The sequence below is a fragment of the Cebus imitator genome, unplaced genomic scaffold (assembly GCF_001604975.1).
Source record: "Cebus imitator isolate Cc_AM_T3 unplaced genomic scaffold, Cebus_imitator-1.0 Scaffold3, whole genome shotgun sequence".
Taxonomy (NCBI): domain Eukaryota; kingdom Metazoa; phylum Chordata; class Mammalia; order Primates; family Cebidae; genus Cebus; species Cebus imitator.
This window is the reverse complement of record NW_016107318.1, coordinates 1,484,474-1,628,652: the sequence shown is the minus strand read 5'-3', so window position 1 is coordinate 1,628,652 and position 144,179 is coordinate 1,484,474.

Below are 144,179 nucleotides of genomic sequence, written 5' to 3'. Positions count from 1 at the left end.
AGTGCTATTACTCATTTAGCTGTTTGTAAAACATAATGAACAAAGGAAAGTATGAGCTCATTGCATGCTATACAAGGGATGTTGGAAATCATTAATGTCATCAGATTTCTCAGAGTAAACAATTTCAGTCCCGCAAGCAGTTGTCGTTGATAGGAACATGACAATCTCTTAGCGCGTATGTTTGCACACCTCTCACTATATTGAATCTAACTGGAAATTTGGTTTCTTGGGTGAAATAGAATATTCCATTTATTTTTCTTTGCCTTTTGTGTCTTATGAGCAGTTCATTTTCAAATATACTTCATGTTATGACTTCTAAATCGGGGAGAAAGGAGAAACTAAAGGTTTATAAATCTTAGAATTCAACATAGTTTCAACATCAGTGCCCCCATTGGTTCAATAAAGAAACAATGTCATACATATTTTTAAAAATATTAGCCATTAATTGAAGTCAACTTTTGTCTACTAAAATAATGTTCACTAATATGTCTTTTCTAATGAATTTTGTCAAATATAAACTTTGAGTTTCACTTCTCTTTTCGCCATTAACTGAGGATATTTTCATACTCCACAAATGAAGTCCTTATGCAAAATCAAGCTTCACTATCTGATGCCTTGTTGAGAACATGTATCCCCACTTTCAAAGACTACAAGCCATCAAGGATGTGTTGACCTTTTTTTCCCCTTAAAATAAACCAGAAACCTCTTGCCTTAACCAAGCACACTCATTGATCAGAGGGTTCTCTTAAATTGACTTGTCATCAGAGAAAACCTCATTTTCTTTCTTCCTTCTTCCCTCTCTCCTCAATGAAGAGGTCACTGATGGGAACAAGAATATATCACAAAAAGAGTTTAGAATTTCTTTTTGGCCTTTTCAGAAAACCACATCCAAAGCAAGTTCACAAAACCTCACATTTCACAAAGATCCAGTTCCTTAAAATAGAAACCAAGAAACTGCAGAGAATATCTCTTATATTTTTTTTCAAAGAAACATTGTCTTCCAATATGAGAAAATTATAAGAATTTGTAGTTGATGAATAATTGCAACTTTACTCTTCAGTGGTTTTATTTTTCTTCTAGAATGGCCATTTGTTCTGATCTACAGAGTTCAAGTTAATAATTATGGATGTGGTCTGATTTTATTGAATAGCATAAACAGGCCCGAAATAGATCTGTAGCTGCTTGAGAAATCTAACAAATAAAAATAAATTATTTTGAGAAATCTAACAAATAAAAAATTACTTTCAGTAATTGATGCTTCTCCTTTTCATGCAGAATTATCCCTAAACTTGGCATTCTGATTTTTGTTTTCTTTTAGGTTTGTTACTTTTTTTCTAGAATGCAATATTAATTTTCACATTGAAGATGCAGCAACATCAATATAAGAATCACTGATTTCAGAAGAATAGATTTAAGAATTAAGGACACATTTTATCAAATAGACCCAGGAAGAATTAAGAAATGATTCTATCACTATGTTTTGATAGCATTTCCACACATCCATGTACTTCAGGTTTAGTAGAGTTCCTCCTCTATAAGGGTCACGATTTTCTGTTAGCCAGTCTATTTTGTTCACCACTATATCCCCAGCACCTAGAACAATGTCTGAAACAGGGGCACACTTGAATATTATTAAATGAATGAATAAATGATTCCTGCTAATCTTCAATTTCTGAAACAGTAAAATATTTCCTTAACCAAATTAGTGTTTCTCACTATTCCGATTCACTTTGCTCCTGATAACAATAAATGATCCTGTTTCTTGGCTGTTGGTTTAACTAGATCATTCCTATCAAGAGTTATTTATTACATTATAAATTACTGTTTCAAAGTCCTATACCAAGGATTTCTCTGCCATCTAAATTTTTTCTCTTTCAATCTTTTTTTCTTTTAGCCTTTGCTATCTTGCCTGAAAAAAATTAACAAAGATTTTCCAATTTTCTTTAGATTTTCATATTTATAGAGAATGTATTTCTTGTACATCTTTTATGATATCATTATTTGATATATTTAGTAGCTCCTAAAATCCCATTTTTACCTGAAGATTTTCTGGGACAATTTTTAAATAAAATTTTCCCTGTCTACTCTCCTCTAACATACAATAGTCTATAGTTGTATATAGAGAAGTAATCGCATGCTTATCTACTTGTTTATTATTTCTTGCTGAATTATAGCCTTTAGTTAGGAAACAATGAAAATATCAGAGCAGGCTGAGCATGGTGGTTCACGCCTGTAATCCCAGCACTTTGGGAGGCCGAGGCAGGCAGATCAGGAGGTCAAGAGATCGAGACCATCCTGGCCAACATGGTGAAACCCGTCTCTACTAAAAATACAAAAATGTAGCCGGGTGTGGTGGCACGTGCCTCTGGTCCCAGCTACTCAGGAGGCTGAGGTGGAAGAATCGCTTGAACCCAGAAAGGCGGTGAGGTTGCAGTGAGCTGAGACTCTACCACTGCACTCTAGCCTGCAAGACTCCATCTCAGAAAAAAGAAATATCAGAGCAAAAGAGTTAATTGGATATAATGAAAAACAAATTATGAAACATCCATTTTTATACTTTCATGAATTAGAGCCATAATACCTAAAACTATTAAAGATTCAATACAAACTTCTAACTTTCCTTCGTCTTATTAACTTAGCATTAGAAAACTGATTCCTTGATTGCTTATGAAGACAAAAAAGAAAAGAAGGCAACACCTATACTTCTTTCCCAATAAGAAATAGATAGTATAGGATAAAAAAATATCTAGTCATAAATAATAAATGTTATCAAAGAAAATAAAATGGGAAAGGCTTTTATTGGAGTCTCAAATTATAGCAGATAGGTAATGAGAACTTTCTGGGCCTCAGTCTTCTCACCCATAAATTAAGAATAGTACTGTCAGAACTATCATAATACAAAATTTCAGCATGAGTTCTTGAAGTAGACTCTGCAATGCACAACTTCACAAGTACTAAGAGATACTTATCAGAAGACCTACCACGTATTTTGTTGGCCTTTATTTCTAAATTTCTATTTGGTTTGGTGGGAAGACTGCTGTTATCATTTTCAATTAAATCTCACATTAGAAACTTTTATTTAAATTAAGTTCGTACAGAAATCAAGCGCACAGCTTGGGAATTAAAGCTACCATGGCTGACATCTAGGATCTGCCACTCTCTGGCAGATGTCTGACTGATTAACTTTAGGCCTTAGAACTATTGTCCTTATTGATGTTCTATGTTAATACCATTGATGTAAGTATCTTGTGAATTTACTAGTTTTTCTAATTCACTTTTACTTTTTCTAACATATCTCAAAGAAATAAGCAAACATTAGATACAAAGACTGAGCTTCCCTCTAAATCAGGAAAAACTCTGCATAAGAGGGGATCCATTTATTTATTCCTGTCAAATTAAAATTAAATCACTCCTAGTTTTTAATAGGTTAATCAGCGAACATGTAGAATTGGGTTCTTGTGCTTGAGAAGCTATGCAGAACACCTGACATTCACAGCCTCTTCAGTTACTACCTAAGTAATAACTTCTAGGAGAATCTTTGCAGCTGTAGTAATTATTATGAAAAGCCACCAAAATGGCTTATCTTGCAAGAAAGTAGAATATAAGGAGAATAGCATTCAATTTGGATCCACAGAGATCTTGATTTAAATTCTAGGTCTGTCTGTGGCTTGCTGTGTAATCTGAAGCATGCTACTAAAACTCTTAGAGACTTTCCCTTTTTGTGAAGTGGTAGTAATACTTTCCTTATATGACCACTATGATTTAATAAGGTAATGTCCATAAAGTTTGGGGCTTGGCAAATGGTTAATATCTAATTATGTTTTAAAATTTTTTCTTACTTTCTACCTTTATCTTAAGGTATGATTATGGATTCACCTATGTGAATGCTTTCAAAGACAAGATAGCAAACTTGTTCACTGAATGACCATAAGAATAAAAACCCTGAAACTTTGCAATTACCAAATGACGTACATTATTAGGAATCAAACTGACTTCTGTGAGTTCAGAACAGGAATCTATATTTTCCCAAAGTTGTATTCCTCAAATATTAAAACAATTTTGAGTAGTGTTAACAGGAGAAACTAATACAAGATAATTAATCTTTAGTTTTAGACTTACCCTAGCTTTGTCAATTAAGGCAAGATAAAACAATTTCCACTTAAAAAGCATGATGATTTGGTAACACAAATTGAGCCTCTGCTTAAGGTTCATTAATGATGAATTTAGCTAAGACTCTGTAATCACTGCTTTCTCTATGTTCTCGGTCTTCAGAGTCCTATTAAATGTCATGGTTGAGGTTCCAAGGCTAGACATTGACTCCTCTGATATTTGAGCCAACCTATGATTTCTTATTTCAGCATTTTATACTCCAAAATATTATTCAATCATAAATATTTGTTGCATTTCTAATAGATGCAATAAAGTCTAACATTATCTGTAATCAAATATCAGTTGAATCAGTGGAAAATGAAACTTATCTTTGCAATCGGCATTTTATAAAAACAAAGCAGTAATTTCTTTTGATTTGAAATAAATACCTCTTTAACATGAGTTTGAGAAATGTGGGATCATTATTGGAAATATGAATAATTCTTAATTCTTTTGAATACTCATAAAAGAATATTTATTTATAGTATCAAAAATTGGCAAATGTCCCCATATTAGGTTTATGGAATATTTCAACCCATGTTTAAAGTATTTCCAATTCATAAAACCTAAAGCAAGAAATTGTTTGCCAATAACTTTATTGCTTAATTTCATTCTTCTATTTACATAAAGGTAATGCATATGTGTTTGATTCATTCACAGTTAAATCACTTAAATGTTGCTTTTAAAATTATTTACTTTGTTCTTAGGTAATGTCTTTCTTTTGTGGAGCTCAAAGCACTCTATAAATGTTAATGGGCATTTTCACAATACCCTTATGAGGTAGATGGTAATGAGTTCGGTGAATTTCACTTATGTAATTTTTCAAGGGACCAGGGAAATGTTAACACATAAGAGTTCAGAGTCTTAGCCGTGTTAGGTAATAAGAGATACGTGTGATATAATATTTTGGACTTCACTCTGCTTCTTTGTTTACAATAAAAATGATTTTTTAAAGATAATACAAAATCGATTATGATTACATGGGGGTAAGAGAATCTATTTTTCTCTCTCTTTCCTTTATTGTTGTTAGTCACATCCACTAGTCTTTCTCCTCTCTCAATTTTCCACAGACTAAGAGGGTAGCTGCTAATAGCTCTCCTTTAAAAGTATTTCCTGGAAAGATGCTCTCCCCTATAGTTTGGAAAGAAAAAAAAATCAAGCTGAATAGATATTTAGTGATAAAGTTTCTGAATATAACCGAAAATCCACATTTGTGAAAATGACAAAAATAGCAAGACCTTTTTATACTTGGTGTTCCCAACTTATAACCTACCATGAACTAGGAATTCAAGAAATATTTATAAATTGCACTAAATTTATTACACTCCAGTTGCTCCAACATGCCTTTAATATATAAATTAAATTGATAATTAGCATATTTTCTACTTAGAGAATTTAAATTATTACTTCACTCTGAGTATTAGGAGAACAATATTAGGAAAAGTTAACAGAATCTTACAATTGTCACATTACAAGAAATGAAAGATTGGTTCCTAAAAAATATGTAGACTCTTATGGAAAAATACAACATAAGGTTGTCTGCTTTGTAAATTTAACTTAAGGAAAATGCAATCTTGAGCACAAACGGAATCCAAATCAGGCAAGCTATAGTTGTGATTTTCAAGTAAAGAAAGGGATGGGTGATCACTGAACTAGTGCCCAGAAAATATTTCCCCCTTCACAGAGGCAAGTGACACAATCAGCCATTCAGGAAATCTGAAGTTGCTGTTACCTTGCACTAAAGTAATTATTGCAAATAAAATAATGCTCTGAAATTAATGGTAATATTTGACATAAAACTGAATTTTCTAGGCCTCACCAGGAGGATTTCAACAAGTTGGCTAAGGAATATTTAAGGACATCCAATCACCATCTCCATACTCTGCTGTGATTTTTGAATCACTCTCAAATTATCCTTTCTCTTGTTAGAGAAAAAAAGTTAAAACGCATTCTATAGGTATGATTTTTTTTATTCTTACTGTCCTTTAAGTATAATATTTCTATATGTCCTTGTATGAGCTCTATAATAGAAACATTTTACATACAAAATAGGGAAGAACTAATACACACTGAGAGAAAAATACTTAGTGAACACTTAGGCCATCTCATTGTCATTAAATTTCCTATAACAATTTTTATCATAATATTACCTTTTTTAATGAATGACGAAACTGAGGTTTACTATATTAAGTAACTTGACCATGGTTACAAATCTTAGAAGTGCCAAATTTTGAATCAGATCCAAAATCACCTAACATTAGAATGTATGACCATACATGCATATCACTAAAACTCAACTTATTATTGCTGAAGCTTCTTTAAGTAAAGTGAATCTGCAGGAAAGAAAAATTAATCAACTTTTTAATTTTAACTGTATTAGTTAGAAAAAGAAAGTAATTGGCTTTTTACTAAGTTGTAACAAATTATCTCAGGAAAAAAAAAGATGCTGAATTATAACATTTAAAAAGCTTGGAAATTTATCTTCCAGTAGAAATTTTACCTTAAAAAAATTTACTGTTTTCAGTTCTTGAAAGTATAATTGGGCACACATCAAAATATCCTCAAGGTTATTAGAAGCCACTGCTATGATGAAATAAGATAACAACTAATTTTGCTAAATGGAATCAACAAGGTCTTTAAACACAATTATATTTAAGTCATAATAGGAGCGCCGAGCTGTTTTATGAGGCAATAATCTGGTTCCCGTGTGGATAAACTATGAGACTGAAGGCTGGTCAGAGTTTGGCAATAAGAGAAGTGGATTATTGCCTCATAAAATCATTCAGCACTTTCCTCATTGTGATTATTCTACAAGTCTTCAAGAATTCACTTTTAAATAAGTGTCACTACACAAGTGCTTATGTAGCAAGAAAACTATGAAAAAGAAAGAAATAGAGGTAGATTGTGCCCTTTGTAATTATAGTAAAAGACACATCATCTTTAGCCCCAGAGAAAGTAGTTGTCCATAATGTAATAAGGTAGCTATTCTAAATCTTCAAGATTTCTTGGATTTTAAAGAAATGTTTAATTTTCTATTATTTTTTGGTCAGCAGTCTCCACAAGTGGGGAATACAGTGGTCTTCTATGCTGGTTTATCTTAGAACCATCTTCACAAAGAGGACCCAATATTCATACAACTCCCATTAGAAAAGAATATGCACTTCCAGTTCTGTGTTCTATTCTGATTATGGCCCTTACAGGAACCATGTTAGTTAAAATTGAACTGTTCTTTTATTAATATTCATCATTTGATAATTATCTTTAGTTACCATTTCTTCGGTATATTAGCACACACAAATATGGCTTAGGCATAAGAAGAATTTAATACATGTTATTCAAAATAGCTAAATGGCCTTTACTATATTTCACTGTCAAATAGAATTTTCTATTTCTATAAATAGAAAAGGACTATAAAACTATGAATCTATGATCCAAAAGGTGTTTTTCTAAGGAATACACATTTAACTGTTAAAATTTTTTTTTAATTTTCTATTGTTTTCATGTGAAAGTGTAATTTCCTTTTTATTTTCTCACTCTCTTCAATATAACATTAAAAAATACAAATACAAATAGTTAATATTTAATAAAACCTAGTTATATGTCAAGAGTTCCTGTGTGTGTGTGTGTGTGTGTGTGTGTGTGTGTGTGNGAGAGAGAGAGAGAGAGAGAGAGAGAGAATGTGTGGGGGGGGCGGTGTGTACTTATTTGATTTTCAGAGCAATCCTTGGAAGAATAATTATCCCCATTTCAGATAATGAAAATGTGGCAAAAATATAAAGTAACCATGCTACATTAGAACAAGTAAAATTCAATCTAAGCAAGTTGACTGTAGAGCCTATCCCTTGCAATTACAAAGACAAAGAAATTGACATTTGTATTTTTTAATTGACAAATAGCAATTGCATATATTTATGGGGTACAACATGAGGTTTCAATACATGTATACATTGTGGAATGATCAAATCAGGATAATTTGCATGCTTATCACCTAAATATTTATTATTTCTTGGTGGCGAGAGCACTTAAAATCCTGTCTTTTAGCTATTTTGAAGTGGTATATACATTATTATTAACTGTAGTCACCCACACAGTGGAAGGTTAGTGAGCCTTAGAAAAATTAGCATAGATTTAAACCAGTAAATTTTGTCTCGAATTATATTTTCAGTTACCCCACATTTATTTCTTGCAAAGAATGGTTAATGAAAATAAAATGTATGTGAGATTGAAAATCAGAAATAAAAATATCTAGAATGAGAAAGAGTATCAAATGCAATGGGTATACAACATGAAAAAGATAAAAACAGAATGATGTCCATGCTTTCATTACCAGATAATAGAAAGATGAACATGAACTGATGTATCCATTGTACCTCAACCCTCCAAGAGTCTGTTATTGTTGGTAAGGCATGCATTATAAATTAAATTACAAAATGGACATGGCCAAATGCCAAGTAATAATCTAGAATATAAGACAAGGACAAATTGATAGAGTCTAGAGAAAAAAGGCACTTTCTTTCTCTCTCTCTCTCCATATATACATATATATGCATATGTATGTATATATACACATATATATACTTATATATGTATACATATATATATACACATATGTATACATATATATGTAATTTACTTATATATGTAAAAATGTTAAAAATAGAAAAGTAAAAACAGCATGTATGTATATATATATATGTTATATATAAATATATATGAAAGTAAACAGGGCAAATAAACTAATCTGTCATAATTCAATTTAATTACTTGTCTTTTTGGTGGGAGGATATAATTTCTGACATAATTGTATAATGGTAGATATGTTTGTTCAAAATTTCTAGGTACCTTTAGAAGAAAGATGTAGGATTATAATATAAAAAACAACAAAGAAAAACTACTCAATCACCAAAAGAAATACACGTTAAAACATTAAATTCCATATATAAGACAAAATAGAGTAATAAACAGAAAAACAGGTTAAACACCCCTTTAAAGACAGAGAATCACAAAACTGTTAAAGAAGAGAAAAAATGTCTATTCATATGCCAATTAATTTTTGAATAGGTTCTATAAAAACTAGGAAGATTGATAACAAAGAGATGGGAATATATGCAAAGTCAGGTATGAACACAAAGAAAGTCAATGTAACAATATTAAAGAGAGATAAAATGAAATTCAAAGCAAAGAACAGGACAAAAAAATAGTGCTAAAACACTCAATTACGCATCTAAAGCACCCAATCACACTAGCCAAAAGATACTGCTAAAACACCAAGTCACACAGAAACTTAAGATGTGTTAAAGTTTTTGTTTACTAACAGCAAATTCTAATGGCTTCCATGTATAAACATTTTATTTTATCTCCCAGGTCTTCAGGTTGGCTGGGACAGCTCTGGTCCAAGTTAGTTGCATGTGATTCTCTCATTCTGGAACTAGCAGTTACACTAGTGAGGCTGGCTCTACTGCCAAAAATAAAACATGCAAACATATGTAAAGTCTCCACTCCTGTCACATCCTCATAATCCATCACCCAAAATAGCACATGGTTAAAATCAAATCAGTCACATGGCCAAGAGTATTGATGTATATATCTAGACTAAGGATGACATGAAGAATTGGAAACAAAAATCCACTTGTGATGGTTAATATTGAGTGTCAACTTGATTGGATAGAAAAATGCAAAGTGTCCAGGTGCGGTAGCTCAAGTCTGTAATTCCAGCACATTGGGTGGCTGAAGCGGGTGGATCACTAGGTTAGGAATTCAAGACTAGCCTGGCCAACATAGTGAAACCCCGTCTCTACTAAAAATACAAAAATTAGCCAGGTATGGTGGTGGGCACCTGTAGTCCCAGCTACTTAGGAGGCTGAGGCAGGAGAATGGCTTGAACCTGGGAGATGGAGGTTGCAGTGAGCAGAGATCAGGCCACTACGTTCCAGCCTGGGTGACACAGTGAGACTCTGTCTCTAACAAAAAAAGAAGAAGAAAGAAAATAGAAAAATTATTCCTGGGTGTGCCTGTAATGTTGTCACTAAAAGGAGATTAACATTTGAGTTAGTGGACTGGAGGACACAGACCCACCCTCAATCTGGGTAGGCATATCAGCTGCCAGTGTGGCTAGGATAAAAGCAGGTAGAAGGACCAGACTGGCTAAATCTCCTGGCTTCCATCTTTCTTCCATGCTAGATGCTTCCTGCTCTTGAACATCGGACTTAAAGCCTTCAGCTTTTAGACTCTTGGATTTACACCAGTGATTTGACAGGGGCTCTCAGGCCTTTGGCCACAGAATGAAGGCTGCACTGCCAGCTTCCCTACTTCTGAGGTTTTGGGAGTAGCTTCCTTGCTCCTCAGCTTGTACACAGCCTATTGTGGGGTTTCACCTTCCGATCATGTGAGTCAATGCTCCTTAATAAATCCCCTTTCATATATACATCTATCCTATTAGTCCTGTCCCTCTAGAGAATCCTAATACACAACTCTACCACAGTCTACCTTCTTTGTCACAATTACTCACTTAATGCTCACAAAATACATACCTGTCTTCCTGAGATACCCCAAGAATCTATACAATTATCCAACTGGCTCAAAATTCAAAACCTCATGATTAAAAAAACAAACAAACAAACAAACAAAAAAAGACCCAGGTCTAAATATGACTCCTCTTGATTCAGAGAAGTACTAATATCTAAATATGACTCCTCTTGATTCAGAGAAGTACTAATATCTAAACATGACTCCTCTTGATTCAGAGAAGTACAAACTAATATAAAGAGCAGACAAGTAATCTTTCATTGTTCAATGATGAAGCAAGTATTGGATAACAAATTTTTTTTAATTAAACAGTTGAGGAGAATGGGAAGAATATAAAAGGAACAGGCTTATAACAATTTAGATCTCTTCTTAGGCAAATATTAGCAGGTCCTCCCACTCTGGAACAGGCCTAGTTTTGCCTCCTAGGTGTAAGTCCCATTCTAATGTTCTCTTTGCAACCATCATTATCATCATCCCTACTTAACCACATCTGATAAGGACAAGGGAAAATATATTTTCTCTGGCAACAGTAAAGTTTTTCTAGTCTGCTTTCTGTCTGGTCAAAGTTACGGGCCAGTTGTCATTTTCAATCTTCACAGTCACAATTTCTTTTTAATCCAGAATGGTAGTAGAGCTCTTTAAAAATTGTATTTTCATATTTTAAAACAAAATTTAATTCCAATCAATTTTGTATGCCAAAATCACACCCAGTTATTTTTAACACACCTTTTCAAATGCAGCTCATAACAACCAACTCATGCTATCAATATTCTGCCATGAAATCTTTTTGTCTAACTTCATTAGGCTCATTTTCTGCCTTCCATGTTATCATTGTGATAAGTTTACCAGATTATTGACAATTCTGTAACAAAATTTACCATTTCTTCATCTTCCTATGATAGTTTCATTGCTCTCTTACCCAAAGACATTGCCATGTACATTTAGTGTTTTTAATATTAGCATAATGGCCTGGCCATGGTTTGTTTGGCTCTGCCAAGCCTTATGTTGAAATTTGATTCTCAGTGTTGAAGGCGGAGCCTGCTGGGAGTCGTTTACATCATGGGGCTGGATCCCTCGTGAATGGCTCGGTGTTATTCTTGTGGATGTGAGTACTCACTCTTCGTTCCACAAGAACTCGTTGTTGAAAAGAGCCTAGCACCTCCTTCCCCTCTCTCTCACTTCTTGTTCTTGCCACATGGTGGACTGCCCTTCACCTCTTCCATGAAAGGATGCAGCTTGAGGCCCTCACCAGATATAGTTGCTGGCATCATTCTTCTTGAATAGCTTGAAGAACTGTGAGCCAAATAAACCTTTTTCTTCATAAATTATCTCAGATATTATTTTTTTCCTTTTTTTTTTTTTTTTTTTTTTTGAGACAGAGTCTCACTCTATCACCTAGGCTGGAGTGCAGTGGTGCTATCTTGGCTCACTGCAACATCCGTCTCCCATGTTCAAGTGATTCTTGTGCCTCAGCATCCCGAGTAACTGGAATTACAGGCATGCACCACCACATCTGGCTAATTTTTATGTTTTCAGTAGAGATGGAGTTTTGCCATGTTGTCCAGTCTAGTCTTGAACCCCTTACCTCAAGTGAGCCACCTACCTCAGTCTCCCACCTCAGCCTCCCAAATCACTGGGATTACAAGTACGAGTCACCATGCCTGCTCAGATGTTTCTTTATAGTAACACAAACAGATAAATTAGTAGCCCCACCCAGAAACCAATTTCTGTTTTAGTCATGTTTCTGCTGCAGTAATACAAAATAAAACCCCCAAAATATCAGGGGCTTACAACAATTATCTTTTGTTTTTTGATGTTAGGTCTGATAGTTATCTGGGACATTATATTGCAGGCAGAGAACAGACGCACAAGATCTTAAGCCAATCATACAAGTATATTTACTTCCCTTATTTGTGCCCATTCTCTAGTAGTTCATTGCAAAAGCAAGTCACATAGCCAGGGATATATATTGCACTTACTTTGAGTAAGTGCAAGACCATATGAGAAAGAGTATAAACGTGTTAACCTTTTATAAGGAGGAAGTGAAGAATTGCAATAAAAATATAAATTTTAGAAAGAATCGACAAATCTAATATCATGGTGGAAGACTCTAACAAACATTTGGTCAGAATAAAAAATTAGGTTGAAAGATGAGAATACTGAGAATATATAAGATATAATTAACTCAGTTTATTTTATATAGCTAAGATAATACCTATTTTTCCAAACAAAAATTATAAAAATAAATTTAACCATATTGTAAGAAAAAAAAGTATCCATACATTCAAAAATCTAGAAATCACAGAAGCCATGTGCTTTGATTATGAATATACTAAATGTTGACCAAAAGGGAAAGCGAGTAAGTAGACAACGGAATACATTTGGAAACCAACAAATAACTACCTAAGTAACTATTAGACCAAAGAAAAAATGTAAATGGAAATTATACTATATTCAGAAATGACCCACAGTGAGAAGACTCATATCAAAACCAATTATTGGAGTAAGAACATCTCTCAGTGGCAACTGTGTAATCACAAATGCATTATTTAGAAAACAAGGTAGGCTGAAAAAATCAAAATAGGCTTTTAACTCAAGAAGCTATAACTAGAATAGCTAAATTAACCCAAATAAAATAAATTAATGAGGACATAAGCTAGAACTTAATGAAACAAGGAACAAAAGTGGACCTGATCATAAAATCAAAGATATATTATTTACTGCTTAATATATGTATATTTGAAAAATCCACATTAACTAGAAATGTAATAGGAAAATGCAAATTCACTAAAATGTGCTGAAATGTATTCAACACTCATTAAGAACACTTTTAAAAAACAGATTTCCTATTTATCCTTCAAAGATAGCATAAAATCAACATGGACAATGGATTTAAAAGCTGTTATACACAAACACATAATCAAAAGTAGAGACCACCTCACATTTAATCATAGCTATAAAAATTAAAAATATTGCAAAGTTAACTAAATTAGTAGTATACTTTAAAAATGACAGATTATGATCAAGTATGATTTATCTCAGAACATACAAGGATGGTTCAGCATTAAAAGCTATGATTTAAAGTTTAAGTTTGTAGCATGTATGACCATTTAAATGTCAAGAATTTGATAAAATTAAAAAATTATTTTAAATGGAAAACTACCCCACATCTCTTTTTATATGCACAAAAGCATGTGCATACACACACACACCAAGACAATGGAAAAAAGAACTTACTTTTAAGGGGCATTTGGTAGAATATGCAATAACAACAATTAAGAATAAAACACTGAAAGCATTTCATAATGAGATAAGCATGCTACAGTCCAAAAAGTAACAAAAATGATTTTCTTTAAAATATAAATGAAAATATCAACACCTAGAATTTAATCTAATTGTACAAAACTAAATGAAAAATCTATAAAGTCTAAATAAAAAGAGAACCATATTCTTAGAAGACACAATTCTAGAAATATATCAAAGTAATCTACTAACTCAGTGCAACTCCAAAGTCTAAAATAATACTTTCCATGTTTGATAAGCTGATAATAAAATTGTCTGATATATAAAATGCTAATACTCAAAAAAATTTTAAAGAAAAATAATGTGAAGTTCTCATTGAATCTGTTAGTAAATCATGCCAAAAAAAAAATCACTGTAGTTCTGTTGAATAGAATAGATTCAGATTCAGATTTTTAGATAGAATAGAATAGAGGAAGAAGTTCCACTGAATTTATAAAAAGATGAAGTTGGCATTTCAAAAACCATTTTAAGAGATTCAACTTCTTTTATGACATTATCCATTTGTAAAATTTATACAAAATATACAGAAAATTTTCCTCAGATATATTTGAACAAAATGTATAAAAGTAAATTCTTAATAAAAATTGAATATATTCATAATTTTTGAATAGAGGCTACCTAAAGGGATTTAAAACAAAAAGATATAAATATATAAAGAAAAAATTTTGTAGATATTGCTATTGAATATTTTAATATGCTATATCACCAAGACATACAGTATTGTTAAAAAGTTAAAAAAAGTGAGAGAATGTAGGCATTTTCTGCAAGTATATCCACCTCTTAAAAGAAAAACAAATTCAAACAACTTTTTATCAGACTTACAAAATTTTTAAAATTTTCTAATATCTAGTGTTGGCAATGGTATGGTAAAATGAATCCTGCCTTATAGTTTTGACTTATGATCTTTCTCCTGACAATAATTTGTTGCAATTGCTAGATCCAGAAATTCCTCTTCTAGACTCTATTATAGAAAAACAATCACATTTTAAGCAAAGAGACACATAAAAAAATGTTCATTGTAATACAGATTGCCTTGACAAAGAATGTGAAACAAGGCAAATGCCTATCACTTGGGGAATGGTTAAATAAAGTATATCAATAAATAAATAGCATGTGGTCATTAAAATTAATGACATAGATCTATAAATACTAACCTTGAAACATTTCCTTGATATATTGCTAATTGTAAAAAGCAAGTTGTAGACAAATATGTATAGCATGACCCATTTCTTAATGATATACAGAGGTATACAGGTATTGTGTGTGTGCGTGTGTTCATAAGGGTGTATATATTCTTCCTACAGTGACATTGGAGTAGCAGTTTCATTTATTTAGCATACATTGTTTAATTCATTTACATAACAAACATTAAGTTTGCTAAGTACACTATAAATTTAACTATTGTTAAAAATGTTTTTTAATGAACAATTTAGATTTGCATTTTTTATGTTGATAAGTTTTATCCCCTTTTATCAATTAAAGCAAAGCCTATAACTTCTATTGTGGCAAAAGCAGAAGGCGGGAGTTCCTATGTTCTTTAGAAGACTTCAATTTCATTATAAGAAGAATATGGTGGTTTCATTTAAAATCTGATAAACAATATTAGTATCACTAATAATAACCTATGAGACTGAGACACCAATTGAATAAATGTGTTCATTTAGAGTCTTTTTAAGAAATGGTCATTGCAGGATACTTACCAGATCATTCAATTAATAGGAAAATATGTATTAGGGAGGGGTTTTTTTCTGTAATATAATTATGCCTATCTCAAAGGCAGAGCCTCAGAATTTAGCCATTAAAACATTGATCACTGTGTATAATTGCTTTTTGTTAAATTATAAAAACCAGTGCTCTTCATATGACTTCCTTTTTAGTGTCTTAAAATACCATTCCTTGAAGTGGATGCCAAGCCCTTATGTTTCTGTGTAACTTTCTGTGTTTGTGTTTTCTGTCACATTAAAAGTCTACCTTAGAACTTAAGAAAGGGTTAAAATTGCCACATTTTCCAAAGGAGAAAATTTACGATATGCTGAGAAGGCTAAATGGACTCAATAGTTTTGCTAATATTCTGCTATTATCTCTATAGAATTAATTGAAGAAACCAAGTTGGAGGTTATCGCAGAAGTTGCTGTGGTTAACACACTCTGCAGATGAAGCCTGACATTTTATTTCATGCAGGAGTAACCAAAACATGCAGTGTTGCTACTATCTTCTCCTCATCACCACCTTCCACACCCTAGGGCCCAGCTCCTGTGCCAGTGGCAGGTATCTCCAGGAAATCACAATTCTCTTTTCTTCTAAGCTCGAATTCAATCTCAGAACCCTTCTTACCACAACGTTTCAGGCAGTAATCAATGATTATTTGGAGTTGACATACAAGGGTGAACTATAATTGCCATTTCTGTCCTACTTAAACACCTACTTTTAACTGCTTTTCTGCTCTTCTTCTTTGAGCAAAATCAGACATATTCCTTCTGCCTTTGCTCACATTTTTCATATTGTGTCCATACAAATCCTCATCCTCTTTCAAAGCCAATCTCATGTCTCACTTCCTCCAGGAAGCCTCTCAGACAAGGGCCATTGTGACCTCCAGCTCCTCTGAAGGCTTCCTTCATGTTTCTCATGTGTAATAGAGAGTTGCCATCATCAAGAGCTTAGATAATTCTCTAACTTATAAATATATATAACATTATTATGTGGAATACGCTCTAAATAACAAAAATTTAGTAACAATAAATGGTAACGCCATTAGATTTCTAATGATTCTTAAGTACAGGTTAAAGATAATGCTGAAGCTGATTATTTTTTCCAACTAAGACTAAATGCTTTTAGATCTTTTTCTAAGGAAGACTATGCTGGAACAAGAACTTAAAAACCATCAGAAATACAAAAGCACAGATAACATTTCAGAACTTTTAGACATGGAAAAACACATTCTATCTATTCCAATCAGATTTAATATTCAAATCTAATTAGAAAATTGTTACTGTATACATTTTATAACAAAATGACTTCAGCTGATTGCCAGTGAGAAACACCCTTTTAATCCTCCTAGCATAGACCATGAAAGCTAAAAATTTACTTCCATTGGTGAAGATCTGTTCAGTCTAAACAAATTCTACCTATGAAATTCATTATCATTTATGTTGCAAAGCCATAATAGTGCCATCTAGTCCAATGAAGAACAGAAATAAACTTTATTTCAAGAAGACTGTCAAAATTTAGGAGTGATGGAGGTTTCAATGGTAAGAATTTGCATAATTCACATATTTTGACATCTCAATGAATTTAAGTGCTATTTAATAAACTGCTAGTAATTCACTATTTTAAAATTAAGAATTGATACTATAATGTATTACATTTTATATTATTATGTTTCACAATATAGACGATCACATATCACAGATGTTCTTTTTAAAAATAACTTTATGTAAAAGCCACAATTTTCCAAAAGTTTAAAATGTGACTCTCATACAAATGGAGAATTAACACATGCCAAAAACATATTCAACTCATTAATGAGGAAACAGCAAAATAGTAAAGCCAATTCCAAGAGTATTTTCAAAACAGAAATGTACATAGTTAATGAGGGAAGTGATACTGAAGTAAGTTTGCTAAGTTATAAACAAAAAACTGGTTAATGTCCTACTGGGCAATAAAACAGTAAAAACTAATATCAATTTCTATACAAGACAGAAATGATTTGAAATTCTACTGAACAAAATACACCAGTTAGTATAAAATTTCACAAAATCTAGTTCTTAATCAATAGAACATCAAACCAAGGCACAGAGGCAGAGGCATGTCTCCTAAGGAATAATCCTTAGGCCTATAGGAAAATGCTCTAGTATCATACTGATAGATATACAGCCATGCTTATAACTTATTTCCCAATTTTATATAATTTTTTAATGAAGAAACGTCACTTGATAACCTCATTTTCTCTCTTTATGCTTACTTACATCATCAGCATTTTCAATTTCTTTTTCACATTGGGGCAATCTCAATCGCTCGCTCATGCTCTCTCCCTCTCTCCATGCAAGCACCCTGAAATCTTTTGGTTTTTTTTTCATCTTATGAGAATTGTTCCATATGTGGAAGAGTAATCTACAAAGAAACTATGTGGATATGAGAATGCTTGATTGATCTTGGCTCCTGCCACCACTTCTGAAATGTCTCAGCAAAATTATGATTTACTACATATATTGAATCTTTATTACTTCTAAGTAGTACAAAGAACGTCTTATAAAAGGTAAACGATAGTGTTTTGTAAGGCATCATTTTTTTTCTCATCTTCAAAATAATTTATAATTTAATAAAGATGTTCATTACTAAATATGTTATGCTTGAATTTGCAGGCAACATGTTTTTCAGGATAGGAACCCAAAATGGAAGAGGCCATTGCATGCCTTTACAGTTAATATATCTATGTAAATGAGTAAGTCAAACTGTCCAATTTTTTTTATTTGGCACTTTTAATCCCTATACCCCTCACTGGGAATGAGAAAATTTTTCTATAAGAAATTACCACTGGCTTCTGGCTTTAATTTTTCCACGTTTGCTTGAGGGAGGCAGCTAATTCCAAAAAAAAGTAGCATCAACTATGGTTATGCAGGTTGGACTTTCTATAAGGCTGCCTTCCGGGTATTTGGGTATGGGCAAGAGAATGCTGAAATCCAGCCCAAATTCTCCTCTTTAAGTCAAAGACCACTGGGGCTTCATATATCAGCAGGAGGTACCCTGTAGAAAGTTTACAAAAAGGCAACTTTTGGCTGAAGGCTAAATTACGGTTGCAATTAATCTGTGATCCATTTTACAAAAAAAAACAAAAGCTGCCTCAATCTGTCTGTGAACCTGAAGGCAAAATCTGGCTGGAGAGGTTTCATATGTACAGATAGATTCATGCACATATAACTCACAGCTACCTATAGAAAGGCTAACTATAAAAAAGACAGGGTATTGTCAGGGGACTCAGAAATAAGAAATTCACAACATTCAAGAATAATAAAAGTAATAGCTAACATTTATTAAGAGCATACTGTGTCCCAGGGACTGACATACATTTTTAAATGAATCATCTCAATATTTGGTTGAATAGATTATATATATACCATAATTACCTTTGACTTTCTGTGACTGAATAAATCAATCAGAAATTCAAATATTATACCATATAATAATCTGGAAGCAAACAGCAGAATCCAGATTTTAAATCTTCATTTCTCATGACATATTGTAAAAGTTTTTAATTTCAACTAAAGAATCTCTGCATGGAACTTGTTAAGAATGTATCTCAGCTGCTGCTTTTTCTTTCCAGTGTGACCCTAAACAAGGAACGTTTCACATGGTTTTAGGTTTCTGAGTGGAAGTTTAACACAGCTGTGATATCAAATGAGGTACCACCTGGTCTAATCACCATAACAATATGTCCTCTGTCCTGCACAGCTAACACATGGATTGGGTATCAGCCTGATGTCATAATCCGCTAAATTTGTAATATGGAGCATTACCCACCCATTTAGGATTCATCTCATCTTCTCTGATGGCATGATGTACCTTAAACAGAGAGATGACACTATCATTATATGCCACTATCACTAGTCATATGGAATCTTAGTTTGCATTACTTAAGAATAATTATACGGTGCTCTAATTCATTTGGTGAACTGTCACTCCACTACTGAAATACTTAGGTGGAATTTTAATAAATACTATGACATTCATAAAGCAGATTACTAGTCTTCAACATTTATTTCATTCTTTCTTAATTCAAATTCTAAATATCGACTTTCTTAAATATGTGCTGCTGATCTTTCCCTTTGGAGCATTATATTAAATCTCAAAAACTATAGAGTTGATGTGATTTTATACTTACATCTAGGCTGTCATGTAAAATATGGTAATATAAAAGTTATCAGTAACATGTATCTGTAACACATATGATAAACATTTAAAAGGACAATATTATTAGTGACAATAATTCATCACATTTTTATTGTCTCTCAAATACAAGGCATAGTAATAATGTGAATGCAGAGATAAACATGAAACTAAACTATTCCAGCCTTCAAAAGGTGTTTGGTCTCTTCTGATTCACCTCCCCTCTCTGCTACCCTCAGAAATACTGATTTGAGTTCATGCAAACAGCAATTCCTTAAGTCTTGTAGATCCATCAGTTTACCAGGCCATTGCCCACCCCCCACTCCTTTTCTATTGTTACTTATTTTTCTGTATAGAGGCTAGTAATAATACTACTCATCTTGTCAGTCTCCCTCACAGCTAGGGCCAGCCAGTGAGATGTAACAGAAATCTGGTAGTAGTTATGGTTGAAGTATGTTGGGAAGCTATGGGAAAGGTACACTTTTCTGATAACAATAGAGGAAATCTATTACCACTGCCGTCTCCTTTCTTCCTTGAATATGAACATGATTCTGAGAGTTGCAGCACCATGAAGCATTAAGATAATTTCTAAGGTCGCCAAAGTGTAGGATAGAAAGCAACTGAGAAAATGATGATACTGTTGGACTTATCCACAGCTCTGGTGTGCCCTCATGTGACTTTTTGTTCAATAAAAATAAAGTTTTATTTGCTTAATCCATTGTTAGATAATTTGTTACCCACAACAAAAACAGTGGATATAGCAATTAGTCAAAATAAGCCTACTCTATAGATGCATAATTTTCTCATTAATATCCTATTTCTTTTTAGAATTGTATTTATTTTCCAAACATAGAAAGGAAACTATAAAGCATTAATACTGCAGTTTAATTTTGTTTAGGATGGTTTCCATCATAGAAACATGATGCAATAGCTTCATTAAAACTATAAATGGTTACTGTGTAATAAAATATTAATACATTTCTTTTAACCATATAATGAAGTATTCATGAAAAGTATAGTACCATTTATTTTTTAATGAAAATTTGATCTTTTTCAAATTATGAAAATATTGAGGAATATTAAATCTTTATTCATCATTACTATTTATCTTCATTCATCTTTATCATGTTAAATTTTTTTCCACAAAGTAGCAATTTGTACTTTTATAGGGTCATACTTTCATTCAACAGGCGTGACTTCCATACACCTAATTCCATTTTGAGAACAGAGAATACAGAAAAGAATGAGGCATGATTCAGGAAGATCACAACTGAGTGAAGGAAATCAATAAAAGTTTTCATTTACCAGCACACTGCCACCACACAGAAAATATTTTGGGTATTTTTATGCTCCACCAAGATACCCTCAAGTTCAACACACCCAACTGCTAGCAGTTCCCAGCTTCAGTGTGATAGCTGAAGACTTGCATACAACACCTCCATCACAGGGAATTGCCTTGGAGGTACAGAACTGTTTCACCAAAAGTTACGTAGGGATCCAAATTCTGGCCTACTGGTCTCCATTAGAGGAAACTTAATAAAAACCAAAAATCCCAGATTTATAAATCGTCATGGGATTGGCTGTGGTCTAAGTTGCAACTCTCTTGAAAGTCAGTTTCTCTTTCTGCTCAATTTTTCTTATTTCCTTTCATGTCTTTCTCATGAGATAACTCCACATAATGCTTCTACATGCAATTAATTCCCAAAGAAAAAGATATCTGACCAAGATCTTGAAGATGAATGAATGACAGTCGAGGAAAACAGGAAAAAGGCAATACTCACAAAAGAAAGAACATTTTTAAAGGCACCTAGAGAAATGTAAGGTAGCATGGACCACATTGATTAAGAAGCTGGGAAAGGCACACAGGAAACATGCATAAAAGATTTTACGTATCAAACAAAAAAAAATCTGAATTTTATTCTGAACGTAATAGAAGACATATATCAATTAAAAATGGAAGGAAAAATCAAATGCCCAACTTCAGTGGGTAAAATAAATACCAGTATATTATTTTTACCTGATAAAAAAATCTACCAGAAGGAATGACTGCCAGCATTGGTTCTACAACTTATCATACGATATCACGCCCCTGCCTCCTTTTGGTTTCCCTATGGCCTTAAGAAGTCTGTGAAGGACTCAAGTACCTTATTCTGTTCAACAGCGGGAGAAACAGGAAGAGGAAAAACAGCAGCCGTACTCTCCATTTTATGCCATGTCATCTCACATTTGAGAAGAAGGCAAAAGTTTTTCAACATCCACCCAGTAGAATTCTGCTGTCGATAACTTTTATAGTCCCTATGGTAGAAGCGAGCAAGGGAAATGCAAGTAGGAACAGAGGTTAGGTAAGTCACCCTATGTTGCCCACAAAGGATTCAGAGGATATGTATGACAGGATCATTACAAGGGGAGGAAATTCTGTAAATGGAGTAGTTTGGATTTGCTATTGAATAATGCAGATAAGATAGGATGAAAGCCTTATAAAGAATGATCATAATAGGTTAGTAGGAATTCAAATAAATGAAATAAGCAAGAGATACGTGGAATGATATGCCGAGGACTTGGAAACTGATTCAGTTGCTATGGAATGACACAAATTTCAAAAGATTAGAGCAAACTGACAAGTGCTTCATTGATTTGCATGTGCATTCTCATTTGTGTATCACTGAGATGGGACAAGCATGATTATTCCCATTTAAGAGATTCAGAAACCAATGTTCAGAGAGATCAAAAAGGATTTGCTTAAAAAAAAAAAAAAAACCCACAGCTAATAATTTTTAGAACTAGGGCTCAAATCCAAGGTTTCTAATGATTAAGTTAATTGTGCTTGCTCTCTGAATGTATAATTTAGTAGAGCTCTAATGAATAACTTTTTATTATCCAAATCATTAAGCACTAGAATTAGTAAGGTATATGTGCTTCTATAAAGCATTATGGCTTTGTGTGAATACAAAATTGATCCTGATAGCAACTATAAGCAGAAATAAAGAGAATGGAGAGGAAGAAAAAAATGGTATAGAGCAGAATAGACAGGATGAGTAACAGATTATATTCATGTTCAAAGATGATTAACATTTCAATAATTGTTATACTTTATTGATTTGATTGCATGGCCTGTATTCAAATATTCATGTTTCATTTATCTGGTAACAAATATTAGCCTCATAATATATGTCAGGAACTGACATTTAGAAAAATGAATAAGACACAACACTTTGATCAAAATTAGAATTAGAAAAATATCCCCATCATAAAAACAACCCTCCAAAGTTACAAAAGTGCTCACCAATGCAATTTCATAAGAAAATAAAGAAATGAAAAATATTAGAAGAGAGGTGGCAATGTATTAATTTTCAGCAGCTAATACATAACTATTCTAAGAAAGCACATAGGAATAAATTTGAAAATGTTCAGTTAGTAAGATTAGTCAATAAGTTATGTAGTTAAAAAAGCAAATATGCAGAATCAATAGCTATCCTTTTGATATGGTTTGGCTATGTCCCCACCAAAATCTCATCCTGAATTCCCACATTGTGAGAGGAACCTGGTGAGAGGTGATTGAATTACAGGGGCAGGGCTTTCCCATGCTGTTCTCATGATATTGAATAAGTGGCACAAGATCTGATGTTTTAAAATGGGAGTTTCCCCGCACAAACTCTCTCTTTGCCTGCCACCATCCACGTAAGTTGTGACTTACTCCCCCTTGCCTTCCATCATGATTGTTAAGCCTCCCCAACCATGTGGAAACATAAGTCCTATTAAACTTTCTTTTATAAATCTCCCAGTCTCCAGTAACTCTTTATCAGCAGCATGAAAATGGACTAATACACTCATATAGAGACAATTATTACTAGCTAGAACTTACAATAGAAATAGATCACTTTCTGTAGAAACAGCAATTATTTTACACCTAGAATTAACTCTAGTCAGAAATGTAAAAACTAAATGATGAAATCTTTAAAACTTTACTGAAGACATAAAGGAAGTCTTGAGCTAGTGAGAATACCGATGTCTACTATGTTTTAGGGAGTCACTCCATATTTTAACTCTAAGAGATAAAAATGAAGAATAGAGGATGAGGAACTCACATCTGCTAAGGCAAATCAGGAACAGAAGACTTCTTAAAAGAAATAAGGCTTGAATTGAGAATTGAAAAATATGAGTTTCCTAAGAATAGAAGGTAGAAGGAATATCAGAAAGAAGAAACAGCTTATAAAAGGCAAAGTTATATTAAAGGGCACTATATGATCAAGGAATAACAATTTATTGTCTATAGATGAAACAGAATAGTTGGAAGAGAAATGTAGAAACTAAGAATCTTATTATCTTTATTGGGGAGAAAACAATATGGAAGTCATAAATGCAATGAAAATACAATGTTGTTTAATTTTCCACATATTTTGGTTAATTTTTAGTTATTAGCTAACTATTAAAGAATTGGCATATAACATGTTCTAGAATGTTGAAGTAACAAAATGTTGAATTCATTGCTAAATTGAAAGCTTTCCTGAATTACACCTGAGAAATAAGACATTGTTAGCTTGTTAAAATAGTATTGTGTTAAGCCTCTCATAAAGTTAATTTAAAAATATTTGCTTTTTGTATGAAGCACAAAGGTCTACTTCCTTTATAATTAGTAACATATTAAGAGACAAGTAAAGTATTAGGTAAATAGTAAATCCCTTTAGAAAATAAATAATTCTTGAGTTATTGATACTTAATATTTTTATAACCTGTGTTCTGTAGAAATTGCTTTGTAGAGAACAGAAACTTAGCATAATAAATTGAACTTGAAATGTCTGAAAATAGGGCAAAGCAAACTTCAGTAGTAATATGTCTGCCCACATATTAATGAGAAGGGTTCATGTAAATCCATTCTATGTGTCCTTAAATTTGTTACAATAAATATTAAAATATTTTTAGATTTTTATTAAATATTTGTACTTCTCCTTAAGTCAGAAAAAGCAAGCGTCACAAAAAAAGGTTAACACCGATGAAGACTTTTAATCAAATATGCATACAGATTTGTACAAAGATTTAATGTATTTCTTTTTAAAATGAAAATTTCTATAATTTCACTAGAACCCTTTGTTGGCTTCCATCCCAGTTGCTAGACAGCATATATTACATCAGTTTCTCTGCCTTTTTCTCATCAACTTTCTATGATTTTTGGTTTACATGTACATAGAATTCAAGTATATCCAGCACTTTATGCTATGCCATGAGTCTTTTCTTTTCTTTGACTCTATCTGCCTCAGGGAATACACTAGATCTGCTCTTCCACTTCCTGTGATATCCAATCTAAGGAAATGCAAAATCCTGGAAGTTCTAATCTACCCCTTAGGAAAGGAGATTTTCATTTAGTTTTCTGGTAATTCCATCCTAAACACAGAATAACATTTTCTTTCTTCATTTATAAAAAGCCTAATCGCCACTGGAGAATGGTAAAAATATGTATAATTTTAATTATTAATACATACTTCAACATTTTAGAACATGTTATATGCCAATTCTTTAATAGTTACCTAATACCTAAAAATTAACCAAAATATGCGGAAAATTAAACAATGTTGTACTTTCATGGCATTTATGACTTACATACTCTTTTCTCCCCAATAAAGGTAAATACAAGATTCTTAGTTCCCACATTTCTAACTACTCTGTGTTCCATCCATGGCCAATTCATTGTTATTCCTTGAACACGTAGTGCTCTTTAAGATAACTTTGCCTTATATAAGCTGTTTCTTCTTTCTGATATTCCTTCTACCTTCTATACTTGGGAAACTCATATTTTTCAATTCTCAATTCAAGCCTTATTTCTTTTAAGAAGTCTTCTCTTCCTGATTTGCCCTAGCCCATGTGAGTTTCTCAGGCTCTATTCTTCATTTCCTTCTCTTAGGGTTAAAATATGGAGTGATTCTTTAAAACATAGACATTGGTATCCTTGTTAAAGACTTCCTTTATGTCTTCAGTAAAGTTTTAAAATTTTCATCATGTCGTTTTTAAATTTCTGACTAGAGTTAATTCCAGGTGTAAGATAATTGCTGTTTTTATAGAAAGTGATCTATTTCTCTATTGTAAGTTCTAGCTAGTAATAATTGTCTCCATAGGGGATAGCTATTGCTTTTGTATATTTGCATTTTTAACTAGATAACTTATTGACTAATCTTACTAACTTAATATTTTTAAAATTAATATACGCTTTATTAAATAGGTATATATTCTCTGCTAAAATTAAGTAATAAATGTACTGCCCCATCTGTTCTAATATTTTTAATTTATATTCTTATCAAATTGCATTAGTAAGCACTTTTATAACAACTTTAGAGGGTTGCTTTTATGATGCCTATATTTTTCTAATTCTAATTTTGAGGTAGTATGTTTCTAAGGTTTTACCAGTGGAAAATGATTTAGAATATATATTATTATATACTAAATATTACTGCATACTCTTTCTCATATTAATGTGTTTTTTTCTCTTCCAATCTATTAGTAAAGGACACTTTGTTATCTTTTTAAGTTGATAATAGTGATGTCACAAAAATTGCTTTATTTATATTCTTTAGAATAACTGAAGTAAAGGAAATAACATTTTGAAAAAATTGAATTGATACATATTTTATTTCCTGAAAAATTTTTTCCTCAGTTGTTTAAGTTCTGGGGTACATGTGCAGAATGTGCAAGTTTGTTACACAGGTAAACTTTGCCATGGTGGTTTGCTGCACCTATCAACCCATCAGCTAGGTATTAAGCTCAGCTTGCATTAGCTATCTTTCCTGATGCTCTCTATCTCCCCACCCTCCTCTGACAGGTTCCAGTGTATGTTGTTCCCCTCCCTGTGTCCATGTATTCTCATTGTTCGGCTCCCACTTGTAAGTGACAACATGTGGTGTTTGGTTTTCTGTTCCTGTGTTTGCTGAGGATGTTTGCTGAGTTTGCTAAGGATGATGGCTCCCAGATTCATCCACATCCCTGCAAAAGACATGATCTCATTCCCTTTTATGCCTGCATAGTATTCCATGGTGTATATGTACCACGTTTTCTTTATGCAATCTATCGATGGGCATTTGGGCTGATTCCATGTATATGCTTTCGTGAATAGTGCTGCAATGAACATACACATGCATGTATCTTTATAATAGAATGATTTATATTCCTTTTTGTATATACCCAGCAATGGGATTGCTGGGTCAAATGGCATTTCTGGTTCTAAATCTTTGAGGACTCACCATACTGTCTTCCACTATGGTTGAACTAATTTACATTCTCACTAACAGTGTAAAAGCATTTCTCCCCAACCTTGCTAGCATCTGTTTTCTATTGATTTTTTAATAATCATTATTCTCACTGGTATGAGATGGTATCTCATTATGGTTCAGAGCAAACAGACAACCTACAGAATGGGAGAAAATGCTTGCAATCTATCCACCTGAAAAAGGTCTAATATCCAGCATCCACAAGGAACTTAAGCAAATTTACAAGAATAAAAGCAAACAACCCCATTCAAAAGTGGGTAAAGGATATAAACATACTTCTCAAAAGGAGACATACATGCAGCCAACAAACATGAAAAAAAAAATCACTCATCATCAGAGAAATGCAAATCAAAACAACGAGATATCAACTGATGTTAAGACTATTGAGGCTCATTGCCAAAGAAGAAAAGTTTCAAAGGTAACAAACTGAAAAGTTTGCACCACCCAAATTAAAGGAAAAGGAAGAAGATAATCCCACCAATAACAATAAGAGTATCTGAAGCCATGCACGAGACAGAGAAAGGAAATTAACAGGGCATAGATCATGTGGCTCCCTTTCCCTTAAAAGGCAGAAAAGTGAGATGATAGTTCATACTTGGACATGTTTATAGAAAATCCTTAGTGTTCCTCACTTCTCAAAGTATAGAAAAACTTTGCAATCAACATAGTATCCTTAAGAGATAATTATTTTATTATACTTTAAGTTCTGGGGTACATGTGCAGATAATGCAGGACTGTAACATAGGTACACACATGCCATGGTGGTTTGCTGTCTCCATTCCCCCGTCATCTACATTAGGTATTTCTCCCAATGTTATTCCTCCCCAGTCTCCCCACTCCCTGCCTTCCCTCCCTTGGCCCCCCCAGCCCCCAAAAGACCCCAGTGTGTGATGTTCCCCTCCCTGTATTCATGTGTTCTCATTTTTCAACAGCCACCTATGAGTGAAAATATGCGGCATTTGGTTTTCTGTTCTCGTGTCAGTTTGCTGAGAATGAGGATTTCCAGCTTCATTCATGTCCCTGCAAAGGACATGAACTCATTCTTTTCTATGGCTACATCATATTCCATGGTGTATATGTGCCAATTTTTTTTAATCCAGTCTATCATTGATGGGCAATTGGGTTGGTTCCAAATCTTTGCTATTGTAAACAGTGCCACAATGAACATTCCTGTCCATGTGTCTTTATAATAGAATGATTTATAATGCTTTGAGTATAGACCCAGTAATGAGATTGCTGGGTCAAATGGTATTTCTATTTCTAGATCCTTGAGGAATTGCCGCACTGTCTTTCACAACGGTTGAACTAATTTACACTCCCACCAAGAGTGTAAAAGCGTTCCTATTTCTCCACATCCTCTCCAGCATCTGTTGTCTGCAGATTTTTTAATGATCACCATTCCAACTGGCATGAGATGGTATCTCACCATGGTTTTGATTTGCATTTCTCTAATGACCAGTGATGATGAGCATGGTTTTGTATGTTTGTTGGCTGCATAAACATCTTCTTTTGAAAAGTGTCTGTTGATATTCTTTGCCCACTTTTTGATGGGGCTGTTTTTCTCTTACATATTTGTTTTAGTTCTTTGTAGATTATGGATATTAGCCCTTTGTCAGATGGGTAGATATCAAAAATTTTTTCCCATTCTAATTGTTTGCAGTTCACTCTAATGCTTGTTTCTTTTTGCTGTGCAGAAACTCTTAAATTTAATTAGATCCCATTTGTCTATTTTGGCTTTTGTTGCCATTGCCTTTGGTGTTTTAGTCATGAAGTCCTTGCCTATGCCTATGTCCTGAATGGTATTGCCTAGGTTTTCTTCTAGGATTTTTATGGTATTAGGGCTTATGTTTAAGTCTTTAATCCATCTGGAGTTAATTTTTGTTAAGTGTAAGGATGGGGTTCAGTTTCAGTTTTGTGCACATGGCTAGCCAGTTTTCCCAACACCATTTATTAAACAGGGAATCCTTTCCACATTGCTTCTTTTTTTCAGGTTTGTCAAAGATCAGGTGCAGGTTGTAGATGTGTGGCATTATATCCAAGGCCTCTGCTCTGTTCCATTGGTCTATATCTCTGTTTTGGTACCAGTGCCATGCTGTTTTGATTACTGTAGCCTTGTAGTATAGTTTGAAGTCAGGTAGCGTGATGCCTCCAGCTTTGCTCTTTATCTTAGGATTGTCTTGGCTATGTGGGCTCTTTTTTGGTTCCATATGAAATGTAACGTTTTTTCCATTTCTGTGAAGAAAGTCAATGTCAGCTTGATGGGGATAACATTGAATCTATAAATTATTTTTGGCAGTATGGCCATTTTCACAATATTGATTCTTCCTATCCATGAACATGGAATGTTTTTCCATCTGTTTGTGTCCTCTCTTATTTCCTTGAGCAGTGGTGTGGGCGACAGAAGATCCGCCGGGGAGTCTTGGCCAGCAAGAGGGTCCCGACCTCAAAGCGGGGGCATGCAGAAATAAAGAGAGACAGAAAACCTGGGGTCTGGAGGACTGAAAATGCAATGCCTAAACAGCGAATTTATTTTTGTCCAGGGTCTCAATATATACCTTAAGATCAAAGGTGTTTACACAATCAACAATAAGAGGAATGGAAATTTATAAAATATAAGATCATGAAAACAATCTTAAGCATGACATTCAAGGATCATAAAAGTGGGCAGGTTGTATGCTTTATCTGTTTTTACCAAAACACACTTTTATAAATAACAATACCTAAGAGTCACAAGCTAAGCCATAAAGTCATTATCTAGGGTTCAAGGCAGTCATGCAGATAAAGTTAAACTTCTTGAAAAGTAAAGTCGTAAAGGTCATGCAGAGGCCTAGTGGAGACATAATGTCTGACAAAACCACACGACCTTTGCCCAAGCGTCATTGCAGTCAGAACATCAGTCATTTCTTAGTTCCTTCTTTCCCATAGCTTGACTGCCTCCAGCAGGAAACTGTGTTTGGGCTCAAGCTCACAGTCTGGTGAGGCCCACACATTAGGGGGCCTTACACGGGAGCAATCCCCACAAGTAGTTTGTAGTTCTCCTTGAAAAGGTCCTTTGTTAGTTGTATTCCTAGTTATCTTATTCTCTTTGTAACAATTGTGACTGGGAGTTCACTCATGATTTGGCTGTTATTGGTGTATAGGAATGCTTGTGATTTCTGCACATTGATTTTTGTATCCTGAGACTTTGCTGAAGTTGCTTATCAGCTTAAGGAGATTTTGGGCTGAAGCGATAGGGTCTTCTAAATATACAATCATGTCGTCTGCAAATAGAGACAGTTTGATTCCTCTTTTCCTAGTTGAATACCCTTTTTATTTCTTTTTCTTGCCTGATTGCTCTGGCTAAAACACTTCCAATGCTATGTTGAATAGGAATGGTGAGAGAGGGCATCCTTGTCTAGTGCCTGTTTTCAAAGGGAATGCTTCCAGTTTTTGCCCATTCAGTATGATATTGGCTATGGGTTTATCATAAATAGCTTTTATTATTTTGAGATACAGTCCATCGGTACCTAGTTTATTGACAGTTTTTAGCATGAAGGGCTGTTGAATTTTGTCAAAGACCTTCGCTGCATCTATCGAGATAATCATGTGGTTTTTGTCTTTGGTTCTGTTTATGTGATGGATTATGTTTTTAGATTTGCATATGTTCAACCAGCCTTGCGTTCTTGGGATGAAGCCTACTTGATCGTGATGGATAAGATTTTTGAAGAGAGAATTTTTAAATTAGGAAGTTAGCCATACATGAGTAAAAAAATAACCGTCTTACAGAGTCTTTCACTCTCCATTATGCTTCTAGTAACTCAGCTAAGAAACAAACTAAGATAATGTAAACTTGCCAAGCAAATTTGCAGATTGGCCTGTGTTGGACAAAGATTTTAGGCACCTTGTGGCCAAAATCTGTGACAGGTGCAAGAGCCACTAGTGAATTTATGAAACGACCTAGCATCAGCACCGTACACAGATACAGACATAATCTTATTAAAGAGGAGAGATTTTAGCTACCTCTTCAAATGTTTTAACTCTATTTCTTACCTACTCTACATCTTCTAAATTTTCTTTAGACAACTTTGATTTTATGTTATTATTCCCAGTTTTTTGTTTTACCAGGATATGCTTAAGTGTAGGTCTCCTTTTGCTGATTGCTAATGGTTCTCCTGAAGAAGTGCACAACTAAAGAACATTGTCTTTGTTATTATTTTATTATGCATTATTAAATTGATAATGTTTCTCTTCTATATGCACTACTGTATCCTCATTAAAGACCTCACATATATTCTTGGGATATATGAATTGTTCTTCCATGTCTTTGATTTTTGTCATCATCTCCATTTTTTATTAATCATGTTCCTTGAGTTGTGGGATAATTATCAAACTCATCTAATTCAATGATTCACTTGTCCAAAGTATTCAGTTCTAGTTTATTGCTTTTACTAAGTTTTTAAATTTTAATTTAAAACTACATTTTTATTTAAAATATATTTTTAATTTGAAAAGCCTAGTTTTATATTGAAAAATAAATCTCAATTTATTTTTATGAATAGAATGCCTTCTAAATTCTTGCTGAGAAAATACGTTAGAAGTTTTCTGTTTTTGGAAATCTGGTTCATACAATTATGAGAGAAGCAGAAAAAGACAGCATATGAATTTTCCACAAGACCTGCCTTTTTTTTTTTTTTTATTCCAAGTCAGTCTGTCTTACTTTAAAATTCTTAATTGGTTGGTGGTGAAATCTTAACAAATACCGTACAGGTAAACCCCATTGTTTGCACAAGGTGAATAAAACACCATAGATCATTTCTTTGGTCCAATTCCATCTCTTTATTTCTTACAGAAATGTTTGAAAATATCCTGTTAATTGATTATGGATGGCCTTCTCTGTTTTTCAGCAGCGTTTAACAATGCATGGATATTTTTAGTTGTTTCAGTATATTCAGGGAAGAATGATCTTGAAATACATAAGCTGAAAGCTTAATCTTAAATCTTAAAACAACAGTCTGAGACATGTTCTATAATTATCTTGTTAGAAATAGTTAAACAGAGCTTAGGAATGTTAAACAACATGTCCAAAAACACTCAACTAATGGCTCCAGTTCCTTAAAACTTTTTACGTGTTCCACGTCTTAGTCCATTTGTGCTGCTATAACAAAATGACACAGACTGGGTAATTTATTAGGAGCAGAAATTTATTTTGTCACAGTTCTGAGGCTGAGAAGTCCAAGACAAAGGCATTCGCAGATCTTTTGACTGGTGAAGATCCAGTCTTTTTTCTAAGACAGTATCTTGAATATTGTATCCTCCTTCAGACAGGGGGAATGCTGTGTACTCATATGGCAGAAGGAATAAGGGCAAAAGGGATAACTCCCTCTGTCAAGCTCTTTGATAAGGGGACCCCATTTATGAGGAGAGAAACCCTCATGAGCTCATCACCTCTTAAATGCTTCACCTTTTATACCATCACTTTGGCCTTGAAGTTCCAACACCTGAATTTTAGAGAGGACACATTTAAACCATAGTATTCTGCTTCAGGCCCCATAAAATTCCTGTCTTTCTCATGTGCAAAGATATATTTGTTCTGTCCCAGTAGCCCCCAAAGTCTTAACTTGCTCCGGCATGAACTCAAAATTCTACCCAGACATCTAAATTACGTATGGGTGACACTCAAGGTAAAATTCATCCTGAGGTAAACTGCTCTCCAATTGTGAGCCAGTGAAATCAAAGTCATGCACTTCCAAAATACAATAATGGGAACAGCACAGGAGAGACAGGACCATTTTGAGAGACAGCAATAGGAAAGAAAAAGAAGTAACAGATCCTAAGCAGATCTAAAAATGAAACAGGAGAAATAACATTAAATCCTGGGCTTGAGAATAATCTTCTTTGACTCCATGTCCCACCTTCCAGACACACTGGGGCATCGGTTGGGTCGCCAGTGGCTAGACAGCCTTATCCCTGTGGCTTTGCTGGGTGCAATCCACACAGCAGCTCTCACAGGTTAGTATTGAGTGCTTGCAGTTGTCCAAGCCTGGTGTTGCATGCTGGTGGCCCTACAGGTCTGGAATCTTGAGGGCTTCCCTGTCTCCTTCCCTGCTAGATGTTGCCCTTGTGGTAGTTCTCTGCAGCAGCTCTGTTACTGCAGCAAGTCACTGCCTGCCCTAAGGCTGAGACATCCTCTGAAATCTAGGTAAAGGTAGTCATTCCCCCACAGCTCATTCACTCTGCAAGCCTGTTAAATTAGCACCATATGGACACACCATCAAGGCTTACTGCTTGTGTACCTCAGAGCTGTGGCCCAATTCATACCTGAGGCCACTTGAGCCACATCTGGTGTGGCTGGCGAGTGCTGTTCCAGAATCTGGGGAGAAGAGACTTGAGACAGCCCTGGGCAATGAGCCCCAAGGTCCCATAGGTGTCCTGGGAACCTCCCTCAAAACCATTCTTCCCTCTAGTCCTTGGCAGGCTGGGCCTATAATTGGTGTGGCAGCTTCTAAGATCCTTGAAATGTCTGTGAGTCATTCTCCCATTGTCTTGATGAATGACACCTTGTTCCTCCTACGTCTACTAATCTTATCAAATGGGCTCTTGACCATACCCTTGGTTTTTTCTCCTAAACATCCTTTTTTAATTCTTTACATGGCTAGACAGAATTTCCCAAATTTTTATGTTCTGTTTCCCCTTTAATAATAAATTCCAACTTTAATTGTCTTACATTTTAATTGTTTTTCTCTTCTTGTATTTTACCATGAACAGTTAAGAGAAGCCAAACAGCTCCTTCAACATTTTGCCGTTTAGAGATTTCTTTCACCAAATATCCTAGCCCATTGCCCTTAAGTTCTGCCTCTCTAAGACACAGATATAATCCAGCCAAAATCTTCACCAATTTATAACAGGAATGAAATTTTATCACCTTTAACAAATGTTTTTATTTACCATGATCCAGACCAATCCTTCTCAGATTTCAGTCACATAAGAATCAGCTATTTGATTAAAGACAAATTCCTGACTCCTAACCCCAGGGATTTAGATTTAGGAAGTCAGGGATAGGACTCAAAGTTCTGTATTTCTAACAATTCCCCAGGGAGTACTGATGTTATCTCCAGAGACCATACTTTGAGTAGCACAGATCTAGGTCAGTCATTCTACCTCAGTCTTTGAGAAGGAGGAAAACAATCAGAAGACAAAGAGAAAGAAGGATAATGCACATTGTGCAGCAAATTTTATGTGTACATATACACCCGACTCTTAGACAGTTGTGGTCTTCTATTTTAGGAGCCATGTAGTGCATCCTCTGTCATTGACAAGCATCTGATACAGTTTTAATTTTCTGAGAAGGGAGCAAGGCAAGATGGGAAGAGATGGGAAGTAAGACATAATGCCCTTGAGAGGTAAAATGCCTTTACTCATAAAAATATTATGTAGTTAGGATAAACCTTTTTGGCAATAAAAAAATTAGTTGAAGTTTAGGAGATTCAGTAAATTAAATCCATGTATTTATTTTGTAAAAAGATGGTGATCAATTGTATTCCATAAACTTAAAAAAAATTAATAAAGCAGCTTCAAAGGCCCTAAGTGAGACAGATTTATAGAAGATGCAAAATAGCAGTTTGGTGACGTATGAGGGTAGAGTACAGACGGTAAGAAGAACCTAAGCTGATACATGAATCCAGTCCATGTTCATGATTTGAAATAGGAAAGAGCAATGGATGGGGAGTCAGGAGGTAAAATGTTTGTACTTCTAATTGAATCACTTTATAGATATATTGTTTTGGAGAAATCATTTTAAAATTCTTATTTTATTTGCCTAGAATACAAAGATGCTCATTTGACCAGGACATCTTAGCCAGAATTATGTATTGGAGTTGCATGGTGAAAATTTTGAAAATACTTATGGAAAGGCTATTTCTGAAAAATTTGACTCAATAAGTCTAGATAAAGATTTATATGTTGGAAAACTCTCAGGTAGTTCTTTCGTACTCTGGTTTGAGAATCACTGCACTCAGTGATAGTTGAGTATCTTTACAATAATACTGGATTCATTTAGTTATTCAAAGATGGAACAAAAATATTCTTAATTAGTTAAATTATACTATACAATAATTCATTATGTATTTATATGAAATTTAATATTTTAAATCCTAACTACCACACACTTCTGGTCATAAATTTAGCCTAGGTTATGCCCAAATAAATATAGAGTAAAACTCTCAAAATTAAATACTCTATCATTGACTGTTTTATAGATTAAAATACCCCTGTAGAGGACACACATTGTTTTTGCCTTCCCATACCGTATACAACGTTAGTGTAAAATGGAACCTCCCTTTTTTCCACTCTGTAAGTACCTATATTACTTTAGGTACTCCAAGAAGTAGATGCCAAAACTGAGTTAAATGTGCAAGGATTTTATTAGGAAAAATCCCTTGTGAAAGGAAATAGGAAGGGAGCCAGGAATGACTGAGCAAGTCATCAGGTTACTAACTAAGTCTGAACACAGAGTGAAGAAAGGGGGGAGCAAATGTTAGGTAGAAGTGTCATATTTGGCTATGTAGTGACAGATTCAACAAAGCTATAGAGACTTTCTTAAGCTATTGTGGGCCAACACAGGAGTTATTTCCCTCTTAGGAACTGGTTTGTCTTGGTACCTCTACCACACTCACTCATTATTGGAAGTAGCCTGTGAGAGGTGAGAGGTGTAGCCTTGATACAAATTCAGGAATGGGTTTTATTAATTATAAGCTCTATAGAAAGGCTGCAAAGTCTATTCTCATTACCAAAAAACTACCTCCACTCATTTGTAGCACATAAGTTTATCTGTTCAACCAGTCAACTCTATTTATAACACAAAGATTATTGACCATAATTTACATTGAAACAAGACAACAGTAATTAGACATTCACTGGGAAAAACTAAAAAGCCAAACATATAAAAACATATAACTGATTAAATAGCAGTGGGTTTTTAATTTAAAAACTATGATTTTGAAGCCTAGATAATTTTTTTTTTTTTTTTTTTTTTTTTTGAGACAGAGTCTTGCTCTGTCACCAGGCGCCAGGCTGGAGTACAGTGGCATGATCTTGGCTCACTACAACCTCCACCTCCCAGGTTCAAGCAATTCTCCTGCCTCAGCCTCCCGAGTAGCTGGGACTTCTGGTGCACACTACCACGCCCAGCTAATTTTTGTATTTTTAGTAGAGATGGGGTTTCACCATTTTGGCCAGGATGGTCTCGATCTCTTGACCTTGTGATCCGCCTGCCTTGGCCTCCCAAAATGCTGGGATTACAAGTGTGAGCCACTGTGTCCCACTGATAAATTTTTTACTACTTTAGACAACCTTAGAGAAATCATTTCATCTTTCTCAACCCTGTTCCCATCTGTAAAATGAGGATTACAGTATCACTCACCAAAGTTTGTTGTAAAGATTTAATTAAATAATTTACATAAATATGTTGGATTATGTTGGATATGATTGGATATAAAAGATTTATTGCAATTAACAGAAAACTTACACTTATGAGACAATAACTTGTACATGGCCCTAGTGCAGACATGCAAGTTTAGCCCCAGGAATCAGCTGAAATTACTGGTAAAATATTTGTTTTCTTTAAAATAGTGATTAAAAAAAAAACAAAAAAGCTTTAAGCTCAGGGATGTTTGTGGCTCTCTCTCTCTCTGCTACCTCACGGAAATAAACTGGACAGAAAATGAAGCTAAAACAGAAAAAAGTTAGAAGAATTAAAGATAGATTCTTGATTATATAGGTTGAATGTTTGAGTGCACCTGAATCATTTCAACCGCTTATACTTTCCAGTTATTTAAATTTATAATTTTTTTAGTTTTTAAGCAAAAAAAGTATAGGTTTTCTGTTAATTGCAATGAATAATCTTTTATATAATCCAACATATTTATGTAAATGATTTGATTAAATCTTTACAACAAACTTTGGTGATCGATACTGTAATCCTCATTTTACAGATGGGAATGAGGTTGAGAAAGATGAAGTGATTTCTCTAACGTTGTGTAAAGTGGTAAAAAATTTATTTAGGATTCAAAATCATAGTTTTTAAATCAAAAACTCACTGTCATTCAATCAGTTATATGTTTGGCTTTTTAAAGATTTTTCTACTAAATGTTTAATTATTGTTGTCTTGTTTTAATGTAAATTATGGTCAATAATCTCTGTGTTATAGATATAGTACATATGTTTGCATTTTATTTAATCTTATGCCTATGAACATGGACACAGGACTAAGATTTTAGAATGTGAAAATGAATAAAATTACCTAAGTACAGTACTCTATATTTTACTGTATTATTGATTTTCTCCTTATAAAATTATTCAAGGGGTCATATGTAGTATTACTACTTATACCATTTAATGAATGCATTTTGGATCTACATTTTGTTGTCATTTGACATATGTTTCTAATTTATAAGCCTCAAGTGCCTATGACTTTTACTCTTTAAAGTCAAAAATGCAAGACTTTTATACTTAAAATTGAGTGTTTCAAATTACTTTGAAAAAGATTTCTAAATGAATGCTAAAGAGTAGACAGATCAATGGGTAGTAAAGGGTTGTTCTATGGCTCAAGTTCAACTATGAAAACTTGGGTTTTTTTCTACATTACTTTTTTGCATGTAATTATATATAATAATTTGATATAATTGTATATAATATTAATTTTCCTACATTTCAGTGCCAGAAATATTTGCCTCTCTTCTAGTATTTAGGGTGATGGCAGCACCAGTAAACTCATTTATTCAGGAAACCCTTAGAGAAGTTTTAAATCCGGAGTTAGTCCTAAAAAGAAATCAAGTCCTCATTACTTTAAGAACGGAGGACCTGTGTTCTATAAATTATTATCACCTGCATAACATAATACAGAGTGGCTTTGGCAAAGCTGGGACTCCATTCATTTCTTCTTACTTCCATTTATTTACTCATTCCATTGAGTCTGCTGTACAAAGGGTCAGCAAAATGGTGTTTGCTAATTTTTCCTTGGGTATGCTGTTTGGTGTTAAATTATCCAGTTTGTGTATTTGCTTTGCACTTCTTGAAATTATTTGAAGATATAATTGCTCATAAAATTGGAGCCAGATTCTAGGTTGAAACTCTCACCCAAATCTACCACGCTCTACACACATACATACACAAGTGTATTATGTATTTATGTATATGATTCCCAGATCACCCTGTTTTAACCTTAAGGACTCAAGTAAATTCTTAGGTATTGCTAGAGTGTAACAGCTATGGATGAAGAAAAATGAAGAGATCCAATTTTTTTTTTTTAATGTGAAAGGCAATTCAAATTTAAAGCTTAGGTTGGATAATATAGCTAATTTAAATACCTCAAAGCCTTATTTAAATCCTTTGTGTCTCCTCCCTTTCCCTAACCTTCTACTTGTTTAATATTTGTATGTTATACCTCCAATATCTATCTTGTATCCCATCCCATTACCACTTCCTTAAACCCAGGCCCCATCATTTCTTATCTGAGTTACTAAAAACACATATAAACCAAACTCCTTCTCTGAAATGTTTTCACTTTCCAATCTATGCTTTACTCAGAAAGCAGAGTGATCTTTATAAAAGTCATATCTGATCAAATCACTTGGATAAATCTCCAGGGTCTTTAAGTTCACACTCCTTAGCATGCCATGAAAAGCCTTCTGAAGTGTTTCCTGTCTTATCTCTTATCACTAACCCCTCCACCTCTAGTATTTACTATGCAGAAATTCTTTTAGTTCTTAAAACATGCTACTTAGCTTCACACTTCTAAATCTTCCTGTAGGATCCTTCTACAGTCTGAAATACTCCTTCACTGTTATCACCTAGAGTAAACTTCAAGACACAGCTTAGACCTCAAATACTTTATTAACCTCACAGACTAGGTTAGGTATCTATCCTATGTACACATACATGGCACCCAGCTAGCATGTCAAGATAGCATTTATCACACCATATAGTAATCTATTTATATGTCTGCCTTTCCTCACTAAACTGTGATTAACTGGAGGGTGTATCTAATTCATTATTTCCAGCCCCTAACATATTCTGTTTACCATGCATGTAATATTCATAAATGTTGGTTCAATGAATGTTTTACTGACACCTTTCTAGCTACAGTCCAGTTTCCTGAGATCAACTTCTTTTCTCATGCTGCAAGTACTTATCCCAGATCCTGGGGGTTCACAGATTTCACACTTTCTTTTATAACAGACTTTGTGAATGTTTTAACCAAAACAAGATATAGCTACTGTTCAAATGAAACTACAGCACATTTTGCAGGCTTGGTGATTTATTTGAAAGAATTGAGGCACTAAGAGACTGCAGGCAGTTGGCACTTGAGTTATGTGACAGCAGTGCTCCAAGTTGGTCACCCTATTTTTCCAGCCTTGTGTTCTGAATTCAAGTTTTTCAGCACAAGTTTTTACTCTTTGAATTACCCAGCATAGTACTGTTAAAATAACTTACAATAATCTTTTTATGTCTTAGAGTTTTTTCTTTTCTTTTTCTTTTTCTTTTTTGAGATGGAGTCTCACTCTGTAGCCCAGGCTGGAGTGCAGTGGCTCAATCTTGGCTCACTGCAACCTCCACTTCTCAGGTCCCGATTCAAGCAATTCTCCTACCTCAGCCTCCCAAGTAGCTGGGATTATAGGCACGAGTTACTATACCCAGCTAATCTTTGTATTTTTTAGTAGAGATGGGGTTTCACCATGTTGGCCAGTCTGGTCTTGAACTCCCAGCCTCGTGATCAGCCCGCCTCGGCCTCCCAAAGTGCTGGGATTACAGGCGTGAGCCACCACACCCAGCAGTCTTAGGGTTTTTTCACGTGTAAAACGGCAATAAAATAATTGGTCTCTGAGGTTGTGAAATAACTTACAAATCACTTACTTTAGTTTCCAGCTTCAAGTCCTATTTAAATAGGTTACTCAGACCAATCCTCCAAATTATTTAAAAAACCTAAACAAACTATTTAACAACATTATATGGTACTGGAGACTCACGAAAAACATTTGGAATCTAGAGAGGATTCTACTATTGAACAATAATCAGAAACTAGTAAGATGTGAAAGTTTGCAGTCTTTATCTTAGGTCAACCTCAATCTGCAGTTGGCTCCAGGGCAGAATACTGTAGCCTTGGAAACTCAAACAGTAAGAGAAGAGAGGTTGTAATGGCAGACCATTCAGACAATTATGGGGAAATCCAGGAGGAAAGGAGCTGTAGGAGTAAGCCTCAATACATGCATATAAAATCAACACAAATCTTTGACGGACAACTACAATATATATTCATGTCAAAGACCTCAACAGCATGAAAAATTAAAAACAGAAGTTGAAATCTCCAATACATGAACATAAATGTAGATTTCTACAGACCTCAGAGGAGAATGATTATACAGACTCAGTCTAGTCAAGTCAACTACAGGTCATTCTTCAGAGACATGTCACAGAATCAAGAGGCTCTACAATGATTTATTTATGGTGTCCAGAATACAGTTAAAACTCATAAGACATGCAAATTTTAAAAAGGAAAAATATTACCCATACTTCCTCTGACAGTCAATAAAAAAACCTCTCTGAGAAGACCTACATATTGTAATTAGCAAAGATTTTTAATAAACCTGTAAGAAAGATGTCCACAAATTCGGAAAGAAATTACACATCATGAACGATGAGAAATTGCAGCAGAAGAAAAAAAACCAACAAAAAAAAATTAGAAATTCTAGAAAAAAAAAAAAAAAAAAAACAGTATCTCAAAATTTTAAAAATTACTTCATAGGCTTAATAGATTAGAAATACAAGAAGAAAGGGTCAGTGAATTTGAAAATAAATCAGGAGCAATTATCTAGTAAGAAGAATAAAGATTTAAAAAGGTTAAAGAAAAATGAACATAATTTGGGGCTTGTAGAATATCTAGTCATCTAATGTCAATGCAAATAGAGTCCTAGAAAGAAAAAATTATAACAGAAAAAACCTGATTTTAAAAATTCCCAAATTTTGAAAATCATCAACTAACAGACCCAAAAGCTCAAAAAAACCCAAGAAGTTTAAATAAAAAGAAAATCACATCTTAATAAAATCATAGTCCAACTGCTGAAGTACTAAGATAAACTCATAAGCTTGAAAGCAGCAAAAGTAAAACAACCACATTAAACATAGGGCAACAATAATACAAATGACAATTACTTGTCAAAAGAAACTGTCAGGCCACAAACTTCAGGACAAGAAAAAAATATTTCAGACTGATGGAGCATGACATGTTAATAAGAAGAAGAAGAATTGGGAGAAAAGAAATATATAAAGTTGCAAGTTTCCTAAACTCTATAGAAAGAAGTAAAATAGTAACGTTAAGTTGATTGTGATAAAAAATGCATATTTAAAGCCCCAGAGAAATCATTAAAAATAATACAAATATATAGAGAGCTAAAAGGCAATTAAAAATCCAAATCAATACAAAACCTAAAATAAACACAGGAAAAGAGGAGCAGAGAAACAAAAACTCGTGACACAAGAGGGGGAATAAAAAGCAAATCCTCATACCTTAATACAGTCATATTGATAATTATATTACATAGAAATTATCTATTATAAAACACTCTAATTTAAAAAAATGTTTCAGTCTTGATTTAAAAAATGAGGCTGTCAAACTGTATAAAAAATGTAAGACCTATCTATTTGTTGTATTTAAAAAAGCACTTTAAATCTAAAGATACATTAGGTTAAAAGTAAAAGGAGAAAGAAAGATAAACCATGAAAAGAGTAAGCATAAGAAATTGAATGTTATTTTAATAATAAAATAGTCTTCAAGAAAAGAAATGTTACCAGAAAAAAGGACAGTTCTTAATAATAATTCTTACTATACCAAGAAGACAAAATTATATATATATATATATATATATATATATACATACATAACAGCATCCAGATATATGAAGTAAAAACTAATATAAAGGAATATTAGTGAAATAACATTCATATTTGAAGGTTTTAAGACCCTCCCCAGGAGTACATTTAAAAAGTCAGTAAGATTGATAAACTACTAGAAAGCATGATCAAGTAATAGAGAGAAAAAACAAAGCACCAATATCAGCAATGAAAAGAGTTGTCATTAGAAATCCTATAGTATAAGGATCATAAGAAAATATTAGGAACCATCTTATGTAAATAAATATGGCAGCTGAGACTGATGGGACAAATTACTTGAAAAATACAACTTAAAAATTGGTACAATATTAATTAAAATAATAGCACTATATCTGCAAAAGAAATTAAATTTATTGTTTAAAAATAAAAAGAGTCACAAAAATCAGCAAACCTATGAGAAAGGAAAGAATCTGACATCCAGAGTTACCAAATTATTATATTTAAATGTCCAATTTTCAACCAAAAATTGCAAGACATTTGAAGTAACAGTAAACTATGGCCCATTAAAAAATACAAGCAAGTCAACAGAAACTGTTTCTGAAAAAGACTGATGGCAGATATATTAGACAAAGACTTCAAAACAACCATATTAACAGTGATCAAAAAACTAAAGGAATATATAGAGAAAATTAAGAAAACAAACATAAACAAAGTTGAAACTATCAATAAAGTGATTAAAAAAAAAGAAGCCAAAAATAAATTATCAAGGTGAACAATACAATAACTAAGATTAAAAATTTACTAGGGGGGATTAAATGGCAGATCTAAGCAGGTAGAAGAATCAGAAAATTTGAAAGTATTACAATGGAAATTTTGAAGTCTGAGAAACAAGAAGAAAAAGAACTAAGAAAAATGAACAGAGCCCAAGGGACCTGTGGGACATTATCAGTGGTTCCAATATATAATATATACATTATGGGAATCCCAGAAGAGACAACGAACAAAGCAAGAAGAATATTTGAAGAAATAATGGCTGAAAATTCCCAAATTTGATGAAAGATATGAATATAAACATTCAAGAAGCTCACCAAACTCTAAGTAAGATTAACTCAAAGAATCTCATATCAAGGCACATAATAATCAAACTTTGAAAAACTAAAAACAAAGAGAAACTCTTGAAAGAATCCAGAGAGAAGCATCTTCTCACATACAAGGGATTTTAAATAAGATGATAGATTTCTCACTAGAAATTTTGGAGATCAGAAAGCAGGGGGCCAATATACACAGAGTGCAAAATAAAAAAAAAAAAAAGGGTAGAAAATTTAATAGCCAGCAAAACTATCTTTCAAAATTGAGGGAGAAATTATGACACTCCCAGATAAACAGAAGCTGAGGAAGTTAATTATTACTAGAACTTTTCTGAAAGATATGTTCAAGGGAGTCCTGAAAGATAAAATAAAAGGACACTATACAGTAATCTGAAGCCACAGGAAGAAATAAAGATGTCAATACAGGTAAACATGAGGGGAAATTATAAAAGCTTGACACAATGGTTTGTAACGCTATTTTGTATACATTATTTAAGAAACACACTTTTTTTAAAAAAACCATCAGTAGTCTAAAAGTTAGTATTATTTAACTTTGGTTTATATAACTCTACATTTTGTGTTCCACATAATTTAAGAGACTAATGCATTTAAAAATTATTGGTGTATGTCTTTTGGTATACAATATATAAACATGCAATTTTTGGACATCAGCAACTGAAATAGGTAGGGACAGAACTGTTAAAGGAGCAGAGTTTTTCTATGTTATTGAAGTTTGGCTAGTAAAAGTCCAAAATTGAAATTATAGTGTTATAACTTGAGGATTTTAAGTGTAATTCCAACGGTAACCACAAGGAAAATAGCTAGAGAAGAATAAACGCAAAAGGAAATAAGAATTTAAATGTTTCACTACAAAAACAAAAAATACAATAGTAATACAAAAAAATTGAGGACAAAAATATACGTTATATAGAAGACAAATGGAGAAATGAAAGAAGTCCCCTTTTGTTGTGAGTAACTACTTTAAATGTAAATGGATTAAATTCTTCATTCAAAAGACAGCAATTGGGCTGAGTGCAGTGACTCATGCCTGTAATCCCAGCACTAAGGTCGAGATTTCAAGACTGCCTGGCCAACATGGAAAATGCTGTCTCTACTAAAAATACAAAAATTAGCTGGGCATGTTGGCAGATGCCTGTAATCTCAGCTACTCAAGAGGCTGAGACAGGATAACTGCTTGAACCTGAGAGGCAAAGGTTGCAGTAAGCTGAGATCACAGCACTGCATTCTAGCCTGGGTGACAGAGCAAGACTCCATCTCAAAAANAAAAAAAAAAGGACAGATATTGGCAATATGTATTTAAAAATACAACAAACATGATATAATATGCTGTCTACAAGAGATTCACTTTAGATCCAAAGACACAAATAGATTAAAGTGAAAGGATTGAAAAATATATCCCATGCAAACTATATCCAAAAGAAAGCAGGGGTGGTTATGCTAGTATCAGGAAAAAAATAGAATTTAAATCAAAAATATTACAAGGGATTAAAAAGAATATTATTTATTAATACAACAAAAAGATACAATAACTAAATTCTGACATGCTACAACTCGGGTGAAACTTGGGCACATTATGCTAAGTGAAATAAGTCAGTTACAAAAGGACAATTACTGAATGATTTCACTTATATGAGGTACTTAAATTATTCGAAATCATTGAGAGAGAAAACAGAATGGTGGTTGCCAAGGACTGGAATTAGGGAGGGGTAAGAGTTATCATTTAATGGGCATAGGCTTTTAGCTTGTCAAGATGACGAGTTATGTAAATGGATAGTAGAGATGACTGTTCAACATTATGAATGTTTTTAATGCCACTGAACTATATACTTAAAAATGGTTGACATGGTAAATTTTGTTATGTTTAATTTATAATAAACAAATTGGAAAAATATGCAAAAGATTTGAACTGACACTATTTGAAGAAAGATTTATGAATGGCCAATATGCACAATAAAGCTCTCCAGACTAATCATTATCAGGAAAATTCAAATTAAAACCAAATAAGATACCATGAAGCAGTCACTATGTCTAAAATTAAAATGTTTGAAAACATCAAACACTGGCAAGGATATGGAGCAATCATAATTCTCATATATTGCTGCTGGGAATGTAAAATGTTACAACCACTTTGAAAAATGTTTTAGTAGTATTTTAGTGATGGACATTTATTTATCCTTTGACCCAATATTCTTAAATAATTGGTGAAGAAAAAAACCAATATGTCCACAAAATGACTGGTACATGAATATTCTTTTATGAAATTCTAGAATAGGCGAAAGTAACCTAAGAAAAACATTTTTAAAAGTGATAAAGAAGAGTGGTTACCAGGCTGAGTATGTGGGAGGTAAGTAGTAAAGATTGACTAGGAAGGGACTGGAAGGAACCATGGAAAATGCTCTGTATCATAAAAGGGGTGTGGATGAGTTTCAAATTATACAGTCAATATTTGTGCATTTCAATGAATGCAAGTTTTACCTATGTCACCATCACTGTCATCACCATCATCATCATCATCATCATCATCATCATCAGTCTGTGGGAAATTAACAGAGGGAGGTAGAGAAACAACAAGAGGGAAGTGTTTTGGTGATTGTTGAAGCTATATGATAAATACAGGGTTTTATTTTACTGCTCTGTTTATTTTGCATATGTACAAAATTTTCACAAAATGTGACTAAAAATTTGTGTCAGAGAAGATTTATTTCTTCTACAACTCTTTCTTTCCTCATACCACAATCTACTCCTAAGAAAACAAAAAGTAAAATCTAACTATCTACTTAGTCTTAGAAAGCAGGCAAAATATTTTTATATATGTTATTTTACTCAATGCTCCTAAAATTTTTGTAAATCCAGCATTATTCCCATTTAGTATAGGCAGAAATACACATACAGAGGGATTAAGTAACATTGCCAAGATAGCAAATGACAGAATTACAATTAAATAGCTCTCTAACTGATCCCTATATACTTTTATGATATATGACTTTCCTAAGTTATGACAAATCTTGTTTGTGAAAAAGTGAAATAGAACTCAGGATTAGAGGCAGAGAATATATTAGGCTAAGTTGGTTTATAAACATTTTTATATAAGAAGCTATTTAGATAATAAAGGTAAATATTTAAATTCAAAATTAACTGTTGATACATTCACGTTTTAAGGCAGATGGCATAATTCAAGTCATAGATGAACAAGCTCAATATAGCTTCCTATAAAGAGGTCACAGAGACTATTGAAGCACAAAGAGAAAAATGAAATATTAAAGTCTCCACCAGTTATTCTATGTCGCTAAACCATTTGGGCCCTGGAGTTAATGTTCCATTGACAAGCAGAAAGCTATAATGAGTTTTTGGACATGCAAAAGCAAGCAAAGAGTAAATTAGGAATTAGAAAGCTATTTTACACAACAGTGAAAAATAAGAAAAACTGAGTTATGGGGAGATAGTTGTTCAAAGGAAGTATATTTGTTGGGGTTCCACAGAGAACTAACACACACAAATAGGATGTGTGTATATGTGTGCCTGTGTATACATATTATAAATGTACATGATATGCATATGGATATGGTTTGGCTGCATGTCCCCACCCAAATCTCACCTCATATTATAATCCCCATAATCACCACAAGTCAAAGGAGGACAAGGTGCGAGGTGACCGGATCATAGGAGCAGTTTTTCCCCATGCTGTTCTCAAGATAGTGACTGAGTTCTCGTGAGATCTGATGGTTTTATAAGGCAGTTTTTCCTGCTTTTGTGCACTGTCTTTCTCTCTCTTTCATTGCCGCCATGTAAGACATGCCTCTTCCCCTTCTGCCATGATTGTAAGTTTCCTGAGGCCTCTTCAGCCATGTGGAACTGTGAGCCAATTAAACCTCTTTTCTTTATAAAGTACTCAGTAATGTGTATGACTTTATAGCAGTGTGAGAATAAACTAATACACATATATATAATATATATGCATATATAGTTTAAGCTAATTTTGCATATATGTAGCCAAGAGGGAGAGATTTTAAGGAATGTGACAGTGGGGGCTGGTACATCCAAAATGTAGGGCAAACTAGTAGGCTGGAAACTTAGGCATGATTTTTATGTCATGGTCTTAAGGCAGAATGTCTTCTTCTCCTGGAAACCTCAGTTTTTATCCTTATGACCTTCAACTGGTTGAATAAGACCCACTCACATGATCCAAGATAACTTCCTTTACTTAAAGTCAACTCATTGTAACTGTTAATCACATTTACTAAACACCTTCACAGTACCATCTGGGCTAGGCTTTCACCAAAAAAACTAGGCACCATAGCCTAATAAAGTTGATAGATGAAATTAACCATCACAGAGGGGTTGTGAGAAAGAGACATAATGTCCATAATGTCATTGGCAGCAAGACTAAAGGAGTTTTGTGAAAGGGTATCTAATTTTCAGTATTTATTTTTATGTTATATGATGCTATGCTGTAAATTTTACCACCTTAAGCCTTTGTGTGCAAGATACACAAATTTCTTGTGTGAATACTATTTTGAGAAGAAATAAATGACTATATTCACTGTTCAGGCTAAAGAATGAGAAAATGGCACAAAATGTATTCAATGACTGGCTTAGCTATATCTTCAATATTTCAGCATATAAAGAGTCACACCAGATGAGGCAAGAGAGAAACATGAGTCAACTCCCTCCACCAGAACCCCCAGATGTGTTAGGAATGGTACCAAGTTCCCATAAGCACAGGATGGAGTTCAAGCTAATTTTTATTTCTTTGGATTACAAAGGTCAGTGTACATCAACTGGTATAACAGCTCAAAAAGGCCAAGTTGCAGATTATGGGCCTGAAGCTGAAAATTATTTAAAGAGATTTTGCGAACATTCTGAGGAGTCAAAGGTAGCTTCCAAAACATCCAGAAACTTTGAATACTAAAGACATCAGATTCACTTTTGGTTAAGAAAGACTTTGTAACCTATTAATATATCTTCTTCCATCAAAGTATGAATAGAATACTAAGGAAAGTTTTACACCCTGGCTTCTATTTTGTATATACCTCGGGGATAGATGAACTCTGTCTCATTCAAAGAAATTAACAGATCCCTTGTTGAAGGTCCAGTCTAAAAGGCTCTAGTGAGGGATTAAACCCAGTTATGGAAACACTTAACACTTTAATTCACATTCCCATTTGGGAGTAAAGCTAAGCAAAGAAGTTGCAAGAAAAACTTCTTTGCTCTGCTTTTAGAAAAACAGTAATTTGACATTTCTTTATTCAGTTTTGCAGGGTCAATGCCAAAGTAAATTATGTTGTTTTACTCAGAATTTACTAAGGTGTTTCTTTTGTGGTTCTTGTAACCTACAATCCAACAAAGTGTTTTTGAGTAGAGCTGTGTGTAAATATTTGAAGGCAGGTTACTTGATTGTTTCTGTTTCCACTTAGAATGGAAATCTCAACGTAGTTAAAAACAAAACAAAAAAGTTACCTGTACTTTTATTTCTCTAATACCTTCAAAACATCATTGTGGTAGATGATTACCATAAGGACTCTGGCAGATTGGCATGGCTATCTGGTGGACATTTTGGCTAAACATAAAGAAGGAGTTGTGGCAGCAACTGCAAATGTGTTAGATGTTGCCTTGCATATGTTTCAGATATATTTGCATAATAAACCTGACATTCTTCTCTTCTCACTTTCCCTGTTCACAATTTCACATCACTGGTCAATTTCTCTCAGCCTCAGTTTCCTCTTCTACAGAATTGGGATGTATTTATTTCATAAATATTTACTGAGCATATACTAGGAATTAGGAACTTTCCTGGGTATGGGAATATGGAGATATCTCAAATATGACATCTGTCTTCCAGAAAATGAAATAAATATGTATACTTTATGATGTAGTAGAAAAGTACCATCAGCCCATTATTTTTCAGTTAAGAATATAGAAAAAGTGCGGAGTTTTAGCAGGGAAGCAATCTGCTTGATTTTGGAAATGCTGAGGGTAAGTAGAACATGGAATTTACAGGTAGAAGTGTCTAAAAGCAGTTAAATATAAAGATGGTTGGAGATCAAGTGAAATTATGAATATGAGAGTATTTTAGAGACTAAAACATCATGCAGACGTGAATTCTATATATGTGATGCCTGGCAAGCAATACAAATATGAGTTATAATCACACGTGCAGTTGACACTAAATTAGTTTGCAATTGTTTTATGTTGATCGTAAATGTTTACTCTTCTATGCAAGTAGAATATTCTGACTTATGTCAAATAGAAGCTTCTCTAAGACAAAGCATTAAACACTCTTTGTAAGTATACTTTTATATCATATAGATGCTGACTCATTGACAAATGGGACATGGTTTTATACAGTGATGGCAGAAAACATTAAATCAAAGTTATTGCCAAATGCTGCCAAATATTTACTCTTGATAACTCCAGGTTTCTCTTGTAAGTCACACTATCCAAAAATTGAATTCATAGGAGGTTACAAACTCTAATCATCACATCATTATCACTATCTTAAAAAGAAATATTTATCGAGCATTTATTATACAAGCCTTTTTCCTCTGAACTTAAAAGGGATAAGGTAATTGAATCTTCCCTAAATCTCTTGAGATTGGTATGCTGTAATTGGTACATTAGGGTGGTCAAAGCAGATTGAATTCAGAGGGGCTGGATTAGAAAGTTGGCTCCACTGCTTACTGTATGTAGTGACTTGAGAAATTTAAACCTCTATGCCACAATGGTCTCATCATTATAAAGTATAATAATAGTATCTTCTTCCTAGGGTTTTCTTAGGGTGAAATGAACTAGTTTATCTGAAATGCTTAAGGCAGTACCTGGAATATTGTTTTTCTAAATATTAGCTACCATTAACAGGCTACTTTTTTCTATTAAATATTGTTATATATAAAATTATTAATGTACCTAAATTCAATGTATATAAATCAAGAGATATATTTGGCCCTAAAATTCCAGAGTGAAGGGTGTGAAGGGTTTTTTTATGTTTTTAATTTCACTTTTGTTCTTTGAATGGTATTTATTTTTCATGTCTTTGAAACAATTCTGTAGAGACACTCATTGAAAATGTATATATTCACTTTTTAAACTGGATAACAAATTTAGGATAAGTATGATTTGAAAATAAGTTCCTTTTAGCTATAAGAATTATAAAGCAGTGAATAGGTTGATACTTGAGTCTTCATCCCAGGAGAAATATAATAAGAGAATTGGCAACTGTCTGTCCTTTAAAACAGCCAGGATACCAGATTAGCATATCCCTTGTGGCAATCTAGCTCTAAGATTTAAATAGCTCAGAATGAACACAACATTTCAGTGCCTTTATCTGTGGGTTTGTGTAAATGCCAGATATATTTGCATGAAAAAGTATCATGACTTGCTACATTTTACACTTTTATCTGATTATATCTCTAATAAGCATTCATTAGATTTTGGTTAAAATTTCTTCTGGTTACCATGTATATTCTCATCTGGGAATGACTAAAGTCACTGGTACAGATGTGTTTGAGATATTATACTTCTATTTAATCAGTTATCTTAATTGGAAATATTTAAAGTCAAAATGGCAGGCACAAATCACATTTACACTGGTATTGCTATTTGCAAATTTGTAATACTGAACACAAAAATGTAGTACAAGCTTCTCTCACAAATGACCTACAGTAAACCATATAAAGTATTCAGAATATTTACTTTCTACTTTTATAGCCTATCCGTGATGACTGTACTGCATTAATGACTTTAAATGTTAAATTAAGCAATATTTAAATTTCCCCAAATCTGCTTTAGGTCTTATCACCTTTGGCAGCCAGTTCCAAAATCCTTACTGCTGTACTACCAGAATCCTCTTGTGTATTATCTATTTGACAGATGAGATGAGTTTATGGTGATCCCCTTCTCTTGGGCTCAAAATATTAAGTTTAAATCTAAACATGGTTTGCAAATAACCACGGGGCCTTTTCCAAATATTACTTAATACATTGAACTACAGTTTGAAGAGGTGTATATCTACTCAGGAAGCATATTGGTTTGCTCATATAAACAATGGCTATGTATTTTTTTCAGTCTCCAAAATTACTAATCTGAAAGCCTAATGACAATTTTTTATTTTATTTGAAACACACATTACCTTACTTTTTCTCTTCAGGGTTAAAAAGGCATTTTATAATATAGCTGAAAAGAAATATAATTTATAAGCTATAAATGTGTGTGGTTTTGTTAAACAGAGTGAAGACTACAGATGTGGATAACCCCCTCATAACTCCTTGTTAAACTTAATAACCATCTAATTAAACTAAACAAACTGGTCATTGTTTTAGGCCATTCGATTTCTTTTATGTCATCTGTTTCTCCTTTTAACTTGTCTCATACAAAACATAAAAGTATGCTGAGGCACTTGATATGTTTCCACATCTACAACATGAATCAAGGAATAAGGATATCTCCATAATTCAATATTTAAATAAATATGATTATATTTAACCTGTATTCTGTATTATTTTTCAAAGAATTTGGTTATAAAAATATACATATTCCCAAACTATAGCCTCCTCTGTTTTTATGATTCAGTTGAAAGTTCACACTTTTTAAAACATTTTAGTCCCAATGTCAACCTCATTCAGAAGTACTGTATTCTTATTGCATCAACAGTGAAGGGAATTGCTCTATATATATTTGCTAAAGTTTGATTATCTAAAAAATTCTCTGCTATAAATTTATTTAATTATCTTTTTAAAAAAATCTCATACAAGCAGGGGAATGGACATTCAAGATAAAGATGGTCACTTTGTTTTTGTTTTGTAGTTATTTGGGATTCCAGAACCCACAAGGAAAATTGGCAACCCCATACATAAAATTGTATATTTTGTAATCATTAACATTGACTCCCAAGATTTTCATTAACACTTTTCTACTTATCTGTTCAGTGGGAGCATTGTATGTAACTTTTTAATTCATGTAAATATTGATGTATTTGTCACTATTTTAAAAGCTTTTTATAAGATCATAGTAATAATGAATTCTCCAAAGTCTTTGATTCACTTGAGAAAATACTTAGTACATGATGTGGATTGTTAATATAATTAAATTTATGAAAATTATTCTAAAATCAGGAGAAATCATATCCTCTCAGTATATCTATTGGAACATGGAAACATATCAGATGTTGCAAAGTGCTCTCTCACACAATGTGAAATTTGTCTTTAGATGACTATCCTTCATTAAAGTTGAATTTCATTCATTCCATCAACATTTATGTATTAGAAGCATAATACGTGCCAGACACTCTTTTTCTACCAGGGATGTGATAATGAACGTGCTACACAAAGTTCTGGACCTCAGGCTCATCCTTCTGGACAAGGATCTGAAGCTACTGTTAATGATTACGCCTCTTCTGTCCTGCCTTTACCCAGGTGATGAATTCCAAATGTTGGAATGTGGCCCTTTGCATGCAGTTCCAAGCATAAATTCTACTGCAACCCCCAGTACAGCCTGCATACATGACCAGATTTTGGAGTCTCTGTGGGTTTACCCTTTCTTAAGCATCACTTTCAAACATAAACCTTATGCATCTAATATAAGCATCACTACTTTGGAAAACTCCTCTGTGACTTATCTAAGAAGTGGAATATTTTTGTGCTTTCATAGCATTTTGTATATATTCCAATTGTAAATTTTATCACACTGCAATGTAAAATAGCTATGCCTGACCCCTCCATTGAACTATAAGCTTCTTTAAAGCAAAGATTACATATAATTTACTTTAATATTTCTAAAAAAAACCTCAATACTTAGTACATAGAAGACACTTAAGAATACTTGATAAGTTAATTTATTAAGTAGCTAAACTAAATTTAGAATTAGCTAAGACCCCATCAGATTTTCTGGTTACAAGTTGTCATTAAAATTCTTGGTAGGAAGTATAGTAATAGAACAACAACCTAATGTTTATCCTTCTCAAGGACATTAATTATATAATGAAAGTTGATTCTACTTTCCTGAAAAATAGGGTAAATGATTCAAGTGCTCCAGGCACCACCATTTTCTCTCAAGATACTTTAGTGATGATTCTGATTAGAATCGTCTCTTGTGACAACCATCATTGGTCACACCAACTATTAACATTTGTCCTCTGTTACTATAAACAATAAACAGACTCCACTGGTTACTGAATCAATCAATAAATACTTTTCACATTTTTTCACAGTAACTAAAAAACAGAAATACAACAAAATTGCTAAAGGAATTAGAGAACGGGAGGTTTTGTTTTCCTTATCTTCGATATAATAAATATCGCTGGACCAAACCTAATAAATTCATTGCTAAAGCTCACAAAATTGTAAATAACAAAGGGAACAAATAAAAAGGTTTGAAAATACAGTGTTTTACTGAATAATTGGGGTAATAAGCTTTAATACATAAAGTGTAAGTATTTTTAAATTGACTCAAAAGTATGGTCAAATAGTCCAAAAGACAGGGAAATAATCTGTAAGTTAATCAAAAAAGAAACTTATGATGGAATGAGCAAGTATCAAACGTATCAGGGAGATTTGCTTTTCAATATTTCAAAGAACAAGTAATACACCATGTAAAGTGTTTCTTAGCATAGAAAGGGGAGAGTTTATGAAACATATGTAAGTATTTAAGAATTCAAATATATATTATTTTATTTATCACAGGGAAATATTAAGTATCAAAAAATTATAGGATTCAAAAGAAGGCCAATCAATAAAAATTAATGCCATTAAAATATGTAATAACGTGAAAATACAGAAAATTCAAGTTTGAAAGTTGCTAAACATAAAAAGTACATCGTGTTCTACTTTTTTAACAATTTTTAACAATTGTGTTAAAATAAATTTGAGTGTGCTTACATATGTGTACAAATTGGCATGCACTGAGAAAAGAAAACTACATTCATTCCAAAATGTTAACAGTTTTTTATGTTGGTATTAAAAATACATCAGCCTAAAAACATTCTAAGAAACATAGTACAACTTTGAAGGTGTTTAACACAATGCTTCACAAAAAAAGTAACCTAAATCTAAATTTATTTTTATTACAAATAACAAAATATTAACTGTCATTGATTTTCGTATTTAAGCTTTTGGCCATTCTAAATTTTCTATAAATTATTTTATATATCTTTTGTTGCCAAAATAAAACATTAAATATTATTCCCATTATTAAGAAAAACATTTTTTAAAGTACTCAACAAACACCATAAATATGGAAAGGGAAATATATCTTGGTAGCAATTATATAATACCCTACTCATCTCTTAGAAAAGTCACTTTTATCTGAGAATCCCTCTCTAAATCCTCTTATTTTTATTTTCAACTTCCTTTTAGTTTTTATGTATCATATCAAAGAAACTGGATCATGTTAAGAGGAATAGTTCCACCAATAAAATTAAGCCATTACCTTACACCAGGTATAAATCCTATTGGATGCTTTAAAATGTTAGCTTGAGTACTGGCCAATTGGCCATCAGTATGGTTGAGTGCATGTTGAACACTTTGCTCTATATTCCATGTTTTCAAAATTCTATGACAGACCTGTAGTTGTCCTCCTTATGAGGGCCATTTTTTTAAGATAATTTGTATCTTCTCCCTACTACAGTGAATACAATTTTGCTAATATCCACCATTTTACAGCAACAACAATTTCACACAAAATATCACATAGTTGCAAAACTGACTAAATTTCAAGAAGCAGTGCCTATACATTCAGCCCATATCTTTTGTCAATTTTAATATTTGATATTTTTTAAGACATAAAACTAAATGTAGTTGTAACAACCTGGAAGGCAAAGTAATCTGTCTCTCCTTCTGGAAAATACTTTTGAAATTACCTGTATACAGTTCCTCCAGTGGTACTTTTTAGAAACATGTATACTGGGAGAAAACAAAAAAAAAATCTATTCACTGTTATTTTTCAATTTTATTTTGCCTTTTCATTTTGTTTCCAAATTGAGTTCCAGTGCTAAGATATTTCCTTCTGGTATAACATGAAGATGAAAAAAGTAGTCATTTTTTTGTAAATCAATTTTGAGTGCTGTGGATACTTCTCAACTTAATTATTTTATGGAATTGCAACAATTCATGTTTTTCCATCATAAAACACAACATCAACTGAGACCACTGTAGAAATGTAGCTTCAGAGCCATTATCAGATAAATTATAATTTTTTTCCTCAGAGTTGTTTTTCTGAAAAAAGCAAAGGCTGCTTACCTTGGACTTAGTAGCATTTGGATAATTTCTCAGTTTAAAAAAACAAAAAACAAACAAAAAACCATGAAAACTCAAGTGTTTCTAGTTAAAAGGGAAATCAGAGTATATATGTGATCTAGTTGGAAAATCCGGATTTATTTTCAGTATGTAGCTACGAGCCTGTAAATTTTCATTGGAAGTGTACGGAATAAGATACCTAAATAAAAATATCTGGTGAACTAAGGAAAAGGGCTTAAGTAAATCACAGACTTACAAAGTTAGAATGCAATAACTTGAATTTTTAAAGTCATAGTACTACAGAATGTCTTAAATGCTCATGGGAAAACGCTCTTTAAACTCAGAGACATGGATATTTTCATTTTACTTATCTGTATTACTTTTTCCCTATTTTCTTCTTCCAGAAACTTGAAAAAACAAAAAGGTATGAGATGGTATTTTACTCAAGAGAAATGAAAAATATATTTTTAAAAATCTATGTGCAGCTGCAATTTACAAACACCCAAGCAATGATGGTATATTAGCAACGGTTAGTCACTGCTACCCAGTCCTGAATGATTCCACAGCAGGAGCAGTCCACTAAGAGCCATTTTTCAAAGGGCTCATCATCAATCTACTTAGTTCATATCCTTGGGATTTGGTCCAGTATCACGGAGTGGGGTTACCAACACATGCAATACCAATAAAGTGTAGAAAGGCCATTAGTGGTAATGCAGCCACAGGGGAAGACAAATGGAATGTAGAGATTATGAATATACTTAGCAGGCCAAATTCAGAACAGAACTCAGTTTATTTGTACTTCATCAGTCTACCTTCTCTTGCCCTGGGTAATGGACACTTTGTTCACCTGTTACTGACTGAAATTTTTCATAAGCTTAATTGGTTTTCTTTGCTTCAATACTAAATGTCCCCTTTTTCAGGTTTATTAAGGCATAATTGACAAATAAAAATTGTATATATTCAAGGTATACAACATGACTTGATATACATATACATTGTAAAATGATTACCACAGTGAAGCTAATGAACATATCCAACTCACAGGTTTACCATTTGTGTGTATGGTAAGAATACTTAAGAACTACTCTTTTAGGAAATTTTACATATATATTATTAACTATATTCATCATGCTATACATTAGTCCTCCTAACACATTTATCTTATAACTAAAGGTTTGGACTCTTTGACCAACATCTTCCTACTTCCCCCTCCCCTGGCAACGATCATTCCACTCTGAGTTTAAGTTTTTAGATTTCACATGTAAATGATACCATGTAGTATCTGTCTTTATATGTCTGGTTTATTTGACTTAACAATGTTCTCTGGCTTTATCTATGTTATCAAAAATTAACAAGATATCTTTCTTTTTAAAGGCTGACTATTCTATTGTTTATATGCGTGTATATACACTCACACAGGCATACACACAATGCCTCATTGTATGGATGTGTTTAATGTCACTAACTTAGGTGACTTCATTTCCTTCTATATTAAATGTCTTTTTTCCCCAGATTTATTGAGGTATAATTGAGAAGTAAACTTGTGTAAGTTTAATGTTTACTATATGATGATTTGGTAGACATAGATACTGTGAAATGATTACCACAATCAACTGAGTTGATACATCTAATACCAGTCCTAATTCCCATTTTGTTTTTGTTTTGTTTTGTGATGGAATAAATGGTTCATTTTTAACATTTTTTTTCTATAATAAGTGACTCCTTAAATATTCCAGGCACTGAGATTCAAACGGTGTCCCATCACCATAATTGTTGCCATTGCCTCCTAATTTTAGTTTCAGAGCAATTCACTATCTTCTTCACATGTGTAAAACAACCTGTCCCCTTACATTCTGATCTTCGAGAAAGCAGGGAAAGAATTGGTGAGAGAAAATTGAATTGGCTGGCAATTTCGTTCTTTCTGCAGAGCTAGTATTATTTGAAACATGTCATTTAAAAAGTTGTAACTGAGGGTAGTATTATCATACGACCACTCCAAAAGAAAATAGCCATTACATTAAGTGCCTGAGATTTCCAAGGGTCTCATTATTATGTATGTTTCTGGATTTTTTCACACAGTAAATATGGAACCCATACATTTCTTTTTAGTCCAGTTCTCCCTGCTCCAATCTTGCACCTGTCCCCACCACATTTTTTTCCATACTCAATTTTTCCCAGTACTTTTTTAGAGTATAATGCTTTTAAAACACCTGGCATTATTTTTAAATTACCTATTATTAAAAAATTATGAGGTAGAAATTTTACTATTCTCTTGTTCTTCATTCTACTTACATGTTTGGGGGTTATGGCTTACAATTAGACTCAGAGTCAACAGAGAGATTTTCCACTTTCAGAAAGAAACAGTTTGCAGGGGCTGGAAAGGAGAGAGAGTCTAAGATGATTTTGAGGGCTAGAAAATTTCTAATTTTTTAGCTTTTTAGTTTAACTTGTTCACAGACTAAGATGTTCAGTCAAAATTTTGTTCATGTCATCTACATATATACAAAAAATTGGGCTAGGAAGATCTATTATTTTTCATGTACAAATCTATTTTATAGGAGGGCAACACGTAAGTTTCAATGCTTACATTGTCATCATTTCTCTTCTCTCACCCCAGCCTCTTTTCCAACTGGGCACACAATATGCACCCAACATACCTATAAAAGGTTGACTGAAAAATTACATTTTATAGTCTGCCAAAGGAATGTTTGTATTAAATTGCTTCAGACGGAGAAAGTTTCAATGTGATCAGAACCCAGGAGATATAAAAGGACCATAAAGTTTGGGTCATAATGTGATTTTATAAGCCTGCCTTCTACTTAATTTAAATTATAGTGGCAGTGCAAGAAATTGTGGTTTATCTGTAGCAGTAGGCCTCAGGTCAAATGCTTGCTTTCTACTTGCTGCTCTGATAGCCTGCCTCTGTTGCAAAGAGTTAACTACCTTGCATAGATATTTCTTGTAACTCATCATCCGAGAAAAATAAAACTTGGTAAAATCACACATAGGCACACATGTTAACTGTGGTTTACAATTATGAAGCAGCAAGTATAGTACAGGGTAGAATCCACTTGATGAACTTTTACTTGTTTTTCGTTTGCCTTGCTTTGCTTTTTTGTTGCTGGATTAATGCCAACACTCAAATATCTATCTGCCTAGAGCTGGTGCATGAGCTCTAGGGAGAGAATGAATTTAACATCTCTGTTTAAAATTAAAGTTTACCTTATAATTTGGTTTGATTTCACTAAATTTGTCTGTGATTTATAGTTTCTCATATTGGATAGTACAAATCAAAATTACATTTACAATAAGACGAATCATATTCTTGTTTGATACCCTATCTACTTGGCTTTAAAAGCATACAATTTTCTGTACAAAAGAGGTTGAACTAGATAAACTCAGCTGCCTAATCTTTGACCGTGTCTGTTTGGCAAGTCTTTTAAGATATGGAAATGACTAGAAAGAGCTTTGATCAAATGCGGTCAGCTTTAGCATTTATTCCAGAGTCCAATAGTACAGCACACTGGGAAACAATAAAAAAAAAAAAGTGGGAAAAAGTATTTACTTCATAATTATTTTCACAATTAACCATGACTAGTTATATTTTAGACTTTTTGGATATTAAGCTGAAAATTTATTATTTATGTTGTAAAATAGCATCAGGACTACAAATAAAGAGGTAATAGGTGCAGATATCTGGGAAGAAAACAGTTTAAATATCATCATGATTTCTTATGTTTTTATTTTACAAACAGAAGAATTTTTACTGTGAATTCGATTTAGTAAAATGTTTTCCAAATAATTATTCCATTGTTAAAATACATGGTAGAAAATGAATAATGGTCTACTGGTGTCACTGCAGACAGAAAGGAATATTTCTATGGTAATAGTAAGTTTAGAAAACTTGTATTATGTCAAAGATATTCCTTTATTAGCAGTAGTCATCGTTCACATGGTGTCTAGTTTCCCATTTTAATTTGATTCTTGAAGTACATTGCAACTTAGAAGGAAACTAAGACCTTATCAAGTGCAACCTGTCACTCAGCAAAGGAATCTTTTACAATGGCAATGTAAATTTCCAGCATCTTATGTACTTTGAATGCAAGTGAATTCACAGCTTGGAAAAGTATCCAGTCTACTTTTATTTTTTATTTCTATAGATTTAGGAGGTATAAGTGCAGATTTCTTACTCAAATGTTTTATGTAATGGTCAAGTCTGGGCTTCTAGTGTACCCAACACTCAAATAGTGAACATTGTACCCAGTAGGTAATTTCTCAATCCTCAGCCCACAATAACTCTCCCATCTTTTGCAGTCTTCAGTGTCTATTATTCCACTCTATATGTTCATGTGCATTGTTTAACTCCCATGTATAAGTGACAACATGGGTTACTTGACTTCCTGTTTCTGAGTAATTTTACTTAGAATAATGGCTTCCATTCCATCCATGTTACAGCAAAAGACATGATTGCATTATTTTTTATGGATTAGTAATATTCTATGGTATATATACACCATATATATCACATTGAGAGATATATATAGATATATATATAACATATGTGACATACCATGCATTTCTTTATACATTTGTTGATGGACACAGGTTGATTCCATATCTTTGCTATTGTGACTAGTGCTGCAATAAACATACAAGTGCAGGTATCCCTTTGAGACAATAATTTCTTTCCCTTAGGGTATAGACAGCAGTAGTGACATTACTGGAAGAGCTACAATTAACTTGTTCCTTCTATTGGATCACATATGGCCTCTCCATAACTTCCTTTCAAAAGTCATACATCTACTTGAGTGGCAAAGAATACATTTTATCCATCTGTTATATGCGAGACATTTAAAAGTAAAGGCAGTTACCACATATCCCCAATACCTTTCTTTCTGCAGGTAAAATATTCCCACTTTCTTCAAATGTTGATTTAATCTGCCTTTTAATATAATTTTTATGATGCAATCTGACTAGTGTAGACGGCCCTAATGTTTTCTGATTCCCTGGGATAATTCCTCCCTTGTTTGAGGTTTTCTACTTCTATTAATGCAAGGTATGACCAGATTGTCTTTTTTGGTATTGATAATTCACTGTTGACAAATATTAAACTCACACTCAGTGAAACCCACTAAGTACAACAACAATGTGAAATACATTTTTTCTGTCCTACATTGACACACCAATTATTTTGAATCAAATCACAAGACTTTACAATTCTCACTATAGGATTTTATCACATTCATTTCAATCCATTCTTTCAGCTTGTTGAGATCACTTTCAGTCTTGACTCTCAAATATTATCTCTTTGGTGGCATAACACTAGCACTTGCAACAGCAGCCTTGGCATGCTACAATGTCCTTGCAGTTGACATGTACTTATTATCAAGCTCTTGGGAGCAGAGTTTAAGCAGTTACTAATTCAACCATTTATTTTATCAACAAGTTTATACTTTACTGCCATATTTAGAAGACAATAGGAAAGATTTTGTTGATCTTTAGCTTCCCTGTAATCTATAAATCTGATATATCTATCAAATGTTTAAAAACCAAAGTTTCATTTAAAGGTAACCACAATGTTTTTGGGTTTTGTTTTTTTTTTAACGCTCCCTGAATGATAGTACATAAAAGAACAAGAGTTCCAATACAGGCCTAGATACTCTTTTTACTCATCTGTTATTCCTTATATTGAAAGAGTACCTAGACCTGTGTTGGAACTATTGTTCAAAAAAAATTGTGGTTACTTTTAAATGAAACTTTGGGTTTTACATGTATTTGATAGTTATATCAGATTTCAACCATTCTAGAGGTAAAGTATGTAAATATATATTATATATTTTTATATTTTTTATTCTTTGTTCTTTCTGAAACAAAATAATGTAAAATACCCCACCTATGTCTTGAGTGTTTCATACTCATCATCATGTAATTATTAATTTATTCAAAGTGTTAAATGCAGTTAAAACTTGTGCACAATTTTAAGATCTGGAAATTATACATCCATGTTATTCCTTATGCTGAAAGAATATCTAGGCTTGTATTGGAACTATTGTTCTTTTATGTACTATCATTAAGGAGAGTAAAAAAACTATGGTTATTTCTGAAAATACACACAAGAGATGTAAACTCTCTATTCTGATTTAATTCCACTTCTGTATACTATATGCTTCTAACTTTAATTTTCCTTCATGCCACATTTGAAACAATATTCTTTTTTTCCTTCTCTGGCTTTGCCTAAAAATTTCAGATTCCATCACCTGCATTTAACACACTATTTTTTCTATGTGTTACCTTGCATACCTTGATTATGTCACACCATGGATGTGCTACCATGCATCTTTTCTATTCATGCTATGGACAAAAAAGAGTAGTGGTGAGTGAATTTCACCAACAGTTGACCCTCAGTATCCTTGGGGAATTGTTTCCAAAACACACTCCTCCACAACCTCACCACTCCCCAACCTCCATTCCTCAACTCCCATCGCTAACAAAATCCTCAGATGCTCAAGACCCTTCTATAAAATGATGGAGTGTTTGTATAGCACCTCTTTTTACCCTTCTGTATGCTTAAATCATCTCTAGATTACTTAAAATATCTAATGCAATGTAAATGATGGGTAAAAAGTTATCTATTTCATGTTATTTTTAATGCTGTATTATCTTTTTCCCTCTTTTTTACAAATATCGGTGAAAGTGGAACCTGTGCATATAAGGGCCATCTGTACATTGAACCCCTTTAATGTCTGAAAAGTACCCTGATTATTTCCTTTTCAAATATTATTTATTTTCAGTGCATACTTTTTATGGAATAATATACATTATTACAGGAGGATTATCAACAGAAGATTAATCTAGAGTGTAAACCCTAATCCTCTTTCAGAATCCAATTTACTTATACACAATGACAAGATGATGGCCTGTACAACGTGGTTCGAGAAACAATAAATGGCTTCGTATCTAAAAATCCTCCTCCTGCCACAAGGCAAACTGCAGCAATCACAGGGAAAGTGGTCAGAGCGAAGGTCAATAATCAGATTCCCTAATACCATTTTTCTTGTGTTAGCTTTGTATCAGGGTTTCGAAGAGAGGATGAAATCAGTATCCTCCTTCATGATCTATAATCCACTTTTTCCTCTCCCTCTTCTTTCTGCTACATCCCTACCATCATCGTAATGGCACAGCTAAGCTCTTATACAATATATTGTAGTGGTTAAAAGCATTGGAATTACCCAGATCTAGACTTCAGTATCGGCTCAGCCGCTTCTGGTTGAATGCCATCAGGAAAATATGAAAATTGTATTCCTTTGATCAGTTCAGTTACATAATTTGTGAGACTCAGTAAAAGAAAAAAAAAGTGGAACTCCTCATTCAAAAAAATATTGTCACCAACGTTATTTGAATGTAAGGCTTTTTCCTTTCTTCTATGGTCTCTCTAGATTTCCCATCATGTTTTTTTATTTGCTATTAAGTGCCATTTTAACTTTTAAAAATTTATAATTATTAGCATGGATTTTACCATTCTTTGTTTCACAATGCCAATTTTAAGTGAGAACATGATAGTATTTAACATATGCAGAATCACTGAAATTGCACATTTTATATAACTAGTGTACACGTAACATTTTGTTTCTTACTAGAACAATACAAACACAACACAAAACTATCTCAACTGTTTTTATTAAACTTTTGATGCATAAAAATTCTGCTTACATTGTTTACCTTCATCTTTCTGATGAGTAAGGAAGAACTGACAGGAAAAGAATCTAAGGATTGCCCTATTTTTTTATACACTCATATTCAAGTTGGGTAAAACAGGGAACTAATATAAGAAATTTTGTTTCAGTTCTTTGTAGATTCTAGATATTTGTCCTTAGTCATACGAGTAGCTTGCAAAATGTTTTTCCCATTCTGTTGGTTGGCAGTTCAATCTAATGATAGTTTCTTTCGCTGTGCAGAAGCTCTTAAGTTTAATTAGATGCCATGTGTCTATTTTGGCTTTTGTTGCCATTGCTTTTGATGTTTTAGTCATGAAGTCCTTGCCTATGCCTATGTCCTGAATGGTACTGCCTAGGTTTTCTTCTAGGGTTTTTATGGTGTTAGGTCTTGTTTTTAAATCTTTAATCCATCTGGAGTTAATTTTTGTTTAAGGTGTAAGGAAGGGGTCCAGTTTCAGGTTTCTGCATATGGCTAGCCAGTTTTCCTAACATCATTTATTAAATAGGGAAACCTTTCCCCATTGCTTGTTTTTGTAATGTTTGTCAAAGATCAGATGGTTGTAGACAACCCCATCAAAAAGTGGGCAAAGTATATGAACAGACACTTTTCAAAAGAAGACATTTATGCAGCCAACAAACATGTGAAAAAAAGCTCATCATCCCTGGTCATTAGGGAAATGCAAATCAAAACCACATTGAGATACCATCTCATGCCAGTTAGAGTGGCAATCATTAAAAAATCTGGAGACAACAGATGCTGGAGAGGATGTGGAGAAATAGGAACACTTTTACACTGTTGGTAGGGGTGTAAATTAGTTCAACCATCATGGAAGACAGTGTGGTGATTCCTCAAGAATCTAGAAATAGAAATTCCACTTGACTCAGCAATCCCATTATTGGGTATATACCCAAAGGATTATAACTCGTTCTACTATAAAGACACATGCATACATATGTTCATTGCCGCACTGCTTACAATAGCAAAGATTTGGAACCAACACAAATGCCCATCAGTGATAGACTGGATTAAAAAAAAATGGCACATATACACTGTGGAATACTATGCAGCCATAAAAAAGGATGAGCTCATGTCCTTTTCAGGGACATGGATGAAGCTGGAAATCCTCATTCTCAGCAAACTGACACAAAAACAGAACACTAAACACTGCATGTTCTCACTCATAGGTGGGTGTTGAACAATGAGAACACATGGACACAGGGAGGGGAACATCACACACTTGGACCTGTTGGTGGGTGGGGGGGCTAGGGTAGGGATAGTAGGGGGTGGGGGGATTGGGGAGGGATAACATTAAGAGGAATACCAAATGTAGATGACATGGATGTAGCAAACCACCATGGTATGTGTATACCTATGTAACAATCCTGCACGATCTGCACATGTACCCCAGAACTTAAAATATAATAAACTATATATATACTTTAAACTTAAATAATAATAAGAAAAAGGATATAACAGGGCTCCTTAACCACTTGTGTTTAAGGCATAATTGCTTTGTTTTATATTTGAAGGAAGTTCTGGTTTCAACAGAAAATACAGTTTTGCGAGATTCTTAGCACACTTAGTTATAGATTTAACACAGTAATCTTGTACTCTCTTTGAGTCTTGGTAAACTCTCATGCATAAAACACATTCTGCATGCACAGGGCATCACAAATGCCAACTGACAATGAGGAGGCAAAAAATGACAGCAGATATGCGTGTTGTGCATATCTCCTACAATCACACATACCCTCAGTTGTTCCAATGCACAAAAAAGCATAAGTTCAAAGATAAAACTATTGAGATTGTCCAGGCAGAAACAAGAGAACATTAAAATAAGCACAGGTGCTTCTGAGGGTAGGGCCTTCTGTAACTACACAGACTGCCCACACAGAAAGCCAGCCCTGTGTGTATCACAGCATTTAATCACCTGTTCTCACCCAGTAGGCCATAACTTTTTCTTTTAATAATTATCCTAAGCCCTAGCATAATCCTTGACTTAAAAGCACTCATTTTTTGATTGAATATAGTAATGTAATACTTAAACCACTGCCAAATAGAATTTTTTTTTAAATAATAGGCAGTTAAAATCATTAAATGAGGTATTGTTAAATACAAGAAAATTCCAAACTACAAATTATGCTCAATATAGTATAAAGTCTAAAATAGCAGCTAAATGGCAATAATATAGCCAATAAGAGGGAAAAAATTCTGATCACTTTTTTGGGTCTGAATGGAAATGGCACATGATATATAGGGAGAGATAAGTCTGATAATCACTTTGAAAGAAAGCAAGTTCCAAGAGGCAGAAATTTGGTCTGTTTTGTTCTTTATTACTATTACTTTTCCCTAAGTATAATGATTGATAAATATGTATAAATGAAACATATGAGTGACAAGGTGTAACATGAGGGTCAAGCAGAATTAATGTTAATATATCTATATCACATGGATTTTGTGAGAAAGGTTTTTGATCCTAGTGTTAAGTCAATTATAAAATTAAATGATCAAAATGAGAATTTCTCAGCACATATATCCCTTCCTTCCCTGGGTGTAAAAAGAAACTTCTCATTAGGAAATCACTCACTTTCTTGATTTCTCAGAAAATCTTTCCTATAAAGGGGTGGTAAAAAAGGAATAAAATAAGAGAATAAAATTGACTCCTTAAAACTCTGCATAATAAATGTATAAGTTCTTTTTAACTAGTCATCAATTATTCTGAAGAATGCAGTCCTGTTAATATTTACTTATGTCATTACAAATAAAGTAATCGACTGCCCATGACCTATTGCCCTGCTTATGTTTTTAGAGAAAAGCTTTGTCCAGATAGTGATAGATTCCTTCCCTGTGACTCATACGTTACCCAGATGCTTTAGGCTTCCTGGAATTTCTGTTCAAAATTTCAAAACTTTAGCCATAATTCATTTTATTAAAGAAAAGCCTTAATTTTAAAAGAAAATAAGTATTGAAAGAAATTGATCAATAGCATATTACTAGTTCTTGGCTCCATCAAACATTATCCATGTCAAATTAAAGAAAAATTGCCAGCTTTTGGTATACAAGATGAGCCTTAATTTTGCATATGTGGATCACCTGTAACAGGTTGTATTGAACCGTGTTGTCACTAGGTGCCACGTTTCTTACTAAATCTCATCCTCTCTGCTATACTTGGTTACCTTTTAAATATTACATTAGCAATATATAGTTGCATAAAAATATTAGGTTGGTGCAAATGTAATTGTGGTTTTGTTGTTACTTTTAATGGCAATAATTGCAATTACTTTTGCACCAACCTAATACAAACCATACACAGACATACTCTCAATCTTACCATTCTGAGGTCATGAAAAGTATGAGAGTTTGTAAAAGTGTCTTTCTAAACCTTGTTTATCACAGTGTTCTATATCCACAACTCTGTAGTTTATTCTTTTCACTTCATAATATATCATGGACATTCCTTTGGGTCAATACATATAGATCCAACTCATTCTATTAATAGCTAACTAATATTTGTTCTTAGTTATGTACCATAATTTTTAATCCTTTGTCTATCAATAGACACTCAAGATTCTTTCAGTTTGGGAGCCAATAAAAACAACAATACATTAAATATCTTTATATGTACAATTGTCCATGTTGGTGATTTTATATTTTTAATCAATAGTCCCTAAAAGCTGGGATGATGTTTTACAGATATGTTTGTATGTAAATTTTAACAGATGCTAACAGATTCCTTTCCAAAATGGTTCAAATAGTCTATATCCCCACTGGCTTTACCTAAGCACTTTCACTCTGCCCTGTGATAGTACTGAAAATTTATCATAAGTGCTATCTTATGCTTATCTGATGAATTTTTGTTTTGTTTTTTATAAAATAGGATGCTAGCATCTTCTTTGTTTTCCCTTCATTAGGAAGGTTGGTATATTTTTAATATGTTTAGTGGCCTTTGTATTTTCTGGTGGTAACTACGCTGGAACATTTTACAGAGGGCTAGCATGATTTCCACCCTTCCTTGACAACGCTGACAAAGAATAACTCTAGATATCCTTTTACTGTTTTTCCAGTTAGTCCTTACAACACCATGTATAGGGAGCTATTTCATCTAGATAGCTTACAGAAAAGGATTTTATAAATTTATTAAACCTACAAATGAACTGGTTATGAATCTTTAATGTATCACCATGTGCAGGTATGTTTGTATTTCAACAGGGAATGGCCCATCAAAAATGAAATAGTTAAAGCATGACTGTGAGGAAGCATCAATATGTAAGACTTCCTTAAAAGGAGGAGAGAATGAGTGGTAGAGATTATAAGCGAAGAGCCGTACATCAAAAACAAACAAATAGGAGGGAAGGATTAACCGACCAAGGGAATTCAAGTTTTAGTTGCCTTCAATGAGCTTGTGTGCCTTACAAGAAAACAAGTCATGCAAAATGATGATTATAGTTCCACTCTAGAAAGAAGAATTAATATTTCCAATAATACAAAGTTGGCTAGGCATCCTGGCTCATGCCTATAATGCCAATGCTAAAGGATCCCTTGAGGTAAAGAATTTGATCCCAGCCTGGGCAGCACAGCAACACCCTGTCTTTACAAAAAATTTAAACATTTAACCAGGCATGGTGGCACAGGAGGATCCCTTGAGCCAAGAAGTTCAAGGTTACAGTGAGCTATGACCACCCCACTGCACTCCAGCCTGGCTGAGTGAGATCTCATCTCAAATTTTATGTCATTCCTTTCTTAATGCACATGATTATTGAATTCTAAGCATTTTTTTCTTTACTGAAGCAATTGAGGTAAACATTTACTTAGAAGGCAATACATGGATGTGTTCAAAGATGGTTGAATACGTATGTGCCTAAGATCAATGTCTCAATTGTTTGGTAATAGCAATTTGACAAGAAAAAGTTTTTTCAAGGCTGAATTCTTCCCCACTTTTTGTTTATAGCAATAAGCAAGTTTTATTATCTTCTATGTTCTTAATATCTCACAAAATATTTTCTCCTGTGCAGTCTGAATTCTTCCCCACTTTTTGTTTATAACAATCATCAGATTTTGTTATCTTCTATGTCCTTAATATATCACAAAATATTTTCTTCTGCTCAGTCTGATTTTCTCTGACTGGGGCACTCCTAGTAATGTTCTAATTTGACTCATTGGCTTGAATATTTCCAATCTATACTTTATGTTTTATTAGGACCCTGTATTTAAAAAGGTCAGAAAACCACCTACATCTATATCACTTGGTTGCTTTTTTTTCTTTTTTTTTTTTTTTCTCCACGTAGATTTTCAGCCAGGCATGGTGGCCTGTGTCTGTGGTCCCAACTACTCTTGAGTCTGAGGCAGGGAGGATCACTTGAGCCCAGGAGTTTAAGGCTTCAGTGAGCTATAACTGAATTACTACACCTCAGCCTATGAGAGAGAGACCCCATTGCAAAAAAATTGTAGGTTTTGGGTATTTTATATAAGAAACAAATTATCATTTCCTAAAGAGAAGTCTAAAAAACTATAGTTTTGAGAATTTTTCCAGGTAATCTTTACATATACTACATTTTGAGGGACAATTTGCTAAGCCATATTGAATAGCTTGCTGTTCCCTGCATTTACTGCCATAAAAATGTAATTTCACTGCTAATATCCTTCCTGCTTTCTGTCCATCAAATTACCATTCTTTTGCACCAAATTCATCAGTTTGTAACTCTGCCCTCTGATTTTACAACATTCGATACATAGATGTTCTAAACATAGTTTATTTCTAGCCAATGTTTATACTTTATTTCTTTACTAGACTAATATTTTGTTTACTTTAGGAAAACAACTGAATTTTATTCATATCAGTCCTAATATTATGCTTCCATATATAACCAATTGTGATCATTATTATTTTCATAGCAACTGCTATACATTGACAGCCTACATCTTTTCAAGTTTTATGCTATGAATTTCATATGCAATATATTTTTAATTCCCAATAGGTATTTTATTTCTATACTATATCAAGGCAAATGTGATTCAAAGGGGAAAAACATGTTTGAACTTGATCAAATAGAAAATAACCAAGCCAATATTCAAACCCAGTCCAATCTGAAACTAAAGCTCCTGCCCTTTCCATAGTATTTCACCGCCTTCAATAAGTGTTGGTTAAATTACTGATTATATTATATGCTAGCTAATTTTCTAAGATTTGTCAATTAAACATTTGTCCATATGTAAATTTTAACAGATGCTAACATATTCCTTTCCAAAATCGTTTTAATAGCCTACATCCCCACTGGCTTTACTTATGCAAGCATTTTTCACGCTACTCTGATAGTACTGACAATTTATCAATACTGCTCATTTCATTTATGCAGCCAACAAACATATGAAAAAATGCTCATCATCACTGTTCATCAGAGAAATGCAAATCAAAACCACATTGAGATACCATCTCATACCAGTTAGAGTGGCGATCATTAAAAAAATCTGGAGACAACAGATGCTGGAGAGGATGTGGAGAAATAGGAACACTTTTACACTCTTGGTGGGAGTGTAAATTAGTTAAACCATTTCGGAAGACAGTGTGGTGATTCTTCAAGGACCTAGAAATAGAAATTCCATTTGACCCAGCAATCCTATTACTGGGTATATACCCAAAGGATTATAACTTGTTCTACTATAAAGACACATGCACACTGTTTACCATAGCAAAGACCTGAAACCAACCCAAATACCCATCAGTGATAGACTGGATAAAGAAAATGTGGCACATATACACCATGATACTCTATGTAGCCATAAAAAAGGATGAGTTCATGTCCTTTGCAGAGACATGGATGAAGCCGGAAATCCTCATCCTCAGCAACTGACACAAGAACAGAAAACCAAACACCACTCATAAGTGGGTGTTGAACAATGAGAACACATGGATGGACACAGGGAGAGGAACATCACACATTGGGGCCTGTTGGGGGATGGGAGGTCTAGGGGAGGGATGGTATGGGGTGGGGAGATTGGGAAGGGATCTCATTAGGAGTAATACCTAATGTAGGTGATGGGGGGATGGAGGCAGCAAACCACCATGGCATGTATACACCTATGTAACAATCCTGCACGATCTGTACATGTACCCTAGAACTTTAAGTATAATTTTAAAAAATACTGCTCATTTATGCTTATCTGATGAATTTTTTGCTTTTCTGTCTTCAGTCATTTCTGTAAACTTAAAGGATCTATTAAAAAATACTTTCTAATTTCTCAGCACACATTCTTAGTAATGTTTCCCACAGAGATCAGTAAAAGAAAACAATAGTGACTTTATATATTAAAAAGCTATAATCCCATGCTAACTTTAAGAGGGTGTAAAAGTTCACTTGAAAATTGCCTTATCCTCATAATCAAGAAAGGAGGATTTGATGATTACTAGGTTTATTCAATGAAAAAAAAAAAACTTAAAATGAACTAAATATTTTTAGCAAAAAGAAAATCATTAATAGGTAGATTATAGTTACCATTTTGAGCATGCCATTACTTCATGCCAGACTTCATACACGTATCTTTTCTTATCCTCACAGCACCACTGGGAATTAAACATTTGACCTGTTTTAAACTATAGAATAGACTCTCAAGAGCATAAGCTGTGTAAAGTCACACAACTGGATATTATTAGAGCCCAATTTTTAACCCACTTTTTTCTGTGAAATGATTCACATTTTCTTCCCCCAAATTAGTACAATTTACTCTTCTACACTCCCTGCTAGCTATCACCCATACCACCGGCCTCAGCTAAAGGTCAAGCATGCTGCTTATACATTTATATCATAATTAAATGAAATAAAAGACAAAGATCATTTAATGCATCTTTAGCAATATCTGAAAATGTTTACTATATGGTTATTAGATGAATGTGAAGGTATGTCGATAACTATTATCACATTTATATTACCCAGTCAATTAAAGTAGCTTTATCTGGAAGAAAAATAGAAAAAGTTTAGCCGAACAGATAGTTTTCGTTTTCCAAGGAATGGAACAGGTGTCTCCAGTCCTGAGCAATACCCATAGCCCAAGTTTTCTTTCTGGATGGGATTGTAAAATGTTTATTCTTTTGTCCTTTCCAGAAGCCACTATCACAAATGGATGAGGTGAGTTTGGTACCCAATTCCATTTAATTGGAATTCTGCAAGCCCCAAATGAAGCCTGTATCCCTAAGGTGTAAATTAACTTAAATAGACTCTTTCCTTAGACTTGGCACTTCAAAGTAAGTAAAAGCCATAAAAAATAGTTATCTAGGGATTTTGTTTCTAAACTCTAATCAATTTTGAATTATTAGAATGCCAACACTGTGCGGAAAATAAACAAATTTGGGGAAGATAAATACAGTTGACTTAGTCTCTGAAAGAAGAAATTATAGAACCAGGGACAAATAGTTTTTCTAAGTTTCATTCTGAAAAAGAGGCCAATTTCTGCCTCATAGATCTAATCTTGCCTCCAAGATGCAATTGTCCAGGTGCTTCCCTCTCACATACATAAGCTGAAGACCTTAGCTCACACCTACTGCTTTTCATCTGAAATGAACATATTTCCAGCACATCTTTATTTCCAATTCATTGACAAAACGAAAACTTTTCTGTACTTACTATAGATTATAGCTGGGCACAAGTGAAAACACCAAAGTCTGAAAAGAAGGAATACTCAAACCAGTGTTCTAGAATTATTTTTGTACTTTAATTTCTGGGGTACATGTGCAGATCTTGCAGGATTGTTACATCGGTATACACATGCCATGGTGGTTTGCTGCCTCCATCCCCACACCACCTACATTAGGTATTTCTCCAAATATTATCCCTCCCCAATCTCCCCATCCCCCACCATCCCTTTCCTAGCCTCCCACACCCCCCCAGACTCCACTGTGTGATGTTCCCCTCCCTGTGTCCACCTGTTCTCATTGTTCGACACCTGCCTATTAGTGAGAACATGCACTGTTTGGTTTTCTGTTCTTGTGTCAGTTTGCTGAGAATGAGGATTTCCAGCTGCATCCATGTCCCTGCAAAGGACATGAACTCATCCTTTTTTATGGCTGCATAGGATTCCATGGTGCATATGTGCCACATTTTCTTTGTCCAATTTGTCACTGATGGGTATTTGGATTTGTTTCAGGTCTTTGCTATTGTAAACAGTGCCACAGTGAACATACGTGTGCATGTGTCTTTATAGTAGAACGAACGAATTATAATCCTTTGGATATATATCCAATAATGGGATTGCTGGGTCAAATGGAATTTCTATTTCTAGATCCTGGAGGAATTGCCACACTGTCTTCCACAATGGCTTAAATAATTTACACTCCTACCAACAGTGTAAAAGCGTTCCTATTTCTCCACGTCCTCTCCAGCATCTGTTGTCTCCAGATTTTTTAATGATCACCATTCTAAATGGTGTGAGATGGTATCTCAATGTGGTTTTGATTTGTATTTCTGTAATGACCAGTGATGATGAGCATTTTTTCATGTTTGTTGGCCACATAAATGTCTTCTTTTGAAAAGTGTCTGTTCATATCCTTTACCCACTTTTGAATGGGCTTGTTTTATTCTTGTAAATCTGTTTTAGTTATTTGTAGATTCTGGATATTCTGGATAGCCTCTGTCAGATGGGCAGGTTGCAAAAAGTTTTTCCCATTCTGTTGGTTGCCAGTTCACTCTAATGATGTTTTCTTTTGCTGTGCAGAATCTCTTACATTTAATTAGATCCCATTTGTCTTTTTTGGCTTTTGTTGCCATTGCTTTTGGTGTTTTAGTCATGAAGTCCTTGCCTATGCCTATGTCCTGAATGGTATTGCCTAGGTTTTCTTCTATGGTTTTTACAGTGTTAGGTCTTATGTTTAAATCCTTAATCCATCTGGAGTTAATTTTTGTATAAGGTGTAAGGAAGGGGTCCCATTTTAGCCTTCTACACATGGCTAGCAAGTTTTACCACCACCATTTATTAAACAGGCAATCCTTTTCCCATTGCTTTTTTCTGTCAGGTTTTTCAAAGATCAGATGGTTGTAGATGTGTGGCGTTGTCTCTGAGGCCTCTGTTCTGTTCCATTGGTCTATATATCTGTTTTGGTACCAGCACCATGCTGTTTTGATTACTGTAGCCTTGTAGCATAGTTTGAAGTCAGGTAGCGTGACACCTCCAACTTTGTTCTTTTCGCTTAGGATTGTCTTGGCTATGTGGGCTCATTTTTGGTTCCTTGTGAAGTTTAAGTTTTCCAGTTCTGTGAAGAAGGTCAATGGTAGCTTGATGAGGATGGCACTGAATCTGTAAATTACTTTGGGCAGTATGGCCATTTTCATATTGATTCTTTCAACCCATGAGCATGGAATGTTTTTCCATCTGTTTGTGTCCTCTCTGATTTCCTTGAGCAGTGGTTTGTAGTTCTCCTTGAAGAGGTTCTTTGTTTCCTTTGTTAGTTGTATTCCTAGGTATTTTATTCTCTTTGTAGCAATTGTGAATGGTAGTTCGCTTATGGTTTGGCTCTCTATTTGTCTGTTATTGGTGTATAGGAATGTTTATGATTTCTGCACATCGATTTTTGTATCCTGAGACTTTGCTGAAGTTGCTTATCATCTTAAGGCGATTTTTGGCTAAGACAATAGGGTCTTCTAAATACACAATCATGTTATCTGCAAAGAGAGACAATTTGACTTCCTTTTTTCCTAACTGAATACCCTTTATTTCTTTTTCTTCCCTGATTGCTCTGGCTAAAACTTCTAATACTATATTGAATAGGAACGGTGAGAGAGGGCATCCTTGTCTAGTGCCAGTTTTCAAAGGGAATGCTTCCAGTTTTTGCCCATTCAGCATGATATTGGCTGTGGATTTGTCATAAATAGCTTTTATTATTTTGAGATACATTCCATAGATACCTAGTTTATTGAGAGTTTTTAGCATGAAGGGCTGTTGAATTTTGTTGAAGGCCTTCTCCGCATCTATTGAGATAATCATGTGGTTTTTGTCATTGGCTCTGTTTATATGATGGGTTACATTTATAGATTTGCATATGTTAAACCAGCCTTGCATCCCCAGGATGAAGCCTACTTGATAGTGATGGATAAAAGAAAATTACAGGCCAATATCCATGATGAACTTCAATGCAAAAATCTTCAGTGAAATACTGGCAAACCAAATGCAACAGCACATCAATTTTTAAGGATAAAGAGAAGAAACTGGAGAGACCAATTTGAACAACAGTGTTGCTCTTCCTGAGAAGTCAAGATGTAGTGAGAAAAGCCTAAATCATGCCTACTATTAAAAAAACAAAGACAAGGCACAAACTGGGACCAGATATTTGTAAAACATAAACTAGATTATATAATTATTATTAAAACTGCAAATCAGTAAGAAAAGAATAAAGCTACAAATGGGCAAAAGGATAGGCAGTCATCTCACAGAGAAGGGAACTCACTGGCAAATAAATTTATAGAAAGATGCTCAACCTCTCTAGGAATCAGATAAATCCAAACTAAGACTATAATGAGATGCCACTTTACATCCACTAGATTGGCAAAGTGTCTGAAACACCAAGTGTAGGAAATGATGCAAATCAATACAGACTCTCAGATATTCTTGGTAGGAGTACAGATTGGAAAAATCCTTCTGGAAAGCAGTTTGGCAGCATCTCATAGAGTTGTGCATTCCCTATGCCTCAGCAATACTACTTTCAGGAGTCTGTCCTATAATACTAGAAGATCCGCCTATGGATAGACATCCCGAACCAATAAACCTGTAGTCAAATTTTCATAGTAGCATAAGTCATAATAGAAAAACTGTGAAAGGGACTAATTTATCCTATGATAGGGAAAATTGTTAAATAATCATGACACAGTCACAGGATAGTATGTTTTAGAGCTTTAAAAATAAATGACTTTTAGCTATGAGCCAAAACATAGATGACTCCCAGAAATACAATATTCTGTTGTCTTATTTGTCAGCCCTTTAAAATTAATAAGTTGTATGTCATCCTCTGGTACTTGCTTGAAGATGAGAGTTTTCTTTTAGGCTGAGTGAATTTCATTTAAAGTTGGTAATTCAACTTATCCTACCCATGTTTTTGAATGGCTTCTGCCTGAGGTTTCTGCTGTTTCTGATAATGTGTCATTCAGGTATTTACATATACAATACAGTTGGCCCTTCAAATCTGTGTGCTCCAAATCCATGGATTCAACCAAATGTGGATGAAAAATATTCATAAAAAATAATGTGTCTGTACTGAGCATGCACAGATCTTTTTCTTGTCATTATTCCCTAAACAATACAGCAGAACAACTATTAACATGGTATTTACATTGTATTCTGTATTATAAGTATCCTGGAGATGATTTAAAGTATATGAGAGGATAAGCATTGTAATATGCAAATACATTTTACATCAGGGACTTGAGCACCCATAGATTTTTGTATCCACAGAGAGTTCAGCAACCAATGCTTGCTCATGTGGAGGGATGACTGTGTGTATGTACAGGAAGTTTTAAAAGCCAAAGCAACTATAAACACTAAATTTAAGATAATGCTTATCTGTAGGGAGAGATAGGGAGACAGAAGAAAGGATCATAGAAGTACCAGTAATTACCCTTGCGATGCCTTAGTTGTTAAGTTGAATAGTGGCTCGTGGGAATCTATTTAATTATTACATTTTATACTTTACATATACATTTATTCAGATCATCAAAGAAGAAATAAAATGGGGAGAAAGAAAAATAGATAGGAGAGAAAGTGGAAGAGGGGGACAGAGAAGATGGAAGAGAAAAGCAGGAGCTATGGAGTCAGACCTCAACTCTAACAGTTAATGTTTGAAGTTAGACAAGTTCTTCAGTATCTCTGAGCCTCTGTATTTTTAAATATGAAATGCAAATTTCACTGCTGGGATTGAGATGAGTAATAAATGAGATTAATTCAAATAACTACACACTCCTGTTGTTTGGTAATGTACACTGTACACTCCTGTTTCTCCCTGCCCAACTCCTTTTTTACTTAAAAAAAATACAAAATTTGGGGTGGGGTGGCAGGTCAGGGAAAGGAAAGATGCTGGAACTCATCACTATTATCTTCCTCTTAGTCATTTCTGTAGGCAGGACACTATCTGTGATTAAAAAGCAGGTGACATCAGTGGCTTCCAGATCCCAGTCCCCTCAGAAACCAAAAGACACCAGGTTCTAGAATACAAACTCCTAACTTTTTTCTTCATGGCTTGAACTGAACCCTAGTGCTTGCAAAGATTAAACATTTTCTTAGCAAGGTCTAATTAGGAAAATCACAGTTAGGTGCAAATATGATTTAATCATCCTTTGGGGAGGCTGGGTTACTTTCTAAAAAGCAGTTTGTTAACTGAAATGAATCTTTAAGTGGTGAAGTGTGAGATGAAAGTATTTTGGAGCACAGATGCACTCACCATCACCCCTTACCTAGTCTGTCACTGGGGAGAAAAGCAAAACTAATCAGTTTGGCAGCTGCCAAGGACCCCCACCCAACTCTGAAAGTGAAGCTTCAATGGCTCAGTAAACACAAACATTCATAAATCCAGCAACTTCAAACATCAACTGGTAGGGACTCATGCTTAAACATACTGCCTCAGCACTCAGTTGAGTTTAGCTCAGCGGCTTTCAAGTGGAGGAGATCTTTGCCTCCAAGGAATGTAATTGTGCAGACATTTGTAGTCTCACAAATGGGGAGGAGGGGGACACTAATTACTGGCACCTAGTGGGTGAAGGGACAAGGATATTTGTTGGAAACATTTGACAATGCACAGGACAGATCTAATAACAAACAACTATAAGGTCTCAAAATGTCAAATGTAATGCCAATGAAAAATCTGGCTTAACTCTATGTGAGCTACATTGAGCTAGCTGTCTTCTGACCTTGGAGTCTCAAGCTAGTTGTTTACTATAAAGGAATTTTATGTTATGGGGCTCATTATAGCTTATTGCAGGGATTTTTAAGCCAAAGATCTGTGAACCAGCTTAAGGCAGTTCATAAAACCCATGAAATTATATGTAAATTTTCTTCACATGTGCAGTTTTAAACCATGAGTCTAAACTTTAAAACTTTTTGGAAGCCTAAAGACTATCATCTCTTAATATTTCCCACACAAGCCTATTCAAGTATCTAAAATTCTCCAAAAATCAATGAATTCCTCTTAAAAGAAAGATTTATTTGTAGACAGATTTTAAAAGATGGTGTTTCTACTCTGAACTGGATTGAAAATGCAGCCACATAAACTTTTGAGTCTCAGTTTCTAAATCTATAAAAGAAAATCATTATTCAAATTTAATTGCTGCTATTTAGATCACCTCACCACATCAGGCATTTAAACAGTAGCCTTTGTTAATGTTTTATCATTAAAAAAAAAAAGGTAGCTTGGTTTTAAGGCTTTGCTTTTAGAAAATTGTAGACGGCATAAAACATAGCTATCTGATAATATTTAAGGGCATATTTATCCCTTATTGAGAAGAAGGAGGAAGAACAGATTTGAGTAAAGATTTACAAAATGTTTCAATACCTTATCTTATTCTCACAACAAACGATGAAGTAGAGGGTGTGGACATTCACAAGAGAAAAGGCAAGTATGGGCAGTGAAGTAATTCACCCAATAAGTCAGGACTCAAATCCAGATATGCAGATTCTAGGGCCTAATTTCCTTTCAGTTTCCCCTCTAGGAAGAGCAGTCCCCTCAGTATTCACACACAGCAGAGACATTTGGTATAGCACAGACATTTTGAAGGAGTAAACAATACCCCAGAGGACACAATGCTTTTTTGGGAGGTAATCACTGAATCTGGAATTTAAGACAGAGAACCTTCTAGAAGGAAAAAAAAAAAATCTCACAGAGAGGAGGCGTTTGTTGAAAACAGGGAGATTGAAATGTCTGCTTCAACCAATTTCTACTTCTAATTAAAAGTCAAGCCTGGCTGTTCAACAGGAAACACCACCTCAGCTTACTTTCCACTCTCTTCTAGCCCTGAGGCTCCTCTCCTCATCGTCACTGCCATCTCCTTATGTTTTCCCTTATTTCTGCCCACTCAGATGTACCAAACTAAGAGTTGAAGACTGAGCTCTTGGGCCGGCACAGTGGCTCACACTGGTAATCCCAGCAATTTGGGAAGCTGAGGCAGGTGGATGGCTTGAGCCCAGAAGTTCGAGATCAGCCTGGGCAACATGGCAAAACACCATCTACAAAAATACTAAAATTAGCCAGGTGTGGTGGCACACATCTGTAGTTTCAGCTACTAAGGAGGCTGAGGCGGGAGGATAACTTGAGCCTGGGAGGTCAAGACTGCAGTGAGCAGTGATCATGCCCCTGAGCTCTAGTCTGTGTGATGGAACAAGACGGTCTCCAGAGAATTTAAAAAAAAAAAAAGATTGAGCTGGGCCACAGTAAGTATGGAACATGGAAAAAAGCAGGAACTCAGAGAAGTAAGGTTAATGTCTCTTGGTCCTGCCTTTGGATTGCCCAGGGTACTTGCCCAATATACAGAAAGTTTGAGTTAACCAAGAAAGATACTTTAAAAAATACTTTGTCATAATCTAAAAAGTCAAGAAAAAGGTTACTGAGATTTTTCCATCATTCATAGATTTAATCATTTTTTAAATTCAACAAATATTAGTTGAGTGCCTCCAACAAGGACCAGGAATTCTGCTAAACACAAATGCACGTGAAAAAAAAAAAAAATCAACACCCATCTCAACCCACTTGAGGTGTGGGGGAGATGGACGCTAAAGAGATAACTCCTGTGTAATTATTACTTAGGGAATAATTAATTGTAAGTGTAATAGAATCTGCATAAAGTCCAAATCTATGGTAGCATAAAAAAGAAACACAGTGAACTCCAGTACATCTGTTTTGATCAGTTTTCCCAAGGAATTTAGCAAAAGAAGGAGTAAAAGAATGTTCCTGGCAGAGAAAACTATCTTCAAAGACGAAGTGAGAAAAAGAAAAAAATAAAGTTGAGGGGGGGGGAAGTGGGGGAGAGTGGGAGGAGATAAAGAAAGATAACTTGTTACTCAGTTATGCTATGTGGAAACATTTATGCTATACCAGATGTTTTAAGGACTTCAAAGAGTTTCTTAGCTTTTCCCTCTGATAGAATGAAAAATAAAAAAACCAGCCCTTTAACTCTCCATTAACAATAATTTTTTGATTATATGAACCAACGTCCGGGTTAAAAGGAAAGCCACAAGTTAAAAAAAAAAAAAAAAAGTTCAAGGGGGGAAATAAAAGCCTTCAGTGGTGAATTAAACATACGAGTTTTTTTTTTTTTTTTTTTTTTTTTTAAAGTTTGTGTTTCTACTAATGGGTCATTTTCACCTGCTTCTGTACGCCCACCTGGCTTCCCAGGCCGGCTGCTGAACAATTGAATGAGCTATCACTGCAGCTTGATCACAAGGAAGCAGAGGTGACCAAAGGGTCAAAGGAACAGAAGCTGGGCCATTAACGGACATGGGTAATCCTCAAACAGAAAAATCCACTCCCAGATCATCTGGAGCCAAACGGAGACCTGCAGTGCTTGGGGAATCACTGACTGGGTTGCTATTTGAAATGTGTAATCATCAGATACACTGAAAGCCAAACCCCACAAAGAAACCTTGTGGTTAGCCATATGTCTGGGACACCTTTGGTGTTTCCTAATGCCCCAGGACTGGGAAGCAGAAGATTCACAAGAGAAAAGAAGAGCTCTCTGAACGGAGAATGCAAGGAGATTGGAAGAGAGCCCCTTTTGTTTGTGTGTACGTGATCAAAGCTGGAAGCTTTTCAACAGTGAGTTACTGTGCTGAACATACAAAAACTAAGCCTTTAAAATAAGCCCGTTCAGGTTTCACAGCGTATCTTTAGAAATCAGTCTATTCTTCAGAAATTGTGTGTCATTGTTTCATATTTTACTTTTCCTAGCCAACTTAGTTTAAAAAAAAAAAATCATGAAAAGACCTTTATGTAATCATGACAAAAACTGACACAATCACTGTGGATTTGAAAGCATTGATTACAAGCATTTTTGAAAACAGATATTCTTTTTTTCCCCTCTCTAAAAAGACATTGAGGGAAACAGAAGACTAAATATGTTTCCTGGACACGAGAAAAGTCTGATGAAAGCCATTTTTCATTTTATTTCCATGCTGTGAATGCATATTCAGGCTATTCAAACTACCGCAGCAATCTGGTTCTCAAGTTAAACCACCAACCACCAATCCATAGGGGTGAAAAAAACTATTTTTATGCACTGTGACATTTTTAACTTGTAAAACATTGCAAATGTAGGTGGTAGTTCTCACAGTCTGGTATATTTTTGGAGTTTCATAATCCTTCTAGTCAGAGTTCAGGGACTGCTTTTTTTCAACATTGTGGCCTTTTCTCCATAATTGCACATGTTTAAAGAGTAAATCTTTTTTTCCCATTGCTCTTCCAGTCCTCCTGTTGAAAGGCACTGGAATGGGAACTAGAACACACATATTCACACTTAATCCTGCCCTGTTTTCTCCTTCTCTACCTCTTTTTTCTTTCCTCCTCCTTTCTCTCCTTTTTGCTTTATTTCATTATCTCTTACCTGTTCTCCCATGCTTTTCTCCCTCACATACATTTCTAAGAATAAACTTGATTTTCAAAACTCTGAATCTATATTTCAAATGAGATTTTTTCTTTTGCCCCTTATTTATGAGAGTTAATGGTAACTTAAATTACATTTCATTTGTTTGTGAATTACGTTTTCAAAACATGTAAGAGGTAAATTTGATTTCAAAAATTGTGATTAAATAATGATAATATAACTAGTTAAAATGTAAGACTTCATTTGTTTACTTTAGAGAACCCAACGATACATGAATTATTTATTTTTTCTGAATTGAACCATAGTTTGAAGGAACTGGCCAAACCTACTACTTGATGGAAGAACAACCAACCAAAGGTATAATTGTAGAATTCCACCTCTACTAACTGTAGACCAAATACATAGATCAAATATAATGATTAAGAAATGAATATCCAATATTTACTTGAATGGTATTAGTGACTTCCCAAAGCAACTACTATTATAAAGTTCCTTCTTATATTAAAACCAGTCTAACTTTCCTACCCCTAACCTCTATTGGTCCTGGTTCCGCCTACTGCAATACAAGCTAACACAAAGCCAATGTGGACTCTCTCTCCTTACCCTGAATATACACCTTCAATTCTTATTCTTAGACTGTCATATTTCACTACAATACATCCTCATTTACCCTAATTTCAAGACCTTCTACTATTGGGGCAGTCCTCCTTTAAGAGTTTTCTAGTTTATCACTGTTCTACTTGTTACAATGTGATCATCAGTACAGGTTACTCCAGGCACATCTATAATTTGTCATCTGATTTTCTTTCAGTATTGATCAACATTTATTTAGTGAAACAGGGAGAAATGTATTGCCAATTAATATAAACTATAATTTTGATATTTGGAAATAATATATATCAATTGTCCCCTTATTCTCTTCTTTGGGTTCTCCCAAAAATAACCTTCACTTATCAAAGAAGAGTATTGAATTTTCCAAATATGTACAGGTTAGAATGAAAGAGAGAGCATAAGTTGAACATACCAGAGCATTTTCTTCCAAAATCCCCAATTAGACAAGTTTTCTCTTAGTTTTGCTTTGCCAGTTCTCCGTCAATCTCACCTCCCCCTACCCTGGCCACACTAGTATTTAGTTTTTTGGCCATTGGTTCTTTTATTCCTTGCTTGATTTTTCAGTCCTGTCTTCTACCTCCTAAACAACCCCTCTTCCTTTTTTCGTCAAAGCAATTTAGTTCTGTCTTGCTTCAATCGCCAACACCCTATACCCCATCCTGTTTTTGAGAATGCCAGACACCATTAGGATAAAGATGACGATTTTGTGTGTGAGTGTTCAGCAAACAAGAGACCCTATAGTTAGTACAGCACAGCAGTCTTAGAAAGCAATGGAAGGTTACAAATGACTTTTTCCTTTCACATTTCAGATTCCAAATAAGAGATTTCTTACATGCTCTGGAGCTAGATCATTTTCTTATTTTGACAGTTATGTTAGCAGTTACTGGTGCAAACCAGAGTTAACTAGAACCATATTTCTGACTATTTCCAAAGAATCGATTTTTAACACCTTTCATAGACTGGCTGTCTAGGAAGTGGCCAGTCTAGTGTATGTTGGTGCCAGCAATGACAACATAAAACAGGAAAGGTGTTGCAATCTGATCAGTGAAGAAAACAATATAATTATGTGACTCTACAATTGGCTATATATTCCAATAACTAGTTGGTTTTTTTTTTTTTTGCAGCTCTCTTTTCTAGTGTTAATTGCTAACATCTTTATGTGTTCTGAAACTAATATATTTTTAAACTCAAATACCTGATTATTTACATTTATACTTACCCTACTTCATCTTGGTTTGGAACTTAAATTCTAACCTTAAATTCTAACTTAAATTCTAACCTAACATTTAATCTCAGTTCAGAAACATTAAATGCAATTGTTCTCTTTCCCAGCTTTAGATCATCACAACTTTTACCAAGCAACTTTCAATTATAGCAGCTTACAAAGTTTTTATATTATGAGAGACTGATTTTCTCGTAATGTTCCCCAGGACAGGACAAAGCATCACCTACCACAACAACTAAGCCCACTATCCAGTGTTAGACCCATCTACAAATACCAAAGTCGAGATATTCTAAAGTATGGAAAATGATACTTGCAGATATCAGTAGATACAAAACTTTTTTTTTGATTCATAAAATCTGAAAATATAATCATTTATGTCTTCACACATCCTTGGAGATTTATACACTGCATTAAAATTTGTATTCAGTGTACCTCAAAATCCTCAATAAGTGGGAAAAAATGACAATAAACAAAGCAAAGCTCATGTACCAAGTATAATTCTTACTCTGTTTCAAAGACTTTTTGAAGAAGTGGAATATGAACATGACAATCTTGAAAATGATTCCAGGAACTGTGCATCCAAATTTTCACATATACATCATGACACTAAAGAAGATTAGGACAAACTAGAAAGCGTTTCTTTCAAACCAAACCTATAGTTCACTATCTAGCCCTGCTAAAAAGCAGAAAGTTTTTTTAAAAAGATTTCTCAATGTTATCAAATAAGAGATGGGATTACTTAAAGATGAAGACACCAGAAGAAACTACATGGAGTTAGCTCATAAATATCTCTTCACATTCCTCAGGCTGGTACAGACTCAGAAAAAGTTTATCAGCAGAATGAAAAAAATTGCCCAAAAGTATATTTGGGAATCAATGAAAACACCATTGATGTTCTTTGTGTACTGAAAGAGCTCTTTTAAAATAAAGTCAAATAATATTTAATTTTCAATTTTTATGGTTAATTTGGTCTGTTTTTATGAGGTGATGTTTGTTTTTAATTTTTAAGTTTCTATCAATTTTATCCACTAAAATTGTTTTAAATGAAAATACATTAAATATCCATTGTTTTGCTTTATATTTTAGTGCTCATTTTTATATTAGAATATTTTAAATATCTTTCAATATTTTAAAGTAAACATTGAAGACCTTATTTTCTAATACTGTAAAATAAATACCAAATTTCCAGTATTGTCATTTTGCTTGGCTCTTATAATCACTAGAATATGGGACATTTTGTTTGTTCTAGCAGCTGCCTTTCCACTAAAATATGTTATCATTCAAGTCACAGATCATTATTAAACTCAACATAAATGCTCTAAACTTTTTTTTTCAGTGCTTGGAAACATTGTTCACATTTTCTTGATTTTTTGAAAGTTAGCGATCTCACCACAAAAGTTAAATGAAGATTTGTCAATTCCTAATGAGCACTATATGATTTCATAATTCTTACAAACTAACCGTAATAATTAACTTTACATGAAAATGACGCCAAACTTCACTGGAGACCAAAACAGTAAAATGCCATTTTAAGGCATTACTTTGGCAAATATTTAATATATGGATAATATCTACTGTCGGTCACCAGAGAGGGAATGTCACTGTCTCTTTTGATGCTGTTTTTTATTACCCATTACAATTAAGTGTGTGTATTGTTGACCCAACGTGATTATTTCAGGAAAAATATCGGAAATACTAAAACATGTTTTCTAGGACAGATGTATAAGCCAGTTTCCTCCAGGGTCATTGGGAGCAACTTATTAAACCATGTCAATTCATACTACAGGATGGCCTTCACTCATTACCAGGAAAAGGGGGATACACACAGGCATCTTGTATTATGAATAGTGAAACGCAACACAGTCTTCTTGAGAACAATCCTCTCTTGTGCTATTTTGTTTATTTCTCTCCAGGTATGTTCTGGAGTGTAGAAGGTATAAGAGAAGTATAACATCTTCAGTTGAACCTGAATGCATGCACCCCTGGGAGCTTAGAAGTCTACAAAGGGTTTCTGCTACTACCCTTTAATGATCAAGGATAGAGGGTATACCTGTTTTATCTACTCTACATCTGGCATCATTTGCCATCAAGGTGAAAGCACATGAAATCCCCAATATTTAAATAGTTCTCTAGTAATTAGATTTAACTGATTTCATAAAAGCTGAAAATATTCAAGAAAAGGAGGGAAATTAGACTCTGTTCTTATTCCAACTACCATGTTTCTTTGCATAACCTAATTAGCAAATCTTTACTATCTGAGTCTTCTAGAAGTTTCCAAAGTGGATAGTTTCCAGGTTTTTGAAGGGTATCTCATATAGACCCCTGTATTTTTGAATTTCCCCCTCTACCCCATTTAGTTCCACAACCCAATCTCAATAACCATTGCTTGCTGTGAGAAAGCAATCACCAGCAGAAATTAGCCCACAAAGATGTTCATTTATTTTGTGTTATAAAAAAATTAGGAAACAAATATAGTGATGTTTGAAGATCAATCTTTATCACAATATGAACTTAAAAAGTAATGAAAAAATAAATCAACAACATTTAAATATTATAAAACTCCTCATTAAATCTGGATTTCCAGTTTTGTTTTGTTTTGTTTTGTTTTATACCAAGTCTCACGCTATTACCCAGGCTGCAGTGCAGTGACGATCTTGGCTCACTGCAACTTTCCACTCCCAGGTTGAAGTGATTCTCAAGTAGGTGGGATTATAGCCATGGACCACCATGCTTGGCTAATTTTTGTATTTTTAGTAGAGACAGGGTTTCACCATGTTGGCTGGGCTGGTCTCGAACTCCTGACCTCAAGTGATCAGCCCACCTTAGCCTCCCAACCAATTTCTTTTGCAAAGCTGGAAGATAAGGCACCACTGGGCTACATACCTAAGTGGTGGTTATTATCTTGATTGCTTCAATTAGACAGCATATATGTTTGCCATGATCCCAAAATATCCTTATTTTTTTTTTTACACTGAGACTACATGTTCACATTTATCATTTCTTGCTTTATATATTGTAGAGTTAGGTACCAATATCCCTATCAAAATCCCTATTAAAAGAAAGAAAGGGATAAGACAGTATGACCCTGTGACTAATGAGAAAAAACCCAAGGAAGAGATTTTTCAGATACCTAAATGGCTTCATTTGTGTTGTATGCCAGCCAGCATCTACACCTTCCTCCATGGGCATTTGAGTTCATAAACCTTGCTTCAGGTAAAAGGGTTCCTCCTCTTTCCTTTTTCTCTTGCCCATCCAAAAAATAATCAAATTCTCATTTCCATTATTCCTTTCTAGTATGCTGCAGATTCTACAGCCTCAGGAAAATATTTTTGTTTGAAATAAATTATATTCTACAATGTTCAATTGGAAGGCTGTTCTTCTTCCAGGAGAAGATGAAAGCAAAACAGAAAATCTACCTTTGGTCTAAAAATAGCATCACTTCTGCCCTAACAATTCAATCTCTTCTTTTGTTATGGTTCTATATATAGGTTTTCAAAGACCTCCTTTTTATCTCTGGAGTTTCCTGTGAGTATCCATTAATGCAGAAATTTACCATTATGATCAAATTTCTTATAAGGTATCTTAGAGATATCATCACCCTTTCATCAGATCACATGCCCAACTCTACCTCTTCCCTATTTCAAAAATAAAAAGGTAAACACATCTTTATGTTTAGTCATATTATCTAAAATATCTTACCAGTAATAAGTGGAAGAGAAAATAACTTCTATGCCTCTCTGAAATACCAATAATTCCCAAATTTAAGATGAAAAGAACTTGTATATATTTTTACAAGCTTGCTCTTTTAAAAATTATTTAATGTGCCACTGAAATAATAGCCATGGAGTCTGGGGGACTTATCTTCTAGTTGATGTGTTCATCGACAATGTTGAGAATACTGGAATGCTTCAGGGAAATAAATACTTTCAAAACAGCCTCTCTTTAATATCTGTTTCAAGGGAGAAAGGGACATTGGTGATGCTGAGACTAGGAGATTTTTATTTCCATAATTTAGTTTGAGTGTCTCAAAGCACAGTTAGTTTGATTTGTCTGCTTACACTGCAGACCACAGGTGTTTCCCATTAAGACAAGCAAGCTGATTTTAACGGAATCCAGCAGAGCAGTGGGCACAGAATGCCTTCTGTGAACTGCCAATAATTATTTGTCCTGGCTTTGTTTCTGGAGATTCTACTTAAAGTGGTTCAAAAGCTGATAATCTGTTTCATCCCTAAAGATTAACCCCTTAAAAAAAATAAATGTGCTTTCACGTAATTGGACTGAATAAAAGAGCTCTCTTAATATCACTGTTAAATTAGAGAATGATTTTTAAAGTATAATAGAAAAAGGATTTGACATAGTGAAACCCATCTCTACTAAATATACAAAAATTAGCCGGTGTGGTGGCACACACCTGTAGTCACAACTACTCATGAGGCAGAGGCGGGAGAATTGCTTGAACCTGGGAAGCAGAGGTTGCAATGAGCAACGAAGCCATTGCACTCCAGCCTGGGTGACAGAGTGAGACTCTGTCTCAAAAATAAATAAATAAATAAAATTAATTTTTAAAAAGAGGCTTTGGAAAAGCACTCGATATGTAGCACTGCTAATAAAATAGCTTCATCAATTCTCTCAGTCTTTTCAGCAGACAATGGGATGAGTAATAAATCCAAACTAGCTAGTACCTAAATGCTTATATTATAAAATATGCTGACTGCTGACTCTGCTTTGGAATGTGAATTTAAACGTAAGGCATCATTTACAAACATATTGTAATTTGCAGTCATGTGAACCAAGATGCACTTTTGAAAACCTGCATCTCAGCAATCCAGTGGTCCTCACAATGGTCATAGTCTCTTCTTAAAGAATAGGTAGATGGACACACTTCAACACCTATCATGGGTATGGTCAGCCAAAGCCAGTTAGATAACAGTATATAACAAAGTATTTTATTGTAGCACACCTCTCCCTTCCTTCATTTAAATTATTTTGGTTGGCTTCTATATAATGATCTTGAGTGAAGCTGCCCTCTTTAAACATAAAGTAAATCTGTGCTTATTAGCTATCTCAGAAAAGGGAGCAGATCTGATATATTAATAGACAGTCTGGCAAGTGTAATTTATCAAAGTAGCCACTGGAAGACAGTCATTTTATTATTTATTTATTTTTATTTTTTGAAAAGGAGTTTCGCTCTGTTACCTAGGCTGAAGTGCAGTGGCGTAAACTCTGCTAACTGCAACCTCCACCTCCCGGGTTTGATTAATTCTCCTGCCTCAGCCTCCCGAGTTGCTGGGATTATAGGTGTGTGCCACCATGCCTGGCTAAGGATAGTCATTTTAAAGATTAGGTATTGAAGAGTATCAGGAAGATATCAGAATGAGATAATTTGGGGGATAAAAATTACATTGTTTATTACATTAAGCTTCATGCGCACAAACTAGAAAACCTACAAGAAATGGATAAATTCCTGGACACAGACATCCTCTCAAGACTCAACCAGGGAAAAATTAATTTCCTGAACAGACCAATAACGAGCTCCAAAATTGAATAAGTAATCAATACCTACCAACAAAAAAGTGCCCAGTAGTAGATGGATTCATAGCCAAATTCAACCAGATGTACAAAGAACTGGTATTATCCCTACTGGAACATTTTAAAAAATTGAGAAAGAGGGACTCCTTCCCAACTCATCCTATGAGGTAAGCATCATCCTGATACCAAAACCTGGCAAAGACATAAAACAAACAAACCAAAAACAAACAAAAATTATAGAGGTGGGCTACAATAAACATTGATGCAAAAATTATCAGCAAAATACTTGCAAGCCAAATCCAGCAGCTCAACAAAAAGCTTATCCACCATAATTGAATAGGCTTCATCCCCAGGATGCAAGGTTAGTTCAACATACACAAATCCATAAATGTGATTTATCACATAAACAGAGCAAAAGACAAAAACCACATGATTATCTCAATCAATACAGAAAAGGCTTTCAATAAAATTGCACATTTCTTCATGTTAAAAACTCTCAATAAACTAAGTATAGAAGGAACATACATTAAAATAATAACAGCCATCTATGACAAACTCACAGCCAATATCATACTGAATGGGGAAAAGCTGCAAATATTTTCCTTGAAATTGGCACAAGACAATGATGCCCTCTCTCACCACTCCTATTAACATAGTTTTAGAAGCCCTGGCCAGAGCAATCAGGCAAGAGAAATAAATAACGGGTATCCAAATAGGAAGAGAGGAAATCAAACTATCCCTGTTTGCAGATGACATGATTCTGTATTTAGAAAACTCCACACTTTTGGCCCCAAAGTTCCTTCAGCTGATAAACAATTTCAGCAAAGTTTCAGGATATTTTAGCATTATTCGTTAGTTATATTTTTTATTATGAATTTTTACTAACACAACCAATATGGATGAATTAAAATAGCACTCATGGGTACAAGTTTAGTTGGAAAGCATGTGCTTTTTGTGTGGTTTTGTTTGTTCGGTTTTGCTCATTTTGTTTTCTGAGACGGAGTTCCATCTCACTCTGTTGCCCAGACTGTAGTGCAGTGATGCGATCTCAGCTCACTGCAACCTCCGCCTCCAGAGTTCAAGCTATTCTCCCGTCTCAGCCTTCTGACTAGCTAGGACTACAGGCCGTGTGCCACCATGCCTGTTTTTTTTTTTTTTGTATTTTTAGTAAAGATGGGGTTTCACCGTGTTAGTCAGGATGGTCTCCATCCTGACCTCATGATTCACCTGCTTCGGCCTCCCACAGTGCTGGGATTACAGATGTGGGCTGCTGCACCCAGTTGAAAGCTTGTGTTTTAATCCAAGAAAATTAATACATATTTTCATAAGAACTAAGAAAGTAAAAACCAATTTAGAATTCAAAGTAAAAAGATGACATGCTTTATCTAATTCAGTTGCTATCATTTATTTCATAAGATATAGTCCACAAAAACTTCTAAGATGCCAGAGGACACCAGGAAATGTAGGTAGGCAGAAAATACCTAAGGATCATAAGTAAGTTTATTTTTCAGATCCAGGAAAACTTCTAGGAGGCTTAGAATTAGTACAGTTATTGCAAAACTGCTGCAAATAATCCATGAATTATCACAAGGAACAGGAGCGATTAGATAGATGTCCAATATTTTAAAAACAAGAGGGAAATTGAGGATTTTAGAGATTATGAGCAATTATACTTAAAATTCTGTGAAAAAATAATGTGATATGGTAATTAGGCAAAAGTATAGTATTTGTATACACTAAAGAATATAAAGAAGTCATGAATAAGAATCAGGGATGTCCAGAAGAATAAGTCACACTAAGTTAACAATATTTTCTTTTTAATAGAGTTACTAGTATATAATCACATGAATACTAGATAATAATTAGTTTTTAAGAAGAAATCTGTTGTTTCTTGCATAATTCTTAGTGATAAGATAGATTTAGACTGTATGAGCATGGTCATCAATGACTTCAACATCTAAATCCACGGTCTTTCTTTCTGTATCCTGTTTTACAATGCATGACTCCAGGTGCTCTTGACTTCACATGTTTTTCCTTCCAGCTGCGGCTGCAATGACCAACTCTGTATGGGCATGTGTACATGCCTTTGAGTATGTAATACACACTCCTGTCACACTAGAATTTTTCTGCAGTCTCCACCTTCTGGGATGCAGTAAAGCTTGATTTGTCACCCAAACAGACACAACACAAAATTTCAGAATTAATGTGTATGAGGCAAAACATTGACCACTGGGCTTCAGGAACCAGTGAAAAAAAGCTCACAGATGGTCCTGAGATGCATTTCATACAGTATCTCACACTTTCACAAAATTGTGGCATCATTCATCCACTGCATAGTCAACCTGATTGTACATCCTCATATTGGTTCTCCTTTCTTCTCTAATTCATAGCCCTGTCTGCCCTCCAAAACTTGCACCTTTCTAGTTCTCACTTTTTCCCTTTTGTCTCCTAGTTTGATCACTTGAGTTGTACTCAATATCTGGATCTTTCCTTTCAGCATATACACATTTCCAAATTTCTGTCACCCAAAAGAAAAAAATATACAAAATAAAATACATTCCCTCTACCCTGTCATAAAAGTTTTCTCTTCCCATTCGTTCTCATCTCAATTGTTTGCCTACCATCAAATAAATCAACCCCTTTGGAATCATTGGAATCATTGTTTCTTTTTTCTCTCATAATCCAACTAATTAAATATAAAGACCTACATATTTATCTTTTAAATAGTTATTGACTACATCTCCATTGCCACCTCCCTAAAAGTGTCCTTACTTTCTCACTCTATATATCATCGTGGTACCTCTTATAAGAAAGGAGTTAATTATTTTATGTATCACTTTTCCTAAGGCAAACTGTTCTTATAAACGGAAAGCTCTATGCAGTAATATACATCATGTTGTTTCCTCTGACTATCATTGATTTGACTTGGTGGGAATATACAACCTCAGCGCAAAAAAAGCCACACACATAAGGGGCTTTTAGGTGGAAAGCCATATTCCAACTGACTCATGTAGATTAGCATTGTAAAGGAATTGAAGAATGTGAAGAGAATCAGTCAGTAAGCTGTTGTATTATTTCATATCCACACTACTGTGAGGAAATACCAGAGACTGGGTAATTATAAATAAAAAGAGGTTTAATGGACTCACAGTTCCGCATGGCTGGGGAGGTCTCACAATCATGGTGGAAGGTGAAGGAGGAACAAAGGCTTCTCTTACCTGGTAGCAGGCAAGAGAGCATGTGCAGGGGAACTGTCCTTTATTAAACCATGAGATTTCAGGAGATTTATTCACTATCATGAGAAGAGCACAGGAAAAACCTACCCCCACGATTCAATTACCTCCCGTTGGGTCCCTCCCATGATACACGGTGTATTAGTCCATTCTCACACTCCTAAGACATACTTGAGACTAGAAAATTTATAAAGAAGTTTGATTGACTCACAGTTCCACATGGCTAGGGAGGCTTCCCAATCATGGAAGAAAATAAAAGAAAAGCAAAGGGATGTCTTATATGGTGACAGGCAAGAAAAAGCATGTGTGCAGGGGAACTTTCCTTTATAAAACCATCATATCTCATGAGACTTATTTACTATCATGAGAACAGCACAGGAAAACCTACCTCCATGATTCAATTACCTCCCATCTGGTCCTTCCTAAGATACATGGGGATTACGGGAGGTATAAATCAAAATGAGATTTGGGTGGGGATACAGCCAAACCATGTCAACTATAGAACAAAATCTAAAAGATTATCAATATAGAAAAAAACCTAAGATGGCATGATGAACTATTACTAAGCTAAAGCTTTGAGTGGACCAATGTTACGAAAATGGAGAAATTGTGAGGCAGTATATAAAGAGTAGAATGTGATAACTCTGGAGACAAGAATAGACATACTGAGATATACAGTATATTTAATAAAACACTGAAGAAAAGTTGAGTTATTAGCGAAGCATTTCAGTGAACCACTGGAAACTTTTGCCACTGAGGTCTACCACAGTATCAATTCCAGTTCCTGTTCTTACATGTATACCCATGTAATAAGCACCAATTACTTAAAATAGACTTTGTTTCTTATAAGCAGATAAGTCTAATCATAGTACATTCTTCACTGGCCTGACAATCTCTAGTTTCTCACTTTCAATATCCAGCATTAACACTGTTGTATTATGTGTGTGTGTATTACACATAGCCTGCATATACATATGTGTATAATATATATTATTAGTCATGTGTGTGTGTATGTGATCAATTGATCAACTGTTGTAAGTTGCTCCCCTCCCCTTTTCTTGCTACATAAGCCACAAGACAAAATCTAAGTCCCTAAGCATGGCAACCAAGGCCTTCTGGTCTGACCTTTGCTTGGCTCTTCAGACTCTTGCCATCTTTACAATTCCCTCTACCCTTCCCTTCCTAATTCATATGCAACTATCACCACATTCCAAAGAGTTTCCTTGTTCCACCATGCTTTTTTGCCACAGTGTGATTTTGCTTCTGTTGTCCACTGTTACGAGATTGTTCAACTCCTTTTTCTCCCAGATTACTTTATCTTTCAAAACAGTTTACATGTGACTGAATTTAATGCTTCCTAGTATCCTGGCATAATTTATAATGGACACCATATTGTATTTAAATCAGTAGGCTTCCTCCATCTCTGTTTCCATCGCTAGAATGTGATCTAATGATCTATCTTATTTATCCAAGAGAAAAGTTTAAAACATGACATGTATAAAACAATCAGTAAATCTTTCTTCCTACAAATTATAAACAGTAAAGTATACACAGAGGGAGGTGAAGAAGTAATTTCTCTGGTGTCAATCTGAGGGAGATCTTTAGTGTATTGCTTTAGTGTATTGCCGCCAGACTGGGTATCTATTTCTGAGTCTGTTTAACATTTTAATTGTTTAATATCAGCGATTTCTAACAGTTTTTCTGGGTCCCAACTTCCAGGAAATAACTCAGAAGCTTCCCTGTGTGTAGATCACTGGTCTTACTCTAGATAAAAACAAACGTATTTCTAATCTCATGATCTCATTACCCACACTTTCCCTTGTATTCAAACATGTCACCATCACTAGAATACACATTATTCTTTTGTTTTACAATCTTCTTTGTCTTGAGTGTATTTTTCCTCATTCTTATTTACCAAAGTCTTGCTGGTTGTTAAAACTTTCACTGACAAAGCAGTGCTATAGATTATGCATTAGCTTTAGCTTTCTAGTTGGACAGAGCTGCTTGACTCCTAAATTCACCACTTCCTAACTATGCAATTACTGGCAAGCTATTTAACTCTCTGGGCCTTATTTTTTCATATTTGAAAAATGGAAATAATATCTCCTTCAAATGTTTTTTGCGAGTATTAATGAGGTCATACATTTCAAAATCATTTGGAAATTTGTCCCTTAACTTTCCTCTTGTGAATTTTCACAACACTTTTATATTTCCCATATATTGCATTTCCATCTGTGTTTTATAAGAGTTCCTATGTACATGATTTAAATCCTCTACTAGTGAATAATTTGGAGAATGAGATGGGGTGGTGAGATATAATTTGTCAGTCTTTATATATTTGAGACAGACTCTCACTCTGTTGCCTGGGCTAGAGTGCAGTGGCGTGATCTAACCTCACTGCAACCTCTGCCTCCTGGGTTCAAGTAACTCTCATGGCTCAGCCTCCTGAGTAGCTGGGATTAGAGGCATGCACCATGGTGCCTGGCTAATTTTTGTATTTTTTTTTCTTCATCGTGCAACTTGAATATTTTTTGTATTTTTAATAGAGACAGAGTTTTACCAAGTTGGCCAGGCTCATCTTGAACTCCTGACTTCAAGTGAGCCACCTGCCTTAGCCTAGTCTTTTTTTTTTTTTTTATAGTATTTCAGCTAGCAGGTTTAGTCACACAAACTAAAAAGAAAAATATAAAATACCTGGTTAAAGACTTGAAGGAAATTTTTATCAAGTTTATAAATAATATGAAGTTGAAGAAAGGGCTATGAGTTGTACAACCAAATCAAGATTCACAATATCTCAATGTGTTGAAATTAGAGATTAACATTTCTATGCATAAATTAGCCCTAAATTTTAGTATTGTCAGCAATTTGGAGGAGAAATATTTAAGTGTTTTATTTATATTTATCTTATAAATGGCAAGTTTTACATTAGGTCAATAAAATAACTAATATGAAATAGCTTGAGTTAATTCAACGATATAGACATATGATGAAGTTGACATACTCACTGTACTTGGTTTTATTCATATTACACATGGAGCAGGTCATTCTTTTTTGGAAGCCTATTAACTGAATTGGGAAATTTTCAAAAAAAGGGCAGCCAGAATTGTGAAGGCTCTATAAAAGTATGTCTTCCACAGCTCAGCAAAAGAAATTAGGGTTGTTTAGTTTGAAGGACCAAACAGAGAGAGAACATGACATCTGACTGCAAGTATTTGAATGGTTGTCATTTGAAAGATATTAGACTTAGTTTCTGGGACTCTCAATGACAGAATTACATCACTGGAAAGAAGATGTAGATAGGCAGACATTGACTAAATATAAAAGAGAACTTTAAAACTTTTAGATGACAATAATTATAATGGAGCTCGCAAAAAATGAGTAGATTCTCATGAACTAAGAGGTTGAGATTAGTTTAAGTGCCTAATAAGGGTGTTACAAGGAATTTTCTTCCTATAAGTGAGAAAGTCAGTTAGACAATATCCAATGATTCATTGAACACTGAGTTTCAATAATCTATACAAACTAGACTTAAGAATTTTGAAAGTTATTATTCTTCTAAGTTAAAATTTCAAAAATAAATGTATTAGAAAATATTTACTAAATGTCCCTTAATACAAATAAGAAATTAACTTGAAGAAAAAAGAACTTGGATATGTGCAAAGATTTAAAACAGTTATATGAAAAATAAAAAGGAGTCATATTTAGGAAACATTAAAATAATTGGTTCCATATCTGTTATAGTGCTTACATGTCCATTAACCTAATTAACTCTGAAATCTAGTAATTAACTGACCCCTGAAATCACAAGCCAATGAATAAATGAACTTTTCAAGATTAAAAAAAGTCATTGATTTATGCTCATTGAGTCCATCCTTAGGAAATGCATTCATACCTTGAATTTTGCATGATGTTATATGAGTTACACAGTTAGGCAATATGCATTTAGCTACAGTCAACAAAGTTCTGATTTGCCTGCCTATTAGGGATACATGTTGACTATCACTTAAGTGAAATATGATGTGGAGGGTAAAATATTACCTCATCAAGTGTGCATCCATTTTTTTTTTTAACAGATTCAAACATACATTCAGGGTGCAATTAAATTACAAAATACTAGACACAATGTGACCTCCACAGAAAGTATCAGTATATATATTCACTTCCTAGTTGACAAGCAGTACAGTTATTTTACAGAACTTCAGTGGCATGCAATTTCAAGACTCCTACCAAATTATGCAGGATAAAAACTTCAAGTAGCTCTGATGAAAGAGAGAGAGAGAGAAAGAGAGAAAGAGAAAGAAAGAAAGGGAGGGAGGGAGAGAAAGAGAAAGAAATGGAGGGAGGAGGGAGGGAAGAAAAAAGGAAAAAGAGGGAGAGAGAAAAAAAGAAAAGGGAGGGGAGGGGAGGGGAAAGGAGAGGAGAGGAGGGGAGGGAGCAGAGGGGAGAGGAAGGAAGAAGGGAAGGGAAGAAGGGAGGGAGAGAGAAAAATGAGGCTTGAAATACTTTATTGAAGAACAGGTGAGGTTAAAAAGACTGAAGAATTACTGAACTCATTTTGACATGTTTTAAATAATGGCCGGAAAATACTAGGGCACGTGCAGTGCAGTTCAATCTTTCCCACTCGTTAATAGAGGGGATACAAAGGTCACTGCTGTGCAAAGAGAATTGACTAATCCCTTCAATGCATGGTGTATCCAGTACCTCTTTTATTTAATTTCGTAGAGGAAAGCTGGTCTGAATTAGGCCTTCAATAATTATTACAGGAACCTGACACAAACTTTAACAAGCCCCATAATGGCCTATCTATATATGCAGGCCAATTATTACATACTGACTCAAGAAGTTGGGCAGCAGGCATTGTGCTGTTCACTCAGAACCTCTTTTGAGTCATTTTACATTTCACACAATGCAAAAGAAAACAGCCATGTAAATTAGAGAAATAAGCAGAATACCACCCAAGGGAAAGAAAGCTGATTCTTAATGCTATGTCTAAGTGAAACATGAATGATTTCATCTTTGAATCCTGAAATTGTGCTTGAAATTGCAATTATACTCTTTCTGGCATGACAAGCTATTATGGAAAGAAATGCTATATGTCTTAAAAAAGCACAAGAACACGAGACAGAGTTACAAGTAAGACCCAGATGAGCCTCTTCTTCCAAGAATGACAGCAAAGTTATAAAGGAATAGATGCCATCTCTCTGGGAAAGTATGCAAAGTAAGAAGAGCAGAAATGCACAGTGATTGGTACAATTTAATTCCTGCCACACTATTTTCAAAAATTCCAAGGTCAGGACAACCTGACACTTAACTCCTTCTCCTCATTTATGCTGAAAGTTCCTAAGTAAAATATATGTATTAGTGTTTAATGTACCCTTGGTGTAACGCCAAACCCAGGACATCTTGTTACAGGGCCTATCAAGTACTACTTTCGTGTCACTAGCTAGGGCACAAATGCCTCTGCCTTCTGATTTGGAGAGGGCATTCTTTATTTTCTTATTCATTACTAGAAGGTTAATGTTAAAGTGACACTTAGTTTTACTGCTTTAGTGCAAATTCTTTCCACAGCTGTTGCCTAAATTTCCTATACAGGTTTTATTAAAATATATGAAAACGGAATCTGTTAAACGTGACCTGTATATGACCTTAAGCATAATGGAAATCAAAACCATTTCCCTTCTTCTTTGTTACCAGTTTTTCATCCCCTGCTTAACTAGTTATTTCAAAATGTGTTTTTCTCTCCCTACAAAACACATCTTTATGTCAAAAATGATGAAAATACTGTAATACTAAAAGAATACAGAAGCTCACTAGCAGTATTTATTTATTGCGCAGCACATGTTTCTCTTACTTTTCTTTTGTAAATCTTACAGATTTAAAGTAAACTACTAGATGGGGATGAGAGGTTGCAGTTCTGTACCTATAAATAATGCAGTTTACTAAATGCAAATGTTTCTTGTAGTCCAATGTTTCAAGGAGTAATTTTTTGCAGCTCTTTTGGGAGAAAGTGGTTTTATGTATTTCTTTTGGATTTTTTTTTAATCTCCATTATTTAAGTTTTATAGAAAAATATTTGTAAATTAAACTCCATATGTCTGATTTGCAAAAGATATACACGAAATACTATGTTTTCAGAGAAGAACATTGAAATCAGGGTGGAGATGTGCTTACAATTTACTCTCAGCTTGCAAGTATTAAGAAAAAAATAGCCTGTGGGGGTAATGCAATCACTTTCATGATATTTCTACACTAAAAATACAGTTCTTAGATTTAATCTATGAAATCCAATCAAAACCACACATCTACATAGAGCCTTTAAAAATATGTTCTTTGGACAGTCTTTATAGAAAAATTTACTAAAAACTTTACTACATTAAAAAAATCATGTTAGATCTGCATAGAAAACAACCTTGAAAATTTTCTATTGAACTTTACAAAACACAAATGCAGCATAGAGCAAGATTCAGTCTCCAAAATCTCTGTTAATTTCTACGTATTTTTTCCCTTGCTTAATTTCAGGCCTCCTCCCCGCCCCCAACCCCCTCCAAAAAAAAATGTGTTGCTGCTATTAAAAAGAACCTTGCCACAAATTCAGTTACTTAGAAGCTCCAAGGTCATTTGAAGCTACACCATGACAAACTTTAGCGGTAAATGAAGAAAACTGAAACTCAAATACAATTGTACTGACAGCCACATAACTCAGGAACAAAATTAGGCCTTCTGATAATTTCTATTCTGTGAGTAAAAAACAACTAAAAATTTGCAGAACTAGTCAAAATAGAATTGTAATAGATGATGGCACTGGGGATGAGGAGGAAGGGAAGATGGAATAAAAGAAAATTTTAAAAATGTAGAAGAGTGAAGGGAAAGGAAGGAAAGGAACTAAAAGGGAACAGAGGAAAAAATAGAACTAAATGAGCAAAAAAACTTTCATTTTTGGTTTGGTTGGGTTTTCTTGTTCACTGAAAATCCTTACCATTTACTTCATCACAGGTAGAGACAGGTGTGTAAAAAAATTCTTGCTCTGGATTCTTGTCAGTCATATTTGTAAAGAAAAAGGAAGGAAAATATTTTTACAGAGACATATCTCTCTGTACATAGAACTAGAAATATTAAAACAAAAGGCAATGGTTTAAATTCTCTTTTAACAAATGGAAAGAATTCTGAAATTCATTGCTTCACTGCGGTGTGGCTCGTACTCACAGTACAACATATGAAGTGGGCATAGCAGAAATGTAGATCTACCACTCGGTATGTAGATCCCCGTTCAAGGACAACAGAGAGCATCTAGCTGTCAGCAATTTCAGATTCTGCTGCAAAATGTTTTCTTGCTGGAGGTTCTGTCCTGCTTTCCAGAGAAACCCTCATGCAGTGACTGAGTGAGGTGAGGTATAAAGGCCCAGCCAGTTCTATAGGGTGAACGCCCTTCCTTGCAATATTTACTTCCAGTGTAGTAGAGACTTTGTTGATTGGCACTGTAGTTCACCTTCTTCATCTGCGCCAAACTGCTTCTTCCTTCTTCCCATCACAGATGGAAATTTTACAACTATCTTGCCCCACAGGCTCCATTTAAGCCTCCTCTTCCAATGAATCCAACCTATAACAGCTACTAAGCTAAGCTCTAGAAACAATAAATTATGAAATACAAAATCATAATTTGTATTTCATAATTTATTGTTTCTGGAGCTATGTTTAGTAGTATATACTCTGTTTCAGGGACTAAGCAAAGCACTATTGCTTTCCATTTTCACTTTGCATTGTCATTGACTTCCCACCACCCAATTAGGTACACATTTTATACCCACTTTATAGATGAAGAAACCATGGCAGAAAGTAGTTCATAACGTATATAAAGGAATAAAGCTTAGAATTAGATTGTAGCAGTCTAACTCAAGAACCTATATTATTAATTTTTAATATGCTATAATTGTTCAAAAACAGATAAAAATCAACTTTTATGTACATGCTTCCAAACAGCCAGACAAAAATTTGGAAAATTCCATATCTGAAATATCCTCATGTCTGATCCTATGTAGCTGGGACTTTTAGATAAACAATACAAAATCTTAATTTTTATCAGCATGTTTTACACTCAAAAATTTAACATTTGTATACAAATTGCCATAAAACAAGCACCATGCTAGGTATTGGGGATACAGAAATAGAAAAAAATAATTGTGGCCTTCAAAAAGCAAAAATTCTTACAGTAAAAGAAGAATGCAAACCAATAATTTTAGCTCAATGTACTAGGTGCTAAAATGAAGAGACAAGATACAGCAAGCTCATAAAAGAAGGAAGTGATAGCTCTTTTGGGAGATGTTAAAGACTGATTTTATACAGGACACAATGCTTGAGGTAAGACTTGAAAGGAGGGGGTGCTTCCTGACACAAGCATGGCATAGGAAAAGGCATGTTAGCCATCTGCAGCATAGTATGTTCTCTGACAACTGGGTAAAATTTCTCCTTCTGAGTTTCCTTGATGGTTGAACCACCTAAACTATAACTCCTTCTACAACCATCTACTTTTCTTTCCAATTCTAGATGGACTTTGGGCAATACTGGTTCCATTTTAAGTTTATTTTACATCTTTTTTGCCTCTCCCTTTAAGAAATGTAGAATGATAATGCTTCCTCATTCTATACCACATTTCCACCTCTAACGTGAAGTATCAGAAGAAAACAACCTGACCACACCCTGCTCTCCTCACTCACAAGCACCCGACCACACTAGAGAATCCAGCTATGTGCTTATACAGTATTCACAATTTTCTTACTGGGTTCAATTACCATTCTTCACTGTTTTTGCTTACCTCTCAGTCTTCCCCACTAGAGTACAAAATTTGGCATGGATGTTCTCTAGCTTGCTCACACTGATAGAATTACCAGTGTTGGGAATTTAATAGGCACTTACTACACATGTGTTAAATAAATGAATGAATGAAGGCACTGTTCACTATCATTTATAAAAACAAATATTTATAGAGTATTTACTAGATTCCAGTCAATGTGCCAAATTATACGAACAAAAACCGATAGAAGTAGTCATCGCCTTCAAAAGTAAACAATCTATTAAACATAGGTGTACAATAATTATTGTTTAAATGACTGCTAATAAGCATAAAGGACTCATCTAAAAGGTCTAAGACTAGAGGTGAGATGACTAGAAAAAAATGTGAAATCAGAGCTTCAATTAGGTGAAATAGTTGTATAATAAAAGATGCTTTCTGACATATCTAGCTTAAATTTTTATAAGAAATATGAAGACCTTTCCACAAGGTTTAATGGAAAGAGAGTGGACTGTGGAATAGGATAAAGTTGATTTAAAATTCTAATCCTGCCATTTAGTAACTGTATGGCCATAGAATGTTAACTTAAGATATATTATCAATTTCCTCATTTGTTTTATTAATCAGGCCAATAATTACCATTCCCAGAGTTTTTTGTAAGGATTGCCTGAAATTCTGTAGGTAAAATACTTAGTACACTTCCTGGGACACAGTAATCACAGCAGTTCAACTAATGTTGGTTGTCCTCACCAACATGTAGGCTAATCTAACTGTAGAACCCATCAATGAAATTATCTTTATAAACTTTATAAAATTAATCAGGGAAGAAGGAAAGGGGAGAAACAAGCATAAACAAAGATTGCCGTACATTCAGATCAGCTTGCTCTGGCTTGTTTCCTGTTGTTTGTTTACTGCCAATTGCCCCAGACTCATGTAGATCCTATTACAAAATTATAGGTCCCCTCTTACAAAAGTATAGTTCCCTATACCAAAAGTATAGTTCAGCATTACAAAATTATAGTTCCCCTCAACTTCTCTATAGATAACATCTTAAACATTGTGAAACTTTCTTCATTTGAGATATTCTTTCAGGTCTTGCATACAGGTGAAACCACTGACACCAGCTGGTCTGAAGGACTCCAAAAGGAATGGACTTCCCAAGGAATTCAGTTTTTATATCCTGACAATTTTATCCCCCTTTTCATAATTAACCAATGACCCCAATTTTCCAGCTCCTTGCCTTCCATAATCTTAAAAATTGCTTTCCTGAAACCACTTGAAGATGAATTTAGAGGATTCCTCCCATATCCTCATTCAGCCATCCTGCAATCATTAGACTCTTTCTCTGCTGCAAACCATGCTATCTCAATGTATTGGTCTGTTACTATACAACAGGCATACAAACTTATTAGTCCTGTTATATTGGTATAAGTACAATCTTCCCACCCAAAACTATCTTCTCTCCTGCCGTGCAAAATTGAAATTATGTCTGTGATGACACCTACAGTTTCAGGAGACTCTGTAAATTAGGAACCAAAGTGATTTTATAAAATGTCTTCTAGTACTCTATATGCATTTTCTTACATGTTGATATAAATGAAAAATATCTTACTTATGGTTCTCAATATAAGGCATTTTTATTATTGTTACAATTTCACTCTCTAATAAAAAGCTAAATAGTGATAGCTAAGTCTTCAAAGAGGAATTAAAATTAACAAATGTGAATTTCCCATTTCTTCATCTATCTATACCTAGTAAAGAGAACACAGATCTTATTTAGTCTACTGGTTCCCTAGTTACCTAATATTTCAATGTGAGAGTCTGCAGCAACATATTTAAAAATTAGAAAAAAATGTAATTCAATAAGGGCATTGCAGTGAGTGCAAGAGTTATGTTGAAATCCATAGCTTGTGAGATGTGTTGTTAAAGTCATTTTATTTTCATCCCTTCATTCCTTTTACTGTAACATGATTCTATGGGCCCTATTCTTCTCCTGCCCATTGCTTACTCTTAGTGAAAACAATTTTTGACCCATAGTAGTGTATAGATGTAATAATAAAAACTTCACATTTTAGTTGAAGAGAGGTCCTCTTGCTCCTTATCATCGTGAACCTGACTCACACTAAGCACCTGCACTGAAGGTGCAGAATGTAATTATCATTTTCTTCTTACACTCCTTGTTCTTTTACCCCCTCATCCTCCATTTTGCTCACCAAGATTTTCTAACTTAAATTTATGGGGAGGGCGACCAGAGGAGGAAAAGAAAGAAGTTCTTTCTAGTTAACTCTGCCATGACCCATAATTGGAGTCATGCTCCAGGAGTCAGTCAACTGGCCCCTTTATCTAATGTGTAACAGTGACATATTTGCTGAGACATCTTCACCCTTAACAAATTCTTTTTTTAATTTTTTTTTATTAATTTTTTGTTGCATTTTAGGTTTTGGGGTACATGTGAAGAACATGCAAGATTGTTGCATAGGTACACACATGGCAGTGTGATTTGCTGCCTTCCTCCCCTTCACCTATAGCTGGCATTTCTCCCCATGCTATCTCTCCCCACCTCCCCACCCCCCGTCCCTCCCCCATTTCCCCCCAACTGACCCCAGTGCGTAGTGCTCCCCTCCCTGTGTCCATGTGTTGTCACCTTAACAAATTCTTACTGCCATTTCCTTGATGAGGGCAAATGTATCTCTTCCTGCTCCTGACTTCTGCTCTTTCATCAACCCCTAACCTCACTCCATGATGTTGGAATCACAGGCAGTCCCTTGAATAGGACTTAAGTTGGCCTGTGTTAGCTCTTTCACATCTGTGCTGGTGTATTCTCATAGACCCTGTATGTGGTCCATGGGAAGTTTACACTTTATTTGCCTCATGGATTTCACATGCTGCTCAGAGAGGGCACCTCTTTCTATTGTCTGCTTTTCTTTTGATGTCCCAGGCATCCACAGTTGGCAGTACATCATGACTCCAAGCTCCAGAGTACATATTTCAAACTCAAAGTGGTTCTGTAGAATATTCTTTCACCAATGTTTTTGGGAATGAGGAACAAACACTCACACCCTCAAAATCTCCTATTTGAGGAAATCAAATGGGACTTCAAAGTATAGCTTTTTCAAAAGAATCCTTTATTACATCCACTTTTAATATTTTCATGCTTTTAAAATGGCTAATATTTGGATACATAAAATTGGTTTCCATAATTTCTTTTGCAAATCCTTCATGGTGGTCTCATAACTCAACTTAGAATGTGGCATCAATTGTCTTGAGTCCTCAGCTGAAACTGATACATATATATATATTTTATTATACTGTCATAAGTTTTTCATAAAGTTAAATTTATTTAAGAAAAATACTTCTTTTTGAGAGTATCTCTTTCTTCCTTTTTGTGGTATACAAATTTATCTTATAAAATCCAAGTGATCATGTGTTGTGGCTTTTTACAAATTGCTTCCTTGATAAAATAAGGATTTGACCACTGATCGTGTTGGTTTAGTTGGTTTTTAATTTACATATTGATTTCAAAATGCCTTGAAAATATTACTCTGGTTTAGCTTCCTCATTAAAAAATAAATAAATAAGGAAATTAAAAACCTGAAGTGAGGAAGTAAAAATTCTCAAGCAACCCTTATAAAATATTCAGGACTAGTAAAAGAAACATAGTTCTTCTGGCTCTCTGTCCAGTGCTCTTTCCAGAACTAACATTCATTCATTCATTTTTTTAAAAAAACTAAAATTAATAGATAGAAGTTAATTACACAACAGAAATCCTAGAAAATAATAATCCTACAAAAAAAAAAAAAAGAGCTCTTGCCTCAGATTCAGTCATTAATCTTCAAAGCAGCTAACTGAGATAAGCACAGTTATTATTCCATTACACAATGAGAAAAATGAGGCCCAGAGTTGTTTTAAATCTTACCCATGGCCACGACGCTCATTTTACCATTAACTTCACTAAAATTTACAGCAAACTTCTGATTAAGAACTGGCTATACTTAATCTGGAAGTCATTTCCATTTATCAAAATAAAACTATATGAAGTTAGCTTCATTAGATAATAGATAAAATAAAAAATTGAAGAAAAAACTAATGACTGATTGAAATGTAAACATACTTATAAAATGTAATTATGGGAATACAAGGGAAATCAGAAAAATATCAATGAATTAGCAAAATATCAACAAGTGAATAGTCTACTGATGAACTTTTTATAATTTTGTATTTCCATATTCCTTTTCTAAAACGCCTAGATATTTTTAAAGCATACCATGTGTTAAACTTTACTTATGATGTAAGATTTCAGAGTCAGATGATATTTCCAATGACTTCATATTTTAAGAGTTCATTACAATCTACTTACAATTTGTACTATGCTTCCAAATTCTAAAAATATATGCTTTTAAAATATTGTAAGTCAGTTGGTAAAATAGGAGGCAGTCACATAATAAGGTTCATGGTTTCTCCTGTGCATGGTTTTTTCTTTTTTTTTTTTTGTAAAGAACATAACTCGATCTTAAACATTGACACTATGCAGGCTTTGTTGGACTGCTCTTTTCCAGTTTAAACAAAACATAAAACAGAGGAGATATTTATCTTTGAAGAGTAGCTCTCACCACTGGGACAGCGCCTTATTCTCTGTTACTCTCCAGGAATTCTAGATGTAGACAAAAATATATAGCAGGGCTTGAACAGCATATTTTAGTGAAAAGAATTAATTACCCAAGGAGTCAAAGATTGCTTGGAGCAGAATGACAGATTTAAGGAAGCTTTCCTGTAGAGTTACAATGCTGAGAAACTGACTCCATGTTGACAAGATGGTCTCTATTATATTTTGCCTAACCTTTGGCTAAAGCCATAACCAGACTAGGTGGCCTTATTATCCCTAAAGTGTCATAATCATGTTTTTGCTTTTCTTTCTAAACTTGCCCCCAGCTAAACATCAATTTTTTGGTCCAGAAGAAAAAGAAAAAATATCCCTACAGTATGCCTGTCCTTGGCTTCTCGATTACAAATGAGAGTTTAATTCTTTCATCAATTTATATTAAATTTCATCAGAGTAAGAAATAATTTTTGAAAGAAAATGACAGTGAAATGCTTTTCAAAATACCGTTTTGGCTTAGAACTGTCATTCTTTAGGCTTAGTGGCTGCAGCCCCAGGGCTGAAAAGTTACACTAGCATTACAGCTGTTCAATGTAATATTCAAACAATGTTTGCTATTGATTTAGAAGATTTAAACAGCTTATATTTTGTTCCCTTTCATTTACATTCTTAGCATCAAAGTCACAGAGTATTAAAGTAGAACAGTACTGCAGTTAAGAAAAAAGAAAATTCTACCGACAGTAGGATCTTGTTTTTTTCATTGCTATAGCTTAATTTACATGTTCGCCATTTACCAGTACATAGAAGAATGCCATTTCTAAACTTGAAAGAACAATGTATTGTAAAATTATTCTGACAGTTCATTCATATGGAGAAGGCCTTGTACAAAACAAAGATGCAATGCACTCCCTGTTGACTCAGGGCCTCTCTTGTAAAGGGCTTGACCTTGTGCTACTTAATAAAATTCAACCCTGATATGGGTCAGTATACTATGCAACGACGCCTGAAGGGACTGTTTCTGAAGCCAGTGTGGTTTAGAGGAGAAAACACAGGAGTTAAGAATAAAAAGATCTAAATCAGTAGCTGACATAGTGTATGACCTTGAGGGAGTTACTTAACCTCCTTGGGCTCCAGTGGCTACATCTGAGAGAGGGAATAACACTCCAATATAAACATAAAAAGCCTACTTCTTTCTATTTCACAAAATTGGAGTAGGGATTAATGAGATAATGTGTGTAAAGCAATTTGATCTCCTGAGAGAAAGGCATAAAATACATAATATCAAGCATTATTACTAATAATTATTCCAGTTGACCTATGCGTAAAGGGTAGAGAGTAGTTTGACTCTTTTGGTAGCATAATTACATAGGGAATAGGTTTATTTATTTATTTATTTATTTATTTATTTATTTTTCTGCTCTCCCCAAAGAGCCAGAAGTTAATTGTGTTTTCAACCTAGGAGACAAGATTTTGACTTAGATATGGTAAGTGGTTCACTTGAACAGCTATTGAATAGACAGTAATAATGTGGTATAGCCTATTCTTTGGGATAGAATGTTGGGGGTTTGTAAAAGTAGCAAGGAAAATTTCCAAGCAATGAATCATTATATTCTAAATAGTGTATAAAAGTTAAGAAATATTTATTCCCCTAGAAAGAAGAACAGGAAGTTTCCTTTGTCCCCTATTATAAGGCTTTGATAAATTGGCTATCTGATATGAAATGCAAAATTTTGCAGACAATTTTCATGGTCTGTAATCAAGCCAGAATTTCTTACTCACCTATGAAAGGTATAAGCAGAGACATAATCAGTGAATTTCCTAAACAGGTTTTCTTTCTAGCAGATATCAACTAGAAGTCTGACTTTAGTCAAATACATTGAATTTACTTACTGAACATTTAAAGATCTATCTACTGTGTTTTGAGGCATTGTACAAGATTTTAAGGATACAGGAGAAGGAGATGCAAATTTTTCAACATTCTGGAAGAGAGAAGTTAAGAATGACTACACAGAGGCTGTGAAGTTTGAGTCTGGATGCAATAGAAATGACCGACGCCCATTTGAGCTGTAAATTCAGGAAAGAACAAACAGCCAGGTGTGGCTAAAACAAGTACCTAGAAAAGGAATAGCAGCACATGAGACTGAAATGACAAAAATGTGATAGGTGATATCAGTCAGGACAGCTCTACTGAGGGGGTTCCACACTAAGCTGGCCATGATTCTCAACAGAGGATACAAGTGTCACACCTGAAGAGCACATCAGTCTCTTTCCCACTATATATATCCCCTCTGTAGTCAGCCACAAGTATTGATCAAAATACATTTTGTAATATCTTTAAGTATACTAGAGAAATGTGAAAAGGCAATAGGAACTGTCTTTACTCATTTTTTGTTGCTTGTAACAGAATGCCTGAAACTGAGCAATTTATAAAGAAAAGAGGTTTATTTAGCTCACAGTTCTGAAGACTGAGAAGTTCAAGGGCATAATCCTGGCTCCTGGTGAGGGCTTTTGTGCTGTGTTGCAACATGGTAAAGAAAGTCAACGGGAAAGCAGATATGTAAAGAAAGGAAAACCCAAGTGACATCCTGGCTTTATGACAACCCACTCTTGTGAAAACGAATGCATTCCCTCAATAATTGATCTAGTATCACCAGAGCGAGAACTCACTATTGTGAAAACAGCATCAAGCCATTCATGAGAGATCTGTCCCACGACCCAAACACCTCCCACTAGGCCCCACCTCCCAACAATGTCACATTGGGGATCAAATTTCAAGATGAGTTTTGGTGAAGAAAAAACGCTGCCTCAAAACCATAACAAGAACCATCCAAAGATTTTAAATGGACAAGTCACTAGTTATATAGATGCTTTACCTTTCATAATCCTATAATTAGATATATAAGAATAATATTGTTTTCATTGTCATTTCCCTGAAATAGAACAGAGTATCCTTTTACAAAGATGTTTCATCTATCATCAATCCATCTCCAGTGCTTCTCAACATTTCTGCATGTTATCCTCTTTTATCTCCCCTATACATTTGAGTCAAAATTTATGTGTACTCTTTGAAAAATAAATATAACAAATGTGCATTGTCAAAAGATTGAAAGTTTATGTCCAGAAATTCTAATATTTCAAAGAAATTTCTCAACTCACAATCTCTGGTGTGCATATTACAACTAAAATCATTAATAGCTACTAATCTCTTGGTACTTCTTTTTCCCTTTATTTAGCTTATGGAGTCTAGAAGGGAAAAGATCAGGAATGGAAATCTGAAGATTGTATTTCTATTCCTAGTAAAGTACATCATTAGCACTGTGACCTTGGAACTATTAATTGGGATAATACCTATTGAGCTTTCTACAAGTTTTGCTCATATCACATGAAACAATGAATATGGAAGTCCTTTGACAATATGCAAGAACGGAGGATAAAATGATTTACCAGACTATGACTTGGGACCTGATAGAGTCCCTATTTTGTTTAGGAATAAGCCATAAAAGGCCAAATGTATAGAGAACTATTCAGACCCAAGGAATGACAAAAATTTTGGGTGTGTATAGTGAATTGATTGCCTATTTTACTGTGTCCTTCAGAAATTCAACTGATATTTACTCATCTAATTGAATAATGTCATAAGGATTCATGAAATATTTCATGAGTTTTCCAAAAATAGTTTTCCTCCACCTATAAATTCATATCAAAGTGTAAAAAATTAAGCTTTATGAGATTTCATAAATAAGACTATTATAGGTAATAAGAAATAAGTCACAAAAATCAAGTGTCTTCCAGTGTCATTTACAACTGACTGAATTCTTTGTGAGCCTTCTTTTATTTCCCTTTGTAGTCTCAAAACAGAAAAATGCCTGGTTCATTGTAGTTACATAATTGATTTTAAATGAGTTAATATTTAAGACAGTCTTTTGACACATGCATAAAATATTGTAAATTCAGTGTAAATAAAATAATCTCCCCAATATTATATCTATAATATACTACCCTATCTAGCAAAAAAAATGTGACATAAACTTTTCAATGAAAATTTTAAATGAATGTGAATAATATTAACAGTAGTTAAGGTGTTCAAGATAGAGATAAAACAGAGGCAGGGGTGATTGAACTATCTAACCATGAGTATTTGAAGACATTTCATACCTTGGAAAATTGTCCAATATCTAATATCTTTCTAAAAGAAGTGAGAGGTCATTATATGTATATGATAGAATATTTTAAAATGTAAAAAGTCAAAGACTTTGCAATTGATCCTTCCAAAGAGCATTCTGAAAAAAAAAAATCATTCAACAATTGCTCATCCTCTGGTCTAAGGAATGACTAAGGGAACAAAAAAACAATTCTTTTTATAAAGTGTCTTGTCAACAGATCAAAAGACAACCCACAGAACACAGAAAGCAATGGTTGCAAAAATAGTTTACTCCTAAACATATATTTAAAACAGATCCAAGGAGGGAAAAATCAAATAAGATTGAAAAATTAATTTCAAGTAAAAAATATATTAAGTGCCTATTTCACATAAAAAGTCATGCCTGCTACTGAAGGACACATGAAGAAGAAAATCAAATAGCCATTTCTTTAAAAAGAAAAAAACCTGGTAAATTATTTTATACAAGTAAACAAATAGCTTTACAGGTATATATATATACACACACATATATACATGTATACGTATACATGTATATATATACGTATATATATGTATATACGTATATATGTATATATATATATACACATATACATACCAGGTAAATTATTTTATGCAGTCCAACTGCTATGAGGCAGAATGTATTAAGTATTGTAGGCATAAAATGCTATTGGACCTCATTTGAGGTCCAAAAATTAAGCTTCCTTCTCAAACCTACTTCTATATTTTGACTTGTTCTATTTTCAGTCAGACATCCTCAATTTACAATGTATTCCTAAACAGTCTTATCTATTCCTGTAGTTTTAAATAACAACCATAAACCAACAATTCCCACATTTCTCTTTTCAGCCAAGACTTCTCCTTTGAGCTTCAGACTTATATAGCTTTCTATTTAATGTCTTTACTTGAATGTCCCACAGGTGCATCAAATTAAATGTCTTTATCAGTCATGGTTCTTAGTTGCAAGCAACAGAAACTGGCTGAAAAATCAAAAAAGAGGTTGTAAAAATGATATTGAGAAGCTCATGTAATTGTCGTGAGGGTTAGAAAGCCAGGTTCAAAGCTTAATTTCCAGGAAAAAAAAAAAATCAAAACCACAAATCAGAACTGGCTTCTTAAAATAATCACAGGAGCCCACTGCCACCGCCACATTAGCAGAGTGAATCCTTGCATAGGCTTATGTTATGCATAGACATAACGTCAAGCTGCAAAAAAAAAGGCTGAGAAGTGTATTTTTGGATTTTTCCTTGGGAAGGCAGAATTTATTAAGAAGAAAACTTTCCCAAACATAGCAATGGTTCTGAAGAGGTATTGAGCTGACAGACATCAGACAGATTGTGCCACAGTATTCAAAACAGAACTTTCGATTTCCCCTCTCCACCAATCATTCCACTTGCAGTCTTTTACATTTTTGGTAATGGCATTTCCATTGACTCAGTTGTTCAAGTTGGTAACTTAAACATTTTTTAAGTCTCCTTTTCTTCACAACCACATCTAATCCATTACCAAATTCTCTCCCTTCCAGATATATCTCAATTTCATCCCCTTGTTTACCCATCCACTATTACTATTTGTCCAAATCAAGGGGCAGCAACCTCGTTTCATAAATCCTGTAGAGTAAACATGTTAGGCTTTGTGGGTACATAGAGTTTGTCACATTTCTTTGCTTATTTTTCATAACCTTCAAAAATGTGAAAACCATTCTTACTTTACAGGCCATATGAGGCAGGTCACCACAGGGTTTGCACCCACAGGTTGTAGTTTGCTAATTCCTGGTCAAGATCATGCTACTACCATCAACTAATTTCTGAATATACACTAGAAGCTTAATGTTAAATGATCTGCTTCTTTATCCATCTTCAATCCAATCACTAATAACAGTATGAGTGGTATTTTGAAAGTATAAATCAGCTTTCAGTCAGGGCACAGTGGCTCATGCCTGTAATCCCAGCACTTTGGGAGGCCAGGCAGGTGGATCACCTGAGGTCAGGAGTTTGAGACCAGCCTGGCCAACACAGTGAAACCTCATCTGTACTAAAAATATATTAAAAAAAAAAAAAAAAAACTCAGCCAAACATGGTGGCAAGCCCTTGTAATCCCAGCTGCTCAGGAGGCTAAGGCAAGAGAATCACTTGAACCAGGGAGGCAGAGGTTGCAGTGAGCCAAGATCACACCATTGCACTCCAGCCTGGGCAACAAAAGCAAAACTCCGTCTAAAAAAAAATAAAGTGTAGATCAGCTTTCTTGCTTAACATCCTTTGCTGAGTGCTCATTGTACTTAGTATGAAAACAAAACTGTGAAGTGGCCCTGAAGGACTGTGATCATTCCATTCAGACCTCTTCACATTTACTGCACACTCATTACCTTTCAGCTAAATCAGCCTTACTTCATTTTTTTGAATGTCAAAGTCTGCATAAGCTCAGGGACTTTGCACAGACTTTTCTCTGCCTAGAATCCTCATATCACTTTCCCTTCATCTTTGAGGGTTCAGAGTCATTTCCTATGAGTCTGCTCTAATCGTTTCAAAATTAGGCTAATAATCTTTTTCTCTTAAAGAGCACCCTGCTGTTTTCCTGCATGGTACATATCTCTAGATAATTGTTTGATTCTTTATATTTTTTATCCTTGCCTCCTTCTTTGGAATGTAAATTCCAAGACAACAGGGACCATGTCTGATTTCTTCATTGCTACAAATTTCATGCCTAACATCTTATCATATTCTCAAATAATTAATTGTTGAATGAAAAACTGAATGAATAAATATATAAACTCCCCTGGAAATGTTTAAGAAAATGTTCATGGAACTACTGAAATTTAAACTAATCATTGAGGAATAGAAAGAATTTAGAAAGGTAAATTAGTGAAGTTTAATGTGGAAACCTAGGGCATACCAAGAGTGAGCTATCCAATGCACTGAGTTATGTAGTATATAAGAGATATATAATGACTATAAAATGACATCATCCTAGAAAAGTAAGTTGGCAGCAAATTGTGGAATGTCCTATAGGGTGAAGTAAGGAGTATACTTTATCCTGATAGCCTAAGAAGATATTCCCATATGGTGTACTCAGAGCTCTTAGTATGTTTAAACCATTGTAACTCCATGATCCCCAACTCCTGGTATTCAAATCCTTGTGTAATCCCTTTCTCTTGAGTGCAGGCAGGACATGTCACTTACCTCTAACCCTTAAAGCATGGCAAAGGTGACTAGACGTGGTGGCTTACAGCTGTAATCCCAGCACTTTGGAAGGCTGAGGCAGGCAGATCATGAGGCCAAGAGATCAAGACCATCCTGGCCAACATAGTGAAACCCAACTCTACTAAAAATATAAAAATTCACTGGGCATGGTAGTGGGTGCCTGTAGTCCCAGCTACTCAGGTGGTTGAGACAGGATAATCACTTGAACTTGCACCGGTGTGCTCCAGCCTAGCAACAGAGCAAGACTTTATCTCAAAAAATAAACAAACATGGCAAAGGTGATAGGACGCATAACTTCCATGATTATTCCTTATAAAATTATAGCATCAGTCTAGCTAGGGAAATTTATCATTTGCTAGTTTTTATAAACTAAATTGGCCATGTTCCAGAGACTTGCTTAGCAATGTACTGAAAGTTGCCTTGACAGATAGTCAGCAGAAACTGAGGCCCTCAGTCCAAGAGGCCACAGGGAACTGAATTGTGCCAACCACTATGTCAGCTTGGAAACAGATCCTCTCCAGTAGAGCCTTGAAATGAGATTACAACCCCTGGTGATACCTTTATTGAAGTCTTGCAGAAGATTCAGCTGAGCTATGCACAGATTTCTGATTCACAGAAACCGTGATACCATACATGTGTGTTGTTTTAAGCTGCTATGTTTGTGGTAACATTGTTATGAAGCAAGAGATACTTAAGGTATTATGGGATTGTTCCCACTAACATTCATGTTGAAGTCTTAGCCCCTCATACCTCAAAATGCAATCATATTTGGACAGAGAATTTTAAGAGAAGTGATTAAGTTAAGTGAGGTCTTTAGTGTAACCCCTGATCCAATATGATGACTAGTGTCCTTGTAAGAAAGGGAAATTTAGACAGACATATCTAAGAGGGAAGTTGGTGTAATGATATAGAGAGAAGATGGCTATCTAAAAACCACAGAGAGGTATGGAACAGATCCTTCTCTCACGGCCCTCAGAAGGAACCAACCCTGACAATACCTTGATCTTGGACTTCTGGCCTCCAGGACTGGGAGAAAATAAATTTGCTGTTTAAGCCACCCAGGCTGTGGTCATTTGTTATGACAGCCCTAACAAACTAATACATGGGGGTTATAGTATGCAGTATTTCCTTTTTTAAGAAACAGTTCCTAATACCTGAAAGAATACTAGTAATTTAAGAAACCTAGTTTATGAAATCCTACAGTAGGCAATGGAAATAATAAATTTTTGAACCAGGATATGACATGATTCCAGCTAGTTAGACAAGTTTATTTGTAATTTCTTTTTTCTTCAATAAGAACTACTTTCTTCCTCTACTTTTCTCACTAGGTCTTCAAACTCTCTCTCGAAGGATTTACCACCATGCATTTCTCAGACCTGCTTTCGATATGTCGGGCACAGTCTAAAACAACTTTCTTATCCATTATATTTCATAAAGAATATTTTTCTTTTTGAGATGGGGTCACATTCTGTCGCCAGGCTGGAGTACAGTTGCGTGATCTTGACTCACTGCAACCTCCCCCTCCCGGGTTCAAGTGATTCTCCTTCCTCAGCTTCCCAAGTAGCTGGGATTACAGACACGTGCCACCATGTCCAGCTAATTTTTGTATTTTTAGTAGAAATATGGTTTCACCACGTTGGCCAGGATGGTCTCGATCTCTTTACCTCGTGATCTGCCCGCCTTGGCCTCCCAAAGTGCTGGGAGTACAGGTGTAGCCACAGCGCCCAGCCCATAAAGGATAATTTTTACCACGGCAACTATAAAAATGAAATATTTTAAATTTGGGAAGCATACTGAAGTAAAGCTATTTTCAGTAGTTAGGATTATTGGTTGCTTGACAGTGAAACATGCATATGTATATAAAATCAGGAACAGAGATTTTGTTTAAATGAAATGAACTATCACCCAAGAGATTATTTATTGGATTTGGCAATATTACTCAGTAGTCTGATTTTTAGAGAAACTTGATTGAAATTATTGCAAATAACTTTGTGTTTTCCCTGCATTTCGATTCAGATTAGGGTTGCATCTTCTCTTCTGTATAATAAATGTCTAAGTACTTGTGGGTGGATTTTAGACAATGAGTGTGGTTTTCAACTACTAATTTCCAACTTTTGGTAGCACAATCAAGCTTCTGAGACAGGGTTCTCAGAATCTGTGATCACTTATTTTCAGCTGAATGTGTTTGAAATGACTTAAGAAGTAATCATTGCTTCTAGGGGTTCCTCTCCATCTCTCTGACAGCCATTTCTTCCTCCTTTATGATTTAGTTCTTCCTGTGAGCCTTACACATCAGGCTCATTGTGTCCTTTTATTGACCTTTGATTGGTCCCCAATCTTAGTTAACTACTGGAACCAACTTATACGTTGTCATGCTTATTTAGGTTTTTTTTAATCAAGGGAAGACACGTTCTGTCTTTTTTGCTTATTAATTAAGCTCTCTCTCAGAGAAGTTTGTACTCTGTCAAATTCCTCACCTTTTATTATTTTCCTTACTCAAATAAGGTTTTCATGTTCATCACTTCCCTGAAAGAACTCTCACCAGAGTCACCAATAATCTCCTCACTGCCAAATCCAGTATATTCTTTTCAATACCCAAAATATTTGGTATTTGTGAGTCACTGGTGACTGTGAGCTATTTGACATCCTTGAGCTTCTCTTCCTTTGGCTTAGTGATAATGTTTCCTCAGTTCTCCTTTTATCCTTCTAATTAAACCTTCTCTGTATCCACAGTGACATCTCTCAGGCTATTCCCTAACTATTAATGTGCCTTAGATCTTCTCTCCCAAGAACTTGTCTGATTCTCCATGTTCTCCTGGATTATCTCATTTAATCCCATTATCCTAAAGACAACTATGCAATGATTAAATGATCCCAAATTTTGTACATTCAACTCAGATGCCTTTAAAACCCTCTAGGCCTATATAGGCAATTGCCTATTTTACATATTCACATGCATGTCTTCTAAAAGCTCAGATTTCACATCTCAAAAACGGAATTCATCAACTCTTTCTTTCCTCTCTTGCCATGAAACCTGTCGTTTCTCCTGAAATCACTATCTTGTCATTTCAATTTATTGTTCCAGTAGTGTTTAAAACCAGGCAGACAACATTGCTTGCATCTTAAAAAATCACCTTAAGGTTCTGCTGTTTAGTTTATTACTTTAAATTCACTGCCACTCCCTACCCTAGTCTAAGTCCTATCATCACTCATTCGGATGACTTCAATCGTTTTCTTCGGCATCCAGTCTACCATCCTGCTTTATTTTCTATACTGATGCCAAATAATCTTTCTAAAAGTAATGCTTCTTACACTGTTTCAATTCCTACAACATTACCTAAAGAAATATTTTAAATATAACAGAACATTATTCATAATTTGGCCCCCTGCTTTCTGCTCTGGCCTTAATCCTCCAACCTCACCTTTAACCCCATACCTTAGACCTTCCAGTCATGCAAACTTTTTTTAAGGTGCTATTTTATGCTCATACATACCCTGATTAACATGCTGAAATGCGCTTCTTTTTGATATGTCCACATTTCTGTCATGTGCCTGAAAAAACAGCTAATCATTGCTCATGACTCAAAATTCAAGTAGTTTCTCTTCTTTGATTGCTTCGCTAAAAATACCAGGTTAAGTTGATCACTTATTTTATGGTTCCACTGAATATTTTATTATAATATTTTAACCACTATTACATTTTAACACTATTACAGTTCTACTGAAGGTGTAGTCCATGAAAAAGTATAATCTAGGAGGCTAAAAATCCAATTAACCCCCCACCCCCACCCCAATGTATTAAATCAGTCTCTTGGGTGGGACCCAGGACTTGATGCTTTAACAAGCTCTTCGTATCATTCTTATGTTCATAAAGCTTTAGATTCTGTGCTCTGCAAATCTATGTGTTGCTAGGTGCCTAAAAATTACAGATTTTAATATGGTGGATGGACGTATGATAGAAAGACAAACTGAAAGATAAGAGAAACCTTTAAAGAACCTAGTAGGAGCTGAGCACAGCGGCTCACACCTGTAATCCCAGTATTTTGGGAGGCCAAGGTGGGCAGATCACCTGAGGTCAGGAGTTCGGAACCAGTCTGGCCAACATGGCAAAATCCCATCTCTACTAAAAATACGAAAATTAGCTCAGTATGGTGGTGGGTGCCTGTAATCCCAGCTACTGGGGAGGCTGAGGCAGAAGAATCACTTGAACCCGGGAGGAGGAGGTTGCAGTGAGCTGAGTTGCCCCATTGCACCCCAGCCTGGGCAACAGAGCTACACTCTGTCTCAAATAAATAATAATAATAAAAAAGAACCTGGCAGGAAAACTTTTCTAACCAAGAGATAAAAACTTATATAAACAAGGAAATACTATGGCTGCCATACATAATGTGTAAACTTCTCTATTCCTTGACAAAATACAAATGTGTTACTGCTGTGTGTGGCTGCTGGACATAATATATAAGTTTCTCTCTTCCTTGACAGAATTACAGTGCATTCCTGCTATGTGTGCACATTGGGTGGATGGTATGCCAAGTAGGTTGCTGTGAGGGCTCTGTTTTTCTGGAAAAAAGGAAATCAAAAAATTCAGCCTGATCTACCAGAGGTTGGATCATTGCCAGGAGAGATGCAAGAGAGTGATTAGACCAAGGTAGAGTTGAAAGTGCCTGCTGACCTTTTTCAAAGTTCTGCACTTGTACATACATGGAAAAATACATCATTCACATTCAGATACACTCTTCCTGAAAAAAAAGTTTTTTCTGAAATGTTTATCATAACCTTCTATAAAAATGCTTGGTGAGATCTTCCTCATACTGTGAACAGGAAGTACTGACAGACAGGGAAGAGTCAGATGAAGTAGAGTTATGTGATACAGAAAATTTCTATGAAAACAATTGCCTAAAATAATTTATGAAATATAGAATTATACAGTTTTTTGTGTGTCTATTTCCCTTAATGAATGTAAATTCTTTCACACTAAGAGTGATATCCTACACCTTTTTTTCATTTCCATGGCGAAGGATGGTTCCTAGAACATAGTAAGCACTCCATGAAAGTTTGCTGAATGAATGATGAAAAAGATTTCTAAATCAGCTTAAATCATAACATTATATTCAGCTACAAATGTTTTTGCAAAGATAATCATCTATTAGCTAATTTGAATATTAGGTTTGAAACTTCACTCATTGTATCCTGTTTAATTAAATTATTTCTTTACTTTTTGAAATATTTATTCAACATTACTCTTGGCAATGCTGTGTATGTTTTTAAAGACCAAATGGATGAACTGGAAGGCTATCTTCTCTCAAGTGCCTATGCAGAGAGGCAGGCTGACATGCTGAACAGTCACTTATACCTACAGTTTTCTGCTTACATTCCATTATGTTCAATTATCTGAAACATGTCTATCCATGCATAAAATTATTGGTATAAAATAATTTGTCTAATGGACACATGACAATGCTGAAATTTGTAATTTTAAATGTGTACAGCTCAAAAATTAATGTCAATATTATATTTCTCCTAATTCAAAGTGATGTATTTTAGTAGAATAGGCTAATAATCTAGCAGAATGGGCTTAATAATATAATCACATTTATTACTACCTACAAGGCCCATCCATGGGTATTTATGTTTTATGTTTCAATCTAATTACCAAAATTCAGGTATGATACTGTGATGATTCATAGAAATAAAATTCTCTAGAAATTATCTATGTATAAATTAACCCTTTTAGAGATAAAAGTACATACAAGATCAATTTTTCTCTGTTCCATTTATATAATGATTTTTAATTACTACCAATATGTCAGGTATCTCCTCCTAGCTCATAAAGGTTCAGTAGTACTCTTGTTTGTATTACCAATGCTATTTAAGTTCTGGGCCAGTAACACCAGCAAAATGATAGAATAGAGTGTTTACAGCCTTCATCTCCCATTGAAACAATGACTTGGCAACCATCCAAGAAAAAAAATCTCTTTGTGAGAACTTCAGGACCCAAGTAGGCAATTGTGACACCCTATTGGAGCCCTGGACCAAGGAAAGTGGCTTTGAGAAGGCAGACTCGTGCTCCAGTAGCAAGCCTGCCACTGAGGATGTGGCTACAGACTTGGAAACAGTCCCATCCGCTATGGACTTTTCTCCATCCCCACTTCTAAGCAGTCCTGGAGGTAGCCTGATCTATCCAAGAGCTAGGCAGTAGTTACACTTACCTACACCCTCCATAACTGGTATGCTGCCCACAGGGACCTGACTGAAGATCTGAATGGACCCAGACCTATGGTCTGGCTCCAGCGCCACTAGAGTACAGTTCCCAGTGCAATTCTGTCTGCTCAAGTCACGCCCATTTGTGCTTCCTATTAACAGGTCCACCAACTGCAGGCCTGACTGTAGATAAAGAAGAAGCCCCATGATGTTTTTCTAGGTCTGCCCAGTCATGGTCCTGGAGAAAGTCTTATCTGGACTTGGAAGTGACAGGTCTCTATCTAACAAAACTAGTCTATAAAGACTGGAAGAGATGACTGGTCCTTCAAATGCACAGACACAAACACATAGCCACAGGATCATGTAGAATCAGGCAAATGTGACACCCCAAAGGTCACTAATGAAGCTCTAGTGACCAATCCTCAGGAAATAGCCATGAACTGCTTGATAAAGAATTTTCTTTAAATGTCTTAAAAGAGTTCCATGAGCTACAAGACATCTAAATAGTATTCAAATGAAATCAGGAAAATAATACATGAACAAAATGATAAGTTCAATAAGTAGAAATTATAAGAAACAACAAAAACAGAATTCCGGGGACTGAAGAATACAATGATTGAACTGAAAAATTCATTATTGAGCCTCAACTATGACTTAAGATGAAGGAAACAAATCAGTGAACTTGAAGACAGGTAACTCAACATTTTCACACTTTAAAAAAACAAGAATGAAAAAGAGTAAAGGGACTTATGGAACACTAACACGTGAACTATTATATTATTATGAAAAGACAAGAATAAGAGATGAGAAGAAAGCATATTTAAAGAGAGAAATGGCTGAAAACTTACCAAATCCAGAAAGGAAAATGGAACTTCAGATTTGTGAAAACCAAAGATCTTCAATAGTTTGGCTACAACAAAATTTCCCAAATCCAGAAAGGAAAATGGGCCTTCAGATTTGTGAAAACCAAAGATCTTCAATAGGTTTGCTCCTTGTCTTTATATTTGACAGTTTTATTATAATGTGTCTTGATATATATATATAATGGTTATATAAATATATATATACACATATATATATATATAAAATTAATGGTTATACATATATATTATATATATATCAAGACACATTATAATAAAACTGTCAAATACAAAGACAAGGAGAGAATTTTGAAAGCAACAAGAGAAAATCAACTTGTCACATACAAGAGAGCCTCCAGAAGACCATCAGTGGATTTCTCCACAAGAGCCTAAATAAGTGAGAGGAGAGTGAGAAAATATATTCAAAAGTATTGAAAGATTAAAAATAAAAAACCCTTCAACCTGGAATACTTTGTCCAGCAATACTGTCCTTTAAAAAGAAATGAAAAAAAAATTTTCCCAGATGAACAAAAATGGGAATTTCATCATCAGTAGATCTCTGCCTTATAGGAAGTGCTAAAAGGAGCTCTTTAGTTTAAAATGAAAAGATGATAAACTACAACACAAAAGCATATAAAAGCATAAAACCTCACAAAAAAGTTGTAAAAAAAATGTGGAAGCATGATTATTTAGACTGAATCAGTAAAAGCAAAACATATTCAATTCACTAACAATAGTAATTTATTACATTATTGTGAACACAGGTATATACCAAATATCATCCTACTGAATTGAGAAAGATAAGAAAAAGTAATTCTTTTTTAGTTAGAAACAGTAAAAAGTTCACTGTACATTTGAATTTCTAACAAGCAAAACAGGAGGAAACAAATGGTGCCAATTAAGAGAATGATGGCATTTTGAAGAGAAGTATCACTGACTGTGGCCTGAAAGTCACCAAAATGTATAGGCTCACCTCAGGAATTTCTTACAGAGGTAACTTATTTCTTTTAACATTCAGATAAATCAACCCAAATCTTAGAGGAGAAAGTCATTAATCTGTCTGTCCAATAACATAATTAGCACCTCAATCTTTATGGGAAATATTCCCTGATCCCAATCTTAAAATCTGATTTAGAGTGGCCATGCAACTCAGACCACTAGTTGTATAGTTGATTAATCAAGATGTAGGCACTTCATCCAAATTGAACCAGTCATTATATTCCACATTCTTGACGAAAGAAAATGTGTTTTCAGGTGGACACCTGCACACTGAACAAATCAAAGCCCTTTACTAAAGTTATTGTTTATATTTTTTTAAATTTTAATTAGAAATAGAGTATATTCTGGGGCAATTCTATTCCATACTATTATTATTCCTATGTGAATGGTGAGGACATTGAAGCTGATAAAGGCAAAATGACATGTTCATGGATCATATATCTAAGAAGTACTAGAGCTGGAATTCAAACAAACATATTTTGGCTCCAGAGTCTGACACTAAATTGCCATACTATGCTGGGGTTTGGTGTATTGTGGTCCTACTATACGTGTAGTCTATATATACAGAGAATCTTTAATCAATTCCTTTCCTAAGGTTGAAATCATAAAATATAATAAACCTAGGTAGAATCTATAGGGTAGCAGAAATTTGCAAAAAAAAATTCCCCAATTCTTGAGAGTCCCCACATGCAAAGGTCTTGACATTAGACTTAAGTTCATAGCACTGCAGGGTGCTTCACAGCTAGGCATTTACAGTACAACACATCTTATTCTTGCTGTGGATATTATTTTCAGATCTAGAAATTCTTTTTCTCAGTCTTTCTCATCATTTTCATTCTTCTTATTCCATTGTGTAACTTCAGCCTTAGTTGTCATCTCTTTAATTTTTCTCTATAGCCTCTGTGTACTCTCTTTAAATCTTAAAGGGTCACCTAAGAGTGAAAAAAACTTTTCTCAACCCCCCACTCAACTTGTCTAAGTAAGAATTATACCTTTGTCTTTCCTACACAATGGAATCACAGCAACATGAAACAATTGATCTGTGTCTTACTAAGAACTTTTTCCTTGTAATGAATTTTGCCAAAAGGTCTTCTGTACAGTCTTACCTTTCATATATTTTGACAAGCTTTTCTGAAACCACCATATGGCTACACAAATGCTCGTATAGAGTTTGAGGATTTATTAGGTACCAATTCTGATCTCAGTTTCAGGTAATCAGGAAACAGAGCAGTTATAGTTTAGCTATTATGAGGTAGGAAGACGAAATGAAAAAGTGGTCGGCAATTTTCAAGAATAAATTCAGAGAAATAAAAGCAATACAGAGCACTAACAGTGACCCAAATTTCAGAGGGGACTAGTTATAAAATGGTTATCACTGTCATCCCAGTGGAGAGCCAGTCACTGTGCATAGAATGCACCTGTCCTCATCCCACATTCCTCCCTTAAAAGAGCAAATGTATTCACACTGTCTGTATCATCAACAATGATATATTCAGGCACTGCTTCTCTGGAGAAATAATGAGATAATAAGCAGTGGGTGGAAAATTTGGCAAGAACTGTGGTAATTGCAGTAATCATAACAGAGATGGTTCCCATTGCTACATGTTTAAATGAAACTGTAATAGAAGTAGCTTATTTCCATTCCGAATTTGTCACAAAAGTTCCAGCCCCTTGTAATACATATCTGGACAGTATTATGCCACTACATATTTTTTATTTCTAAAATATGACCAAAACTTTTTCCAATTTATTATAAAAATCTTTGTATAATTACTTGTATATCTCACCAATGATCAATTCATCATGAATACAAAAGGTTTTACCTTTAAAAGACTTAATTTTATTATAACTAATTTTATCAATTACTTTTGGCTGACTGAAAATGAAATTACGTTATGACATATATATCTATATGCTGATTTTATTTTTCTGGCTGCTAGTTACTCTTAGTATATTCATGGGATCTCATTTATTTTTCATTTCCTTTCCAATTATCCATGAGTGAACTATCATTTTATAATATCAGAAATCTATTTTGATCACAATGAGAAATATATGCCATACAGTTGGCCCTTGAACAACATGGAGGTTAGGAAAATCAACCCCTGTGCAGTCTTCATATAACTTTTGACTCTTCAGAAAGTTTACTAGTAATTGACTACCTTTGACTTTACTGATAATATAAACAGTCAATTAACACATATTTTGTGGGTTATATGAATTGTATATTATATTCTTAAAGTAAGCTGGAGAAAAGAAAATGTTATCAAGAAAATCATAAAAAAGAAATATATTTACTATTTATTAAGTGGAAGTGGATCATCATAAAGATCTTTAACCTCACCATTTTCAAGTTTCATATACTGAGGAAGAGGAGGAAGAGGATGGGCTGTCAATATGCTTTAAAATATTATTTAATAGGTTCATTTCTATTCTTCCTTCCCATCTCATAATCTAAATAGTAAATAATTTGCTAGGATCTCTCCAGCTTTAACACAATGTTGTTACTCATCTCCAAGCTGGGGTTGCTGGTTTCATGACTCAGTTCTACAAGGAAAGGTACCAAGCATCAGTTGGTAGCTTGCCTAGGTTCCATTTCATACACTAAAAACCAGGCACTTCTCTACAAGAAATATCTTAAATTTACTGGTCCTTAGAGAACTCCATAGTTGACATAAGAGTTAAAGCATCTTCCGTCCAGTTTTATCATCACTGAAAAATATTTTCTGTCAGCAAAAGGGGAAGACTTCCATATTAAGTTGGATTGGTTTTTCTAGAAAGTGACTTATGAGCACAGGAACTTAATATTTGCTAGACATTAACTGTGAGCCAGACTCCCGGCAAAGCACTTAACAGACATTTAATTCTTACTACAACCCTTGAAGAACTATTATCCACATTTGACAGATGTAGAAGCAAAAGGATAGAGAAGTTCTGTAACTTGCCCAAGGTTACTATGTTCATACATGATTCAGCTAGTATAAAACTCATGTAGTTTAACCTCATTGTATATACCTTTCAAAACAACCAGATTTCTTTTGCTCTACGTCTTTCATTTGAGACCTAATGAAATTAATGTTAAATTGCCTTTGGAATAGTGTTGCTAATATTTAAGTGTTATAACAAATACTTAATGGTAACAAGAGCTAGAGGGATGGAGCATTTTTGTTTGTCTAACCCCAAACCTATGTCTACATATATATTTTCTCACTAGCCAGCCTTCATGATAGGAGCTATAAAAGCTAAATTCTCTTTGACTTTAGTTTCCTTTGGACCAAGAAGGAGTTATGTGACACAGTTTTGTTCAATGAAGTATAAGTAGAAGTTATTCCAGTCTTTGAGGAAAACTTTTGATTTTTCTGATAAAAAGAATGTAATTCCTAGATTGGTAGAATGAGAAGCTTGGCTAACTCTCTGTGCAAAAGGAAATAATAAAAGTGGACAGAATTGTTAAAAAGAGCAATGTCCATGCTCCAGAAGTCAATTAAAGGCATACAATAAATTGGAGGATTTAATTCAAGTAAAATTACTAAAACTTCTTCAAAGGCAGTGAATGGTGTTTTAGCCTAAGGTTTCTCCCATCCCACTCCTATCCTCAGCCATATTAGCTCAATATTTCAAACAGAGAGAGGAAAGCTGTGAGAACATCTCTGCTGACAGGGGAAGCTGACTTGATTTGGAAAAAAGCCCATTCCAAGGAGTGTTGTTGAAGCAATGGTTATATTGGTTGCAATGATTCAAAGAAACTAACCTCACATCTAGTCTGAGGTTGTGATACTGGTTATGTCAAGCAACAAACTAGCACGCTAGCCAGAAATTTAATAGGAATATCCAGGAAATAAGGCAACTACATTGGGTCTGTATATGCTTCTCATATCTATTTGGTCTAGAAGGCTGGTCTACATAAGCGTAAGGGTGAGTGCATACTCAGGAGACATCAGAGAGGGTCTTAGCTGCCTATGTGTCTCTGACTGAATTTGAGGCCTACTACAGAGAGGTGACATGAGATGGCCCTAGCAAAAAAGTAAAAACTAGAACACACTTGTAAACTGCCTGAATTCTGAATGCCCTCCTTAACACACACCCGGATCTGCTGGCAGAGGATGGAAGATTTATTGGCTTAAGGTGTGTAAGTATAATTTTGATCAATTACTATCTGATCACTGAGTTATACTAACTAATCTCTAGAATGTCAGGCTTAGAAAGAAAATTTAAAAAGAAATAAAAACTTAAGCAGAGACATCCACGGCCACACATTGGGGGAGACACAGACTCTTCAAAATTAGTTCAGGCAAGTCACTAAACAAATAACAAGAAAAACAACAACAACAACAACAACAACAAAAAACAGAAACCATAACTACAACCCTTGGGAAAAAGAAAAATCAGAATTCTGATTTGCTATGGTACATTTTCCAAGTCATCTACTATGCAGTCAAAAATGCAAGACATTCAGAGAAACAGCAGTGTGTCACATACACAGTAGGGAGAAAGCAGTTGATGGTAATTGTCTCAGAGGGCATGGATGTTGGATTTAGAAGATAAATACTCTGAAGTCACAATTATAAATATATTCAAAGAACTAAAGGAAACCATGACGACAGTGGCACATCAAATAGAAAATGTCGATAAATATTAAAATTATCAGAACCATTGAAAAGTCTTCCATCAAAAAGTACAATCACTGAAATGAAAATAAAGCTGTGGGATCAAGAACAGATGTGAGTTGGCAAAAGAATCAGTAAACTTGAAGATAGACCAACAGAAGATTCTAATCTGAAAAAACAGATAATTTTTAAAAAGAAAAGACAAACAATCCTCAGAAATCTTGTGCAACCTTGTCAAATACATCAACAAACGCATAATGAGAATAACAGAGGGTGAAGAAAGGCAGAAAGGGCTAGAAAGATTATTTGTAGAAATAATGTCCAAAAATGTTCAAAATGGTGATGAAAACTATTAATTTATGCATCTGGGAAGCTCAACAATCTCCAGATTGGATAAATAAAACATCCCTACCTATATGCATGGAATTAATGTATTCAGTCAAAAACAAAGAAAAAAATCTTGAAAGAAGCATAAGGAAAACGACTTATCACACAGGAGCAGAACCACAATAAAATTAATAGCTAGCATCTCATTAGGAATAAATGAAAAGCAGAAGGCACTGTGATGACATAATCAAAGAGCTAAAAGGAAAAAAATAAGTCAGCTAAAAATTTTACACTAAGGAAGACTATTCTGTAAAATGAAGGTCAAATAGTCATTTTAAGATGAATGCAGACAGAATTTCTTTTCTACTAAAGAAATTTATTTTCTACTGAAGAAATGTTTGCAAACTGAAAGGAATGACATCAGATAGTAACAAAAATCACACAAAGAAACAAAAGACAATAGTAAAGGTTAACTGTCTAATATAAAAGGCAGCATACATATATTTTGTTAATTTTCAACTTATTTTTAAAAGACAATATTTAAAAATGGAATTTTAGGCCAATAAATTTAAAAAACAAATAAATACAACAATGCTGTCACTAAGAGTAGGGGAGAATATGTAGCTATTTTGGACTAAGGTTTCCATATTTTACTGAAATTAAGTTAGTATTAATGAAAGTAGAATGTATTAAGAAATATATGATGAGTGCTACAGAAACCAACAAAACAACAAATTTTATAGGAGAATAACACTAAAAGGAATTTAAATAGTCCACTAAAAATATCTGAGCAGAGGCATCCATGGCCACACTTTAAGACTCTACAAAATTAATTCAGGCAATAATATCTTTTTTACACATAACAAGACACTAAAGGAAGAACAGAAACATAGAAAATTAAAAAAATGACATAGAAGATGAATAGCAAAATAGCAGTCCTGATCATGTCAATAATTGCAATAAATGCACATTAATTAAATGTAAAGAAATTGTCCAACTGGATAAAGGATAAGTAACTATATGCAGTCTACAATAGACAGGCTTCATATTTAATACAAAATTAAGTTCAAAGAAAATAAACAAAAAATTACACACCATGCAAACAATAACCACAAGAGATTTGGAGTGGTTATACTAATATCAAATAGTTTTAAAGGCAAAACTGTTCTTATGACAAAATGGAACATTTTATAATAGAAGTGTTAATATAACAATTATAAACATAAACATATCTAAAAATAGCGCCCCAAAATTCATGAAGCAAAAACTAACAGAGTTGAGGAGAGGTTTAGATAATTTTATAATAGATAGACTTCAATATCTCACTATCAAGAACTGATAGAGCACCTAGAGAGAAAATTATCAAAGATACAGAAAAATTATCCAACCATATAAATAAATTGGACCTAACTGATAACTAGTAAACACTTCATCTAGCAACAAAATACTCATCTTTTCAATCACACAAAAACATCCCCCAAGGTAATTAATACTCCAGACCATAAAATAAGGCCAAATAATTGAAATCATACAAAGTATATACTTCAACTGCAATATAATCATGTTACATATCAACAGCAAAAAAAATTATAAATTAATCAATACACTTATTAAAAAACTGATGAATCAATGAAAAAAATAACAGGTTAGAAAGATTTTTAAACTGAGTGACAATGAAAATACAACATGTCTAAATTTTGTGCTGCTAATACACTATTACCATAGACTACGTAATTTACAACGAACAGAAATTCATCGGCTTCTAGTTCAGAAGGCTGCGAAGACCAAGATTGAGAGGTTGGCAGCTGGCAAGCACCTTCTTAACTGTGTCATCTCATGGCAGAAGGCAAAAAGAGAGAGAAAGAGAGATAGCAAAAGGGAGTCAACCTCATCCTTTTACAAGGAATACACTCCTGAGATAGCAAACCCACTCTATGATGGCATTAATCTATTAATGATGGCAGAGACCTCATGGCCTAGTCACCTCTTAAAAGTCTCACCTCTTAATAACATCCCAATGGAGATTTAGTTTCCAATGCACGCTTTGGGGAGGACACATTCAAGCCATAGCACAATATATTAATTATGAGATACAACTTGAGTAGTACTTAACAGCTTTAAATGTCCATAGTAGGAAAAATTAAAAATCAATAATCTGCCACTGTGAAAATAATTTGTCATTTGTTCAAAAAGTAAACAGAATTCTCATATGACCTAGTAATTCCACTCATAGGTATATGTTCAACAAAATTAAAAATATACCTGTACACAAAAACTTGAACATGAGTGTTCCTAGCAACATTTTTCACAATAGTTGAAAGGAGAAAGAAGATGAAGATTAGTGTGAAAATCAACAAAGTAGAAAACAGAAAAACAATAGAAGAAATCAGTGATAACCAACTACTTTTAAAGATCAAAAAATATAACAATGCTTTTGCTAGAGAGATCATAACAAAAATAAAGACACAAATTATAAAATTTTGAAATATTAAATAGAAGAGGAGATCAGGCATGATGTTTCATGTCTGTAGTGCCAGCTACTCAGGAAGCTGAGGCAGGAGGATCATTTGATCCCAGGAATTCAAGACCAGCCTGGGAAATATAGCAAGGCCCTATCATTATTATTTTTTTTAATTTTAAAGAAAGAAATGAAAGGGAATTTTTTTTTTTTAGTTTTAAAGAAAGAAATGAAAGAGAAAACATAACTAGACTATACAACTGAAAAAAAAATTAAAAGAATTGTAAGAGAATGTTATGAACAACTATATTTCAACAACTTAGACAACTTTGGTGAACCATATTTCTTTAAAGAAAAATTTATTTAGAAAAAAAAACTACCTCAAGAGAAACAAGCCTGAAACGATCTGTAATAAATAATGAGATTGAATTATTAATTACAAATCTCACAAATAAAAGCCTGGGGCACAATGGCTTAATCCAAAAAAGATGTTCTATGTAATCCTTAAAGGAGAAATAAAACTAATCCTTCATCAACTTTTTTAAAAAATAGACAAGGCAATGCTTTTTATTTCATAGTCAGTATTATCCTGATACTAAAAGCCAGCCACAGAATTCACTTAAAAAGCTCGAGATCAATATTCATCATGGATATAGACATCAAATACATCCTCAACAAAATATTAGCAACAAATCAGATCAGCAATATATAAAAAGGATTAGACACACCATGACCAAGTAGGATTTATCTCTAGGATGCACGGTTGGTTTAACATCTGAAAATAAATTAATACATTGTATTAATGAAGGACAAAATCAATCATGTGAATAGACGCAGAAAAAGCATTTAACAAAACACTCATCTATGATTTAAATTCTCAACAAATTAGTAATAAAAGGGGAATTTCTCAACCTGAAGGCAGATGTGAAAAACCTACACCTAAAATCATATTTAATAGTGAATAACAGAATGCTTTTCTTGTAAGATAAGTAACAAGGCAAGGACATCTGCTCTCACCACTTCTGGTCAATACTACGCTTAGTGTTCTAGTCAGTTTAAACAAGCTGGAAAAAAAAATGCATTCAGACTCTAAAAGGAAAAGTAAATCTATTAGCAAGTGATATGATTCTCTTTATAGAAAATCCAAATAAATCTCTACCAAAACCAAAAGAAAACCACCAGAACAACCACCACCACAACAAAGAACCGTGTTTTCACGGTTTTATAGTAATCATAACTGTGTTATTTAACAGCGGGGATGCATTCTGAGAAATGTATTGTTGGGCAGTATCATTGTTATGAGAACATATTGGAGTGTACTTACACAAACCTAGTTGGCAGAGCCTACTATGCACCTAAGCTATAGTTCAGGCTATATGATACAGCCTATTATTCCTATGCTACAAACCTATACAGCATGTCACTATACTGAATACTATGGGTAATTGTAACAATCATGTTTGTATAACTAAACATATGTAAACATAGAAAATATATAGTAAAAATATGGTATAAGAAATGAAAAATGGCACACCTGTATAGGGCTGTTACCATGAATGTAGCTTGCAAGACTGGAAGTTACTCTGGGTGTCAGTGAGTGGTAAGCGAATGTGAAGCCCTAGGACGTCACAGTACACTACTGTAGACTTTATAAACACTGTATACTTATTCTTCACTAAATGTATACAAAAACTTTTTTCTTCAATGATAAATTAACTGTAGCTTACTGTTAATTTCACTTTATAATCTTTTATTATTATTCTTTATTATTTTCTTCAGTAACTGTAGCTTACTAGTAATTTCACTTTATAATCTTTATTTTAAACTTTTTGACTCTTTTATAACACTTGGCTTAGTATACATTTTACAGCTATAAAAATATTTTCTTTATATTCTTATTCTATAAGCTTTTTTTCCCTTAATTTCTTATCTTTTATTTTTACTTCTTAAACTGTCTTGTTAAAAAGTAAGACACAAACACATTATCCTAGGCCTCCTCAGGATCAGAATTGCTGTCTTCTTCCTCCACATCTTGTCCCACTGGAAGTTCTTCTGGGGCAGTAACACACATGGAGTTGTCATCTCTTATAATAATGCCTTCTTCTGTTATACCTCCTGAAGGACCTGCCTGAGGCTATTTGACAAGTAACTTTTTTTTTGTTTGTTTAACACAAGGTCTCACTCTGTTGCCCAGGCTGGAGTACAGTGGCACGATCTCAGCTCACTGCAACCTCTGACTTTCAGGTTCAAGCAATTCTCCCACCTCAGCCTCCTGAGTAGCTAGGACTACAGAGACATACCACCACACCCAGCTAATTTTTGTATTTTTCAGTAGAGATGAGGCTTCACTGGCTGATCTCAAACTCCTGACTTCAAGTGATCCATCCTCCTTAGCCTCCCAAAGTGCTGAGATACAGGCGTGACCCACTGCACCTGGCTATAACTATTTTTTTTAATAAGGAGAGGGATTATACTCTACAATAATGATTAAAATGTAATATAGCAAATATATAAACCAGTATCAGTGATTTATTATAGTTATCTAGAATTATGTATTGTATGTACTATATGTGTTACACTTTTAGGCAACCGGCAGCACAATAGGTTTCTCTACACCATCATCACTACAAACATGCATATAATGTATGACACTGTGCCATTATGATGGCTACAAAGTCACTAGGCAATAGAAATTTTTCAGCTCATATGAGACTATCCTATTTATCGTCTGTCCTTGACTGAAACGTTGTTATGTGGCATATCACTGTACTAATAAACAAGTTCAGCAAGATGTAAGAATCTAATAGTAATATCAAAAAGAAGGAAAATGAATTGTAATTCCATAAATAGATGGTCCCCAACTTACTACCATTCAACTTATGTTTCAGCTTTGCAACTGTGTGAAAGTGATATGCATTTAGAACTGTACTTGAAATTATGAATTCCGATATTTTCCTTGGGCTAGCAATATGCGGTACGATACTCTTAGATAAGACATTCAGCATTTTACTATACAATTGGCTTTGTGTTAGATGATTTTACCCAACTGTGGGCTAATGTAAGTGTTCCAAGCATAATTAGGGTAAACGAGGCTACTCTGCATTGTTCAGTAGTTTACATTTATTAAATGCATTTTGACTTGATGTTTTGAACTCACAATGGTTTATTGGTATGTAGCACCATCATAAGTTGTGGCATATAGCACCATTATAAGTAATGAAATCAATATTCTAAAAATTAACTCGTAAAAATTTCACTTACAAGAACACTGAAAAGAATAAACTATGAATAAAATTTAACAAAAAATATAAAAATCAGCTGGGTGTGGTGGCTCATGCCTGTAATCCCAGAACTTTGGGAGGCTACCTCAGCCTCCTCAGTAGCTGGGATTGCAGGCACATGTCACCATGTCTGGCTAATATTTTGTAATTTATTTTAGTGAAGACAGGGTTTCACCATGTTGACTAGGCTGGTCTTGAACTCCTGACCTCAGGTGATCTGCCCACCTTGGCCTCTCAAAATGCTGGGATTACAGATGTGAGCCACCACATCCAGCTGCTAGTTACTATTAAAACCAATGGAAAACGTTGGTAAAACATTTGCCCCTGGTCACTGTGCAAAGTATGGCTGTAAAACTCAAGCACTCCATTTAGTTTGTGTGGGAATGAATCGATAAACTATCAGCAATCAAGGTGACTTAACCTGCTGTCTTAAGTGCTGAAGACTCTGCTTTTGAGTCAAGACATTTTTAACATCTATGTTATGAAGAGAGCCATCCACAGATGCACATCAAATATGACCCCAAATTCTTAACAATATGACCAATGTGAAAACAAATTTTATCCTCCCTGAATTTTTAGATAAATGTACAAAGTGCCTTAAATATTCAATAGTATATTAAATTTCAGAAACAAAATCTACTGAAGTGATATTAAAATTTTAAGTGATTTTTAAATAGATTAAATAAAGTGATTTGCATTTGAACATACACCATAAAACTTCCCAAACAGCCATTCAAATTTCAGGTCAGAACTTAAAAATACAACAATTTTTAAAATGTCATGATGTTTACTATACAATGACTATAACCCTAGTTTTATATATATTTTGCATAAAATTCTATTATTATTGCTTCAGTATGTGTACAAAAAGATTAGTTACACTTACTAAGGAAAATGTAATTTGGAATTTTTTGACTTACACTTAAAGTTTTTGACTTACACAGTTAGAAAGCTTGCCCTTAATGTTCTATTAATATGCAGTTTTGCAATTAATTCCCTTAGCATAAAATAAGCAAAAGTAAAAATAAAAAAGGTTCTGCAAACATTTTTAAACTCCTAATTCACTCATAATGGGTTTTCTCTGAATGTATGGTTTGAAATTCAAAGAGCAAAATTTTAAATACCTTATTATGTATCCTTTTATGAATTTGTACTCATTATAATAAATGCAGCTGTTATACATTTCCCTTTTCTAGAATGTGTCACCTGAAATAAAAATAAATTTCCTGACTTAAAGGGCCAGACATTTTAGTATAAAACTCCTGAAAGAATCCATATGAATCAAGGGGAAATAGTGATGAGGTCTTGTTCATGCGCAAGGCCTTGAATGGCCTCCCATTCACTTCTTAATCTTGCTTCAGGGCAGGAAGAAATCTTTCTTGCTCTTATTTTTACAGAACTGCATCTGTTGCTTCTTCAAGGCATTTATCATTTTGTGTTTTATATTAGAAGCTTCTAGAGTTCAGAATTCTATCACTCTGTACTTGATATTGGGTGCTTCTAGAGTTCAGAATTCAACTTTGATCCCGCAATGCCTAGACAAGTGATTTGAGGACATGCTCAGTCATATTTGTTGAAACCAAATAAGAATTTTGCTATGTTCTGCCCTCAAAATCTGTGTTCTTTACAAATCTGCCACTCTTATAAATTTCTCCTCAAACCTTGAGCTTCATAAAGGATGGGACCCCTTATTCACTATAAATCTCAGTACTTAGGGCACTGTCCTGTTTATTTACTAACACATAATATATGTTTTGAATATGGTAATTTTATCTATGTAGATGTTCCATCATCTTTCCCAGATAGAAGGAAAAATGAATTATTTGCTTCATGAGGTCACAGAGCCAATAAAATTGTAATCAAAATTCAAACCATTATTTTTGCCCTTGTAACTTATAACACTTTCAAGTTAAAGCATTAAAAAAAAAATACAACCACAACAGATTAAAAAATAAAAGACAAGATATTCTTGAAGAACAAGGTAAAACAACTTCTGTGCTGATTATTTAAATGCACGAAGTTCTAGTACTTTAGATAGTATGACACTGGTGCAAAGATTGACTGGAAAGGAATAGAAAGACCAGAAACTTCCTGGTGTATATACAGACACTTGTTTTATTGTAAAGTTGTGTGGTGGAATGCATTAGTATTTGCCAAAATTTGCCAGCCTTCTATGCACAAGTAATATATACACATAATTGTTGAATTGTTGGCCATGTACAAGCTTTGGCCAATAAAATATGAGCAAAAGTTTGTATCACTTTAGGGCAAAAAAATTAAGAGCTTGTCTCCCTTCTCCTTTCATGTCTGCCACAAAGACCAGCAAATTTCCAGATAGAGGCTGTGACACAAAGCCAAAGCCCACTCCTGATGAACAGGTGAGGAACTCTGTGGTTTTGAGATGCTAAAATTGGGCGGTATTTGTTGTTACAGAAAAGCTTAACATTTTCTGAATTCTATGAGTTTGCACAGCATAGCAATAGGGAAATTATCTACAGTCTTTTTGGTTATTTACGCTGAAATAAAAGTAGCTTTATATGGGAAAGAATTCTTAGAACCCTTCATTACCTCACATCATACACAAAAATTCTTAGTGAGTTGAAGGTGTATATCTAAACAAAAACATGTTTTAGCTGACATTATAGGGGCACATATTTATGATGCTGAGTGAGTGACTTTTTAAACAAAACAAAATCTGTAGAAAGAAAAGACTAAAAAATTGCATGATGCTACATAAAAATTAAAACGTCTCTCTATCAAAATATACCATTAAAAGTCTCAAGGTAAAAATTAAAATGTTTACACCACATACAACGAAAGAGCTCATATACACAATATGACACCATTTTTTAAGGGCCAGAATCTTTAAATGATCACTTCCCCAAGAGTTTATCCACATTGACTGGTAAACACATGAAAGAGCATAACTACATTAGTAATTAGTGAAATGCAAATAAACACCAAAATATAACACCATTATAGACCTACCAGAGAAACTAAAATGAAACCCAAAGGACAATAAGTGTTAACAGCAGTGAAGCAACTAAAAGCCTCTTAAATCCCTAAGACTGTAAATTGATAGAACCACATTGGAAAAGAGTTTGTTTTGGCATTGTTGGCTAAAGTGAAAGTTACACATATTCTGTCACCCAGAAATTCCACTCCTGAGACATACACTCAGAAGACTTAAGTGCCTTTTCTGGACTTAAAGTATTGCCTCCAAGATCCTATTTCAAGGAATGACCTGCGGCCCAGCTGCAGTGAGTGCAGTCGGCCAACAGCCTTCAGCTACCAACTCCTTTGTGGTCAGCCTCAGCAGCAGAGAGCTACATTGACCAAGACCATCCATCTTAAGGGCAGCAGCTCATACCAGGTTACTGAATGAGGTTTGGCTCTAAGAGTCTGACCATTTAAGTCTTATGTACTTATTCTAGACCTGCCTGCCAGGTTTGCAAAGACTTTATTGGGCCTTTATCTTAGTTCGGCATTTTCCCCAGCCCAATTCTGCCCCAGCTGCCCTTTCCTTCACAGGTGTTAGTACCTACACAGCATTGCATACACCAAAACCCATCTCAGCATCTGTTTCTGGAGAAGTCAATATGTGACAGCTGGTGCTAGAAGTAGTCTGAGGATTTGAAGCTACATTGTTCACTGCCCAGCTAGCAGTGGAGACCCCATCAATAATGGTAGGTGAGACACATATAGCCCCTGCACACAGGTGTTGATCATATCGTAAAACTTTCATTGGCAGTGAATTGAAAGGGTGTGCTGGTGAAAGAGGATGCACCTGTATCAGGCTTTGGAGACATTTAAAGAAAGCAGTAGCTATTAGCTGCTGAATGACTCTTGCTGAACACCAAGACTGCTCTACAAAAATATAGTGAATAGCTCTGGGCAAGGAACTGGCAATTCAAAGCCAGTTGTGAAACCCCCAAGGCCTGTTGGGTTGCATACAAAGGGGCTCTTACCAACTCTATCTGGAGGATAGGAGAAAGCTGAGAATCAAACCCAGGGCTTAATCCATTAGCTGAAATTAAAAGAAAGCTAAATGTCCAACTCTGTTAGTTACACACCTTAGTTGAGCAAACCTCTCGCTACTCACAGACATATGGGTTAATCACATATCTGATGCTTAGCTGAGGGAGGAGAAAAAACTCAACTTGGATCCTAGTGTTATGGCCTTGTGTTAGTCCATTTCCATACACTTCTATGAAGAATTATTGAGGCTGAGTAATTTATAAGGAAAAAGAAGGTTAATGGACTCACAGTTTCACAGGGCTGGGGAGGCCTCTCAATCATGGTGGACAGCGAAGCAGCAACAAAGACGAATCTCACAGGGTGGCAGGCAAGAGAGTCTGTGCGCCGGAACTGCTCTTTATAAAACCATCAGATCTCGTGATACCTATTCGCTTTCACGAGAACAGCACAGGAAAAACCTATCCCCATGATTCAACTACCTCCAACTGGGTTCCTCCCCTGACATGTAGGAATTATGGGAGCTACGATTCAAGATGAGATTTGTGTGGGGGTACAGCCAAACTATATCAGGGCTTAATTGTGTTCCCTGCCCCCAAAATTCATACAATGCAGTCCTAGAATGTAGGTTTATATTTGTAGATAGAGTCTGTAAAGGGGTGATTAAGGTAAAATAAGGTGAGGGTAGACCCTAATTCAATAAAACTGGTGTATCTATAAGAATAGGAGATTATGACACAAGCGCATACGGATCAACATGGCTATCTACAAGCCAAGGAGAGAGGCTCACAAGAAACCAGTACTGCCAACAATTTAATCTTGGATGTCCAGTCTCCAGAATTGCGAGAAAATAAATTTCTATTTTTTTAACCATCCAGTCTATGGTACTTTGTTAAGGTAACCCTAGCAAACGAATACAGATTTGGGTAGAAAGAAGCAGGATGCTACTCTGACAAATAACTAGAAATGTAAAAGTGGCTTTGCAGTGAGGCTGGAAGAGCCGCGTGTTGGGAAAAGCCTAGATTGGCTTGAAGAGATTGTTAATAGAAATACATGTTAGAGGTGATTCTGGTCAGGGCTTATGAAGAAAACAGGAGAGCTCTAGAGAAAGCTTTTACCTTCTTATACAGTCGTGAACAGAACGTTGGGAGAAATACGAATGTTACCGGGGCTTCTGGTAAGGTCTCAGATGGAAATGAGGAACATATCATTCAAAATTGGAGAACTCTGACTAATACAGATTTGTTGGCTCAGATTGTGGGTACAAGCTGAACAAGTATAATAGCTACACAGCAGTCTTGCTCGGGATGGACTCAGAAGACAACGGTGAGAGAAAATCCTCCCAACAGGCTGATCTTTGAACACTGAATCTAGTCATCCACTTTATGTGGAAAAAAGAAGTAACCCAAACTTATACACAGACTTATGGTCAATGGCAAATGGCTTGGCTGGATGCTCAGGGACATGTAAGAGAAATATCCATAAATAACAAAATAAATAATGTTTTAACATTCATACAATAAAATATGGCAATAAAAATGAACTACAGATATATACACTACCATGAATGAATCACAAAAAATTGCTGTGCACAGGAAGTCAGATAACAAAAGAAACAACTGCAGAAATCTGTATTAGTTTGCTAGGACTGCTATTGTAGGAATGGAGTTGAGATCCAGAAAGGACACATAGAGAGCTTCTGGTTGCTTGCAATGTTTTATTTCTTGATTGGGCAATAGTCAGGTGTTTGTAATTCAATATACTCTTTATGTATTATGTACTTTTTAAAATGTGTGTTTTATGTTGGGTACTCTATTATATTGTAGACAAGTGGTCCCCTCAAAACTAAACTTCCAAGTAAGATTGACTTACTTACCTGGGCAGAGACAGCGCTGGAGTAGTACATTCAGCACTGAGAGCGTGTACATCCTTCAGGAAGTTCATTCACAAGAGAGAAGAAAGAGCAAGGGATTGGTCTATTGGTGTTCTTTCCCTCCGCTATCCCCAGTCAGATGTCACTCTGCCTCCACTGGGGGGAATGAGAAAGAGGGAGGAGAGAAACCTGGAGCATTATGCTCATGAAGCTTCATCAACATAAAAGGAAACATCAGAGTGGAGAATAAGCAATGCTAATTCATACCAACATTGTTCCTAAGGTTTCTGTTATTTTAATTCATTCATCTTAACCATTAAACCTATGGATTCCTGGCGTCAGTGGCCATTCCATTCCACTTCATTTAGAAGAGAAGATTGGCATTCCATCAAGACAGCACTGTTCCTACCTTCATGCCTCCACTCTCTCAATACCATTCCCTTTGAGTGTCTTCTTGTAACCCCTGGTGGAGAGTAAAGATTATTAGAGTCCCAACTGATTTTAGGACTGAACTGATTTTGATCTGAAATTGATTACTGAGTACATTAAACCCCAAAGTGTATATCAACTCCAAAGTGTATATCAACTCCAGTTTGTACTTAAAGGTGAAAAATGTACTCTTTTCCTCATGTTCAGCTATGTTGTCATAAATAAGCAGTACAGAATTCTTATAACAAAATCAAAAGCATTAGAATAATGCAAATAATGCAATAATAAGATGTCAACTTAGAGATATTCCAATAATAAAATATCAAATTTGAATATAAAGCCTTCTATAATTATCAAATTTTTAGGGCAAAATTTAAGCTCATGGATTAAATCCCCTTGAAGATAGGTGCTAAAGCTCTACCCATGATTCCTGTGTCCCAGGAAAAAGGAAGGAAAGAGAAGTTGAGCACCCCTACCCCAGTATTTTTTGGCGAATTCTCCAAGTCTCGTATACCAGTTTCTTTGCATTTATTACTCAGAGCTTAGCCATGTAGCTCCACATACCTGCAAAGAAGGCTAGAAAATGGGGTCTTCCCTCTGAAAGACAACTTACAATAAATATCAGGATTATTTTAGCGAGAAGGAACTAGAAGAGTTTATTAAAACAGCTCTTGTTTGAGATTTTTCCTCCTCCTTTGTATGTAAAATCATTTAAATTTTACTTTGCCTCCAAGTGCTCTGTTTCTAACATGCTGGTACAGAAATGAAAGACACAGTGGTCATATTTTTTATTTATTAGGCATTTTTAGAGTTGTTCTCCAGTGGTTGCCTCCACTGCCTTTTGCTGTAATAATGATTAAGTTTTAGAAACCTGTCAATGTAACCTAAGAAACAGTGGTGAATAGAATTTATTTTCGAGCTCATAATTAAGTCACAGGAAATCAAGATTTAATCTTTCTCAAAACTTTGATGCTTGCCTCCATCAAAGTCTATCTCCATGTCCACCTCTGGCAACCAGACCAATAATTAGGGTCAATCCCAGCACAACTTTGACCAGGGATTTTCTGGGCCTGCTGCAGAAGAAGGTGAACTAAACACCAAAGAAGCTGCATACTTAGATGTCAAGCACCAGCATAATCCAGGAGGCTTTACATGGAACAAGATTCGCAGGGTGCTCAATCAAAGAAAGAAAGAGGTTGGGTGAGGCATGAAATTGGCTTAGGGAGAGTTTCTTGACATGGGGACTCTTTTCCATGGCAGCAAATTCTTGACAAGGACTCTGAGAGATAGTGCTAAGATGTTGTCATGTTAGCCTTGGAAGTTTGTAAAGCAATGACCTACTTTCGTTGAAGTAGAAAAGCAGAATGAACCTTTTGTTAACTAGAAATGTCCTTTTCCAATCTAACTGACAAAGTGCTACTCATCCTTTAAGATCAAGATTCAAATGTGTTCCATGACTCATTATACCCAATAAAATTAGTCACTCTGTCTATTACAATCCTACAGCACTACTAAGGGAATTCCTCACATTCTTCTTTCTACCTATGTGTGATAAAATCATAAAAAGTTAAAAAAAAAAAAAAAAGCGCAGGGGTAGAAAATGCACATTCTCATAGCTATCTGCCAGGACTACTAGGCAGTTATCATTGTATGTATGCCTGTGTGTGTTATGTGAGGTCGGGTAAGAGAGACTGAGAAATGTTGAAATATGAAACATTTTATTTAATCATTTAATTGATCAATAAATGTAGATGCATATAGGTCAGGTTTATTTTTCCCCTCACTTTTTTCTTTTCTTCTCAAACTAATAATGAATATGTTTTTGGTAAGACATAATAACTTAAAAATCATAATATTAATAATGCCAGTACAGTGAGCATTTCTTAATCACCGGGCAATATTATATAAGTCATATGTGTTAACTCATATAGCCATTCCTGAAACCACAAGAATGATGTCCTGTTATTACCTTCATTTTACAGGTAGCAGTGAGGCCCAAAGAGATACAGTAACTTGCTCTGGTCAAACAGCTCGTAGGGAAAAAGACATGATTCAAATATAACAACTTTCTAACTCATCTTCTTAAATATTTTACAATTTACTGTTTAAAACTCAGTTTTCTTTGTTTAAAAATAATATGGTTTAAGAAGCAATCATTATAATGAAAAGATTTTTTGGACTATTGGATAGTCCTCTTTGAAAAAATCTGAAAGTTTTAGTTCACCTAACTGCTCCCATCGTAGGACAGTGTGTGGATGACATAGCTGTGTGTTTCCAGAATGGGGGCAGGACCCTGAAGAGGTGGCAGAGTGAGAGAAAAAACCAATAGAACCTAGAATGATGAGGGGAGAAGGAAGAAGACTGTTGTGGTGGGTCTCCTAAACATACATCACAATTATGCTGTATCCCAGCCTGAGATCAAAAATATGTTTGCAACATCCTCTAAATACCATCTGTGCAGGTAATCAACTAATAGTGGCATGGAGTTCTTTCTGCTGATAGATGAAACCTGTTTTCCTTCTCAGATATGATAGGTACAACCTACGGGTTACACATGAATGCAAATTTACCAGCAATGTACCTAGTACAGACTGTGTCTTTGCAGATACTAAGCATCTAATAAATATTTGTCTCCTTTAATTAAATTATGTCTTACACACTTGGTTTTCTCCACATGAAGTTTAGTCTTTAATTTGACAGAATCAACAGGAAGAGTCACACTTGTAAAACGTCATTTTAAATAATTAACATGTTTATCACAAAAGCACTCATGATAAAAATAAGTAAGATGAGATAATTTTTGGACAGCAGAGAATGCAGGAGAATTTTTTCTTTCAACCAGAGACACATAATTTTCACTGTAATTGGGAGACCGTGGGGTATAATGGAACAATTTCTAGATCAGTAGTCTAAGACTACATTCTAGGCCTTGATCTGCCATGAAGCGGTTGTACAATCTCAGGCAAGTTACTCTGTCTTTCTTTAATGTTCTAATTTCAGGGATGTTATGAGAACCCAATGAGATAATCCATGCTACAACCCATACACATGCTGCCATGCCATGTTGGAAAAATATAAATGATTTTCTTGTCAATCACAATACCTGATGTACATTCAGCTTTCTATAAGTAGATGCTGATCAAACTTAAGTTTCTTAATTTTAGATTTCCATAACCCTGATGTGTATGTTCTACTAATATACAAAAGTATAACAATAAAAAGAGGTGAAATATCTTGATTATATATGATACCTAAATAATCTTCACAACAACACTGGTCCTTGATATCCCCTTTTCACCCCTTAGGGTTACAAAGTTTACATAACTGTAAACAAGGTTTTATAATGAGTAGATACTAAATAAAATATTTGGCCTAGGTCTACTGGTCACTAACATCCCTATCACTTCCATCATGAAATATTTCTTCTATTTGATATATAATTCTCTCCAAGTTCCTAAAGGAGATTTTCTCAGAACAGAAAAGATATCCACTATAGGCTAACAATTGTAAAACAAGCCCCCAAATAATTCACATGTGTTTTAAAGACAAATGCATGTATGTGTATGCACATATATGCAATATGTATATATCCATAGGGTATGAATCAATGCCATGAGAATAATGCATGTCTGTGCTGAAATCTGTATGTTCATGAACCTATTTCTCATTTGCCAATTTGCTAATTTCTTCGCTTTACATAATTATCTTCTATTGTCAAAAGGAATGTAATGTGGGATGTTCTAGTTAGAAAAGTTTCTATTAATTTAAAAAAATATTCTGCTTGAAATACCACTGAGATAATCAGAACTGGTAACCCAAAGAAATAATAATATAAGAATCCACTGTTTCTATCATAATACCACCATTCCCCTAGCGACTCCTCAAAAAAAATCAAAATTTTTATCCAGACTGCAATATTTATTTTAAATAGAAATAGAACAATGTGCTGAAATCTTCATAAAAGCTCTGATTACCTGTGAATCCCAGAGGCAGCCATCTATACATTAGCATAGATGATAATTGCCTGGTTTTTGATGATGTGTACAAATTTGACATTCCAGAGACCAGTTTCCATGAGCAAGTATAAAACATTTACTGCTTTTGGCATCTGACCAACTAATTACCCTCAAAACACATCCAGAGTCTGCATAAAATATAAAATTAAAACTTTTAAAACAGTTTTATTATATACTTTTACTTTATATTCCCATTTAATTGTAAGTAGTCTTTACAGGTAAAAGTCTTAGGGTATTGGAAGTTATTCAATAATCCTAGAAAAATAACTAAGGTCATGCTAGTGGTTTTTAAACATACTTTATGTATTTAATTGAAAATCACCACTCCTTTACTTTCTTTCAGCATATATTGTACTTAACGCTAAACATTAGCCTTCAGAATAAAGAAATGAATAATATATGAGTTGTTCTTTATTATGATTTTGAAGCCTGATTTAAAATTAATTTTCAAGACTATTATGGAATACCAAATGTCATATTCACTAGTACCTGTACTCTGCTTCCCAATTGCAATGTGCTGTTTGCCACGGCCATCTGTTCATATTCTCTCTCTTCCAACTTGAATATCGACAGAACCTGTTTCTAAAGGGAGAGAATTAGAGGTTCGAAGTTTTCCATGTTTTTACAGAAAGTTCATATAAAATTTGCACCCTGCATATATGCATTATACAAAAAAATACAATTATAGAAACGAACAAAAATTATCTGTGATATGCTTGGGCATGTCATAAAAGTCTGGTATTGTATTTAGGCAATAGTTCTTATTGCACAAATGCTCATAAAGTTTGTAACACGAAGTCTACAGGGACTGTGAATATGAATGCAATGAATATGAGGTATAACATATTCTAAGAAATAATACTGGAAAAGAGTATTGTCATACAAATGGAAGCTGAATGTCCAAGGAAACCTTCAGCACATCAAGATTATACTCACCAAGCAAGGACTCCTTAATGTTTAAATGAGAATCCTTTAGCTGATGACTGTGAAAGTGAGAGCTTTTATAAGCAATTAGCAGTTTCAAACTTGAGACATTTTGTCTGTCCAGACAGAATAGATTCATACAGTGAACAACTTTTTTGAATCTACTCTGTATGGAGCACTGCACTAATTTGAGGAAATGGAGAAGGAAGGAAAGAGGATACAAAGAAAACAATTGATAAAGTGCTTACTTCAAATTTATATCCAATAGAAAGAATATATAAGCTAACATACATTGCCTGGAAAAAGAGAATAGAAAACGTTGAAATCTGGTAACAAATAAAATAAGCAACACAAATAGCTCTCACATCCACCAATCACAAAGTAATATGCCTTATGCAGAAACACTCCTTTTGAAAAGAAATTTGGATAATCTAAAGATAATAACTCATGAATATGTCACCAAGGTGTTTCCATACTCCTAAAGCAGGTTGAGGAGATGACTTTGGCAAAATTTGTCATGTAAAAGTGGCAGGCATGGGATTCTTTCTCTCCCTTTGCTGGTAAGTGTCAACGCCGCCTATTTCCCTTAAGAGGTCACTTGCTGAATGCTTGGAATAAATTCCAGAAGAAAATGGGATCTGCCTGCGACATCTCAGGTCCATTGATCACCATGGGTGATGTAACTAATCAGGCCAGCTCCACAGGCTCATTTTCTTCTTCATTACTTTATTTGTGTCATACTAAATCTGCAGTTCTAATCAATTTCCAGGTAAAAGTAAACATTTTTAATCGCTATACAAAGGGAGGAGTTCTCTTGCTAGAGGCTCCAAACAAATAAACTTTATTTCTATATTCATTGCTCAATTCAACTAATTTGACTGTAGTTTTTATTATCTGTGTAACTAATTAATTTTTGTCACATCTGTAAAACCACTTAATAAGACTGAATCATGTCTCTGATAGCCATGTCCATAACATTTCTAATTGGCATGAGCTGCCAAAACCAAATCAATGCTACCGTGATCCTGAACAATCAATGACATGCTCAAATATATTCAGACTGGATGAGTGGCAATTTAATTGATTCTCTTTACATATTCCACAGTATTAAGGCTTTATTTTAGTACAAGTCAAGAACAACTTGAACTGCCAAGTGCCTACAGAGAAGTAGCGTGGGGGCAATGTAAGATCAGTAAAAGGCAGAGTTTTGCCCAGGTGGTGATGGAAAGCAAGCACATGTGAAAAAGATTTAGAAATGATGGCATCATCTATTGTTATAGATAAGAACAAGCACATACCTCATTACTTATGAGAGAGTACAGCACATTGTTTCATTAATTGAAAATTGGCTGGAATAGTTATCCAAGACAAAAAAAAAGTGTCATACACATAAGCACACATATATATTTAAAGTTATTTGTCCATTGTTGTAAAGAGATTCCTCTAAAAGGTACCCAAGGGAGCAAAAAAGGAGACATTAATGTCCTTTTTTCTTTCCCAGACTATCAAGTAAGCCCAATTAAAGAGCTTGATATATCAGACAGGGTTTTAGTGAATGTGTCAGCATGGAATACAAGCACTGTAGCAAAGGAGAATGGATTATATGTTTTCAAAACCAATGTACATTATATAATCTGCCCTGTGGAGATCATGGGGTGAGACACATCAGGCGGGGCTAATCAAACAACATTTACCAGTAAACACTTTGATGTAGATTTTTTTTTTCAGTTGGAACTACATTTCCAAGGATAGCTCTTATTCAATTCAACAAACTCCTGTTTTTAATAGCTCATTTAAACCTTTTTTTTTTAAATTCATTACAGACTGAAAAAGTCCCTGTGAAGCATTTTGAAATAGGCTTTGCACTAATGTAATAAGAGATATCTTTTGAAAAATAAAGTAAAAGTGAAATAAAATCCAGGAAAGCATATGGTGCTTACCACTCAGACATTTCTGGTTTTTTATACTAAAATTCACCAGAGAACACTGCAGTTTTTAAGAAACAAATAAAAGTACTTCCATAGCTAGAGGGATGCTCTTGCTTCTTCCACATCTTAATTAGCTTTAAGAATGGTATCATTACATGTTTTAGAGGCAACTTTAAGAGTTGAGTAGAAAGAAAACTAATGCTTATTTTGAACCTACTATTATGTATTATGCTGGGCATTTTGCGTGGGATCTCCTATAGGGTCCAGCGCTATAGGTTTGTGTGAGCCCCTCCCTGCTGATGCCCAGATGAGAAACTGTAGAAATAAGAGACACAGAGACAGAGAAAAGAGAGTTTGGGCTGGGGGGTCCACTGCCAAC